At 45.5% G+C, this 140,126-nt stretch overlaps 8 protein-coding genes and 3 non-coding genes across 13 annotated transcripts; 4 read left to right on the top strand and 7 right to left on the bottom strand.

Annotated features, from left to right (window-relative positions):
• Positions 1-6,358: 6,358 nt before the first annotated feature.
• On the bottom strand, positions 6,359-23,455 carry LOC141998814 (E3 ubiquitin/ISG15 ligase TRIM25-like). Its single transcript, XM_074971797.1, has 6 exons — positions 22,865-23,455; positions 18,171-18,266; positions 17,186-17,419; positions 14,305-14,467; positions 11,488-11,550; positions 6,359-6,900 (listed from the first exon to the last, which is right to left on the bottom strand). Exons 1-6 carry the CDS (start codon positions 23,453-23,455, stop codon positions 6,359-6,361), a joined length of 1,689 nt encoding a protein of 562 aa, XP_074827898.1.
• A 6,161-nt stretch (positions 23,456-29,616) lies between these two features.
• KCTD2 (potassium channel tetramerization domain containing 2) lies at positions 29,617-42,012 on the bottom strand. The gene is made up of 6 exons (XM_074972091.1): positions 41,573-42,012; positions 38,474-38,582; positions 37,620-37,711; positions 36,406-36,501; positions 34,206-34,331; positions 29,617-33,089 (listed from the first exon to the last, which is right to left on the bottom strand). Exons 1-6 carry the CDS (start codon positions 41,882-41,884, stop codon positions 33,060-33,062), a joined length of 765 nt encoding a protein of 254 aa, XP_074828192.1. The 5' UTR covers positions 41,885-42,012; the 3' UTR covers positions 29,617-33,059.
• A 367-nt stretch (positions 42,013-42,379) lies between these two features.
• Positions 42,380-47,998, top strand: LOC141999020 (ATP synthase peripheral stalk subunit d, mitochondrial-like). 2 transcript variants are annotated; one of them, XM_074972092.1, is made up of 6 exons: positions 42,380-42,483; positions 43,391-43,521; positions 44,844-44,940; positions 46,208-46,279; positions 47,568-47,630; positions 47,782-47,995. In XM_074972092.1, the coding sequence occupies exons 2-6, from the start codon at positions 43,400-43,402 to the stop codon at positions 47,911-47,913; spliced, it is 486 nt and encodes a 161-aa protein (XP_074828193.1). In that variant the 5' UTR covers positions 42,380-42,483; positions 43,391-43,399; the 3' UTR covers positions 47,914-47,995. The 2 variants fall into 2 exon arrangements, with proteins under 2 accessions (XP_074828193.1, XP_074828194.1); XM_074972093.1 differs by having other exon boundaries at positions 42,482-42,578; positions 47,782-47,998.
• Positions 47,999-48,775: 777 nt separating this feature from the next.
• On the bottom strand, positions 48,776-62,518 carry LOC141998813 (5-hydroxytryptamine receptor 3A-like). Its single transcript, XM_074971795.1, has 9 exons — positions 62,468-62,518; positions 57,861-58,037; positions 56,646-56,690; positions 56,445-56,554; positions 55,280-55,453; positions 53,562-53,718; positions 49,968-50,178; positions 49,516-49,683; positions 48,776-49,014 (listed from the first exon to the last, which is right to left on the bottom strand). Exons 1-9 carry the CDS (start codon positions 62,516-62,518, stop codon positions 48,776-48,778), a joined length of 1,332 nt encoding a protein of 443 aa, XP_074827896.1.
• A 3,963-nt stretch (positions 62,519-66,481) lies between these two features.
• LOC141998292 (5-hydroxytryptamine receptor 3A-like) lies at positions 66,482-92,243 on the bottom strand. Its single transcript, XM_074971024.1, has 10 exons — positions 92,012-92,243; positions 77,345-77,502; positions 76,304-76,348; positions 76,104-76,213; positions 74,952-75,121; positions 73,035-73,195; positions 71,321-71,531; positions 70,869-71,036; positions 70,203-70,378; positions 66,482-67,107 (listed from the first exon to the last, which is right to left on the bottom strand). The coding sequence occupies exons 2-10, from the start codon at positions 77,360-77,362 to the stop codon at positions 67,015-67,017; spliced, it is 1,152 nt and encodes a 383-aa protein (XP_074827125.1). The 5' UTR covers positions 77,363-77,502; positions 92,012-92,243; the 3' UTR covers positions 66,482-67,014.
• Positions 67,169-68,483, top strand: LOC141998294 (ATP synthase peripheral stalk subunit d, mitochondrial-like). The gene is made up of 3 exons (XM_074971027.1): positions 67,169-67,348; positions 68,075-68,137; positions 68,289-68,483. Exons 1-3 carry the CDS (start codon positions 67,247-67,249, stop codon positions 68,418-68,420), a joined length of 297 nt encoding a protein of 98 aa, XP_074827128.1. The 5' UTR covers positions 67,169-67,246; the 3' UTR covers positions 68,421-68,483.
• TRNAR-UCG (transfer RNA arginine (anticodon UCG)) lies at positions 81,950-82,022 on the top strand. Its single transcript has one exon. It is a non-coding gene; the product is annotated as a tRNA-Arg (tRNA).
• TRNAR-UCG (transfer RNA arginine (anticodon UCG)) lies at positions 91,344-91,416 on the bottom strand. The gene has a single exon. It is a non-coding gene; the product is annotated as a tRNA-Arg (tRNA).
• Positions 92,244-92,637: 394 nt separating the features above from the next.
• TRNAR-CCU (transfer RNA arginine (anticodon CCU)) lies at positions 92,638-92,710 on the top strand. The gene has a single exon. It is a non-coding gene; the product is annotated as a tRNA-Arg (tRNA).
• A 4,484-nt stretch (positions 92,711-97,194) lies between these two features.
• MRPL58 (mitochondrial ribosomal protein L58) lies at positions 97,195-103,609 on the bottom strand. The gene is made up of 6 exons (XM_074971025.1): positions 103,392-103,609; positions 101,970-102,006; positions 100,285-100,344; positions 99,399-99,481; positions 98,238-98,407; positions 97,195-97,377 (listed from the first exon to the last, which is right to left on the bottom strand). Exons 1-6 carry the CDS (start codon positions 103,575-103,577, stop codon positions 97,293-97,295), a joined length of 621 nt encoding a protein of 206 aa, XP_074827126.1. The 5' UTR covers positions 103,578-103,609; the 3' UTR covers positions 97,195-97,292.
• A 4,035-nt stretch (positions 103,610-107,644) lies between these two features.
• On the bottom strand, positions 107,645-134,529 carry CDR2L (cerebellar degeneration related protein 2 like). 2 transcript variants are annotated; one of them, XM_074971902.1, is made up of 5 exons: positions 134,063-134,529; positions 116,410-116,522; positions 115,313-115,461; positions 114,202-114,399; positions 107,645-110,916 (listed from the first exon to the last, which is right to left on the bottom strand). In XM_074971902.1, exons 1-5 carry the CDS (start codon positions 134,139-134,141, stop codon positions 110,031-110,033), a joined length of 1,425 nt encoding a protein of 474 aa, XP_074828003.1. In that variant the 5' UTR covers positions 134,142-134,529; the 3' UTR covers positions 107,645-110,030. The 2 variants fall into 2 exon arrangements, with proteins under 2 accessions (XP_074828003.1, XP_074828004.1); XM_074971903.1 differs by having other exon boundaries at positions 114,235-114,399; positions 134,063-134,524.
• Between the last annotated feature and the right edge of the window lie 5,597 nt (positions 134,530-140,126).

The following is a 140,126-nucleotide window of genomic DNA, read 5'->3' as shown; positions in this document are numbered from 1 at the left end:
ATCATACCTCATCCTTTTTATTCCAATATCACTTTATGAACTGCGTGTACACAAGCATCATATCAACCGACCATTGAAATGCAGTCTCCTCTGGGGTGGAATAAGGCAGCTGTTTAACAGGGCACAGCAAAAACCACACAACACTTCTGGATAGGAAGTGGAGGATGCGATATCCTAATGAAACTGCTTAGCAGAATTATCCCAGTTGCAATTTTAGTTAAGATACCTGTACTCCTATCAAAAGTGCCATGGGATATTTGACAAGCACAGGTGGTCGGAAAGAAAGGTCCACTTTTTTACCTCCGTATGTGTGTAGCTGGCGTTAGAGAAGAACTAAGTGATAGGTGGAGGGAAGGAGGCTTCTAGATTCCAAGTTGCAGAATGCTGGATACAAAGGATACCTGTGTGCATCCCTGGCTTCTGTTGTGATAACTGGGCCTACACATTTACCCTAATTGTGAGTTTGAGTGAAAGTTCATAAAAATGTCATCATACCCCCTCAACATTTGTTATAGGTTATGGCCATTGGAAATTAGGCCTAATTGGTGGTGGATAAAATAATTCCACCTATCGCTCCCTTTTGGGGTCCTTAAAGAAAGATATGGCGAAAAAGTGGCTCCTGGAGTGAGTTTCACCCACCACCTGTCTCTTGCAACCTTAAGACTTCTTCATCCTGATTCTGAGCTGTCCAGACCAGATTGGTTATCTGAGTCCCTCTCTCTGGCCATCACCACCTCCACTGGCTTCAGCTGAATCCCAAATGCCCTCTGGGATCCCAGGCTTTGTCAACTCTCCCCGCTCCCCCGCGTGTTCTTTTCCTTCCCCACCTTATTTCTTTTTCCTATCTCTCTCCTTTTGCTTCCGTTTAATAAGTATGGCTTAGCTGGCCAAGACTGCATATTTGCAACATTGCAGTAAGCCTGCAGTAAACCACCCAACGCTGGTACAAGTTTGCCAGGTCTCGAGCTGACAAGACTGTGTGCTGTCAGAGTCGGATTAAGACCTTTAGAGGCCCTAAGCACTGAAAAGATTATGGTGCCCCCCCCCATATGTAATTCAAAATAAAAACAATAACTATACTGTAAAATTTTATTTTTCAAAATGACATAAAACTTACATGTATGCTGAAATTAAAATAGCTTCTTTCTAGATTTTCTGATTGCAAAATTCTGGATAAGTTAATTGAAGCTGACTCGACGAACCATGTCCACTTCCATACACAATAGGGAAAGTGAATCAAGTCTGTCCTGACACATTGTTGTTCTCTGAGGGTTTTTTATTCTTTTCAGCTGAGAAACAAGAGCATTCTGTGGAGCAGTTAGTAATCATCAGTGTTAGAAAAATACGTAGTGCGATCTCTACATTTGGAAATACACATTGTATTCCGTCTTTCAATATTGTCATGAAGATCAATGTGACTGAATTTCATTTTTCCTGTTTGATTAAACTTTGTGTGCATATAATAGTGGAACTGCTGTACTTCTCCACAGAGATTCATGTTCAAGTCAACAGAGTTTGAGTCAACTAGCTTTTGGGAACCTTGTGAATACTGTTCATCAGATAAGTCCATATTGTTTAGAAAAGAAAATCTACTTGATGCTACTTTGTACGCTTCACCTCTCCTCTTCATATGAGCTTCAAGTGTATCAATTATAGCATAGTAAGTAGATACATGAAATTACACAATGTACACTATTTTTGTGTTTGTGTGTATGTATAATATAATATGAAAGAAAACTAATCAAGTACGTATAACTCAGGAGAATAATAAAACATTATTTATCAATTTCAAAATTTATCAGTAATAAAACAAATTTATTGCAATAGATGACAGGATCTGATTTCCTCCCATTATTTCGATCTACGTTAGTAGGACGCCCCATGGTTTAGGTGGGGATAAATAATAAAAAGAGAACAGAAAAATGGGGGAAGAGTGTGTAGTGGAGTGTAAGGAAGTCTAACAAAGTTCTGATTTTTCCCATGATGACTACTTCAATGCTTTTTTTGAAATATCAAATATCAATTTTTTTTAAAAAAAAAAATCTTTTTTTGGTGTCCCCTGCTTTGCTGGTGCCCTAAGCACGTGCTTAGTCTGCCTATTGGGTAATCCAGCCCTGCGTGCTGTGCCTGTGTTTGTCCAGAAGCGAGATTGCAAGTGAAAGTCAACACCAAAGAGAGAATCTGCATTTTCTGTCTTTGCTGTTCTTTTTTCCCCTTTCTGTGTGTCTTGTTTTGCCTCCTAGGAAATGAGATTGGATGTTAATAACAATGACTGCTCCAGCCCATCTTTCATTAATTTCTCTTTTCTCCCAAAAGACATTTAGTTATTACCACCTTTAATATCATGTAAAAGAGGGTCAAATAAGGGGGGTTTCCTTCTAAAGACTCCCTCCAGCTAAAGGGAACAAGGGACGTTGTTCAAATGAAAGCCTTACTTAATACTTTACATTTCAAATGCTTTAACAATTTCCCCCCCACCCCTTTTCTGTATCTTTAATGAAAGGTTAAAGGGACTTTTCATGATGTTTGCCATGACACTAAGCAGGCTGAGGTCTTCGTATATCAAATCCTGAACCTTGTTTAAAACTGTTTGGATGTTGGACAGTGACTGGGTTATGTTAACACCTTTTGGCTCTCTGGGCCCATATATTCCATCTAAATTAATACAGCAATTCTGACTGACTTGAAAGGGTTTTGTGACTGAGTAGCAGACGTCACTCTGAAGGATCTGTAGAAGCAATGTTGTGAAGGAGAGTTTTCTCTGCATTTGCGCCCACCCCAAGCATTCAAAAACCATGAGTCAGGCTCCCCAGAATCATGATTGGTTTAAAGATCATGACAGCTCCTTAAACTACAATTTTCCCTTCTGATTTCTGAGCCTCTACGTGCCTTAAAATCACGTTTTCCAGCTTTTCTCCATGACAATGAGGGTTGGAAACTTACTTTTCATTTAAAAATGACAGCTGAGATTCTCTCCTAATCGCACAATGCCAGCAGATGGGACACTAAGAAAAGCGACTCTCACAATTGTATCTAGTGCTATTTGGTGCAATGCTGCACCTGCAAGACTACCCCCTCCAGTAACACAGTGCTCTCCTGTAGCCAGGCAGAAGCACTGGCTCAGTACCAATGCAGAATGCTGCCCGCTGAATTCCCAGCATCATTTCCTGCAGTGCTGGAACTTCCTTCCAAGTACTGATTAGACCATGTCCTACTTGGCTTGTGAAAATGGGAGGCAAAATAGCCTGAGGTAGGTGGGATGGGGGTGCAGAGAGAAATGAGAAAACATTTTCTTTTAAAATGCCTGAAGACGACGCCCGGGATAATGAGACTATTAACTCAGGCCGGCTTTGCAAAGCAGCCATAGAACTGCCTTGGGAGACAGCCACAGAGCTTTACTGGGATGCAGCCAGTGCTGTCATCCGAAGCAAACTGCCTGCACTCGCTGCCAACAAAGGAACAATTAACATTCAAAAGATCTTTGAAGTTAACTTGAATGTGCCTGTTAGGAGGCCATGGTGACATAGGTCTGGTGAAAAGCTAATCTAACCAGTACAGGGGCCAGCTGACTATTGGTTAAAGACCACAGAGGAGCCTTTAAAGCTAGCCAAAAGATGTGGAACTTCATTCTGCTGTAAGTTACGCTAGTTCAATCCCCACTGAAGTCAGCGGGACCACCTGGGGACAACTGACTGAAGGATTCAACCCGCTGCTTTTGGGAAGAAACAAACTGTGACATGCTGTTTTCTCCATTTCTCTTGAGGTTTTTAATGAGACACACATTGGTGGAAGATTGCCAAAGACTGCAGGGCAAACTGAACTACTACCACAGTACAGAGAGGAAAACCTGGCTTGAGTGTGCTTCCTAATGGCTGACTTTCCCTGCTGAATATAGATGCAAAAAAACATGAACACAAATTTTGGCCATGAGATAAGATGGCCTGCTCACTGAGGCTGTGGATAGGGAACTAAGTGAGGTTCTTTGGAGGAAGAAGCTCTTCTGATCACTTGATATGTTTTATCTATCTGTTCAGTCCCCTTGAATCTCACTCAAGCCCTCATTCTATTTTTAGATGCTAAAGAAGGCGTTTGACCAGGTTGAGAGGAACCTCTGTCACTTAAGACAGAGTGGGCAAGTAGCTTAGGTGCAGAACCAGCAATTCTCCAGTGGCCAGGTCTAAGGCTACATTTATATCTCCAAATGAGTGCAGAGAAGCCTTAATGGAACACAGAATCCAGCCACAAGGAGGGAGAGAAATTGTGTAGGCTAGTAAAAAGGGAGCACAACTTGGAATAATGGGTTAATATTAAGAAAGGGAAAATCTAGGGTGAACAATGGGAAACACTTTGATAGATCAGTTGGCATATGGAATAATTTCCCAAGAGATGTGATGGTGCTAGAAATGCTGCCCCTTGGGATATTTCAATCTTGGCTTAACAAAAACATTAAATGCCTAATAGGGAACAATTTTGCATTGGCTGGAAGGTAGACTAGATTTCCTAGGCTCTTTAGTCAGCACACAAACAGATGACACCAGCACACTCACTGACACCTTCCACCAGTTCAAAGGGGTACAGCAGGATCTGACTTGCCCTGTTATTTGTCCTGGTGATAAAACTTCTGGCATACAAGATTAGAGGGAACTCTGGAATACCAGGGAGAGACCACAGTAGTGGAAAATGTAAAATCACCTTGTATGCAGAAGGCAACCTCATTACCAGTATACAATATTCATTCACAGTTACTTGAAAGAAAAGCAAAAGATTCTGGGTCCGATCCATAGCTGGTGTAAATCTGTGTAGGTCTATTGACTTCAGTGGAACTAACTCAAATTTATAGCAGCTGAGGATATGGCCCATTGGTACTCCTGGGCATTTCATAGAATCATAGAATATCAGGGTTGGAAGGGACCTCAGGAGGTCATCTAGTCCAACCCCCGAGAGATTTGGATGAGAGTTCTTCAGAAATGAGTTGTCAAAATGAAGGATATCCTTCTACTGGAAAAAAATCTGTTGTGTTTGAAAGGGGACACCTGCCTTAGGGCCCCCAGACCCCACCCCACTCCTGACTTGGACAACCTCTGTTCAGACATGTTGAATGCAACCTGGAAATTGAGTGAAATCCTGGTTCCACTGAAGTCACTAGGAGTTTTGCCACTTGGAGTTAGGATTTCACCCAGTGTGGTCGGCATGTTTGACGCCAGATGATAAACCCATACTGCAAGGCACTGAATATATACCAGAGTTAAGTAACAGTGAGTTTGGGAAGAATACAGCAGGTAAATTACACAGGAAGAGGCTTCACAAATGGATTTTGGTCCCTGTCTTTCTTTGTTCTGACTTGCGGTATTTGCTGTCAAGTGGTTTGCTCCATGCTGCCTTGCAAGCTTGTACTTAACTGACATCTTTTGTTGAATCTGGTATTTTGCTGAATCAATGTAACGGGAGGAAAAATTTATGACGATAAAATGACTCTTCTGGAGCATCTTGCATCTGAAAAGCCTTCGTAAGCCCTGGGCTAAGGTTTTCATAAGTACCAAAATTTCACCTGCCTCAATTTTTAGCACACTCAACTTTAGGCCCCTAAAAGGAGCCATTGTAACCCACACATCTTGTGGGTGTGGTGTTCTGTCCCATCGAGTGGCACTGAGACCACTTAGAGAGATAAAATGAGTCTGCTCTACAGCCTTAGCTAACAACCAGCTCGCTTTTAGCTCATGCTGTAGAGGCTCATGCACTAAGCTCCAGAGATCCCTGGTTCAATCCCACCCACCAGGGTCTGTCGGTGTTACACCTGGTTTTGTTAAGGTGGGTGCATAGCACTTTCTGAAAATCAGGCCTCATTAAGGTGTCGCTTGTTGTGGCACCCCAAATCACTAGTCACTTGAAAATCTTGGCCTACCTGAAGAAGCCTTGCTACCTCCTTGCAAAACACACGTGTGTCACTGTTTTTACAGATGGGAGGGCAGGGGAGAAATGAGGCACAGAAAGGTTACATGACTTGCTCAATGTCACACAGTGAGTCAGTGGAAGAACAAGCAATAAAATGCAGGAGTCTTGGTTCCCAGCCTCTTCAGAATTACAAAGGTAATGGAACACCAGGGAGAAATGGTGCATAAAGGAAAGGCTGGTGTAAACAGGTGGATGATAGTCCCCTGTCACCTCCAGATGACCCTGAGTAGTGAACAAACTTCTCCCAGGGGAATATCAAGTGTAAACACCATTTTGCATCACCTGCTTTTTTACCTGTAGCCAAGCAATTAAAAAAACCTACCTCTGCAGCCATAAGGTAGAAGTGAATTTTATTAGCAACAAAGAGCCCTTGTGGGCTACAGGGAGCAAGTCTGCCCTTACTGCTTCAAGGTAATGGATGCTGCTTCAAGGTAATGGAGCCGCCGCTGCTCACCATGACTGCAGGATACAGTGGTTCTGTGAATGTGGTCAGGAAGCGGTAGATGAGGTTCATGGTGTTGGTGACACCATAGAAAGTCAGGGAGCCAGCAGCATAGTCCAGGAAGACGCCGATGGTCTTGTAATAGCTGCCCTTCACCACGGTTTGGATGTTGTTGTGCCAGACAGAGAACTTCAAGGAGTCCCACTCCAAGCACCAGGAGGTATTGTTCCGGCCAATCAGGTAAAAGATACAGCTCTTCCCAGTCTTGTGCATATAACTGTAGGTTGCTCCCAAGCAGACCCATGAGTCTGAGACCTCGACTTCCCAGTAATGGCAGCCCTCACACAAGCTGCGGGTACATAAGACCTGTGGCCAGTGGTTGAATCCCTGGCAGGACCCGAAGAAAGACTCCATCAGGATGCCCATGTTCAGCACGGAGTGGGTCTCCTTGAACAGCAAGAGCTCCTCGCTGGCGGTGTTGGGATCGAAGTTCAGATTGCAGTAGTCTGTTTCACAGGAGGCAAAAGGAGATACAGCCAAAGTGAATCCACTCCTGACAGGTGTGGGGAGGGAGGCGTCAAACTGTGTCCTGCTCAGTCTAGTTCCGTTCCCAGACCAGAAGGGTGGGGAACACTATGATGAAGGGACTGATATTAGCTATTCCTACCATGAAAGTGGCAAGGGGCTGTTTCCTCTCTCCACAGAGAGGATTTGCCGCTAGTGGTAAGAGAAGTGGTGGTCATGTAATGCACTAAAAAAAATCCAATACATGCCCAAGTTACTCTGGGAAGGACTATGGCAGATTTCGTCTCACCTACACTGGCATTACCCCAGGGTTACTCTGACTTCAATGCTGTTAACGCCTGAGTTTTCCCTGGTGTGAATGAGAGAAAGCCACAAGGGTTGCTGCTCGTGTCCTAGACAGCACTGAGCATCCTGTCAGTATTTAAAAACATAGTACTGCTTGAGACAGGTACAAGCTTCCCTTCTGGCACAGAAGTAGCCTGAAAGAGCAAGCACCATATGGAGCTCCAGATCAGAGCCTTAGCTGCAAATTCAAGTGGTCCATGTAGGTCATAGTGTATGGTCTCTTTTCCTTGTGCTCCCCTGTCTGTATCCACCTCTTCTCTTACCTTATGCTTAGATTGTAAGCTCCAAAGAGGTAGGACTGTTCTTTTTGTTCGGTTCATACAGTGGGAAACACAATGGGGACCTGGCCCATGACTAGGGCTCCTAGGTGCTATAATCATACAAATAATACTATGAACATTTTTTATGACTCTTCTGTCCTGTGCTCCTAAAATGTAATATGCTGTGTAGGTAAAAGTGCGCTTTTTTGCAAGAAAATGTCATGTGTATCTAAAGTTAAAGGAAAAAACCCACATGGTGTAATATTGTATCTGAGAAATAACATATGATCACATATGTGTAGTACACTGCAAGGGAGAGGAGTCAAAATTGCGTCTACAACCATAACTCTGACCTGTCCTATCTTCCACATATTTAACTGTGCAGCCTTAATTGTCTCCTCCTTGGCTTTTATTAAAATAAAAAAAAACAGTGAGGGGGAGAAGAGAGGGAAGAGGAAACCCCGCAGTAAAACAAAGCCACTTTCCTCTCCAGAATGTTTGAAACTCTCTGTTGGCCTACAAATTGGTTGTAACAAGTGTAAATTCCATAATATGAAATTATTTGGCTAGACACCTCTAGGAACATCCTATCCCAGGTAATTTAGGGGGAAGCTTCTCTACTGTGCAACTTAACTGGTGTATGGGAGACAACAACACTTCTCCTTCCAATTCCTAGAGTGAATTACAGCAGGTGTCCCACCTGTGACCCTTAAAAGGTGAGTGGCAGCTCTCCCTGAGCTTGCCACACCTTCAGCATGCTGTTCACTCTTCTGCTAGCTTAGCCCCACGTGATGTACATGGGGCTTGCAGCCTTCCAGAACATCACTCGGGGTCTAATCCTACTCTCATTCAAGTCAATGGGGATATGGTCATGTCCATCATTAGCCTAGTTAACCCCGCTCTGTAAGATGTCCTGGCTCACATGCACAGTACATTTTTTATTTATTTTTATTTTTCAGTCAAAATAAGCCCAGTTTTCACTGAAGCACTTGGACTCTTCTCATTGAGGACTGTTGACATAGCAAAGCTCAGTTTCTATCCTGAGCTATTTTGGCTGTAGAGTAGCTTCAGAAACCTGCAAGATTATTTTTAATAAGTATATTTTCCCCACTCTCCTGGTACGCCAACAAGCCAATCTGATTTTTTTGAACAAAATGGATCTTGAAGCCAAAACAATCTTTTTTTTTTTTAAATTTAATTTAGCTTGAAAGGAGAGCGTTTCAGGAAGTTCTGAATAACTATATAAATAGGGGTGTAGAATGGATACAGCAGCTTTAACTATCGCAGTTGTCTCTTCATAACAAAATAATTTAAAAGTCCTATAAGATAAGACCCCCTTCTACCTTGTCTCTCTAATCAAGAAGTTATGCATATAGGGCCCAGTCCTTTTCTGAAGCCAGATGCAAAATTGGGCTTAGGTTTTTTTTTCTTTTCCCTCCAAAGACAACTCCCACCCAGAACTTTTCATTATTTATGCTGTGGGCTAACTTTTTGCTTCTAATTCAGCCAATGAAAATAATTCTAGTCAGTTTCACTCTCCAGGATAGTGCTGCAGGGTTTGGGTTGTTGGAGAAAATTTTAATTCAAACAAAACCCTTTTGATAATTAAGAAACTTAAAACATTTCCCTTCACTTTAGGGTTTGTATAGGAAAAATAATTGGTCTCAAAACTAACTTTAGTCTTAAATTCTCTTTTGTGCAATAGCTAACTTTAAATTTGTAACCAATACTAAGATTATTTCATATCACTTTTCCTCTTAACTCCTTTCTATTAAGACATGGTAGATCCAATTTGGGACAGATACAGAACACAAAATCCTAGTACTAAGTAGAAATGAGTTGTTTTTTTTTAAAGTACTTTCTCAGGTATTCTTAAAACTAGGCAGAGCTACCTGGCTTTGCTCTATTCTGAATATAAAGGAATACTTTTTTTTTTATGAGCCTGAATCCAGCCTATAATTCTGCAAGCACAGTTTAGACCTACAATTAATTGCAGTTGCAAATGTTAGACTAGATCCAGTTACTTCATTGTGCCCACAAATCAAGTACTTAGGCTACTAAATCTTATCACTTGTGCCTGCAATTAGTTGCAGTTGAAAAAAACCACAAACAGAAAATTGTGTCTGCAAAATTAGAGATAATATTTCAAAAGCAGACCCATACTGTTAACAACATGATCTCTCATCAAAAATACACTAACGCTTAAAGGAACATTGTTAGTTTTTTTAAAAATACCCCTGATTTATATTACACAAACTTTAGATTATTACAACTGAAATAATTTAAAAAATCTAACTCACCTGTTACTATATTCATTTTATTTTTTGCATTTCTCTCAGCTTAGATAGTTGTCAATTTCACTTTTGTTCAGTCAGCTCCTAGTCTATTTCAAGCTCGGTTTTATCCCAGAATGCCTTGGCACTTACCTTTCAAGAACCAGGGAACCTGTTTCCATTAGAATTTCAAAACAAATCCATAGAAACATGGCTTTTGGTCTTGAGTTTCTGTAAAACTCATTTTTCTTAATTTTTTTACTAAACCTAAATTTTGGGTTAAACCTGACCTGATGGCATCCTCTGGGTCTATACTGAAATCTCTCCTGATATCAACAGTAAAACTACAGGTCAGGCAACCTTTGCTTTAGTCTGAAATTGTTTAAACAAGATTCAACTAGTAAACTGATTGGAAAGACGCCTATGCATTTCCTGCTTTGGCGGACATAGGGTAGAATTGATTCCGGTAATGACAGGGGCCAAAGAAGCCCTCACCATAGTATGAGCCAAGGCAGCTCTAAACTCTAGCTGCAACAACCTCTATGGACTATTGCACCCCTGTAGTATAGCTGTTTATAGCTTCGAAACACCCCAGCACCACCTGGTGTCTTGGAGGTTCTGCAGGTAGGGGGTGGCTGCATAGAGGCAGATATTCTGGCCTTGTGCCTGCTAGTAAAGCTCCCTACATAGAGAGGTTCTTTATTGCTGGTTTGCCAATGAATTTCCCATAGGAACTGTGTGGAAGCAGGCACCAGGCATCGTACTGTGTTCAAGTAAGTGGTTAGAGATCCTCTGTTCTCATTAGACTGAATGGCACACCATGACTTTCGCCCATATTAAAAGTGACACTTTGGATAGATAGTAGGGGGATGGGCTATATGTGTGTGTATGAACTTCATAGACATGAGGCTTTCATCCAAATCAAAAGCCTCATGTCTATGAAGTTCAGACACACACACATAGCCTATCCCCCTACTATCTATCCAAAGTGTCACTTTAATATTACTTGGCACTTCTATAGAGCCTTTCATCTGAAGAGCCCCAAGCACTTCACGAAATCTTTACTAAAGAAGCCTGAAAACCTCCCTGTGAAGTAGGTAATGACCATGGTCCAAATGGGGGAAGCTGACACTGGGGTCTACCCAGGGTCACCCCAAAGAGTCGGTGTCAGAGCTGGGAACAAACCCCCGACCTCCTGACTCCCATTCTCTTCCCACGAAACAATGCTTTCTTTTCAATGGGAAGCGTTCTCTCCATTAAGGGCCAATCCTGCCCTTGTTTAAATAACAGCAAAACTCCCATTTCCAGCAGTGCTGGGTTCAGGCCTTTCGATTACAAGCTCTTTGGGGCAGGGACTTTTCAGTCCCATTTGTACGGCACCAGCTACATATGGAGATCACATGACACACGGCCACTAGTCTGTTGCCCTGCAGATGACCGTTGTGTCTACAGTTCTGCTGCACTGCCAAAGTGGCCCATGTCTGCTCCGCACAACTCACGTTGTTCTCACAATAAACATTTTGCTGCATCTTTGGCTGGTCTGCCCAGTCTTGTGTCAAACTGTGGCAACTTCAGCTTGTTGAGCTCCCTCAGTTGAGGACACTCTCAACTCGAGCAGTTACCCTGCACCCTCCCCAGAAGCCAGAAAAAGAAGACTGGGGAAAAGGACAAATGTGGTACCAACACCTACATTTCAGGAGGCTCTTCCTGTCCATATCTGCTGGTATCACCTCATAGGGTTGCATTGTTATTCCTGTAAGATGAAAGAGACACAGCAGGGGCTTACGCTGCTTGGGAAGTGCAGGTGGATGTGTGAGCTTTGGATTAGATGGGTGGGGTGGGGGCAAAAAGCCACCACCTTTCACTTGGGACCTTTATCCCTCTCCCGAAGTGAAGTGTTCTACAGGCTGGAAAATGTTCAGTTAAGGTAACTGGCCCATTTTGACACATCTCTGCATGTGTGTGCTCCTGGCCAGAGCTGGACCCAGAAACCCTGAAATACCACAAGAGAAGCTGTTCTTACACTATTTCCCAGCCTGGTCAGAAACCTTTTAAGTCTGTTCTCCTGAGATTTCTAGCAATAGGAGCTTGGACAAAGTACCTGACTTTGGATGTGTATTCAAACTGAAGCCTTGTGAAATTAATCCATCCCTCTCATGTGTGACCCTGACTGGGTGCACCTCTGTATTCATATCCTACACAGTACTGTAAAAATCTTTGCACAAAATATGCCTTGAGGTATCATTTGAAAACTAATCACTCAATGCTCAGTAACCTCATGGTGAAATGTATGCAGCAACATTGCGTGTAAAAGTATGAAATCTCCCCTGTATAATGTTAAAGCACGTGTTCAAACTCACATAGCCCTGATTAGATAAAACTGGTCAAGCAGGTCTTAATCACAGGGGTGTGTATTTACCTCAATTTGCATGTATGCTGTATACAGTCCTCAGACAGTGAGAGGAAAAAGGAAGACCACAAAGAAAATCTGAATCTCAGCAAACAGAGGGGACAGAAGGAACCACATGAACCTCTTCCCACCCCCAAGACTCCATGTCTCCTTGCTCAGCTGGAAAGAACTTTATCTAGGGGTCACACACAGGGAAATGCATTTCAAAGGGTGACTGTACTCTAAAAATGAGGGGCAGAAATACCCCAAGTTCTCTCCCTATCCATCTCTTTTCAACCTAAGAATGCAAAAGAAACAGCCTATGGACTTTGGGGGCAGATCCTGACCTGAAATTTGGTCAGCAGTGATACTGGGAACCTGTGGTAAGAACTTCACCTTGAACCACATCTAGTCTGTTTAGTACTAGGAAGTGTTTTTATCTGTTTCTTGTAACCATTTTTGCCTTTAATGCCTTATTACTTGTACTCAAAGTCTACCTCTTTGTAGTTAAAGAAACGTTTTTGTTCTTTAATCAAAATTAATCCAGTGTGGGTAATTCCATTTAAAAGGGGCAAGTTGTTGTATATTAGTCCCTTACAGGGACAACCAACCTTTGTTATCTGAACTGTCCAGGAGAGGACTGGACAGTGCAGAACAAAATACACATTTTTGGGGAAGGGCTGAGATTGGGAGTGTGGTGGAGTCCCCCTACAAGTGGTAGCTAAGCCTGGTGGAAGCCAGCATGTGACTGAAGAGAGGCTGCAGCCACACACACATGCTCAGGGTTTTACCTGCATGCTGGCAGGCTGTTGGTGAGCTACCCAGGTGGGAGCTACAGAAGTAAAGCATTAAGAGGCCTCTAAAGTTGCAGGGCAGGGGTGACACAGCCCCTCACCAGTCTGATTGCATCCCAAAATCAGCAGGATTTATACACAGCTCGCTATCTGAAATGAGATTCATACTTTAAGTACCCGGGTCACAGTTTTAAGTGGCTGGGAACAGTCAAAGGTTAGTTTTGTTATTTTCTGTTTACATATTTCAGGTAAGGGAACTAGAAACAGTAAAGCATAAACAGGAGTGAATACCAGCAAAGCATCGATAAAGCTAGGGCTGGCCAGGCTGGAGAAAACACCAGCTAACCCCAGGTTAGCTGATAGCCACTGGAGGATGGTATGTAGAGGTAGTGGTGGAAATTGTCATAGACCCATTGAAGTGAATGGAGCTCTTCTGACCTATGCCAGTCAAGGGTCTGGTCCTTGGTGACTGAACTGGATGGACAGTCTGTTCTGACTGGAGCTAGAGGAGGGAGTCCCCACCGTGGACTCCAGCCCCCTTTTCTAGTGCCCCAATCGAGAAGTTAATGGGAAGACGCTGGTGGCTGATAGCACATTCTACAGGCAAAAGCATGAGCACTAAATGGGAAAGTGAGCTGGAGGAGACAATAGGACTCAGTGTAGGAACAAGAGCCCAGAGATGAGACTTCACAGGCTCGGAGGTTCCTCAATAAAACCCTGTGACGGAAGTGGGAGGTTAGTACCCCTGAAACTGGATACATGAAATTATGAGGAACAAAGTTGTTCAAAGCCAGTGGGTGACTAGGTAGCTAAGCAATTCAAGAAACTATTCATCAGATGTATCTTCCAGTCTCTTGCTCCATAAAGGGTCTCTACTTGGGCTCCCAATAGAAGGCTGGTGGCGCTAGATCCACAGATGCAATCGCTGAATGCTCTGCAAAGCAGCATCGAGGGAGTCAACCGACCTATTGTCTAGACCAGCCAGATATAAGTTCACAGCCATTCATGAGAGGAGGAGGAGGAGTTCAAGGGAGGAAATGGTGACCACCTTAGACCGGAGAGGCAGGGGATATTTTGGAGTCCCGACCTGGTCTATAGTCCATGGTAAAACAGAATTCCCCTCTGAAAACCTGGTGAGGGTGGGGTATTCCCTGTTTGAGCCACTAAAAATGTATATGCCATGGCCAGGACTCTGTACAGGGAGATCAGTAAGCAGGATGTTTTCCTAGCCATCCAAAGGAACTGGAACCTGGGAATGCATTGCACAGAAAATGCCCCCTTTGGGGGAAAAACATTCAGATCTCAACGGAAGAAGCTCACTCACCTTTCATGAGGATTTTATTGATGAAGCAGAGGCCAACCATCGCTAGCTGAGCCTTCAGGTCACCCAGAGACTGTCTAAGGCTGACAAAGCTTGAGCTCTCCTCGCACTTCAGACTGACAACGGGTTCAGTGCAGGTTCCCAACTTCTTGAGCTTTGGGAATTCCTAGCAGGACAGAAACCTTTTTTTTAAAAAAGAAACCTCCTCAGCGTTCATGGAAAACAGGCCACGGGACGAGATCTGATCCCCTTCCTTCCATGGACTCCACAGAGTGAAAGGGACTTCTTGGAGAGTAAGGAGACCCTAACCTGGGGTAAGCGCACTGGAATCTGGCCCATAATGAATTTTTCTAACTCAGCCCTCTCACCAATCCGCTCTGAGGAAGGTTCCAGAGTGTATGTATGAAGGGGCACATGTCAAGAGGACCCCCTGGTTTGAAGTGGTTTCCATCATATACAGGGTTTACAGTTTGGTTCAATGGCTCTCGGCACCCCCACTATACACATTGTTTCAGCATCCTGGGCTGGGTGACATTTGCCTCAGTGCAGAGACCTACTCTGCAGCCTATGCACCACTTAAGTTCCCCTTATGCCCTCAAAATAGGGTTTAAGTAGTGCACAGGCCATGGCACAGGGTGGAATCGCCCCTTTCTGAAGGACTTGTTTGGATGAAATAACAGACTTTATAGCCGCTCGAACGGCCAGACAAGATCCTTTCCTCCATTTTGCTGGAGTCTTTGTTATCCAAGTAAATCCTCTTGGATTTCACTGAAACATTGACTTCTTTTTTTGGTGTTAAGAAAAGTTCCCCGCTGCCTCAGAACAAAAGCATGCAGTCCAGAAAAAACAAACAGTTGCGCTTAAAGCAAGGATTAGTAGCATATGCAAGAAAGAACATTTAACAGCTCTATGTGGCTACTGTGATGGTCCAATTTGTTACCATCTCATTGGACGGTTTATTTCCAAAGCTAAAGAGGCTTTTTAAAAACAAGGTGAGTTTTAAACCTCTTTCGATCTGGGAAATTTGGCCTCACTGTTAGCTTCCGAGGGGGGTGGGGGGGGGGGCTATGTTGATTTACACTAGCCACGGGGCTGGCTTTTTGGCTCATTCAGTCTCAAGGTGGTTATGGTCATGTTGCTTTGACTGTAGGAGGGTTACAAAACTTCAAATAGAGTTGTGGGAAAAAATTCCCCCTACTTTGTACCCTATTAAATTCAGAACTAGGCAGATGTTTACCCAGCATGACGCGGCTTAGCTTTTGAGTGCATAATATTCCTCAAATGTTTGAATTAGAAGATTCCCATCTGTTGATTTCCATATAAAGCCTGCAGTAAAAAATATTCAGTGTGTTTCTCTTGTCCCTACCTTCATCAGTCAGACACCACCAGGTTTTTGCAGAGCAACTGGGATGATTTGTATTGGTTTCCTGTCTTTCTCTTGGCCAGACCAGAACCTGCTAATCTTAAACACGTTTAGTAATGAATTAAATATTTTGCATCCTTGGACTCCAGAGTTTTGGGTTCAATCTCTGCTGTACCACAGCCTCTGTGTGAACTTGGTCAAGTCATTTACACTCTCCATGCCTTGGTTTCCCATCTGTAAAATGGGGATAACTCCGAGACTATTTGGACTGTAAGTTTTCTGTGGCAGGGGCTGTCACTTTCTATGTGTTTGGGGTGCTAGGTCCTGTACGATGACTCCCGTCTTGGCTAGGGCTTCTAGGTGCTTCTCTAATAATAGATTCACAGATTAAAGTCAGAAGTGGGGGAGGGATAGCTTAGTGGTCTGAGCATTAGCCTGCTAAACCCAGGATTTTGAGTTCAATCCTTGAGGGGGCCACTTAGCGATCTGGGGCAAAAATTGGGATTGGTCCTGATTTGAGCAGGGGGTTGGACTAGAACTCCTGAGGTCCCTTCCAACCCTGATATTCTATGATTAAGGGGCATCTCTGGTGTCTAGTCTGACCTCTTGCATAACACAGGCCATAGAACCTTGCCCAGTAATTTCTGCCTCATGCCCCCACCTTCTGTTTGAGCAAAAGCATCTCTTCTAGAAAGCTATCCCAGTCTTGATTTAAAGACTCTCAGTATAATAATCTGTCAGCCTTTAGCTAAAATAAAGCAAATGCAAATAGACGATCTTCTGCATCTGAAGTTTATTTTACCCCTTCCAATCAATCAGAGGGCAAAGATGATACTGTAACTGTTAGTTTGTGATTATAATGAATAATGGTTGCATGCCATAACATTCCCCCTTATGTTCCTCGTCCCCATGGTTCTGTTTCCTTGGCTGATAAAGTGAAAATGATCAATAAAAATCGGTGCAGTAGTGATGGCTACAGGGTGTTCACAACTACTCTAGTCTGAGAGTACATCTGCACCTGGAGGTGGGGGTGTGATTCTCAGCTCAGAGGTGTACTTGTGCTAGCTCTCCTTGATCTAGCACGCTACAACTAGAGCGTAGTTGGGGCAGCATGAGTGGCAGGGACGGGCGTTCTGTGTACGTGCCCATCTGCGACCCTAGGTGTGTACTCAGGGTGGCGGGGCTTTATTAGCATGCCAGCGCTCTTCAAGCTGCCCTGTGTATCCTCAAGCTGGGAATCCCACCCCAGCTTCTCCCTGCAGAAGGTGCTGTAAGGAATGACCCAGAAAAGCGGTCTGTGAGACCCTTCTCAGCTACTCCAGCCATAGCCTCTACCCACCAAAAGTTGGTATAGGAAATTCACCACTACTGTACTTCTTGCCTGTAGCTGAAGTAACTGCAGGGGGCAGTGGTTGATGATGTGGATGCTAAGCATCAGGCCAGACCTCTTACACAAGGACAACTGGGCCATACTGGTGGGTGCAGTTTACTGTGGTCACAGGTTGGAGGGGTGAACTCTACCTGCAGGAACTGTTGGTCACTTGCATTGTCAAGGAGGTCTGTCAGCCAGAGGTTCTGCTTGTTGAGGTCAGCAAGCTTCCCTTGCTTTTGCTGAATGGAATTCCCCAGATGGATCAGGGCTGCTCTCTCCTCCTTGTCCAAAAACTCCAACACCTTCACCTGCATTCGTTTGATCTCCTTTATAATCTCTGCAAAGCTTTGGTTCACCTCGTCTCTTGAATTCTTGACCACTTTCTGGGTGGGAAGGAGACACACACACACACACACACACACACACACACACACACACACACACGCACTCCAGTCACTGCTCTTTGTAACGCACATAGATTCAAGACCTGATGTTTGCTGATGCTCTCCCAAAAAGGGCCTCCCTCACTCTCTCTGAGCAGGTTCTGGGCTATTGGCTCAGTAAATAGGATAACAAGAGGAAAAGGCCTCTGCCCTACAAGGATAGTTAAAGTACCTTTGGGCAGATTCTGCTGACCCTAGCTCATGCTGAGTAGTAGCTCACTCTGCAAGGGGATCGCTCCCATGGCTCCTCAGCATGTTAGGGGATCAGAATCTGACCCCCTTGAGGATCCTGCCTTGTAAGCTCCTTGGGACGGGGACGGTCTTTTGGTTGTGTTTGTACAGGCCCTAGTACAGTGGATCATGGGCCACTGTTGGGGCTACGGGGTGATACAAATGAACAATAATAAAAAGGAGTAACTTTGTTCCTTCCTTGGAAAATCTTCCAATATTTTCTGTAATGTACACAAATGCCATTGAATTGAGGGTCTCTTTGCTTGCTCAGTTACAGGGAGAGACCCTAATACTAGGTACCTCTGAGGGTAGAGACCCGCCCCCCCTCTGGATCTCATGTGATACAGTGGCTCTTGTTTTAAGATCCACCATATTAAAGACTCTCTGACAGTTTGCTGTTTGGGAAATAATTTGGTTCATGCTGAGTCTAATGTATTCAGAGTGGAAGCAGCAGTTTTACCGTGAGATAGATCACCCTCCCTTTGTGTTTGTGACTGTCTGATGCCATCATCAGGATCTGGTTTTCCACATTGGCTTGTACTCTCTTGGCCTCCACCTGGGAAAGGAAGAAACATAGGGTCATAGAATATCAGGGTTGGAAGGGATCTCAGGAGGTCATCTAGTCCAACCCCTTGCTCAAAGCAGGACCAATCCCTAATTTTTGCCCCAGATCCCTAAATGGCTCCTTCAAGGATTGAACTCACAACCCTGGGTTTAGCAGGCCAATGCTCAAACCACTGAGCTATCCCTTTCCCCCCCATGAACATATTTACATTCACTGTAAATATATTCTCACCCTACATGTAGCATTCCATGACTACACAAATGCAAAATTCTCTGCAGAAGCCACTGGTCACTGAAGAATTGTGCTCCCGAATCTCAGCTTTCACTTAAAAAAAAAAAAAAAAAAAATCAAGTTCCGATGGTTGGGAAGACTTGGTAATCTGATGCAGTGTTGTCCTGAACCTGAGACAGTCTGTAACAATAGTTCTGAGTTGTCAGCTACTCCCATTCATCAAGAGAGTGTTCAATCTGAAACCTAAAGAGGATAATTTACATATCCATATTGTCAGTGAGTTATCTGCTAATCACTAATAAAAATATCCAGCTAATTGGCCAGTCCCTCAACAAATGTAAAGCAGCATAAGTCTATTAATACATATTTTCCATTTACATAGTGCTTCCATTTCAAAGCATTTTAGAAGCAGGAATCAGTAGGGCTCGTCAAAAATCTTCCATTAATTTTTTTTTATAGAGTGAAATGGGGTTTTTGACTTAAAAAAAAAAAGCCAGCTTTCCATGGGAAAAATTGATTTTTCAATTTTAAAAAAATTAATGCTTGAAAACTGAAATATTTTGATTCAGATATGCTCCAGCCGTGCCTCAAGGAAGAGGTGGTTTAGGTGCCTCATGCTGCCATTATGCCCAGGACTCCCACGATGCACTGCCTTCTCCTCAACATTGGGAAGACTGTGATGCATTACGGGAAATGTAGTCTGGTTGGGAGCCTAGCCCATAGAAGAGAATTCAGACATGAAGTAACCAGACTACAACTCCCATGAAGCATTGCAGAATTTCCAAATTGAAATATTTTGGATTTTGATTTTTTTCACTGAAAAGTTGAAATTTCCTGGGGAAGCCCATTTTCTGGCCAGCCTGAAGGATCATTTAAGTGCCTTGTGTAGTGGAATGGGGCAGCTGTTTAACAGTGCATGGCTAACACTACACAACAGGTCAGGTAGGAAAGTGAAAATTACCAGATCCACTTGAAACTGGAAAGGGTATTTAGATTGGCTGAATGTAACTGGTCAAAGAAAAAACCTGCCCAGGAGACAGGGGCTAATGTCCCTAACTCTTATCAAAAGAGGCCTTTCATGACCACAAGTGATCCTTGCATTTACATCTCATCAGAGAGGTGGTACTTTCAACAGCACAGTCCTACACACAAACACCTTCCTGGGATGTTGGTTCAGTAGTAACCATGAAGGAATGCCAGCTTCACAGCTTCTGGTAGCAGCCTGTGTTTCCTGGGTGGTCTCCCATCCAAGTGTGATTAACAGTAATAGTATAATAAATGTACCATAAATTCACACTGTGCTTTACAGAACATGGTCTCATCCTGCAAAAAGCTCCTTGTACGCAGACCTCTTCACTCCCCCATAGGGCCTTGAATTCAAAAGGTGCTCTACAGTAAGAGATGTTCCCTGCCTTCAAGAACACATTGCCCAGGCCTCACCCTTCTTAGTCTGAGCTCTAACAAGCTCACAGCCCTGAGGAGCATGACCGCAGAAAAGCATCTGGCAATTTCTCGGCTCAGCTCCCTGCTGATTACAAACCTGATGAAACGCAGACTATCAAAAACCCAGTGTTCCAACTGGCGCATCAGCCAAGCCTCTCCTAGGACACTATTACAAATGATAGATCCACTGCAAATTAACTTTATTCCAAAGGAGCAGATCAACAAATGGCCCTGCTTTGGCTTCAGCAGTTTCGTTCTGTCTGTTTCTGCACTGATTGACTTCTAAACAACCAGAAATAGAACGGACAGAGGAATACCTGCATCTCAGGGGATACTGGGCTATTTATTGCTAAGTGCTCAGGACCAGCTCCTCGTCTGCTGCAAGTCAGCAGAGCTTCTCTGATGTCAGTGGAGCTGGGCTAATTTACACTAGCTGAGGCTCTTGGCCCACGCTACAGATATAAAAGAGCAAAGGCATGATATCCGGAGTTACAATCGGTTTCTGCCACGTATTTATAGCTGAGCAAAAGCTCTTACCTATTCTATGGGCTCTTCCTGGCGCCCATAACAGTGCTACGTGGGCATCAGTTCTATTACCCCTTCCCTCCAGCACTATCCGATTTCCGCAGAGAAGGCAACGACTGTCAGGAATCCGCTGTGCGCGGTTGCCGTTGTTCCATGACAAGATAAGCATGCTCAAATCTTGTGCTACAGCATGGCAGCTGAACTCCTTGCTGAGCCCAGGAAGGCCAGTTCAACAGCCTCCATTCCTGTGTCTTTTTGCCTGGTTGGCCAGGTCCACTAAAGAGGGGTTTTTGCCTTCCTCTGAAGCATTAGGTGCGACCACTGCCAGAGACAGGACCTTATGGGGAGTTGTTCAAGGGCATGTAGATGCCTGATTCCCATAGACTTTCAGTGCCTTTGAAAATCTCTGTTCCTAAATGTGAATCATGTCTCAGGACATTATAGTTAGATGTTACTTTTTAAAATTAAAACTTGGCATTGAAGACACGGATACAGCAGGCAGGAAGCAATAGATGGGTAAAAGAAATGGGCACATGACAACCGGCATGTGGGAGAGCTTTAAGCACACACTGTTGCAAAGAAAGGATGCTTCTGTGAGCTCTTTTCCAAAGCTCTCAGCAATGGCCTAATTCTGCTCTGACTGAACTCAATGGAAATTTTACCATGGACTTCAATGGGAGCAAAGGGAGAGGCCATCAGGGGGTGCTTCTGAAAATCCTATTCAACATATTTATACCAGGCTGCTGAATCTTAACCAGGTGCCATTTTATGATTATTTCCCCTCTTTATAGTATTCTGAAGTACGGAAAAGATTTATTCCTTCTAATCCCTGCCCCCTCCCTTTTCCCTATTCTCTACTCCAAACTAATCAGGAAGTGACACGGCTGTTGGAGAACTCAATGGGATTACCTCCCACTGTAACCCATACACCTCCTGGGTGTGGTGCTCTGTCCCATCAAGTGGTACTGAGACCACTTAGAGAGAGATTAATGAGTTTGCTCTACAGCCTTAGCTAATGGCCATGTGGCTTTTAGCTCATGCCATGGAGGCTCACGCATTTAGCTCCAGAGGTCCCAGGTTTGATCCCGCCCGCCGATGACTGGGGTCTGTCAGTGTTACATCACCACCAAGAATGCAAAATTCCATTCAATGGTTTCCTCCTCGACGCTTCTTATGTTCACTTGCAGATGGGCCTGTCTTTAGGGCTTCCCCCCCACAAAGAGTTTAGCTTCCACTCTCATCAAGTTCAATTGTCTCGGAGGTTTTCATTTGTTCAGAGGATAAAGATGTGGGAGGCCAAGTGGAGGTGGAGTGCTTTGATCCAATTTAGTAAGAAGCATTACGTCCCCTTCAATAAGGCTGGGGAAAAAAGCATTTTCCTCACATCTGGTTGGTGGTGTAGCCAGGCATACATGTTCCCCAGTAGACAGAGGCATGGATTGATTAGATCAGTTTTTCCTAGGGAATATTTCAGGTCTCCTATTCTGCATCCCAGATTTTTTTTTTTTAAATCTTGGGACAGATCCAAGCAGTTAGCAACTTGTTGCAGGCATTTTAGACAAGCTGCTCTGGAGTTAGGTACAAATTTACTTGTTCTCTCAAGAGAGCCACCTACTTTAATATCTCTGGAATTGCCTGCCCTGGAAGGAGACTGGGAATTGACTATACAGACGGTGTGTCTCCACTAAAGGCCTGATCTAATTCTCCTTGAAATCAATGGACCAGATCCTCACATGTGGAAAATCAGCATAGCATCATTGATAGCTGATGATTACACGCATAGTCATCCCATGGATTCCAGTGGGTGTTGTATCACTCTGTGAGTGAAGAAACTATTGCAAAGTCATTACTGCCGGGTTGGTTGTCCTTGCGATGGTCACACATCTGCATGGTGATGTGTTTGATTATTTTGGTGCATTACATGCACAGGGCACCTTACAACAGTAGTTGTACCAGTGCATTCTGGGGGATTCCTGAAACGCCTATCCCATAATGCACAGCACTGTGGCTGAAAACAAGGGCTTCTGGGTAATTTTCAAAAGTGAAATACTCCACTGTAGGCTGGTGTTAGAACTCTCTGAACCAGGACAGCTTCCCATTCGTACTGGTTCAACCAGACTTCTGCTAAAGATCTGACATAGGTGTTGTAAGTAATTATTATGACCAGAGGTCTGGGGTGGCTGGTTTGTGTGGGTGCAAGTCTTTGCACAGGTGTTGCAAGCACAAGGAGTTCCAAAGAATGGTTCCTTCCCATGCTTTTTATGCAGTGTAGACATGGCTTTATTTCAGATCTAGATAGCTGCTTTTCTAGAGAACCCCACTCTTCTTCCTTATTAACCCCCGCCCCCTCCTTAGTCTGGGCTCAGAGGAAGAGAGACATCCATACTTACCACTTTCCTGGCTCTCTTCTCTTGTAGTGGGATTGCATCATGGTTCTTGTGTTCCTCTCGGATGCAGGTGTAGCAAACTAGCCCACCCTCCGTCCTACAGTACAGCTCCTGCAGCTTGTGGTGCTTCTGGCATAGTCTGGCTTTCAGGTCACCCATGGGTTCCAGCAGCTGGTGGTTCCTAAAAGTTTTGTCTTCATAGTGCAGCTGGGTATGGTTTTCACACAAGGAAGCCATGCACTGCAGGCAGGACTTGATGGACTTCACTTTCCTAGAGGAGCAGAGATCACAAGGGACGTCATTTGGACCCGCTATGGGAAGCTTGGCTGTCGCCTGAGCCTCCTCCTGGGTGAACTTTTCTGCTATTTCTCCAAGGCTTATATTTTTGCGGAGTCGAGGCCGTGAGCTGAAGGGTTCTCGGCACTGTGGACAGTAGGGACACTCCCCAATCACAGCTTGGTGGTCCCAGTAATCCTGCAAGCAGTCCATGCAGAAGTTGTGCCCACAGGCGGTGGTGACTGGGTCTGTGAACACCTCCAAGCAGATCGGGCACACGATGTTGTCCTCAAGGAAAAAAAGATTTGTGTTGCTCATGGTGACAGAAGCCTCAGCTGGGATGCTCCCTCCCAGATCTGGGTATCTAGAGTTCTGGGAAACATGAACAGACACAGGTTTACTCATTGTATTCACCTTTCAAGACACTCTGTGGAAAGTGATTAATAGATTTGTAACATTTTTATGAAGCTAGATATTCTGATGTGAGAGATCATTAATAGATTTTTAAGGCAAGAAGGGACCGTTCTGATTTTCTAGTATGGCCTGGATAATTCAGGAGGTCAGTACTTCTGGTGGAACTCAGGCATATCAATTGATGGAGATCAATTGATACATCCGTAGGTAACAGGCGCTGGAACTAGGAGTGTTGGGGGTTCTGCCACGCCCCCTGGCTTGAAGTAGTTTCCATCATATACAGGGTGTTAGGATATAGATATTCAGGCCTGTCTGTAAAGGCCTATACGCTAAGAATTTAGCTGTATTCTTATCACTTGGCTAGTTATAGAGGTATAAAAAAGAGAATCAAAATCACTGTCTGCCAGTGTAAGGTCCTTCTCTTACTGTGACAGTCTGAGGCCCTGTGCTTAGGCTAAGGCCTTTGGCTAAGCAACAGAGGCAGCCATAAGCTGGGAAGCGACTGGTCACATCCTCACATTCCAAACTAGTCACATTGAAATAAGGTGCTATTGGGCTGTTAGGCATTAATCAGGACAGGATTGTATTCCTATCGCCTCCAGAGAAAGGGAAGTGCCTAGAAGATGTAAAAGGAAACTTAGTTTGATAGCATCCTGTCTGGCAAGAACTCACTTATCAATAGCTGGGATGTGAAATCCTCATTTCTGTGTTTGTTCTATCACTGTAGTCCCCATTTCCCCATTGTTTGTCTGTATAATCTCTGTCTGGTTCTGTGATTGTTTCTGTCTGCTGTATAATTAATTTTGCTGGCTGTAAACTAATTAAGGTGGTGGGATATAATTGGTTAAATAATCATGTTACAATATGTTAGGATTGGTTAGTTAAATTTCAGTAAAATGATTGGTTAAGGTATAGCTAAGCAGAACTCAAGTTTTACTATATAGTCTGCAGACAATCAAGGTATGTGGATGTGTGTGGGGGAAATGGGAACAGGGAATCGGGGTGGGGAAATTGGAATCATGTTTGGCTAAGGGCAGGAATGGGAACAGGGACACAGGTGTAAGGCTGTGTGGTGTCAGAGCTGGGAAAGGGGACACTAAGGAAGGAAACTGGAATCATGCTTGCTGGAAGTTCACCCCAATAAACATCGAATTGTTTGCACCTTTGGACTTCGGGTATTGTTGCTCTCTGTTCATGGGAGAAGGACCAGGGAAGTAAGTGGGTGAAGGAATAAGTCCCCTGGTTCAATGGCTCTCAGCACTCCCACTACACAAATTGTTCCAGCGCCCCGTAGGTAAATTGTTCCAATAGTTCATTACCGTTACTGTTAAAAATGTGCACCTTATTTCCAGTGTGAATGTGTGTAGCTGCAGCTTCCAGCTGCTGGATCTCATTACTCCTTTATCTGCTAGGTTAAAGAGCCCTTTCATTTCAGTTATCTTGCACCCCCACACATGGGTGTGTATTCTTCTTCTTTTTTTTTTTTAAACAACAAACAAACCAACCATGTGGCCCTTCTCTAGTCCCTTTCATTTAAAGATCTCCATGCACTTCCCAGACGTTAAGCTTCACAATCACTAAATAAAGTATTTGTCATTGTCTCCAGCTTACAGAAGTGGACACTGAGGCACAGAACAGTCGAGTGACTTTCTCACAATCACTGAGAGTACGTCTACACAGCAGCTGGCCCACACTGCAGGGCTCAGTGTAGGTATTTGGGCTGGAGTCTGGGCTCTGAGACCATGTGAGGGGGGAGGGTCTCAGAGCCTGGGCTCTAACCCAAATGTGAACATCAACATTGCTACTTTATAACCTGAGCCTGCATCAGCTGACCTGGGCTCTGAAATCAGTGCTGCAGGGTTTTTTTTATCACAGTGTAGACATATGAGCTGGGAATGATAGTCGGGAGTCCTAGGTCCCATGTCCTACACTATCGATAGATGTACTTCTCTGTATCTAGGCAAATACGCTTCTGCTTGAGCAGTTCCTTTCTGTGGATCAATCTGCCTGCATGGCTCTTTCCTTGCTTCCTAGCTTGGAGGGCCTGTGGGGACAGCATACTCTATTGCTGTGTGATAATAGTGAGGGAATAGTACAAGAACTCTTAATGTTGAGTCTTTGTTAGCTAGGAGAAGGATGGTCACAATAACAAGACCAGAGACACTAAGATCAGCATGAACAGTCATAGTTGGAGTTTTTCCCAGTAGCGCCACATAGAGGTTGGCTACTACAAGTCTATCTTTTTGAGGTATTGGCAGCCCACCAAAAAGACACAAGGGATCAGAGCAAGGGGAACATGAGGAAATGCAGGACCCCAACCCAGGTGTGGGCTGTTCTCTAGCACAGTTGAGCAGGTGCAGAGACCATATGTCCCTTTGGAAAGCCTGAAGGACCACAAACAGGCTACTTTGGAGAGGGCAAGAGACAACCCTCCTCATTCAGCTGAGATACTCAAATTCATTGGGCTGAAAGACTCTCAGGGAAGAACTATTTTTCAGGACAAATTCAGTTTTGGACTAAATGAGCTCATCTCCCATTGCAATCAACAGTGACTGGCTTATGGCAGGGCTGAATTTGGGCCATTCTCTTGACATGGCAAAAACCGCCTGTAGAAGATGATAGTTCATCATGTCATTACTATATTTTTAAAGACATGAAATCTTGTTAATTTCCTATAGAATATTCCAGTGGGTGGTAGGTGGTGACCAATCCAAAGATTTACAAAATGAACGGATTTTATGGGCCTACCAATTCTGGGTCAGTGATCATTCTATCGCAAAGCCAGACTGTGTCAAATGCCCCATACTTACCTGATCTATTTGGATATGAGGTCACTCATGCCTCCCCATGCCAATAAGGAAGCAGTTACATGGCAATACCAAAGGATATTCCCTGACAGTTGCCACTCAGACAGCCTGGCGCCCCTTCCAATGCCAAGTCACTGATTGGTTTTTGTTCTCCCTGGCCCTTTAGCAGCTCCTCCTGAGGACTCCCTTCCAGTAGGCAGCCCTTCATGGGACAGCGAAGTCTTCTGGATGACCTCATAATCCAAACTCAAGCTTCACTGAATATTCCAATTATGATGCCATCAGACAGCGTGATCCACTGGAGAGGCTGAATTTACTCTGCCATTTCCTTGGAAGAAGGGCGCTGGAATAAACCTCAGAGGAGCTGCACAGGGAGTGGAGACACTAGACTAGCAGCAGGCACAGAAATGTGGCAGTGTTCCTTTCTGACGAGTTCTGCTTCTTAAAAGCTCTTGGGCAAAGCTCTAGACTGCAACTGGAGGCCAGCTATGTTGCAACATGCAGCCCAACTATACTCCCTCCTTCAGGGTTCAAAAAAGAACTAGATACATTCATGGAGGATAGGTCCATCAATGGCTATTAGCCAGGATGGGCAGGGATGATGTCCCTAACCTCTGTTCGCCAGAATCAGGGATTGGGCGACAGGATGGATCACTTGATGATTACCTGTTCTGTTCATACCCTCTGAAGCACCTGGCATTGGCCACCGTCGGAAGACAGGATACTGGGCTAGATGAATCTTTGGTCTGACTCAGTGTGGCTGCTCTTATGTTCTCCCTCCCCTACTGCACTGGATCCGAACACTCCTGAACGTTAGAAAACTTCAGAGCCTATGCCCATGCAGAAATAGTAAGAGCTTTATGTATGTAGTAGTAAGAGCGGGTTTCTTCACATGGGGTTCACTTTCATCTCATGGTTAAAAAATAGCTCACAATAGATCTTGTAACATGCCTGCTGTGGGGAGCAAAGAAAGGGCTTGAAAACAGAGATAAATATTTGGAATAGCTCAAGTTTGAGGATAGTTAATATCACAAGGGACAGATTTCTTCCCCAGATTCCACCAAGTTGTGGTCTCCACAGCAACCCACCTAGTGACCATGTATTTTCAGTCTGATGCAGCTGTATTAAACTGTTAGTTGTGGAAAACCATCTACCCGGCTGACAAAGATTCTGAACTATTTTTCTGATACTGTACTCACACAAGTCCAGAATCTGTAAACGCTTTGACAGTTTTATAGGTGCAGGTTAAGAGGGCAAAAGCTGAGCAATTGAGGTGCAGTTATAAATGGACTTCCTATTTTGAAATGCTGCTTACAGGGCTTTCTTTGTTGTGAATGCCAATGAATGTACAGAGACAGGGTGGGTGAGGTAGTATCTTTTACTGGGCCAACTTCTGTTGGTGAGACACACAAGCTTTTGAGCATACACAGAGCTCTTCTGCAGCTAGCTTAAAAGCTTGTCTCTCTCACCAACAGAAGTTGGTCCAATAAAAGATATTCCCTCGCTCATCCTGGGAGCAACACTGCATACAATGAATGTACATGCAGACACAACCCAACGTCCTATTCTGCCAAAACAGTTGGCATTTTGAACGTGAAACTATTGCTAGCTGTGGTCTGTCACCTTCCGAGGCCGGTCAGGGGCTTGGGAAAAGCTTTTGAGTTCAGTTCGCCAACAGCTCCTGGACCATAATCGAAATAATTTAAGAGGTCTAGTTTAAAGAGATCTTCATAACCAGAACCCCAACATAGATGACCTGATAGATGCTGCTAATGTTACGGTGATTAGACACTGTTAGGTAAGCGTTCAAAACTCCAGCAGTCGTCCTCCCACTAAGGCTCCAAACATGCACCAGTGGAGGCAAACTCGGGGGGAGTCCCTACTGTGGTCAAGGCTTTGCCAGCTGCAGGAACAGAGTTGGTGACAGATTACACACATGCTCAGAAATGGACCTTAAGAAGGAATATAGTTTTGTGGTTAGAGCAAGAGCCTAGCAGTTCCTTGTTCCTAGTTTCTTTTCCCAGCTTTGCTGATTCTCTGGATGATCTTGAGCAAATCACTTCTCCATTCTGGTACTGATGGGAGGCTTATTTTACATTTAGTACTTTGAGATCCCAGCACAAGGATGACCATAGACAGAAGTTTTAAGACGGCCCCGAACTCCCACATGCTGATCTCCTGAAGCAAAAGCCATAAAAGGAAAAAAAGGGGATAGTGACCTTGCTCTTGAGGTAGGCTGTCACCAGAGCAGAGGTATTAGTGCTAAGCGGAGAGCCAGAGCAGCATCTGGAACAGATGTAGGAGGCAGCAACAGCTTGGCTCCAAAATTCAGACATTTATTTTCTGAGGGGCAGTTTCTGCTTGGAAATCTGAGACAAACACACACTGGCTTTCAGGCTCACTACAGGCAGACTGAATTTTTAAAACTTATTTAGTTCCTTCCCTGCTCTCTCCCCCACTCAGATTGTCCATCTGTTGGTTCCTCTGTGTTTCAAGCCTTTCTGAAAATCAATCCCTGTAAACAGGAAACAAATTGAATCTCTGCTAATCCATCAATCCTGCTTAAGAGACAAATCAGGAAAATGCTGGGTGCATTATGATAGGGGTAATGTAATAACTATTTAAAATACCTTCAAGAAGTAATGAAGACCATTTTTACTGTTAAACACTGATGTGCAATCTCTTTCCAAATGGACACTTGTAGATCACCACTTTTATGGGGGGAGGGGGCGCGGAAGAAAGCGTTTTCTGTCTTTTGTGCTTCATGATGTACAGAGGTCTAAGAGGTGGTGGTGTTTGAGGGTTTTTTGGTCATTCTTCCCCTTTGCTTTTTACCATGTAACCTCTACAGCTGTGTACTGTGAGTTTACACCAAAGCATCCTTCCTTCCAAGTGTGTGTTAGGCAGTGGAGTAAAACAGGTGTTCAGAAAGTTCTCTGAAAAGACGACAGCCCAGTTTAAAAAGTCAATACAAACAAAGCAGCAGGACACAAGACATTAGTTCAAACTTCCAACCCATTTCAGAATCTTTATTGAAAAAAAAAATTAATCACAGCATCTGAATCATTATTCAAACACATTTAATAAACAAAGAGAAACAGTAGCAAAGGGCACGGACATGTGACACACTGTACAAAACCTCTGGGTTTGCAGGCAAAACCTGAGGGTGAGGAGCCCATGGCCAAGCTGCAGAGGTCTGAGGAGCTGTGCCCCCACCCCTGTGGCTAACCCCCCCCACTTCCCCTCGGACCACTCAGTCACCCCTGAGAAGATTGATTTAAAAATGTGCAGAAACAAAGACACTTTCAGAGAAGGTTAATTCCAGTCTCCCCATAATGGAACGATTTAGGCCACTGGGAAATTAGATAAAACTCACTATCCGTTCCCAGTGCTAATGCTTTAAGTGAACCTTCCCAAGAGATACAAAACCCCACAGCTATCTATCAGACCTCCTACCACTGCTTCCCCCCTCCCACTCACCATAATATACTGCCCTCTAGGGTCAACAGGAGTGATTCGATGTGATCCCCCCCCACCCCTGGCCAGTTTTAGTTTGAGGAGATAGTTGCGACTGAGCAAAAGGAACTGGAATGAAAAGCCCTGTCTCCAGCAGTGCAGTGATGCAACTAGTTTGGAATGTGGAGACCAAGCGAGACCAGTTCTTCAGACTTTCATAGGGCTAAAGGTGACCTATCACAGACAGTAAAGAGGAGAAACTCCCAGCTTGGTGATCTGGGAAAGCATCCTGCTCTAGATGGACTGCAAGTCCTTGTACCTACAGGAGTCCATAGCCTCCCAGGAGGCTAGAACAGTCCCTTTGTATCACCAAAGAACTTGAGATCCAGTGAGGATGCAAATGACAGGAATCATTTTCTACAAGATAACTCATTCCATTGGATTTTAAGAAGAAAAGGCAATTTGGGTTCCAGTGGGGCATTAAATCCACTGACAAGCTCTAACAATTCTCATTGGAGAGGGAAGTTGGGGAGAGAACAGGATTTAACTTTTGTAGTCTGTTCCCCAGGTATCTGGCAGAAATGTTCAGTCCATTGCAACTTATATAGGACACATTGAACTGGCCTTGGCCTGTTGTAATTACCAGGTTCTTCTTCTGGTTTGTTTTACTGGAGCTGTTCTGGTGTGGAGAAGGTAGGGCGGTAATATTTTTCAAACTGCTATTCTGACAGCAGGCACTCCTCAAATGGGCTTCATGAGGCATGGTGTTTTTGATGACCCCAAAAAAAAAAAAGCAATGAGGTATCATTCTGTCAACTCCCACTGTACTGGATAAAACATCACCCTCCAAGCAAACCTAGCACAGCTTCGTACCCACCAGCTTGAACAGCAAGTCAATTGGGCTTGTATTGACTGTGTCTGACAGGGCAGCTAAGTTACTCGTGCTATCATTAGTCTGATCTTTCTTGACTTTCCCAACTTCCCCTTCTCCCTCGGGGATGGGGGGGAGGAAGATAGATGATGGTCTGAAGGCTAGTGTGATATGTGGCTTTTATGCTGCTAAACTGCATAATGCATTTTTTTTTATTTCTCAGCTGTGACCACAAACTGACAAAGGCTGGGGCTACAAGCTACCCATAGATAAGAGCTATATGTACACATCACAGTGTTGTTTAGGCCCAGCCAAGGCATCCAGTCCAATCACACTGACACCATTTCATCACGTGACAGACCGGGAAAATGGGGGAGTAGGAGAGCTGGATTATTGAGTATGGTGCCACACCAACTGAATTTCAACAGTCCAAAACTGACACAATGTGAGTTCAAAGACATTTGGCACAGTCTGTTACCAAGACTAGGTACTACAGATAATCAACCCTCCTTCCTGAGAAAGAGGTGAAGACCCCACTGGAGGAGGTACACTGACAGCAGTGTGGGGAAAAGCCGGACTGGAGAGCATGGAGGGGTATCCCTCTGAATTTCTTTCCTGCACCTTGTTCATGAAAAGGTCACCATACCCTCAGAAGCCACTGCTTGCTGCCCCCTGCCCCAAATCAACAAGACGACAGGATGGGAAACTTCCCTATGCACAAAACACTGACAAGACCACAGTGAGCCCAATTCCTTCAGGGAGAATCCCACACGCAACAATCCAAACAAGGAATTCTGTGCTCATGGGCCTAATCCAGGAACTTCCACGATGGCCTTGCCAATGCCAGTGAATTCCAGTGTACCTGGAACTTTGGTTCAACAGCAGTTTGGGACTCTACTCAACAGCCCAGGTGCCAGATCACTGGGCTACAAAGGACAAAGCCAGGACGAAGGGAAAAACATGCAGCAAACTCCTACGAAATTCCATTTACCAGATAGGAGGGACATGTCACTGCTTAGGGATGGCACCCATTCATTGAAGGGACCAGTGAGTCCAGTTTGGCTAAGATTAGAATTAGAGAGAGGCACAAACGAACATTTGCACGTCCATTCAAGGCATTCCAAAAAAAGTCACAAAAGTCGACACGTCACTTTGGACAAGAAACATTACAACACTTTGGCAACTTTCACCAAGCCCCCCCAAGTCTCTGCAATGCCCCTTAGTACTTTGGGCTGACCTACTGAAGGTGGAAAACTGAGCGGGCTACAGATGTGGAATCGCCATATGTAAATAGGGGCTCTCCTCCCCAAACTGTCTGGATTTAAAACAAACCTATCTGCTTGCTACAGTACAAAATAAAGCCTCCCCTAACTCCTCCTGCTGGGAGAAGACAGCAGGAGATCAAGGGAGTCCATGCTGCTGGAGACAAACAAGGCAAAGCTGAACGTGGCAGCAACAAGTCCCTAACCTGGGTAAATCAAGTAATAACATCATGCCAGGCTAAGATAGAGCTGTGGCAAGGGACTGGAGGGGAAGTGGGACAGGATCCCTGTCACCACTCTCATCCAACCTGGAGAGAATAAAGGACAGAACCATTTACTGTGTCACTAGCATGGGCCAATGTAGATTTTTAAATATGCACGAAGAGCACTGGGCTTTGGGATATGCCAAGATCCCATATATAATAGTGCTAGCAGTAAACCCCTCCCAAGGCCCACATTAGACAGAAACACAATTCCTCTCCCCGCTAGGCTTATTTTGTATCTAACTCAGCTCTCAGGAACCTGACAAGTAACAAATACAAAGCAAGAATGAAAAAAGTTTCAGTATAAAAAAAAGACAGAAGTTCTTGTTTTTGTCCCTCACTTCTAAACCCTTTTCACCTGATTTGTGTGTGGGGCCAACTGGTGGGGAGGAACGCTGCAGGATATCTCCAAGTTTTCTACTTGATAAACCTGGGTGCACAAAATGGCACAGCTCTAATACAAATCCTCTTTCACCCACTCCACCCCACGGGAGATTGGGCGGACTACACGGGTTCATGGACCTGAGCAACCCTCCCAAAGGCTCTGACTGGGAATCCGGCCCAGCCATTGTTGGAAAAATTCAATACAGCGCCGGCCAAGAAAACAAAAACAAACATTTGAAAAAGGGACTATCCAACTGGAAGAGTCTCTTCTTTCCTTTGTTTCCTGGGATTAGGGGGAAGCCTTTGGTTTTGACCAGAATTATTCTCTGTTGGCAGGACAGGCTCAGCTTTGCTTTGCGTTAGCTTGGTTACTGTACAAGAGCAAGGCTGAACTGCGAAGAAACGCTCTGCCCAGCTAGATTGCCCTTTTGACATCTTGGAGTATAACAGAATCAGACATGTGGATCACATCCGGGATCCTCTCTCCTGAAGAATCTGAAAAGAGAAGGACCGATGTAATAAGGGTTGAACTTGGACAAATTTGGATATTAGTTCTCATGTTTTGAAAAATGCTGTTTGTGTCAATAGGGGAAGGAAAAATTGATGGAAGAGGGGAATGTACAAAGATCATCCAGAGTGGCTGCTGGTTTTTACATAACTTTTATGAATGACTGATTTCCTTGGAAAAGACAGGCCTGTGATAAAAACACTTGGCTTTTGGTCACAGCAAGGCATAAAATTCTGCTGCACCTTGACAAAATCTTGTATTGTTTGAGGCTGTGTGATCTGTGCATGTTTAAAGATGCATAGTCTTGGTCCACAACGCAATTCTTTCAATTTTTCTACCCAGATACCTCACCCACTCAAATTCAACAGCATGAACTGTAGAAGGATTTTTAAAAAGTATATATTGTACTGCACAAATGTTAAGACTCTAATCCTAGTCACCTCTGTGAGGTAAGCATTATAACCATTTTACAGCTGGGAAAACAGAGGCACAGATTTTAAATGACCTGCCACAGAGCATGTATGGCAGAGCTCAGAATGGAGTCACTAGTTCTAAGGTCTGTACTCAAGACCACTATACCCTTTGAGCCTCCCACAGAACTTTTAGAGAAACTGGAGATAAGAGATGATAAAGCCTCTTCTAGAGACGGGTCAGTTGCATGCAGGAAGTTCAGAAGGATAGTTTCATATTTTTAAGATCCTGATCAAAGGTTGATCAAAGTAAAACAAACAAACAACCTCCACTTCCTGCAATGGCTGTCCGCTAGGAAATGTGATCTGCTTCAGTCTTCCTAGTCGTGCTAACTCTTTCTTCCCTCCTTTTTACACATTTTAAAAAAACCAAAGTTCATCCCTTTTTCCCATATATCTATGGCTCAAGGTGAAATGTACAAAGAGCTTTGGATCTGGATAGATTTGCTGTAACGTCCTCTAGTAAAACTGCAAATCTCACTGGAGGATGTGGGGGCGGAGGGAAAAGTGGAAGAGAATAAGTGTGTGCAATGAATTACTATTATCAACCTCATGGCATCATTAGAGCAGAGGAATTTTTTTTTTCTGTGTACAGGGGCATTTAAAGACAACTCTCTTAACTAGGCTCCTCACCTTTGCCTTCTCACTAGGTTCGATGACAATGCCATTGGTAGAATTATTGAGCTCCCTTGAGACGACACAGAGGAATTCTGCCTGGTCCTCGTTTCCATAGTTATAGGACGATCCAATGCTGATTAACTGAAGAACAGGAAAATAACTGAGAGAGGATGTAAGGATTAATGCAGCAATAGCCAATGGATTTTGCTTTGTCCTTGTTATCACCTTGTGAGTGGCTGGTTGAACCCAGTCAGAACTAAAGTTTCAACAGGACAAATTTCTGGGGTATGAACTTGTGTAATAAGCTTTCCCGTCAAATTGTATGTATATTCTTGGTCCATGACTGGAAGTGCTACAGAGCCCCCTGGTGGTGGCTGAACTCGGAGAAAATTCCATGAAAAGATAACTTGGAAAGCTGTGATCAATTTTCCAATTCATGAAAAAAGTGAAAATATTGATCACACTTTGCAATACAAACCCTTAGCCAAATACTTCAGAGAATGGATATGCCAGGCAACGTAGGCTCTCCAGAAGGAGTCACTCCGTTCAGACAATACACCTATTTAACGAAATTCTAGGAATACAGCTTCTGACTTTTTGATGCAGAAACACAGGACAGGCAATTTATTTGTCACAAAGGTAAAACAGCATATTCCAACAACTAAAGGATACCTGGCAAACCAGCACAATTCCTTCATAATTATTACATTAAAGTGACAGCCTGGAGTAAACCGCATAGCAGTAATTTGTATTTCTCAGCCCTGCTCTTCAGACCAGCCTTGGATTTCACATCCTGAAGAAAAACAGTATGAATCTTATGTGTATTTTAATGGATACACTAGTTCTGCACAAAGGATTTTAGAAAAGAGAACCTCACACTTATAACAAGGGATAGATGCGGATCACTGTCCCCTTAATATAATAATCATATTCGTTATTCTGCGGGTCTGAAGGAGGATTAGCCAAGCTATAATAATGGAAATGGCTTGTACAATGAATGGTGGCATTGATTCACTACTGAGGACAAAAGACTTGGTTTTAGGATGTCAGTGGATTGTGTTTTCCCTATGTATTTTACCACTTGATTGTCTAAACTATAATGAACTTAAACAGCTGCACTTCAGACCACAAATCACTGTGGATACATAGAATCCATGTTAACTAGGAAAGATATATAGCTGCTATCTGTCCTACCTCAGCTACACTGCTATTTATACTCGCCCTAGCTCTCATTGAGCTAGTGGAGTATGTGTACATAAGCAGAGGAATCACAGCCCTAGCTCATAGTGTAGATATAGCCATAGAGAGAACCTGTCAAGGGATGACAGGGGAATTGAATTCCTCACCCGAGTCAATCCTTGGCGTCTGTGTTAAGACCGCTAACAAAGAGTAAATAGTGCCAAATGTGATATGGATGCTTGTCCACTGGAAAATGGACACTGGACCATCACATTTCACAGTCAGCTAGCTGTGCAATGACCAGTTACAGCTTTTGGTCACTATTAAACTGGGCAGGATTTGAACAGATCTAGAAGTGAAGGCTGTATCCTATTAGCCCTATGAGCCATTTGGTGTCGTCATATTTCATTGCAAGCCGATGTTGCAGATCTATCTTGGCTACAGTTCAGGAACTGTCATGATATATAGACTAGCTTGGTGGCTTAAGTCCTTTGTACATCCACACAAGAGAACTGTTTGTGATTCCTGATACCAAAGTTGGGGCTGATTTATGCCCTCGGCAACTCCCTTGAAACATGGCCAGCAAACTTGTTGTGTTGTAAATGCAGCATGTTTTGCATTTGCAGGGAAAGGTATTTCTCATGTCACTCAACACTTCTCTGTGAAGGGGTTGTGCTGGTGGGCTCTGAAGAAAGTAGTTTTCACTTCTCCTGGATCCCATTATTCTCCTTGGATAAAAGCTCCACAGTGGGGCCAGGAAAAGTGGGAGGAGAGAAGAATTTCTCAAGAGTCTGACAAGGATACAATAGATCTCAAGGAAACATTATTTCCTGTTCTGGGTTCAGTAAGCTACTGTTGTTCCCCTACCAGTTATTCCATATAAGGTGGACTGATCCTGGATACAGACTCCCCGCCCCCAACAGGGAGGAGTCATAAGAGGGGTACTTAAACAGAAATCTAAACTCATTCCATATGCTGTTCCCACATGGGGATCCTTTTCTTTGGACATAGGAATGGCAATCATTAGCAACAGTACCTGTTCAAATTTCCATCCATCAGACATAGTGGACACCATCTGTGTAAGCTCTTCTTCTTGGCACTGCAGAACTCTGTACACATGTTTCACAGGTCCCTAAAGCACCAAGGGGGGGAAAAAAAACAAAAAGCAGGAATTTTAAAATCAGGAGAGGGAGTTGGCTTAGCTGTGTTTGCTTTCAAACAAATACAGCTGAGGCTTTAGCGTCGTCTTGTAGGGAAACCTATTATAATCCTCAAGGCACAAAAGAGATCAGAAGAGGAAGAGTGAGTTGCACAGACTTTCCCAAGCTAGTCTACATTATATAGCTGAATTTTTTTTCCTGCTGAGGGTAGTGAGGATTTTGAGGTGACATTGTCAAAAGCATGTAAATGATAGGAGCCCAAATCCTCCAGGTATGTTTTGAAAATTTTACTCTTCTAGTATTGAGTCTACAAATTAAAAATAACAGTTCAGCAGCAAAAAGAATTGGAATAAAGAAATGCTGAGAGAAGATGCTGTTCTGAAAAGGCTTATATTTGATGGAAATATTAAAATTGTCTGGGAAGGACAAGAAAAGCATACCCATAGAGCTCATTTTGTAAATATAATGGGAGAGAAAATCACCCAAGTTTCCTTTCTTAGGGTTGGCTTTAGGGAAAGAGCCACCCCCAATTCAGTAACGTCCCATACCAAGGAAAGGGAGATAGACTACACTAGGCACTCACACAAACTGTTTATGCAACTTAACATTTTCTGCCAAAATAGTATCACTGCACTTTTATTAACTGCCAATTTAATAAAACATATTAAAGCAACTCCCATTCTCTAAATGGGATGCGTGGCCCACATACTCATAAGATCTTCTAGTAGGTCACGTAGCTATTCTGCTTTTTGGATCCCAAAGTCCCATCTATTGCCTTTGAGTCCTCATTTTCATGCCTTTTTTCAACTGACCCTATTTCCAGCCCCCTTCTATTCAATTGTTCCTGACCTCTACCTGCAAATATTGCGGAGTAGATTTGAGAGCCTGTGCCAGTAGCCATGAAGGATGCGCGCTCTCGATGATATGTTGGGTCCATCAGAAAGTAGGGACACACAACTACTTGAGAGACTAAACACCAAGTCTGCTGCCATATGTCTCGCCCTGCAGTGCATTGTCCCTCTGTCACACCCTTATAAATGACTGAATCATGATGACTGAGTTTTTCTACTTAAGTTTTAACATGCATTACTTGAGAGGTTCTGTTTTCATTGTCCCGTATCCGCTCCTTCACCAGACGCACCAAGGATGCAATATTGTAAAACTCTGCTTCTTCCAGTACCCCTACAAAAATCCAAAGCAGAAGAAGGAATTCTGTTAATCAACAGAATAAGGACAATTTTATCAAAAGGATGCGGTGCATGGTGTCGATTTGTAGTTAACTTTATATTTGCAATCTAGCTTGCATGTGGTACAATAAATGGATGCAGAATAGATAGTGGTATTGATCGAAGTCTGGAAGAAAATGCTGTACTCAGATGGTTATAGCCTCCTTATGTGAAAGCATATGCTATCTAACAGAAGCATACTCCCCCTTCTCTAGGATTATAGAAATCCACCAGCCTGTAATAGGGAAATACTGCTCTTTTATTGGAGGCTTTTGGCAAAATAGGTTTAGCCATCTCAAATCAATCTGTTTCATTATCTCAGCATATTACAAAAAGCCCTTTAATGTCTCTGGACACACAGGACTGCAGTTTTTGAAAAGAGAGAACAGGAGAGATCATTCTTAGAGAATGTCTCCTCTTTCTCAAAAAGTACAATTTGCTGTGCAAAGCCAATGAGTTAAGCATAGCAAGGATAGCCTGCAGTACGATCTAGAGGTCTCTGCTTCCAGTATATATTGGCTTCATCTTATTCATGAGCGTCTTAGTGGGAATCTAAAAGAAAACACAGTATTATTGCAAAATGGAGCTTTCGCACAAGGCACCATGTTAAATGTATTAGGAAGCCTCCACACCCAGACTAGCTCTAGGCAATGACTGGCAAGTCAAACAATGCCAATGGGGCATTTACAGTTGTTCGCTCTGCAATAAATTTTCTTACCTTCTTCTGCCAATTCCTTGTTTATTATGAGTTTTCCATGTCGGAGGTAGTTCAGGATCGGACCAAAATAAGTGGGATCCCTGTCGATGAGATATGCCCCGGTCTCATCCTGTGAAACACACATGGGAGTCAAGCTAGATGCCCCCCTACACTGGGACTCCTAAAATTACTAACCCCCTGAAGCTGTATTGGTATTAACAATGATGAGAAAACTTTGCAAAATGTCTGTAGTGTAGACAGGCCCATGTTTGCAATATTGAGTAGTGTTCAGGGTGGGGAAGGTCTGAATGTACAGTATGGCAAGTGAGCCTGTCTATACTAATCTTCTTTCTGCAACTTCTGATCCAGCATGAGTACCTGTTAAAGTGAACCAGAGAAGTTGGTGTGTGGGAGCAATAGCATGAAATAGATCATCCTGATCACAGGAATGGGGTTTTCTTTCATGTAAAAAGAGGCAACTCCAATTTTTTTTTAAATAACCTTCTGTTTATATGTAAATACCAAACTCCTAAATGCCTTTTCATTTATCTGAAAATTACACCAAGGCCAAAGGATGCTTTGGGAATCAGGCAATCAGCTCTAAAATTCAACTACTCTGAAATGGCTCTTGTTCCATAAAATATATCTTTTGAACAAAACTTCCTTGAACACAGTCCAAATCTCAGCTTATCACTCAAGATACAGATTTAACATTTTACTCATTTCTCTCTCTAAATCATATTTTCATAGACAGTCCTTGTTAATCTTTATTTCAAATCTCTATCTTTACATACCATGCTGGATTCAGCATGTCTGTATGTACCAATTAATCTCTTAGATGCGACTACTGGCACAAATATCTTCTCCTAAAGCACCAAATGCTACTGATGAGGTTTAGAAATATTATTTATTTCTACTGTCCTTTACAGACAAATAAGATAGTCCGTGACCTGAATATATTACAACTTTAGAACATAATCTTGCAAACTATCTCAAGGGAGGCAATGGGGACTACTCTTATGAATATTTGCTGGAGTGGGCCCAATAATTAGACATAATGTGATAACAGACAGCAATAAACAATTAGTAGGATTCGGGGGAGGGTTATAATAAGGTAACATGTTTGTCTTGGTGGTTCCAATATTTATTGATATTGAAATTTTAAAAATATTTGACCGTTTATGTACCAAGCCCCAAATCCTATAACTGGATCCATGCAGCAGGCATGAAACCTAGGCACCTTAAAGGACAAATGTTTTTTCCTGTAAGTCAAAATAAATAAAAATATAGGTCAGATTAGCACTTACACAGCACTGTGACAACAGGGACAAATGTTATTGCTCCTACAAAAACTGCAGTCTTTTTATGTCAGTCTGCTTTTTGTTTCTGTGACTTGTTCAATCAGAAAACAAAACAATGTTTCTGAGGAAATTAAAGAAAAAAAAGACACATACAACCCAGGCTTCACTGAAAATTATTAATGGTTTGCATCTCCTCTGGACACGTTGATTTCTAAACTATGCAACAGACACTTCGAGCATCTCCTCATTTTTCCACTTCTTAAAATCAACATTGCAATAATAAGTTAGATCTATGTTGGGCCTTTCCCAGTGCACAACATTATAAAATTATCAACAATTAACAGGTGAAAGAAAACATTTCTTGAACCAAGCTTAACGTGTTGACACACAATAACAGCACAGACCTTTTTGAAATACACTTTGATGCAGCAAGCATTCATGATCGTTACAAGTAGGGCACAGTCCTGTTTTTAAACACCACAGACTGGTTCATCTTATTTTGTTCATTGAGCAAATTAGGTGCTACTGAGATTGGGGCAGTCTGCTTTACAGCAGAATAAATGTGTGTCCCCCCACCCCCAAAGCCCCTTCTTACTCTCAAAAAGAAAAGGAGTACTTGTGGCATCTTAGAGACTAACAAATTTAACCTTCTTACTCTGTACTGAGATACTAAGGTAATGGGAGCTATTATAATAATAATTATAATAAATATAACAATTAATAAACAGATTATTTGACAGGCAGGAATTTTAACTCCTGATTAAACTTGTAGTTGGGAGGAAGGAGCGTTTTTTAATTCTGTATCTAATCTCTCTCTAAAGTGTTTTGTGAGAATTATATAAAGAATATGATAGAAAATAAAGATTGCGGTTCCCAACATAATGAAATTTGTGAATTATTTGTGAAATTCCCAGCAGGGGTGGGAGGTTGAAATCTGAGTTTTCAAAGCCGCAGACCAAAGTAAATAGATATATAATACACTTAGTAAGTAATAAAGCAAACCACAGATGAATATAAAGAAAAGGAGAAATGACAAATATATTCCTAGGCTGAGAAAAGTTACTAAATACTTGATCCAGAGAACAGACAAGTGTTTTATAATCGATGAGGACTTACCTAAACTCATTAGTCCTCGTAAATAAGTCATTATTTAGGTGCAGCCTAAAGGATTTGGGGGCATGTGATACACTTATCTGTGCTGAATATACAAGGGTGTGGGAAAAAAAGCTGGTAGTTAGCTTTGTGATGTGGGTATAGCTGCAGTGGAATAGTACAGGGGACAGTAATAGGTTGTGTCTATGTCTATCTCCTTTTATGACAGCAGATGTAGCAGAGGAAAGATTTATGCTCACAGCAGATGATCTGGATGAGAGGGCTACGGTTGGTGTTTATGCTGGGTGAATAAATGCCCACAGCTTCAACCCCCTCAAACTGTCTGATCAGAGCTAGGTCCCCTCCCACCAGCAGAAGTAGCACAAAGCCTAGACTGGTGTGTGTGCGTGAGAGGAGCCTGCTGTGAATGGAAGGGGCGTTAGAGGCTGTAGGGAGACGCTGCCACCCACTATTTGGACGTGCTGGTGGGTATGGCTCAAACGGGTTAAGTGTGGTTTTGTATGTATGTATGTGGTTTTGTCCTGCTATTTCCTGGCGGAAGGGGAGGCACGGACCGGTCTGGATCTCTAGCGGGGGGCAGGTGAGTCGGTTCGGGGGAGGGATGAAGCTTCCATGAGGGTGCGATGGGGAGCGTGGTCTCCATAGGAGTTTGCACGGTGTCGGGGGTTTCTACGGCGCCCGTTGCCCGCCCCGCGCAGCCCCTCACCTTGTCCGAGCTCAGCTCGGGCCCGTCCTGGCAGCAGAGGCGGCACAGGAAGGACTTGGGCTCCCGACACAGGGTCTGCCGGGTGCTCACGAAGTATGTGCCGCCCACATTGAGCCGGACCCACTTGGAGCCGGACCCAGGCTTGTCCGGGACGGGCGGCTCGGAGCTACGCGGGGACAGCCCCCCTGCGGAACAGGCAGGCCCGGTGAGGCGAGGGCTCGGCGGCCCGGGAGGAACCGGGATGCCCCCCAGCACCGGGCTGGGCGTACGGCCCTGGGCCGGCCCATCCCCCGCCGCCATCAGCTCTGCCATCCTGGACCGTGACTTCCTGGGAAGTCCCAGGCGAGGGCGGCCACCCTCGCTCAGCGCTGGGGGGAGAGTTGGGTCCGGCACCCGGCAGCCATCGCTCCCCTCACAACTGCCCCTCTCCCTCTCCCCCTCCCCCTCCCAGGAAGAGCCGGACTTGACTTCCGGGTCACCAGCGGCCTCCGAGTCACACCAAATTCCTCACGCGTCGCACGTAAACCAACGGCTATTCTCTGCTAAGGGGGGACTCCCCAGGCGCAAGGCGATAAAGAAAAACACAGGAATACAATATACTGGGCAACCTATGAGGAACAGTGGAATATTACTTCCGGAGCAACCGGAAGTGAATGGGGGACATGCCCCTGGAAAACTCGGAATTTTGGAGGCTGGCGGTTGAAATGAAGAGTAAACAGGAGGGGAAGAATTTTTTAAATTGCATTGGTGTTGAAAGAGCCGTTGAGAATCATTTCCGGGTTGTCTAAGGCGGGGTGGGAGGAGAGTGCGGGTGAGTCCTTCCGGGGCCACTGGGCTATGATTGGTTGGTGTCGGACTGGGTTTCCGGAGGTTGCTTAGCAGGAGGGTGGTGGGGGTCGCGGTCGCTGAAGGTGAGACCAACCTGGGTGGTTTGGGTTGGGACGGAGACCCCGGCGCGGGCGGGCTCTGCCCAGCACGGCGATGTCTCCAGCTGGCCTTGCCTGGGGTGGGGTGGGGTGGGGAGGGGAGTGGAGTGGTGAGGCGAGGCGAGGCGAGGCGGGCGGGGATCCCTATGGTCCGCTAGCGGTGGGGGCGGCATGCTCCTCCTCGCAGCGGGCGCTCGCATCCCGTCACCTCCCCCGTGCTATGCCGGGTTATGGGGGACGCGTGCCTGGGGGGAGGGGTGAGTCGAGGAGCAGTTTCTCCCCCGAGTCAAACCTCCGATGACGTCCCAGCTTGGCGTTAGAGGTGACTTCGTGGGGCTGGACTTGGTGGTCTGTCGTGGCCCCTTCCAGCCCTTGATCTGTATGATAATTCTGTTAAATCAATGTAGGGATCAGGAACAATCCAAGTTCCCATAGCAAGAGCAGGGTGATGTCTGGAGCCTGACTCTGTGGCTAAGTAACCACACATGGGTTGTTATCATTCCAGTAACTGGGTGGAGCAGCCTTTACTTCGTCTTAAACAGTTTGATAGCATTGCTGGGTGCTGCCCTGTTCCGCTCTGGGGATGAATGCATTTGAGTCCTGTTGAAATGAACTCTATATATCTTATCTAACTAAGCAAAGTACTGTGGTGCTCAGTTATTGCTTGTAAAGTGCTTCCCTCTTCTCAGCAACATAAGGAATGTGAAGTGTTATTATAAGCATTACTCTTGGTGGGCTAGTTAATAGAATGAGTGCAATTGCAGCAAAGAGATAGCTGAAGTGAAGTTTCAGTTGATGAAATACCCAGACTTTTACATTGATAAAAATAAACTTGCCTGTTCTTCAGAATTCCTCTTAAAATTTAAGTTTCTCTGCTGTTTTATTTTTCTAGAACACAAAAATGGCAGGTCGCAGGGCTACTCTGAAAGCGATTGACTGGATGGCATTTGCAGAGAGAGTGCCTCCCAATCAGAGAGCTATGTTTAATGCCCTGAAAACACGCAGCGATGCACTTTCAGCCAAGTGAGTATATTTCAGTGTGAAAAGGTTGCTCTGGTGAGAAGGCAGTGGCATTAGCAATTCAGCACTGGCAGTCGGTGTGTAAAGTGGCATTCTCATAACTGTGTGCCTGCCATAAGGATGTTAAAATGAGTCTTAATTCCTCACGATAAAGCTTGCCTTTTTTTTTTTTTTACAGCCAAATTCTGCTCGCTCTTGATCTTCTCCATAGTGCTACAGTAACTATAATGTTAGTGGGAGTTCTGAGAGAGGTTACATTTGGTCTGATCAAAAAAGTCTTTTTAAAAGTGTTCGATTAGCAAGATTTGGCAGCAATAAACAATAGTGAATCCTATTGGACATTAGATTTGCTATTGCTTGATGCACATGTTGTTTGCCATGGCAGCTAAGACTTTGGCCTACACTTAAAATTTATACCTGCATTGCTGTGTCGTTCAGGCATGTGAAAAATACACCACCCCCAATGACATAGCTAGGCTGACAAAACCCTCAGTGTAGATACAGCTATGCCGACTGAAGAGGCCTTTTGTCAGCATTGCTAGCATCGCTGTGGGAGGTGGTGGTTCCTACGCTGGCAAAAAACCCTTCTTTTGTTTGTGTACATTGTGTTTACACTGGGCTATGCCAGAAGTGTTGTGCCAGCACAGGTTCTGTAGTGCTAGGTGGCGAGTTCTATGGGCCCCCTCCCTCCGCACCCCTTCCTGTCCCCAAACTCCATCCCAGAGCCTGCAGCCCCCACCCCCTCCTGCACACCCACCCCCTATTCCAGCCCGGAGCCTGCACCCAGCACCCAAACTCCATCCTAGAACTTGCACCCCCACCCCGTTCCCACACATCCTCTCCAGCCCCCAAACTCCCTCCCAGAGCCTTAGGCAGCTGGGGGGGCAGAGTTTCGGGGGGCAGGCTCTGGGCGTTCTGGGCACCACCAACATTTCTACAAACCTGCTGCCCTTCTCTGTAGTGTAGATACAGCTAAAATACCATTGCTTATTATCTTTTGTTTTAAACCCTTTGTCAGCCTTACAAAACTATAATGAAAACTAACCATCCCATTCACAAACTCTCCTTGCCTGCTTGCTCATGATGAAAAAACTGAGAGTATTGTACTTGCCAATCCACCAAAGTGGGGGGGGAAGCAAATGTAGGCATGTAGAATTTTGTGTGGCTGCTTTATTGCCTTTCCATGTTAATGATGAGTCTGAAAATATTGGCAACTAAAATTAGCATAGTTGCTACCCTGGGGCCTGATGATGGGCTGGGCAATGGATACTGCAGAGTTGCTCGGTGTGGAACTCTTTATCAGCTGTTCTGCTCCACCTGTACAGGTTGACCTCCTTGCCAGAGAAGCCCCCCGCTATTGATTGGGTTTATTACAAGACTGCAGTTGCTAAGGCTGGCATGGTGGATGAGTTTGAAAAGAAGGTGAGATTCTCGTCCTCAATTAGATGTTGCTGCTGATTTGAAATCCAAGTGGAGGCTGCTCATATCTGATGTACAAGACACAGAACTCTGAACTTTTCCTCTAGCAGGCTGCTAGGTGAGATTATTAGGTGGTATTGGCCCAGATCCTGTGCTGTGGTGTGCAGCTGCTTTGCATTACACTGCTAGCACAAAGCAGCCCAAAAGCTAGCATAACTAAAAATAGGAAGGGTCATTTTAGAGGAGGGGGATTCTCCAGTGGTATAAAGCTAATGCTTTTTCTCTTGCAGCCTGCATAGGTTTTCCTGGCTGTAGGTGTAGAAGTGGCCAGAGGAAAGAGTATATGGTCAGAGCTTTCCTATTCTCTGCTGATTCCCAACTGCTGTATTAGCCTATTAGTAGTCTGCATAATTTAGAGCAGTGTGATGTATGCTCTGATACTTGCCTGCATGCAGCTGGTCCAGTATCAGGAGTGAAAAGGGCCACCTTTGTACACCTCCATTACATTCTGAGCTGTGCTGTGTTCTCCTTGGCTGTAGCCAAGGACCTGGTCCAGAAGCCTACTGGAGTAAAATTTTGCAAATACTATTGAATCACGTGTGATGGCTTGAGAAATAACTCTGTGCTCTCTGGGGAGAGACGGTTCAAACATCCCTTCAACCCTTGCCACTGAAGGGCAGGAAGTAAAAAGCACTGTTAACACCCCGAAGTGGTGTGGTAATAACAATAATCCCTTGAAGTGGATGTTAACCTTTTTTTATAAATGGGCATTGGGCAAATAATCAATAATCACATAGGGGGTTGGTGTCCGAGCTGGAATTAGAATGTAGCAGTTCTTCGCTCCTGGTCCTGTGCTCAGTCCACAAGGACCCACTGACCTTTAGAGGAATTCGGGAGCTGCTTTTTCATCTGTATAACTTGACTTGGTTTGTGGGACAAGATAGTAACCCTTTGGCATTAGATTGTTGGTGCTGTATGGAAGCATTAACATGTTTTGGCTCTGTACAAGACGACGACAGTGACAGTGCAGTGCTGAGTATGTTATGTACATATGAGAGCCAGCTAACGCTATTTGTGAAGCTGGCATCAAGTTGAGTTGATTGGTGACCTACTACAGGAAGCCAGTTCACTTGGAAGGGTCTGAGAGTGTTTTTGGGGAGACCAAAGAGCACTAGTCTGGCTACTGGGGAAATATTAGCTCTGGGAGCATGCAGAGCTTTTAATAGAATTGAGAGGCAACATGTTTAGAATTTATTTTTTGAATTTACAGTACAGTGCACTAAAGGTTCCTGAGCCTGTGGACACACAAACAGACAAGATAAATGCCCAGGAACAGGAAGCTGTAAGTATTTAAAAACTCTTCCCTGCCACATGGTTTCTCTTTAATCTTTGTAGTGGTGTAGAATAATTCTGACTTGGAGTGTGCTGGTGGATAGTTGTGCTGAGGTACAGGAGCTGCAAGTCTGGGTTTGTGCATATAGGCATCTTTTGAGCATGAATAGGTTCTCTCTACCTATACATGGCCACACTTGGGGATTTAGAGTCTGGAACTGGATTGCAGTTGAGCTTGCTCTTCTGGTATAATAAACTTGAAATTAGTGTAAGACAAAGGCAGCCAAACTCTGATCAACTGAGGAGCATATTGGCATCTTGTCAGCAGCCCAAAGGATGCACCTAAGTTGCATAAAATAGGCCTGACTCCTTTTTAATGTGCAGTTGGAGTTCTTGGAGACTGCAGGGGTCAAGATGGAGCATTGCACAGTGTCACTTCAATTCTGTGGGTTCCTCCTCTGTCTGAAAGAGGAGGGTGGGTGTAACAAACTCCAGGGGTTGTACTCAGGTCATTGATGTTGTCTTTTGGCAGAGAATTTGTCAGCCTCGAGCTCCTTGTGGCTTCCTCTGTTACAGAATGTGTTTGCTTAAAAACTTCTAGATCACTAGTCTTGTAAACCCGCTGTTCAAAACAAGTTTGAACAAAGTGGCTTATATTAATTTTTTTAACTCTTAGCAGCAAAGGCTGAAGCCTATGGCTTTGGGAGTTTACCTGACTTCAGATTCTCACTGCAATCCCTTTAAAAAGTGTTTGAATCTACGTCCTAACCGATCAGTGCAACAAAGAATGGTAACTTCAAACCTCTCTCCATCTTTGCAGGCTTTGGGGGGCAAAATCACTTGTCTAGAAAATTACTTAGTAGGTGTTACAAATAACACCTACTAATAACTAACTTACTTTCTGTTGTAGTAAAAAAACAATCTATTTCTTCAGTTTCTTTTGTGCTTTTGAAAGTACTTTGGGGAAATGATTAAATTGACTATGCACTTAGTCAATTTCCCTCTTATATCTCACATAGCAACAGGGGACAGAGAACTTGTATTAGAAAACAAACAGTTATTGTAAACCCACAAAAATGGCAAGGAGAATCAGGGGCAGGTATAGGGCTTGACATTACTTTTACCTGTTTTATTTAAAGCAGATGCTATTTTAAAGTCAGTGTCTCTTTAAGGAAGAGGTAAGACGAGAATGGTGACTCCCTTTCCCTGGCTAAAGTGAAATGGGATGAGAGTCACAGCTTCACTGCAGGAAACAATCTAGGATTAATGTGCTCACCAAATCCTTTGCTCTCTTGCAGGCTAAGAGTGCTGCTGAATATGTGCAGGCCTCTAAATCCCGTATTGTCCAGTATGAGAAACAGGTAAGTTTGATGGGTTCTACCCTGTGAATTTCATGTTTAAGGCAGCTTGGTATGAAACCTTGTTTTAATTTTCTAATTGTACATCTAGTTTAATTTGAATGCTTGCTTACATCTGACTTTAACATTTTCTGGTCTCCCCTCCCACTTCAAGCTTGAGAAGTTCAGAACCATGATTCCATTTGATCAGATGACATTTGAGGACTTGAATGAGGTCTTCCCTGAAACCAAATTGGACAAGGAGAAATATCCATACTGGCCACACAAACCTATTGAAGACCTGTAAATCTGTCCAAAAGCAGTTTCTGGTGATTGTCAAATTCTCTAGAATCTTTTAAATAAAGTAATTGTAGAGGGCTTCACAAAAGTGTCTTTGTCTTGATCTCAAAACTAAACATTAAATCCACTAGGAGTTTTGGGGTTTTTTAAGTGAGTGATGAATGCTGTGAAATAAGCAGGCAATTGGTTTTGGAGGCTCTGCACTCTTTACAGGGTGGGGATAGTTCCTGAAGGAGGACAGGATTGAGTCTTCCAAGCAGGATGCCAAGGTTTAGTGTTTGTAGAATACTCTCCCTGTTCTTGCCGTTCAGGTTAAACTCAAGGTTGTTCGGGTGGCTGAGATAACAGTTCAGCGAACCAAATGAGCAGCCCAGTATAAATTTCATCATTTTTCTGTATTACAAGCATTTCTCTGTAACCTGTCCATGATACGCTCATTGGACCTGGTTAGTGGTAGCCTGGACTCCTGTCACAGTTGGAGGAGCCTGTCTCATCCTATCAAGACCAGCACTAATCTAGTCCATTGCGTTATTTCATGTTTGCTTTGTTCCCCCCAGATCTCCACGTGTAGTTCAGCACTTCTGAGAGGTACAGCTAAGATGACTTACACCTCCTCCAGTAATTCCCTGTCAGCTGGAACATTAGTTCCATTAATGTATTTTATTCAGGTAACTTATTTGCTGATGGGATGCCCTAGGTGTACACATTGCTTTACAAAGCACATGCAAGAACAAGGCTCCTGCCCTGCAGAGCTTGCACTGTTATGCAGACATGCAGTATACAGCTTAATTCAAGCATAAGAAGCAGGAAAACCTTTTTAGGGAGGTGGTTGAGGCAAGCAAGTATTAGAAAAGGCAATTAGCCCACATTTAACCACTCCATTGTACAATAATGATGATGATAAACAGTAGTGATAAAAGCAAATGACTGCAGAAAAACATCTTCTCCAGAGCTGACTCATACTCCTGTAGCTCTGCCTGGGTCCCAATTCGCTGCCCTTCCTCATTGATTCTTCCCGTAAGCATGGGTAGTTCTATATTTCCCTTTCCAAGTGGGTTTGAATCCCTCCTCTCCTCTTGTCGCATGGCCATCTCAGTCAGCGAATCTCCTACAATGGGCAGAACAGCAGCCAAAAGTAAATATACATTAGGGGAAATTGTGGACAAGAGCTGAGGCCTGCATGATGCTAAACTTGACTTTATTTGCTTGATAGTTTTTATTAAAACTTCATACATTTTTCCATCAGAAAATCTCAGGGACTGTTCTCGCTGAATGGGCTTGTGGGGCTGGCCAGAGTTGCTGGACTCTGCGTGGGGCTGGGTTTACAGCTGAGCCTCCATAAATAACAAAGGTGCAGCTCTTTTGTGTGTGTGTGTGTGTGTATGTATGTATGTAAATATATTTCATTAGTATAATATATGCACCTTGATGACATTGAGAGGTAGGTGTCTTAACTGTGTGTGAATGTATAATCAAATGTGGCCTGAAACACAATGGACTTGGGTTCTAAGCCTGCTAGCATGATTGATTTCCAGAGATAAGGGGCTCTCTACTGACAGAACCCTGACACTGGATACGGATATTCAAATGGAGGTAACCAAACACCAACCCTGCTTGCTTAGGAGGTTTCTGGATGTTGTTCTAGCTTGCTCGTGGCATCTCAGCAGTTTCATAGCCTTGAGGAAAGGGTGGAGGGGTTTCTTCTTCAGCTGCATTAATAGGCAGGTCTCCAATACACCCATAATCATTAGGACAAAGACACCTATGAAAAACATCACTGCAAAACAAGACGAAGACAATGTGCTTGATAAACTTTCTGCCCTTCCTTCCTCTAGATCCATGGTTCTTTCTACTGTGGGCTTCTGTTCATAGAAGAAATATAGTGCCCCAATTCCAGAAACTGCTCTGAATAGGGACTTATAGTATTACATCTCTACTGCAGTGGCTATGTGTTCCTCTTCTTACTATCTCTGAATAGGCGGCATGTTTGTATTCTGCTCTCTTCCTTACATCCAGTGCGTGTCGAATATAAAGTGACTTTTACTCAATAAAGACAAGTACCTATTATGGGTGGGTCATCGGAAGAAGTGGGAAGAATGTCCTTAAGAATCAGAGCTAACACAGACTCTCCAATGATGAGTGACAGCTGGAAGCTGATCTTGTCCCCAAAAGAGCTGGCACTGAACAAAATAGTCATATCCAGTAAGTAGAGAGCACATGTTGGGAAGATAAGGTTCAAAACGTATAAAATGGGTCGTCTTTTCATGGAGATCTGGAGGGAACAAGGCAAACATGAAATAACAGAATGGCCTGGATTAGTGCTGGTTTTGATGGGATAAGATAGATGCCTCTAACTGTGAAGATAAGAATGGTCATAGTGGGTCAGACCAAAGGACCATCTAGCCCCATATCCTGTCTTCTGACAGTGGCCAGTGCCAGGTGCCCCAGAGGGAATGAACAGAACAGGTAATCATCAAGTGATCCATCCCCTGTTGCCCATTCCCAGCTTCTGGCAAACAGAGGCTAGGGACACCATCCCTGCCCATCCTGGCTGATAGCCATTGATGGACCTATTCTCCATTAACTTATCTAGTTTTTTTAACTGTGCTATGGTCTTGGCCTTCACAACATCCTCTGGCAAGGAGTTTTTCACAGGTTGACTGTGCGTTGTGTGAAAAAATACTTCCTCTTGTTTGTTTTAAACCTGCTGTTTCATTGGGTGACCCTTAGTTCTTGTTATGAGAAGGAATAAAGAACACTTCCTAATTTACTTTCTCCGCACCAGTCATGGTTTTATAGACCTGTATCATATTCCCCCCTTAGTCGTCTCTTTTCCAAGCTGGAAAGTCCCAGTCTTATTAATCTCTCCCCACATGGAAGCCGTTCCATGCCCCTAATCATTTTGTTGCCCTCCTCTGAACCTTTTCCAATTCCAATACATCTTTTTTGAGATGGAGCTACCACATCTTCATGCAGTATTTAAGACAGAGGTGAGCAAACTATGGCCCGTGGGACAATCCTGCCCGGCCCTTGAGCTCCCAGCCGGGGAGGCTAGTTCCTGGCCCCTCCCCTCCTGGCCCCTCTACCCCGCAGTGTCAGCTCGCAGTGCTGCCAGTGTGGGAGGGGGCTGCACTGCCGGGGAGAGCAGGAAGGGAGGCTCACCTGCAGCCACAGGGGAGCAGGCGGGTGGCGAGGGTGGAGCACCAGGCAGCTGTGCAGCCAGCTGGAGAGAAGCGGCACTTTGAAGGGGAAACTGCCACTTCTCTCCGGCTGTGTGGCTGCCCCTGCTCCTCCTGAGTCCTCTGCCCATGTTTGCAGGGCTGCATTCTGAAAGGGGCTTTAGAGGGGGGCCTGTCAGGGGGTGGGGGTGTGGATAGGGGTCAGGGAAGTCAGGGGATGGAGCGGGGGGGTTGGATGGGGGTGGGGTCCTGGGGGGGTGCTTAGGGGCAGGGGACCCCAGGAGGGGGTGGTCAGGGGACAAGGAGTTGGGGGGGTTGGATGGGTCGGGGTTCTGAGGGGGGCAGTCAGGGGGTGGGAAGTGGGACAGGACGGATAGGGTTAGGGTTTGGGGAGGCACAGCCTTCCCTACCCGGCCCTCTATACCGTTTTGGAACCCCGATATGGCCCTCAGGCCAAAAAGTTTGCCCACCTCTGATTTAAGATGTGGGCAAACCATGGATTTATATAGAGGCAATATGATATTTTCTGTCTTGTCTTATCTATCCTTTGCTTAATGATTCCCAACATTCTGTTCGCTTTTTGAACTGCTGATGCCCATTGAATGGATGTTTTCAGAGAACTATCCACAATGACTCCAAGATCTTTCTTGAGTGGTAACAGCTAATTTAGACCCCCTCATTTTATATGTATAATTGGGATTGTTTTCCAATGTGCATTACTTTGCATTTGTCAACATTGAATTTCATCTGCCATTTTGTTGCCCAGTCACCCTGTTTTGTGAGATCCTTTTCTAGTTCTTTGCACTCTGTTTGGAACTTAACTATCTTGAGTAGTTGGTATCATCTGCAAATTTTGCCACCGCACTGTTTACCCCTTTTTCCAGATCATATATGAATATGTTGAATAGGACTGGTCTCAGTACAGATTCCTGGGGGACACCTCAATTTACTTCTCTCCATTCTGAAAACTGACCCTTTATTCCTAACCTTTGTGTCCTATCTTTTAACCAGTTACTAGTCCATGAGGGGACCTTCCCTCTTATCCCATGACGGCTTAACTCTCTACCTGTGTTTGGAATCCAGGCTACCACTATCAAATCAAAGGAGGGAACAGGCCCCAGTGGGCTTCCCACCCTCTAGTGCAGCCCAAGTTTCAAATGCCAGCCTTAAACACTTGCCCTCATCCTGTCCCCGGCTTTCTTTCCTTCCTTGCTTACCTTCATTTCCTCCTTGCTAACCCCAACTTCCCCTCCGCTCATAGTCTGACCCTTCTTCCACCTGTCCTGTTAGCTCTTCCTTACCTGCCCATTTCTTTCTACCACCTACTTCCAGCCACTTCACCTAACCCCCTTTGCCCTCATTTTGGGTCGAGCCCTTTGTTCTTCTACCCACTCTTGCTATTTTCCTACTGGTATTCTCTGTATGAATATCCATGCACATGTGCCCATTGAGTACCTATGCCCTCACATGTCTGGTTTTTTTTTCTTCTACTCCCCTAAACACACACGCTAAAACTGGAGCCAACAAAAAGGTCCATCTAGTGCAGTGAGCTGTCTCAGAGTGGCCTATAGTAGATCTCACAGGAAGAGGAAACTGCCTTAGACCACATCCTCAGCTGGTATAAATCAGGGTAGCTCCATTGATGTCAGTGGAGCTGTAGCAGTTTGTACCTACTGAGGATCTGGCCCCAGGATTGTGGTGTTCTATATCATGAAAATATGTTTTTGTTACCAGCTATGAAGGAATCCAGTGACTTGCCAGCATTAGTGTCTGACCCCATATGCTCCTATGAGAACTGTACTGTAAAGCATGATCTGGCTTTGGTTCCACCCTCTTTTTGGCCTTGACTCCTGCACCGTTAGGTGAGAGATGCTAGGAATGTGGCAGTGGAACTGGTACTATTGTCTTGGGCACATGTGCTTCTGGATTTGTGAGACTGCTGTAGTTCTCCCATTTAGACATGGGAGTTATGTATTTCCCCCATGAACTCCTTGTAGAATGCAGCACTTGGCATGAGCAGCAAATTGTGCTCTTTCTTGATTTAGCTCAACAGATCTACATTGTAGGGTTCAGGCAGGCCTGGCACAATACTCTGACGCTGCAGAGGTGCTACATTCCGAGACCTCCATTTAGAGGGACAGTAAGTAACTTTCATTTTTATCAGATCATTGTGTTTTGAGATTTTAAACTCTCACAAAGTTGCTAAGGTAGCAATACTAAGCCTTGGACATAAGTAAATAATCTATATCTTGCTGGACCTTTTGTTAAAATACCTATAATTTATAAAGCTCTTTGCCTGGTGAGGGAAATATGTATTTGTAATTGTGGGGGCTAGTCCTCTAAAGATGACTAGATTTTGCTTGGGTTGTGTTTTTAGTTTTTGTAGGTGAGCCCTGATGTTCTGAAGGGTGTGTTTTTGATAAGTCAATGAATGAATGAAATATATAGTGTGTGAAATACACTGATGATGCAATACCTCATAGGTGATCACAGCAAACTCTTCCTCCTCCAATGACTCTGTGTGTTGTATGATGTTTATGTTCATGAACTTCCATTCTCCATTGGTCAGGTGATGAAGTTGGCTTTGTTTATTCACCTCTTCTGTTGTCTGACTGGACAGGAGTATAATGTCTCTTTCTGTCTGAGGAAAGAAAGTGAAGACAGAGTGGTTTAAAGGTGGTTCCTTTCTCAGTGCAGGGAGTTCAGATCTGCTGCCATAGTCCAGGTGTGTATTCAGAAGAAGGGAAGAGAAGGTTAAGATCCCCCCGGTAGGAAAATTACATCTCTTGCCCAAAACAGAACTAGTCATGTACTTGGAGCTTGATTCTTACTCCAGGATAAACTGGCAATAACTTCATTGAAATCAATGGACTTATATCAGTCTGAGATCAGAATCCGGCCCAGTGGTCACTGCTTAAATGGGAACAAATGTCTGCTGACAGTAGGAGTTTCATAACTCCATTGGTCTTGGATACTTGGTTGAATTCTGTCTCCCATCTTATGGCCTGGATCCAAATCCTATTGAAGTCAGTGGGAGTCTTTCCACTGACTCCAGTGAGCTTTAGATCAAGCATTTAGAGGAGCAGTTGGCAGTGGCTGTCTCTTCCCTGTGCTTCCATAAATACTTAGGAGTAGCTACTATCTGGCCCTCTTCTGCACAGACTCACTACTGCAAGCACATTCCTTTAGCTACAGAAGGATGATCCTTAAGGTGGCAATTGTGCAAATGGAGCATTTTCTTGGGAAAAATATCGAGGTCTTGATACCGACATGACTAGCCCCCTTCCCTGGAATGTTTTACTCCCAGATGTGAACTGGGCGTGTTTACTACTTGCATTCCTAGCAAAGAGTTTCCTCTTCCAATTGCGACTGGCTGACTTTCTGGAAGAGCTGCTTTAGCCAAACACAAGTTATTGGGCTCAATTCAGGGGTAACCGGGTGACATTTAATGGCCTGTGATACACAGAAGGTCAGATTAGATGATCTAATGATCCCTTCTAGCTTTAAAGTCTAGGAATGTCATGAAACATTTGATACCTTACTTTAACTAAACCAATTGCTTTTCAAGTGAAACTGAGTTATTAGAATATTTGTAGCTAAATGGAAACCTGTGCTATGCAAACAATAAAAGATCATGCCTGAAAATAAGTCTTGCCTCTCCATTTCTGCGACTACAATGGGGATAAAATAAGAAAGAATGCAGCAGTCCAGACCCTAGATCTCTAGCCTGGAGCTCAAAGCTCTAAGTCTGGGTCCCAACCTGCAGCCCTTTCTCAGTCATGTGATTAGTCCTCTCAACTTCAGCCGCTGGAGTTCTATTTTTAATCTAGACCCTCATGCACATTTTAAGGACTAGACCTTGCAAACTCTTATACAAGTAATCCCTACTGCAGTCAGTGGTCCTAATCATTTGACTAGGATGACCACTCCTGGGAATAAAGGGTTTGCAGGGGCGGGTCCTGGATTCTTCCAGACATATACATATAGGAGACTCCATAGTGGGAGATCATGCTATGGCCCTGTTTTCACCTTGCGCCATAATTTTTTTTAACACAATGGACACTATTGAGTAGTGAACATAAAAATGTCAATAGTAGCTCAGACCTGTGATCCATCTAGTCCATTGACTAGTTGGGGACAGGGGCCAGCACCAGCCAATCCAGTCTAGTTGTAAAAAAGTGAATAAGAATGGACATACCTGAATTCATAAATGAGGATATGCTCATGTTGCACGTCTGGGTGTCAAATGGAAACTGGCGCATCTCCAAGCGGCACGTTATGGTGACCTGTTGCTGTTGGGTTTTGCTAACGATGCCGTTGTGAGTGATGGACGGAAAGGGCCTGCTGAGCGATTTCTCTTCATCCACTCTGAAGGAACCAATGATTCAACAACAATGAAGAGTAAAATGACAAAACACTTGTTGCAGATCGAAGACAATATTTTATTTGCAAACTCGCTGTTAGTCTGACTTGAATGGTCAGTGAACCTTACTACACACACACCAGGAAACAAGAGAAAGGGTGAGTGACAGTGAGTAACGAGGGATGAGAGATTTAAAATAAACAGGGGAGGACAAAAAGGCTGTGGGAGGAGATAGGAGAGATGGGAAGAGAGAAAAACAAACAGAGAAAGTCTGGGGCGCAGAGAAGGGCTGATAACCCCAATCTACACCAAGATTTGTAGTGCACCCCATTAGCGTGCTAGATGAGACAGAAAATACATTCAAGCATATATGAACCTCTTGCCCCATTGGACCAGGGACTGTTGGCCTAATTCTGATCTCACACAGCTTCCACCCCCTAACTATTGACTTTAGCTGAATTACTCCTGATTTCCACCATGTAAGTAAGAGCAGCATCAGGCCCTATGTCTTTATTTGTATCTTGTGCAGTGCTGAGCACACAGCTGCTTCTTAACAAATAATCATGAATAATTAACCATTTAGCGACAATACCAAATATCACAGTACAGTGGGCATCTCCTGGACCTCCAGAATAAACAGTGCCAGGAGCCTCTAAGATATACTGTTGGAGTCTGTCTCCTTTTGATTGGCTTCCCTGTCTGTCAGATTGTGCAGCCTATGGGAAAACTTTCTCTACTAGTGCCCCCTCGCTTCGGGACTAAAAATCCCCATTTTATGTAATGAATGTTTTCTTACTGTAGCATGAGATCAGTTAATTGATTCTTAGCTATTTCACACACCCCCACACACATACAATTGACCCTGCAAAACCTTTCCTTATGTGAATAATCCTCACTCAGATGAGTTAGTCGCATTGATTTCAGTGGCTCCCATCGTGTCCCTCATAATTACCCTTCTTACAGAAGCAAGTTGAAATCGGCCAAGGAGAGTCTTACTGTTCATAAATGATGATATATGGGGACCAAAATGTATCCACTGGCAGAACGAGTTTGGAAATGTTACAGAAATCCTGAGGATTCCAAGTCACAAAGACATTTTTCCACTTCTAGAGGAAAGAAAAATCACGGAATGGAAACAATTTCTGGACTCACAGCACACAGGAAATAGCTTTGATTTTTCGGAAGAAAATCTCTTACCATGGTCACTAAGAAATAGACAGTGACAGTTTGTAGCTTTTCAGTCTAGAGAAACAAAATGGGAAAGTGATTATCATGATTTCATTAACTAAGGTAGGTACGGAGCTTGGGGGCTGTTCAGAAGGGTGTCAGAGATATGAGAAAATCAGGTCAAGCCAATAACTTACTGTTCTTGGTCTTACAAACTGGGGAGTAGATTGGGACGGTAAGATTCAATGTTTGGAAAAAATAGTTGCCTGATAGAGTACACCTGGCTATGCAAATCTGCGGTAGGAGAGGATCCAGAGCAGTAGAATGGGAGAAAAATTACAACATGGCTCAGGGAAATAGAGTCTTCAGACTCTGATCATAAGAACATAAGAATGGCCCTACTGGGTCAGACCAAAGGTCCATCTAGCCCAGTATCCTGTCTTCCAACAGTGGCCAGTGCCAGGTGCCCCAGAGGGAATGAACAGAGCAGGTAATCATCAAGTGATCCATCCCCTGTCGCTCATTCCCAGCTTCTGGCAAACAGGTCACTGGTATATAAGGAGGGAAAAACCAAACAAGAACTGCACAAGTCCTTACTCACTCTCCCTGCTCCCCCCAACTCCACTTTGCTGTAACATCAGATAATAATGTGGGTTTTCTTCACCCAGGCTAAGCTGAGGGCGGTGTTTCCCTTGTAAGAGGCGCATTTTTGTGCGTGTGCAGGAAACAGAAAAAGAAAGACGTTTTGATGAAATCCAAATCAAGGACCAAGTTCCTGAGTATTCTTGGACAACTTTGCATTACTTTGGCAACACAGTGTAGCTTAACAGGTCAATTAAAAAGTGGATAAGAGGCTGCTATAGAAATGAATCTTGCCCTGGACTTTGATCTTTTAGAGCTCATTTTAATGTGACACCTGTTCAACATGTGATCACTAAAACGGTTTTAAACAACTCTCACATTTGTGCGGATGTGACAAACTATTTTACACCTGGCACCTCCAAACATACATTGCTCTGGATTCTGCTTTCAAACCACAGCCATGAAGTCTGGAGAAGGTCAGAAGAAGACCTAAGGTTCGGGTTCTACTTTTTCAGATCAGTGACAGTAACTGGGGTTACTCCTGATTTGCGCTGGTATGAGTGAGAGAAATCATTCACTCACTTTAGGATCATCAGCTGCCTCAACTTGTCAATTTACACAATATTTCCTACTATACCATAATAAAGAGGTTTGTTTTCTTACCACTGAGAGGATGGAAATCAGCATAAATTGTATCTCCACTTTCAACAGCTCTTCCCAATTTTCCTTGGGTATTGTATGTAGTGCAGGTGCCTTTTCAGAGGAGATATTCAGGTACTGAAGAACGTCGTCGTATTTACAGAGCTGTTCTGGGGCAGCACCTGTGGAAATAAAATGAGTCTGGTTATGTCCAAATCATTTTATCAGAGCAATACTGGGCAGGATCTCAGCATATACCACACAGCCAGCTTATGGAATGGGAATGCATCAGAGGATTAAAAGACATTGGGCTGTAGCTGCTAGAAAACCACTGTCAGATCTTTGTCCCCTTTCACACTGGCAGGACTAGGGTGCCCATCTTAATCTTCCTCATACATGTATGAGAATATAAATTACTCAGGGGTTTTCCCCTGGTCCTACTATAATTTGACTTACCTGTTGCCAAAGGCAATGTGAGAATAGCTAAGAATGCTTCCCACATTGTTCCCCTTTTCCTAATGAGGCAAATGGTGAAGCTGATGCTACAGCTAGTTGCCAGTGGCTATCAGCTGATATGCAGCTGGTGATTTGATATTAATCAGTGTAGGGAGGAAGCTTATGTAATTGAAGCCTTGTTTTTTTTATGAAAAATTCAGTGATAATGGCACAATGTACTCAGCTGGCTCTTGGGATCAGCTCGTCAAATTATTGTTAATGAATTGATGTTATGGGGCCAATGCTGTGGTAGGAATAATTTGCTTTAACCCCATCATATCACATCGTGTTCCCATTATGTCTCTGGCATTTAGGGCAGCAACGAAGCTCCTCCACTCCTGTCTGTTTCTGGCAAGTCTTTCAATGGTTCCCCAGTTGTGCCCCAGGTTTTTCAGTCCAACTGCCACAGCTCTCTGCCATGTGGTTTTCGGGAGGCCTCGTTTTCGCTTTCCTTCAGGTGTCCATCTTAATGCTATTCTGGTGATGCAATCAGTTTCCATCCGAAGCACATGACCGATCCATTTCCAATGACTCCTGGCAATGATGGTGCTCAGATCCTCTTGGCTGCACTGTGTGAATAGGTCTTGGTTTGAGATTGTTCTGGGCCAAAAGACACGACGGATTTTTCTGAGGCGGGTTGTATGGAATGAAGACAGTTTGGACATGTCATGCTTTCTCATTCCCTAGCATTCTGCACTATAAAGTAGTGTTGAAAGTACACAGCTCTGATAAATCTTGAGTTTGGTTTTGGTGTTGTATTTTGATGATTTCCAGACTGTATTTAAGCTCCTGAAGGTGTTCCTGACTTTATTGATTTTGTTTTGGATGTCATCGCTTGTTCCACCATCCTGGCTGATGGCGCTATCCAAGTATGTGAATGTTTCTACACTGGTGAGAACATGATCCTCTATCTGTACTGGTGATAGTGAGGTAATGTTAAAGGTTATGACATCTGTCTTATTGCGGTTGATTTTCAATCCGATTTGCTGGCTGAATATGTTGAGTCGAGTTGTTTTTTCTTTTATAGGGTGTTGGGTATGTGTTAGAAGAGTGAGATCATCTGCAAAGTCCAGGTCTTCAGGGGATGAGAAGGGTGTCTATTTAATACCTCTTGTCATATTACTGTTGTATGCCACCTTATCCAGTCAATGGCAATGTTGGAGAGGCTGGTAGACATGATACACCCTTGATGTACTCCTGTTTTGACTTCAGAACTGATCAACACTGTATGTAAAGTTGGAATAGAAGCTTTTGATTAAGTTGAGTTTACAGAGAGGGCTCCCATATGCCCACAGAATGCACCATAGGCTAGACCTGTGAATGCTGTCAAAAGCCCACTCAGTCTATGACGTTTATGTAGAGTTGCTGTTGCCATTCTAAGCATTGTTCTATTACGTTTCATAGAGTGAAGATCTGGTCTGTGCATCCACGCCCTTTCCGAAAACCGGCTTGCTCTTTTCTTAGAATGCTATCAATTGCCTCTGATATACACTGGACTATGATCTTGCACAATATCTTGCTTGGCACAGATAAGTGTGATACCAAGCCAGTTATTACAATCACTGAGAATTCCTTTCTTTGGTATCTTCACTATAACCCCACTGGTCCACACATCTGGCACTTTTCCCCCTTTCTGATGTAAATAGAGGGGCCAGGATAGATGCTGCTAACTCAGGGCATGGCTATACTGGAAACTTCAAAGAGCTGTCACGGGAGTGCTCCCGCAGCAGCGCTTTGAAGTGCAAGTGTGATCGCACGCGAGCGCTAGGAGAGAGCTCTCCCAGCGCTCCTGGTACTCCACCTCCACGAGGGGATTAGCTCCGAGCGCTCGGAGCCTGTTTACACTAGCGCTTTAAAGTACTCTGACTTGCTGCGCTCGGGGGGGTGATTTTTCACACCCCTGAGCCAGCAAGTTAGAGTGCTATAAAATATAAGTGTAGCCAAGCCCTCAGGATTTACCTTGAACACTTCTGCATTCAAGTTATCCTTGCCAGGAGCTTTCCCATTTTTTAAGGATTTGATGGCTTGAATGATCTCTTCCTTAGTTGGGGTGTTGTGTTGATATCAAGAACTTCTTCTGCCTCCCGGATGTTTGTTTCCTCTTTAGGTGGCTCCCTGTTCAGCAATTCTCTGAAATGTTCTGTCCAGCGCATTTCTTGTTCTTTTTCTGTTGTCAGTAGGTGGCCTTGTTTGTCCCTGATGAGAGTGTTTGTTGGTCTCTATCATTTACCACTGATAAGCTGCATCATTTTGTAGACAGTTCCTTGTTCACCATGAGAAGCTGCATTCTCTGCTTGTGTTGCCAGCTGATCAATATAATGTCATTTCTCTGCTCCCACAAGGCCTTTGACCTCCCAGTGTGCCTGGCTATACTGCTTGTGGTATTTGTCCTTTAGTGTCTGGGATTTTGTGTCTAAAACTTTTTTCTTCAGAGCTCATCTGGTTTCTATGGCATTCCAAGTGCTGGGTGTAATCCACTCCTTTCTTCTCTTCTGCCTGTTGCCTAGACAGGCTTCACTGCTCTGTTTGTAGATTGTTGTTACTTTGTCCCAGTTCTTGCTGATCTCCTTGTGATGTTACACCCCATATTCTTCATGGAAATATTGTTGTGATATGAACATGGCATAACTGAGATATGTTTTATGCACGATGGGTCATGTAAGGTATCTTTGGAAAGGTTATGATTTGCTGAATGTGATTATCCAATTTGTATACATGTATCATTTCTGTATCTGAATATTGGCTATGTAACAATTACAACTGTGTGTGTATTTGGGGGAACGCCCACCAGACAGCAGCCTCAATGGGCCATTAAGAAGAACAATAAGACTTGGCAGTTCCCCGGGGTTGCTGCTTTGACCGTACAGGGTCAGGTGATTGTGTCACCTGGTACTAGACCCCCATCTTGGGCTTTCAGTGTTTTTCCATTAAGATGGGATGGGGGATCAGACTGGGAAACAAAAGATTCCCACCTTATGTTTAAGGCTGGGGAGTAAGTCAATCAGGACTCTTCTCCATTGCCTCCCCATCCAAGAAGGAAGATTGCTAAAAACACCTGAAGGGAAAGGCAGGATTAAGTCCAGGCTGAGATAGGGGTCCAGTCTGTAAAGACAAATAACTGGAACTCTAAGCTACAGAGACTCTGCAACCTGCCTAAAACAACATTTAGGGTGAGAAATTACATTTTGTAACCTGTTTCTTGAGTGTATTAAGCTTAGTTTCTGTGTTTTGTTTTATTTGCTCAGTAATCTGCTTTTTTCTGTTTGCTATCCCTTATAATCACTTAAAATTTACCTTTTGTAGTTAATAAACTTATTTCTTGTTTAGTTCAAAACCCATTTTGTGCAATTCATATCAGGGAGAGGCAAAAAGCTGTGCATATCTCTTTCCACATTGAGGGAGAGGGCAAACTTTTATGAGCTTACACTGTGCAGATCTTTCTATACAGAGCAAGACAATATTATTTTGGGTTTTATACCCCAAAGGAGGTGTGCACATGAGTGCTGGCCATTCCCCTAGCTAAGCCCTCCCACACACAGCTGATTTCAGTTTGTGTCGGCAGCTGGATGTGGCCTTACCTGTGTGTGTGCTGGAGAAGGCTTGAGAGCCTAGCACAGCAAGAACAGGGTGAGGAAACCCAGGCTGGTGGAAAGGGCAGGCTCAGTGAGACCCCAGCACATCAGATGGCACCCCGAAAGGGGGAGTCTAACCCGTCACCCTCCTCATCTGCATTCCCCTCCTCTTCATCAAGGTCTGCAAACACCTGAGACCTGTTCTTTAACTACAGAACGAAGGCTTTCTGTATTTTGGGGGACTTGAGCTTGACAACATCATAACATCTATGTCCTTTTTCTGGTGGACCCACAGATCTCAGTTTTAGCTTGATGGAGTCTGTCACAAGGTGGTGGTCACTGCCAACATCTGCTCCCCTTTTCACTTTCACATCTGTCAGTGAGCGTCGCCATTTGCCATTGATCATCATATGGTCAATCTGGTTCTTATCTCTGCCATTTGGGGAACACCATGTCAGCTTGTGAATTTCACGATGTTGAATTAGGGTTCTGCCGATGACTAGGTTGTTCATATTGCCTCTCTCTGTTTTCATTCATGGTGTCACACCCATGTCTTCCCATTGCTCTGTTGTTGTTTGTGTTGTCCTTATCGACCTTGGCACTCAGGTCCGCCATGATGCTAGTTAGGTTGTGGCATGGTACTCTCTCTAACTCTGCCTGTAATGTAAGGTAGAATTTGTCTTTGCTTCTTCATCACTGTCATTTGTCAGAGCATAGCACTAAATCAGGGCAATATTATTGTGTTTCCCTTTCAGTCTGGCTCTCATAAGTCTGCTGCTGATGGACTTCCACTCAAGCAGGGACTGCTTCACTCCCTTCTTCAAAAGGATGGCAACACCCTCATGGCGTTGTTTATCATCCCGTCCAGAATACAGCAAAGTTTCTCCGGAGGCTGTTGTTAATCTTCCTGATCCCGTCTATCTACTCTTGCTGACAGCTGGAGATGTGTCATCTTGCTGTGACCTGAGCTAGCTTCCCTGTTTCATACAATGTCCATAAGTTCCAAAACCCAAGTTTGGTTTTTGTCTTGGTGTTGAGCACTTCAGTCTTCATGCTAGTGGCTTCCTTTCAACTTTCACCACTAATCCCATGGCCCCCAGGCAAAAAACAAAAAACCCTTATGCAGAGAGAAAAAAGGAAGGATTCAGCCTCACAAAGTGTAATGCTAAAAGCTTTAGTCCTTTAAGGGCCAAATCTTGTGCATTTTTATGTGTCGGGTTTAAATCTGATCCCCCTCCACTGACCTGCATGGGTTTTCTCTGGAAATGGAGTCCCTCTAAGTTTTCCTTGGTCTGACAGAGCATTGTTTGCAGCTACACAGCCCAGTTAAGATTCTCTTTTATCTCTCTGCATTCCTGTCCCCATATGTAGGCTGCTCGGGTTGGGGTGGGGGGGAATGAGTGACCCTGTGGTAGAAATTCTCCATTTTCTAAACCATCAGTCCTTTTACACATTCACCCCATCCTTATCTCTTTTACATTTTGTGGGGTGAACAGACAATTTCAGCACCTAGACATCATCCCCTAGAACTTCCTAGCCCTAATTCCCAGTGCGGGTTTGTCACTTCCCTTTATGTCACTTTCTTTATTTAAAAAATCCATCTAACTTCTACATGCCTACTGTGGTTGACCCCTGGGAGACTTTGGCAGGAGCTGGAGAAGCAACAGCAGGATATAGTTTCATCTCCGAAAGCATTTAAGTCCATGGAGTTACATTAGGGGTGATTTGGCCGATGCATTATGTAGCCAATTAGTTCATTGTATCATTTAACTGTGTTATCTATTGTCATGGCAAACTCTTCTGTTAGTCCATACGTAATCAATGTGTGATAAATAGATATAGGTTGTAGGTATAGGTAGAGATACAAGTAAGATAGCATCATAGGAGTGTGAGACTGATAAGCAGTTAAGTGTGATAAGTGCAGGCCCATCGATATGGGGGGGGGGCAAAGGGGGCTATTGGCCAGGGGCCCAGGTGATTTTAAAGGGCTCAGATGTCCCTGGCCGCTGCTGTAGTAGCCCCAGGCCCTTTTAAGTCACCTAGGTGGGCCGCAGGGCACCTAGGCACACGAGACCCCTCCGGGACCCATGTTTTGGGGGGGCCCCACGGACCTGCGTGGTGGTCCCGGAAGTGACCTGGGCCCCGCCCCACCTAGGTACGGCTCTGGCCCTGGGGCCCGGAATTTCTGGATGAGTGTGTATTGCGTATATAAGTAAAGCAAGGCTGTAATATGCAAGGCCTACAGGCTAAAGTTTGTAAGAGTTTAGCTTAACCATGCTAGGCCTCAGACTTAAGGAGGCATGATATAAGTAGGTGACCTAGGACTAACCCTTTGCCAGTCAAGTTACAAGATTATGTAAAGAATGTGCCAATAGGTGACGGTCAGGGAAATATGCTGCCTGTACCCATCTAGACCACAAGACACCTGACTGTAGCATTATGGAAAGTTCTTCTCTTACTGCAGGTTACCATGTAAACACGTTTACCTAGATTCTAATGAGATGCTAATGAGACAAAGGGGGCAACCTATGAAAAGTGGAGCACCCCAAAATGTATGGGGTGTGAAAGTACAGAGGATGTAATGTTGTGAAGCTCTTTTCAAACCAGGAGCAGGGGAAAGAGAGCTGGCTGGCCGCCTGGGCTGTCAATCGCACAAAGAGACACTGGAGGGACTTTCTTTCCCTGCAAAGCGTCCTGGGTAGGGAAGCCCTTTATAAATCGGCTTCCAGTTGAGAGTGAGAGAATTGCAGGAGGGAAGATCTGGTGGTGCACTCTAGGCCTGTTGGAGGTGTGTCATAGAAGGTATTCCTTGCTGGTGGGATTTATTTATTTAAAATAAATCCAGGCTTTTTTGTTTTTAAATTTGTCCAAAGATGGTCTTGCTGCTGCACGCTGCCACAGGGGAACTGACCCCTGGTCTTCCATATCTCAGGTAAGTGCCCCAAGAACTAAGGATGGCTGTCTTTTGGCAGTCTTGTGACTGTAGCTCTTTGAAAACACTTGGGAACAAAATGTTCTGGGTTAAACATGTTTTGTTTGAGCTGAAATAAAATTTTTTGATTCACTGACATTTTTCATGACTTTTGGATTTTGTTGTGAAAAGATAAAGTGCTGAAAAGATAACGTGTTTTCCACCCCCATCCCCCAATCACTTGCTGTAACAACATCACCTAGCTCTAAAGTAGTATGAAGTTAACAGACTACCCTCCTGGTAAGAAAGTTACATGGTCTCTCAGTGCTGGCAGTTTATCCACCTTAGCCGCCTCTGCTTAAAGTGCCAGCTGCGTCCTGACGTCCATTCTTCACCACGGGTCCGCTCCCTGCACTGTTTAGATTCCAAAGGCTTTGTCCCTTCACAACTGCCCGGCCCTGCTTCACTCGGTGCTGCTCTAACACACCCTTCCTGACGTACGATTCTCTGCATCCCCAATGCTTGTGCTTTGCAGGCTAAGCAAAGCTTAGAAACCCCAGAGGCTCATGACCCCAGATCCCTCTTATAAAACACACCCATCCAATACTAAAAAGGCCTGTGGAGGGGAGCTCTTCCTTAGGGGTGTGGAGGGAGAGGCTAGACTGGTCGTTAGTGAGACTTTGCAAAGCTCTCACGTGCCCGCCATGGTCCCCCTGACTGTCTCTGCATTCTCTGGTTTGTTGTTTGATGTGGACGATCCTTCCATGCTGGACACGGCTGTTCCTTCACTAGTTTATTGGCCGGCAAACACAGCTGGCTCATATGCCTGTATGTCTGAGGTGTATGTCTGAGGTTCAACTGGGGATGTGTCTCTATATGTATGTAAATAGGCTCATACCCCACACACCGGTGTATATAGAGAGAGTAAGGGCCACCACAGTGGAGCCAGGCTCTACGGCAGCCTCTGTAGCATTGCCCACCACCCAATCCTTTGCATCTGTAGCCTATGGAGCCAAAGCCTGCTCCTGTTAGGTCCTGGCAGAGCTCCCCAAGGGCGGGGACTCCACCCCCAGAATGACCACGTCTCTGACCCAGCTAGATCTCAGATGCTGAACTCCCTCGCTCAGCCCAGACCAGCAGGGGTGGGGGGGGTGGGAGGGTTCCACATCTCAGCCCCTCACCGTGCTGCATGGCCAGCCAGTGTGGGGATGAGCCTTGGTGCCCAGCCAGAGGTGTCTTTCCCCCATGGAGGCTGATCTAAAGGAATGGGAGCTGGGACTAGCCTTTTCTGCTCTCCCCCGTGGCCTGCGTGCCTTGGAAAAATGAAACTAGCCAAACAGCCCATGCATGGCTGAGCTTAAACTGAGAGCAGATGGAAAGGAGGATGAGTCCCAGGAGCACCATAAACTGGTACATCATGGGCCAAATTCCACCCCAGTGCATTCCCCTCCCCCCCTTCAGGGAGTCAGTGTGGTAACAACCAAGGCATGAATTCGCTGGGCTAGGATAGTGCAACCTCACCTAGCAGAATCAAACCTCCCAGGGTGCATGTGTTGAATACCGACCCCAGCTCCCAACAGCTGTATGGTGAGCAAACCCTCAGCCATGTGGCTAAAAGGGCAGATTGGCTTTCAGAGCTTCTGGATGTCTGGTGCACAGGTGCTGGCTAGGGATGCTCCTACACCCCCTGGCTTGAAGTGGTTTTCATGTTTATTATCTTTTTTTTTTTTTTAAACCCTTTGTCAGGCTTGCAAAACTGTAATGAAAACTAACCACCGCATTCACAAACTCTTGTTGTCTGCGCCTACCAGTGTTCATGATGAAAAAACTGAGTATTGCACTTGCCCATCCAGCCAAAAAAAGAGAGAACCAAATGTAGGCGTGTAGAATTTTGTGTGGCTGCTTTATTGCCATTTCCACGTTAATGAGGAGACTGAAAATACTGGCAACTAAAATGAGCAGAGTTGCTACCCTGGGGCCTGATGATGGGCTGGGCAGTGGATACTGCAGAGTTGTCTGGTGTGGAACTGGGAGTTCTCTGAAATTCCTGGGAGTTGTTCTATCAGCTATTCTGCTCCACCTGTACTGGTTGATGTCCTTGCCAGAGAAGCCCCCCGCTATTGACTGGGTTTATTACAAGACTGCAGTTGCTAAGTCCGGCATGGTGGATGAGTTTGAAAAGCAGGTGAGATTCTCGTCCTCAATTAGATGTTGCTGCTGATTTGAAATCCAAGTGGAGGCTGCTCATGTCTGATGTGTAAGACCCAGAACTGTGAACTTTTCCTCGAGCAGGCTGCTAGGTGAGGAAAGAGTATATGGTCAGAGCTTTCCTATTCTCTCCTGATTCCCAATATCCAAAGAGCACTAGTCTGGCTACTGGGGAAATATTAGCTCTGGGAGCATGCAGGGCTTCAACAGAATTGAGAGGCAACATGTTTAGAATTTATTTTTTGAATTTACAGTACAATGCACTAAAGGTTCCTGTGCCTGTGGACACACAAACAGACAAGATAAATGCCCAGGAACAGGAAGCTGTAAGTATTTAAAAACTCTTCCCTGCCACATGGTTTCTCTTTGATCTTTGTAGTGGAATAGAATAATTCTGACTTGGAGTCTGCTGGTGGGTAATTAATTGTGCTGAGGTACAGGAGCTGCAAAGTCTGGGTTTGTGCATACAGGCAGCTTTTGAGCAAGAATAGGTTCTCTCTACCTATACATGACCACACTTGCGGATTTAGGGTCTGGGACTCGATTGCAGTTCAGCTTGCTCTTCTGGTGTAATAAACTTGAAATTAGTGTAAGACAAAGGCTGCTAAACTGATCCACTGAGGATCTTACTGGCATCTTGTCAGCAGCCCAAAGGATGCACCTAAGTTGCATAAAATAGGCCTGACTCCTTTTTAGTGTGGAGCTGGAGTTCTTGGAGATTGCATGGGTCAAGATGGAGCATTGCATAGTGTGACTTCTATTCTATGGGCTCCTCCTCTGTGCAAAAGAGGAGGGTGGGTGTAACATAAACTCCAGGGGTTGTACTCAGGTTATTGAGGCTGGCAAATTCTCTAGCTAAAGACGTCAAGAGCTTGTACCTGTTTTATTTAAAGCAGATGCTATTTTAAGGCCAGTGTCTCTTTAAGGAAGAGGTAAGATGAGAATGGTGACTCACATTTGATGGCTAAAGTGAAATAGCCTGAGAGTCACAGCTTCACTGCATTAAACAATCTAGGATTAATGCGCTCACCAAATCCTTTGTTCTCTTGCAGGCTAAGAGTGCTGCTGAATATGTGCAGGCCTCTCAATCCTGTATTGTCCAGCATGAGAAACAGGTAAGTTTGATGGGTTCTACCCTGTGAATTTCATGTTTAAGGCAGCTTGGTATGAAACCTTGTTTTAATTTTCTAATTGTACATCTAGTTTAATTTGAATGCTTGCTTACATCTGACTTTAACATTTTCTGGTCTCCCCTCCCACTTCAAGCTTGAGAAGTTCAGAACCATGATTCCATTTGATCAGATGACTTTTGAGGACTTGAATGAGGTCTTCCCTGAAACCAAACTGGACAAGGAGAAGTATCCATACTGGCCATACAAACCTATTGAAGACCTGTAAATCTGTCTGAAAGCAGTTTCTGGTGACTGTCAAAGTCTCTAGAATCTTTTAAATAAAATAATTGTACAGGGCTTCAGCAATGTGTCTCATCTTGATCTCAAAACTAAAAGATTAAATCCACTAGGAGTTTTTGGATTTTTTTAAGTGGGTGATGAATGCTGTGAAATAAGCAGCAATTGGTTTTGGAGGCTCTGCACTCTTTACAGGGTAGGGATAGTTCCTGAAGGAGGACAGGATTGAGTCTTCCAAGCAGGATGCCACAGTTTAGTGTTTGTAGAATACTCTCCCTGTTCTTGCCGTTCAGGTTAAACCCAAGATTGTTCGGGTGACTGAGATAACAGTTCAGGGAACTGACCAGCCCAGTTTAACTTTCAGCCCTTTTCTGTATTACAAGTGCAAGCATCTCTCTCTAACCTGTTCATGAGACACTCATTGGACCTGGTTACAAACCTGGCAAAACCTTACAAACCTCCACCAGCTTTTTTCCCCCACAACCTCAGTGTGCCAGATGGGCTTGTGCCTCAGCACCTCTTATGCAGCTGTGCCATTAGCCCATGCTGCCTCAGCACGGCGTAGAAGAGGGCCACCATGGCTGTAGAGGCAGGGATGTGGGAGGGCTTTTCCATCGCACGGCCAGATGAATATTACGGACTGGTTACATGAACCCATCAAAGAACAGGCAGACATGCTGCTTTTGAGCTAAAGGTTGTGTGTAGCATTCGGGAATGTAGGTAAATGAATACGAGAGCAGCTTCACAACACGTGCCTTCTGAGAGGAGTGTAAGATTCTACTCGGTAGGTTTCACCTTCAGCCAAAGCCGTGACCATTTTTGCGTTTGTTATTTCTGGTTTCAGAGTAGCAGCCATGTTAGTCTGTATTTGCAAAAAGAAAAGGAGGACTTCTGGCACCTTTGAGACTAACAAATTTATTTAAGCACAAGTTTTCGTGAAGTGAGCTGTAGCTCATGAAAGCTTAAGCTTAAATAAATTTGTTAGTCTCTAAGGTGCCACAAGTCCTCCTTTTCTTTTTGTTATTTCTGGGTGATCCAGGTCTCCCATTACTAATGTGCAGTACTAATAAGGCAAACACTTCCAGTGGTCTGCAAAAATCAGATACATGGTATGTTTATGTAAGACAGCATGTCTTGTGACCAGCACTAGCTGGTTGAGATTTTTGCTATGGTAAATATACCTTTTCCTCTGGAGCTCATTATTTTCCTTTAAACTTGAATCCTGGGCTGTAGTTGAGGGTAGGAAGCCCTCCCTGGCCTGTTCCCTCCTTTGAGTTGATGGTGGTAGCCTGGACTCCAATGGCAGTTGGAGGAGCCTGTCTCATCCCATCAAGACCAGCACTAATCTAGTCCATTGTGTTGTTTCATGTTTGCTTTGTTCCCCCCAGATCTCCACGTGTAGTTCAGCACTTCTGAGAGGTACAGCTAAGATGACTTACACCTCCTCCAGTAATTCACTGTCAGCTGGAACACTGGCTCCATGAATGTATTTTATTCAGGTAACTTATTTGCTGATGGGACGCCCTAGGTGTACACATTACTTTACAAAGCACTTGCAAGAACAAGGCTCCTGCCCTGCAGAGCTTGCACTGTTATGCAGACATGAGTATACAGCTTAATTCAAGCATAAGAAGCAGGAAAACCTTTTTAGGGAGGAGGTTGAGGCACGCAAGTATTAGAAAAGGCAATTAGCCCACATTTAACCACTCCATTGTACAATAATGATGATGATAAACAGAAGTGATAAAAGCAAATGACTGCAAAAAAGCACCTTATCCAGAACTAGCAGAGCTGACTCATACTCCTGTAGCTCTGCCTGGGTCCCACTTCTCTGCCCTTCTGCATTGATTCTTTCCGTAAGCATGGGTAGTTCTATATTTCCCTTTCCAAGTGGGTTTGAATCCCTCCTCTCCTCTTGTCGCATGGCCATCTCAGTCAACGAATCTCCTACAATGGGCAGAACAGCAGCCAAAAGTAAATATACATTAGGGGAAATTGTGGACAAGAGCTGAGGCCTGCATGATGCTAAACTTGACTTTATTTGCTTGATAGTTTTTATTAAAATTTCATACACTTTTCCATCAGAAAATCTCAGGGACTGTTCTCGCTGAATGGGCTTGTGGGGCTGGCCAGAGTTGTTGGACTCTGCGTGGGGCTGGGTTTACAGCTGAGCCTCCATAAATAACAAAGGTGCAGCTCTTTTGTAGATATATGTTGCCTATATATATATTTGATTCGTATAATATATGCACCATAATGATATTGAGAGGTAGGTATCTTAACTGTGTGTGAATGTATAATCAAATGTGGCCTGAAACACAATGGACTTGGGTTCTAAGCCTGCTAGCATGATTGATTTCCAGAGATAAGGGGCTCTCTACTGACAGAACCCTGACACTGGATACGGATATTCAAATGGAGGTAACCAAACACCAACCCTGCTTGCTTAGGAGGTTTCTGGATGTTGTTCTAGCTTGCTCGCGGCATCTCAGCAGTTTCATAGCCTTGAGGAAAGGGTGGAGGGGTTTCTTCTTCAGCTGCATTAATAGGCAGGTCTCCAATACACCCATAATCATTAGGACAAAGACACCTATGAAAAACATCACTGCAAAACAAGACGAAGACAATGTGCTTGATAAACTCTCTGCCCTTCCTTCCTCTAGATCCATGGTTCTTTCTACTGTGGGCTTCTGTTCATAGAAGAAATATAGTGCCACAATTCCAGAAACTGCTCTGAATAGGGACTTATAGTATTACATCTCTACTGCAGTGGCTATGTGTTCCTCTTCTTACTATCTCTGAATAGGCGGCATGTTTGTATTCTGCTCTCTTCCTTACATCCAGTGCATGTCGAATATAAAGTGACTTTTACTCAATAAAGATAAGTACCTATTATGGGTGGGTCATCGGAAGAAGTGGGAAGAATGTCCTTAAGAATCAGAGCCAACACAGACTCTCCAATGATGAGTGACAGCTGGAAGCTGATCTTGTCCTCATAAGAGCTGCTGCTGAACAAGATAGTCATATCCAATAAGTAGAGAGCACATGATGGGAAGATAAGGTTCAAAACGTATAAAATGGGTCGTCTCTTCATGGAGATCTGGAGGGAACAAGGCAAACATGAAATAACTGAATGGGCTGGAAAAGTGCTGATCTCAATGGGATGAGACAGACTCTTCCTCCCTTGTTTGGAGTCCAAGCTATCAACTCAAAGGAGAGAACAGGCCCCAGTGGGCTTCCTATCCTCTAGTGCAGTCCATGCTTCAAGTGCCAGCCATAAATACTCGCCTTGATCCTATCCCCAGCTTTCTTTCCTTGCTTCCTTACCTTCATTTCCTACTTGCTCCCTACCCTCTAACCCCAACTTCCTCTCCTTTCATAATCTGACCCTTCTTCCACCTGTCCTGCTAACTCTTCCTTACCTGCCCATCTCTTTCTATCACCTACTTCCAGCCACTTCACCTAACCCCCTTTTCCCTCATTTTGGGTCAAGCCCTATGTTCTTCTACCCACTCTTGCTATTTTCCTGCTGGTATTCTCTGTATGAATATTCATGCACATGTGCCCACTGAATACATAGGCCCTCACTTGTCCGGTTTTTTTTCTTTCTACTCCTCTAAACACACATATTGAAACCGGATCGGACAAAAAGGTCCATCTAGTGCAGTGAGCTGTCTCAGAGTGGCCTGTATTAAATCTCAAAGGAAGATGAAACCGCCTTAGACCACATCCTCAGCTGTTATAAATCAGTGTAGCTCCATTGATATCATTGCAGCTATAACAATTTGTACCTACTGAGGCTCTGGATCCATAACTGTGTAGTTCTATGTCATGAAGAATGTTTTTTGTTACTGGCTATGAAGGAATCCAGCGACTTGCCAGCATTAGTATCTGACCCTGTATGCTCCTATGAGAGCTGTACTGTCAAAGGTCATTTTGCTGAAGCACGAAGTGGCTTGCACTGTAGACTGCTTTGGTTCCACCCTCTTTTGGCCTTCTTTCCTGCATTGTTAGGTGAGAGATGCTAGGAATGTGGCAGTGGAACTAGCATGAGTTGTCTTGGGCACATGTGCTGCTGGATTTGTGAAACTGCTGTAATTCTCCCATTTAGACATGGGAGTTGCCTATTTTCCCCTATGAACTCCTTGTAGAACACAGCACTTGGTATGAGCAGTAGATCGTGCTCTTTCTTGATTTCGCTCTACAGATCTACATTGTAGGGGTCAGGCAGACGCTGCAGAGGTGACACATTCCGAGACCTCTGTTTAGAGGTATGTAACTTTCATTTTTATCAGATCATTCTGTTTTGAGATTTCAGGCTCCCACAAAATTGCTAACATAGCAATACTAACTCTTGGATGTAAGCAAATAATATACATCTCCCTGGACCTTTTGTTAAAATACCTGTACTTTATAAAGTGCTTTGCCTGGTGGGGAATGTGTATTTGTAATTGTGGGAGTTAGTCCTTTTAAAGATGACTAGATTTTCCTTGGGTTATGTTTTTAGTTTTTGTAGCTGAGCCCTGATGTTCTGAAGGGCGCGTTTATGATAAATCAATGAATGAAATATATATTGTGTGAAATACAACTGATGATATAGTACCTCATAGATGATCCCAGTAAAGACTTCTTCCTCATCCTCTAGTCTGTATGGTATAATGTTTATGTTTGTGAACTTCCATTCTCCATTGGTCAAGTGATAAAGTTTGCTTTTTTTATTCACCTCATCTGTTGTCTGATTGGACCGGAGAATAAGGTCTGTTGCTGTTTGAGGAAAGAAAGTGAAGACAGAGTGGTTTAAAGGTGGTTCCTTTCTCCATACAGGGAGTTCAAATCTGTTGCCATAGTCCAGGTGTGTATTCAGAAGGAAGGAAGAGAAGGTTAAGATTACCCACCCACCCCTTGTGAGAAAGTTGCATCTCTTGCCCAAAACAGAACTAGTTGTGTACTTGGAGCTTGAGTCTTACTCCAGGATAAACTGGCAATAACTTCATTGAAATCAATGGAGTTATACCAGTATGAGATCAGAATCCAGCCCAAAGGTCACTGCTTAAATGGGAAGAAATGTCTGCTGACAGTAGGATTTCATAACTGTATTGGTCTTGAATACTTGGTTAAATTCTGTCTCCCATCTTATGGCCTAGATCCAAATCCTATTGAAGTCAGTGGGAGTCTTTCCACTGATGCCAGTGAGCTTCAGATCAAGCACCGAGGGCTAGTCTACACTGACAATGCTAAAGCGCTGCCGTGGCAGCACTTTAATGGCCTTGTGTTGTTGCGACGTCGCGCTGGGAGACCTCTCCCGGCGATCCAAAAAAGTCACCTCAATGAGGTGGGGCACTGTTTACACTGGTGCTTTACAGCACTGAAACTTGCCGCGCTCAGGCAGGGGGAGGGGTCACTCCCCATAGCGAGAAAGCTGCAGCGCTGTTAATTGCCAGTGTAGACAAGCACATAGAGGAGCAGTTGGCAGTGGCTGTCTCTTTCCTGTGCTTCCATAAATACTTGGGAGTAGCTACTATCTGGCCCTCTTCTGCACAGACTCACTACAGTGGCAATTGTGCAAATGGAGCATTTTCTTGGGAAAAATATCAAGGTCTTGATACTGAGATGGCTAGCCCCCTTCCCTGGAATGTTTCACTCCCGGATGTGAACTGGGCCTGTTTACTACTTGCATTCCTAGCAAAGAGTTTCCTCTTCAAATCGAGGCTGGCTGACTTTCTGGAAGAGCTGTTTTAGCCGAACACAAGTTATTGGGCTCAATTCAGGGGTAATTGGGTGACATTTAATGGCCTGTGACAGAAGGTCAGACTAGATGATCTAATGGTCCCTTCTGGCTTTAAAGTCTAGGAATGTCATGAAACATTTGATACCTTACTTTAACTAAACCAATTGCTTTTCAAGTGAAACTGGATTATTAGAATAGTTGTAGCTAAATGGAAACCTGTGCTATGCAAACAATAAAAGATCATACTTCAAAGTAAGTCTTGCCTCTCCATTTCTGTGACTACCATGGGGATAAAATAAGAAAGCATGCAGCAGTTGAAAACTAGATTTAGTCTGGAACTCAAATCTCTAAGTCTGGATCCCATCCTGCAGCCCTTTCTCAGTCATGTGATTAGTCTTCTCAACTTCATCCCTTGGAGTTCTATTTTTAATCTAGACCCTCATGTACGTTTTAAGGACAAGACCTTGCAAACTCAAGTAATCCTTATTGCAGTCAGTGGGACTAGTCATTTGACTAAGTTGACCACTCCTGGGAGTAAAGGCTTTGCAGAGGCAGATCCTGGATGCTTCCAGAGATATACATATAGGAGACTCCACAGTGGGAGATGGTTCCATAGCCCACCTTCCCTCTTACATTGTAATTTTTTTTAAAAAACACAATGGACACTATTGAGTAGTGAACATAAAAATTCAATAGCCGAACAGACCTGTGATCCATCTAGTCCATTGACTAGTTGGGGACAGTGGCCAGCACCAGCCAATCCAGTCTAGTTGTGAATAAGAATGGAAATACCTGGATGATTAATTGAGAAGAGGCTTATGCTGCACATCTGTGTGTCAAATGGAAACTTGTGCATCTCCAGGTTGCACGTTATGGTCACCTGGTGCTGTTGGGTTGTGCTAATGATGCCGTTGTGAGTGATGGACAGAAAGGGCCTGCTGAGCGATTTCTCTTCATCCACTCTGAAGGAACCAATGATTGAACAACAATGAAAAGTAAAATGACAAAACGCTTATTGCAGGTCGAAGACAATATTTTTTTGCAAACTCGCTGTTAGTCTGACTTTGAATGGTCAGTGAACCTTACTACATACAACAGGAAACAGAAGAGAGAGGGTGAGTGACAGCGAGTAACAAGGGATGAGAGATTTTAAAACAAACAGGGGAGGACAAAAAGACTGTGGGAGGAGACAGAAGAGACGGGAAGAGAGAAAGCAAGCAGAGAAAGTCTGGGGCGCAGAGAAGGGCTGATAACCCCAATCTACACTAAGACTTGTAGTGCACCCCATTAGCATGCTAGATGAGACAGGAGAGACATTCAAGGACATATGAACCACTTGCCGCATTGGACCAGGGACTGTTGGCCTAATTCTGATCTCACACAGCTTCCATCCCCTAACTATTGACTTTAGCTGAATTACTCCTGATTTCCACCATGTAAGTAAGAGCAGAATCAGGCCCTATGTCTTTATTTGTGTCTTGTGCAGTGCTGAGCACACAGCTGCTTCTTAACAAATAATTATGAATAATTAACCATTTAGGGACAATACCAAATATCACAGTACAGTGGGCATCTCCTGGACCTCCAGATTAAAAAGTGACAGGAGCCTCTAAAATATACTGTTGGAGTCTGTCTCCTTTTGATTGGCTTCCCTGTCTGTCAGATAGTTTTCCAATAGCCTGCACAGGTTCTCCTAGTGCCCCCTCACTTAGGGACTAAAAAACCCTGTTTTATTTAATGAATGTTTTCTTACTGTCATGAGATCAGTTAATTGATTCTTAGCTATTCCATCTCCCACCACCCAATTCATCCTGCAAAACCTTTGCTTATGGAGTAATCCTCACTCAGATGAGTTAGTCGCATTGATTTCAGTGGCTCCCATCATGTCCCTCATAATTACCCTTCTTACAGAAGCAAGTTGAAATCGGCCAAGGAGAGTCTTACTGTTCATAAATGATGATATATGGGGACCAAAATGTATCCACTGGTAGAACGAGTTTGGAAATGTTACAGAAATCCTGAGGATTCCAAGTCACAAAGACATTTTCCCACTTCTAGAGGAAAGAAAAATCACGGAATGGAAACAATTTCTGGACTCACAACACACAGGAAATAGCTTTGATTTTACAGAAAAAATCTCTTACCATGATCACTAAGAAATAGACAGTGACAGTTTGTAGCTTTTCAGTCTAGAGAAACAAAATGGGAAAGTGATTATCATGATTTCATTAACTAAGGCAGGTACCGAGCTTGGAGGCTGTTCAGCGTTTTTCTTATAATGATGGCGTGATGGGTGTCAGAGATATGAGAAAATCAGGGCACGCCATTCACGTACTTTTCTTGGTCTTACAAACTGAGGAATAGACTGGAAGGGTCAAGTTCAATGTTTGGAAAAAAAGAGTTGCCTGATAGAATTTGGCTGTGCAAATCTGTGCTGGGACAGGATCCAGAGCAGTAGAATGAGACAAAAATTGCAACATGGCTCAGGGAAATTGAGCCTACGGAATTGATCCGTGATGTATAAGGAGGGCAAAACCAAACAAGAATTACCAAGTCTCTCCTCACTCTCCCCCCAACTCCACTTTGCTGTAACACCGGCTAATATCGTGGGTTCCCTTTACCCAGGCTAAGCAGAGCTGTTTCCCTTGTAAGAGGCTTTTTTTGGAGGAAACAGAAAAAGAGAGAGGTTTGGATGAAATGCAAATCAAGGGCCAAATTCCTGAGTATTCTTGGACAACTTTGCAGTGCTTTGGCAACACAGTGCAGCTTAACAGGCCAATTAAAAAGTGGATAGGAGGCTGCTAGGGAAATGAATCTTGCCCTGGACTTTGATCTTTTAGAGCTCATTTTAATGTGACCCCGTTCAACATGTGATGAGGACTAAAGCAATTTTTAATAACCCTCTCATTTGTGCAGATGTGACAAGCTATTTTCTCCTGGCACCTCTAACAAACATTGCTCTGGATTCTACTTTCAAACCACAGCCATAAAGGCTGGAGAAGAAGATCTAAGGTGCGGGTTCTATCCTTTCACATCAGTGGCAGTAACAGTGGAGTTACTCCCGATTTGCGCTGGTATGAGTGAGAGAAGTCATTCACTCACTTTGGGATCATCAGCTGCCTCAGCTTTTCAATCTCCACAATATTTCCTACTATACAGAATAATAAAGAGGTTTGTTTCCTTACCACTGAGAGGATGGACATCAATATAAATTGTATCTCCACTTTCAACGGCTCTTCCCAATTTTCCTTGGGTATTGTATGTAGTGCGGGTGCCTTTTCAGAGGAGATATTCAGATACTGAATAACGTTATCGTACTTACAGAGCTGTTCTGGGGCAGCACCTGTGGAAATAAAATGAAAGTCTGGTTATGTCCAATCATTTTATCAGAGCAATACTGGGCAGAATCTCAGCATACACCACACAGCCAGCTTATGGAATGGGAATGCATCAGAGGATTAAAAGACATTGGGCTGTAGCTGCTAGAAAACCACTGTCAGATCTTTGTCCCCTTTCACACTGGCAGGACTAGGGTGCCCGTCTTAATCTTCCTCATACATGTATGAGAATATAAATTACTCAGGGGTTTTCCCCTGGTCCTACTCCAATTTAACTTACCTGTTGCCAAAGACAAAGTGAGAATAGTTAAGAATGCGTCCCACATCGTTCCCCTTTTCCTAATGAGGCAAATGATTCAGCTGATGCTACAGCTAGTTGCCAGTGGCTAACAGCTGAGGTGCCGGATGTGATTTGATATTAATCGGTGTAGGGAGGAAGCTTATATAATTGAAGGCTTTTTTTTTTTTATGAAGAATTCCGTGATAATGGCTCAATGCACTCAGATGGCTCTTGGGATCAGCTCATGAAATTACCATTAATGGATTTGATGTTACGGGACAAATGCTGTGGTAGAAATAGTTTGCTTTAACCCCATAGTCCCTCATGGAAGGTATTGCTTGTTGTTGGGATTTATTTATTCAAAACAAATTGAGGCTTTTTTGTTTTTAAATTTGTCCAAAGTGGGTCTTGCTGCTTATTGGACAGACTTGCCGCTGCACTCTTCCACGAGGGAACTGACCCCTGGTCTTCCATATCTCAGGCAAGTTCCCTAAGAACTAAGGATGGCTGTCTTTTGACAGTCTTGTGAATGTAGCCCTTTGAAAATGCTTGGGAACAAAATGTGCTGGGTTAAACATATTTTGTTTGATCTGAAATAAACTTTTTTGATTCACTGAAATTTTTCATGACTTTCAGCTTGTTTTGAGGAAAAAAACCCATTTTATCTTTTCAGCACTGCCAGCCAGCCGAAAAGTCAATCACTTTTAAAAACATCACCTAACTCTAAAGTTGCATGAAGTTAACAAACTACCTTCCTGGTAAGAAAGTTACATGGTCTCTCACTGCTGGCAGTTTATCCACCTTAGTTCCCTCTGCTTAAAGTGCCAGCCATATCCTGATGTCCATTCTTCACCGCTCTCTGCACTGTTTAGGCTCCATAGACTTGGCGCCTTCACAACTGCCCAGCCCTACTTTACCTGGTGCAGTTCTAAAGCTCAATCTTCCTGACTTCAGATTCCCTGCATCCCCAACTTCTGTGCTTCACAGCCTATACAAAGCTTAGGAACCCCAGAGGCTCATGACCCCAGATCCCTCTTACAAAACACACCCTTTCGAAAACTAAAAAGGCATGAGAAGAGGAGCTCTTAGGTGTTGTGGAGAGAGAGGCTAAACTGGTAGTTAGTGAGACTTCGTATCCAGCCAGGGGTGTCTTCCCCTGAAGAGGCTGATGTAAAGCCTTTTCTGCTCTCCACCATGGCCTGGGTGCCTTGAAAAGATGAAACTAGCCAAACAGCCCATGCATGGCTGAGGTTAAACTGAGCACGGCTGCAAAGGAGGGTGAGTCCCAGGAGCACCATAAAGGCTGGTGCAAGGATGTTTCGCACCCTAGGCGAAACTTCCACCTTGCGCACCACGCCCTCGGCCTGGGGAGCCGTGCAGCAGCTCCCCGCCCCAGCTCACCTCTGCTCTGCCTCCTCCCCTGAGCATGCCACCCTGCTCTGCTTCTCTCCCTCCCAGATTTGCGGCGCCAAACAGCTGATTGGCGCCGCAAGCCTGGGGGGGCGGGAGAAATGGAGCGGAGGCGGCATACTCGGGTAGGAGGCGGAGCAGAGGTGAGCTGGGGTGGGAAGTGGTTCCCCTGCACGCCACCCCCTCAGTTACTTGCTGCAGGCGGCCCTCCCCGTGCCCCCTTGCCCCAGCTCACCTCCGCTCCACCTCCTCCCCGGAGTGCGCTTTTGGCCACCCCCAACCACTTGGCACCTAGGCGGCCACCTAGTTTGCCTAGTGGTTGCACCAGCCCTGCATAAACCGAAACACCATGGGCCAAATTCCACCCCAGTGCATTCCCCTCCCCCGCCTCCAGGGAGTCAGTGTGGTAACAACCAAGGTGTGAATTCGCTGGGCTAGGATGGGGCAACCTCACCCAGCAGAGATGCTGGCAAAAAGCCCACCCAGCAGAATCAAACCTCCTGGGGTGCATGTGTTGAATACCAACACCCCCACAACAGCTGTGCAGTGAAAAAACCCTAAGTCATGTGGCTAAAAGGCTGGATTGGCTTTCGCAGCTTCTGGTTGCCTGGTGCATAGGCGAAGTTGTTTTCATCATATGCAGCAGTGGTTCTCAAACTTTTTTTCCCCGTGGACCACTTGAAAATTGCTGAGGGTCTCGGCGGACCACTTAATGATCTTTCCAAATGTTGTTTGTACTGTTAGCTAACTATTGCAAAGCACTTTGGATAAAAGCACTGTTTCAAAAAAAATAATAATTAAAGTTTTTTTTATTTTACAAATAAAAGCACACAACTCATATCTTAATATCAGTAGTCTTACCTTTCTAATGCAATGGATGTGCCTTCTCTCTGCCACCGTGGCAGCCGCTGAGCTGGGGCTGGGAAGGAGGGGGGTCTCCCTCACCACAGCAGCCCCTGAGCTGGGGCTGGGAAGGAGGGGGGGGTCTCCCTCACCACAGCAGCCCCTGAGCTGGGGCTGGGAAGGCAGGGGGTCTCCCCCACCACACCAGCCCCTGAGCTGGAGCTGGGAAGGAGGGCAGTCTCTCCCCGGCAGCAGCAGCCCTGGAGCTGGGGAAAGTCACCTCTTTCTCTGGCCGCTGCAGCCCTGCATGTCCCAAATTCCCCCCACTCCCTCTTCTCACCCCACTGCCCCCTCCCTCCTATTCCCCCAAAGGCCACCACCTCACATTACGTGTGTGTCTTCTCCAAGGTCCAGGCACCTAATTAGTGGAGACACGCCTGCACGCCTCCACTAATGAGGTGTGTGGCCCTTCATTCTTTCATGTGCCGCCGCCCAGGCATGCACCTTAGGGGGAACGATCTGTGGACCACCTGAATGGAGCTCGCGGACCACTGGTGGTCCATGGACCACAGTTTGAGAACCTCTGATATACAGAAACAACAAGGAGTCCGGTGGCACCTTAACGACTAACAGATTTATTTGAGCATAAGCTTTCGTGGGTAAAAACCCCACTTCTTCAGATGCATGGAGTGAAAATTACAGATGCAGACATAAATATACTGACACATGAAGAGAAGGGAGTTAACTCACAAGTGGAGAACCAGTGCTGACAGGGCCAAGTCGATCAGGGTGGATGTATTAATTCATTTGCAGATTTAACATCATTCATTTGGGCTTGAATAGGGACTGGGAGTGGCTGGCTCATTACAAAAGCAGTTTTGCCTTTCCTGGAATTGACAACTCCTCATCTATTTTGGGAGTGGGCTACATCCACCCTGATCGACTTGGCCCTGTCAGCACTGGTTCTCCACTTGTGAGGTAACTCCCTTCTCTTCATGTGTCAGTATAATTATGTCTGCATCTGTAATTTTCACTCCATGCATCTGAAGAAGTGGGGTTTTTACCCACAAAAGCTTATGCTCAAATAAATCTGTTAGTCTTTAAGGTGCCACCGGCCTCCGAGTTGTTTTTGTGGATACTCCCTAACAGGGCTATCCCCTGACACTTCTGACACACAGGATTCAAGTTTGGTTCAATAGCTCTCAGCAACCCCACTATACACCAGGCCAGAGCTGCTGGGCCAATTTGTATCTGCTCCTCTCTCCATTGAGGGACCCCGATGCCGGCCCACCCCCTTGGCTCTGGGGGCAGAGTGTGGACACGGGCCAGCCGGGTCTGAGCCCTGGCACTCCTGCCAGCCTGGGGTATCCATCCAGGGACGCAACTGATGCGGGATCTGGGGCTGGCGGAGGTGGGATGCAGCCGTGTACTGCCTGCTGCTCCAGGCGGAGGAGAGACAGCCTGGGAAGGAAAAATCCCCGCAGAGCCGCCGGGGCGGGGACCGCGGCTCCAGGCTAGGCTCCCGCAGCTGCTCCGTGTCCCGCTCTGGAAGCGGCGGTGGCTGCAGAGGATGCTCTGGGCACGGGGAGGGGAGAAAGAGCGCGGAGCAGAGCAAAGCCGCCGGACGGCGGGGGACCACACCGGGCAGCAACGCCCCCGCCGCCGCAGGCTGTTTGCAGGTCAGGCGCCCCTTCCCCCCGGAATGCCCCTGCAGACCAGGCACGCGGTGGACCACTCTGCACCAGGGCAAAGATGTCTTCCCTGGTTTCCTGGGCAAAGCTGGGCGCTGGGAGAGCACGTGGGTGGGTGACTGGACAAGCTGCGTGTGCCAGAAGCAGCCCTGAGGCTCTGTATTGGCTTCTGCGGTGCAGGTGGCAGGGATGCTCTTTCCTAGGATGTGCCAAGACCATAGCCACGGTGACCGCGTGGCCTAATGGATAAGGCGTCTGACTTCGGATCAGAAGATTGAGGGTTCGAGTCCCTTCGTGGTCGGTTGACTTTTTTTTCCCTCAAAGAAATGTCCTTTGCAGAACCAGTCTTTGCCCATGCAAACTTAGTTGCCGAAGGAGCGTTTAGTGCACTCAACTGATCTCAGAGGCGCCACTAGAAAGCCGCGCCTTATACGTTGACATAAGTGGAAGGCTAATCCCAGTGAAGTTTTATATTGGGTCCTAGTTTGAATTACAGAGCCTAAGAGAACAAATAACACACTGTCTTCCTCTGTAGACCACAGATCAGAACTCGCTGATTTCTTCCTTTTCCCTCGGAAGTTGTTAAAGAAGGACGGACAAGCATTAGTTAGCACCCATGATGGCAGTAAAGGAGACCTCAGCTTTAATTATAATGAAGGAAGATGGTGGGGTGGAAAGAGGACTCCCACCGAGACAGGTTTGCAAGAAGGGAGAATCTAAGAAGTTTGGGACTGTTGCCAATGAAAACTACATGACTTCTAGTTCTATGCATGTGCCGCAGACCCATAATAGTTCATCACTAAAGATGAAGGGTTGGCAGTGCATTTGGGTAGACCCACTCTAGCCCAAACTCTCTACCTTGGGAAAGTCCCATGTGGGGTAGCCCGCTGTCCTGTTTAATTTCTTTGGCACAGCGCCTCAGACTGTAATGCCTTCACCCCTAAGGAGTATTAATTAGCACAGAAAAAGTATGAAGCACACTCTGTTGTGCACTTTTATGGGTCCTCAATAGAGAGCTGAACTTCCATTGTAGCCTAACTACACCAACATGATCACACTTCAAAAAACCATTTGGAGATCAACTGGGGACCTGGTCAATCTCTGTCAGCCCCAGATATCCCAGACCAGATATCCGTGAAAACAGCAAGCAAAAAATAAATGTGTCTGTTGGGTCAGGGAAGGCAACAACTGAGGTTTACAAACAAACCTAACAACACTGAGGTTTAAAAAAAACAAACCACCTGGGCACTCTGATTTTAGGGATATTTCCATTTATCAGTCCCAGACACTGGTTTCCTAATGGACACCCAGATTTCTATGTCCCACTTAATAGAATAAAGCACTAAAGATCATGTGAGTCTTGAAGCTCCTACAGCACTACTGCTGCCCTGTGAGTGACATTATCCTATGGAATAAATGTTGGGCTTTCAGACCTGGTGCTGCCTGAGGATTAGTGAGTCAAGAAAGGACGATGTAAACTGGAAATTGGCTTGTGTGTCTTGTCTGTAAAAATCCTTGGTCTATGTAAATAGCAGGGTGAAGCAGAGTGTCCTGAGGGAATTGTTAACTTCAGGTCCATCTCTCCCCCCCCCCCCCCCCCCAAAGATACTTTAACAAGTAAAAACTAAAGGCCACAAAAACAGACCTGTAAAATAAAAACTGGATGGAGCCAGTGGGGCTGACAATGAAGAATTGATGACAGAAGTCGACAGGAAAAATAATTTTTAGCAGGTCAGAAACTGGGACTGGATGGCCGGGTGATCACTCAATAACTGCCCTGTTCTGTTCATTCCCTCAGAAGCATCTGGCACTGGCCACTAACAGAAGATAGGATACTGGTCTGCTCCAGTATGGCTGTTCTCTTATTTTTAGGATAAGCAAAAATGTATTAAGTTGTCATGATTTATGCATGAGAATGTTTTAATTAGGGGGTTAGAGTACATAGGTACACAGATGAGGTAACTAGGTAAACTGAGTCTGTGCAAAATTTTGGGACAAGGGATAAAATATAGGTGATGGACAATAGGAGAGTGGAGAAGACCAGAGATTTGGAGAATTGCCCTGTCCCCAGGAGACTTAACTTGTTCAATGATCTTTCTTGCCTGACCTGCTTTAGTACGTATTCATAGGTGACAACAGCACGGTCTTAAACCGTACAAAATGAAGGCTAAAATAAACTGTTTAAGCCTAAATTGAAATGGATCTTGTTTTTCACCCAACAGCCCCAATCTTTAGGGTAGGGTTGGAAGGACTGGGTCTATTGAGGCCCCAAAAGTCTGCGTGCAAGTTCTGAGCTGAGGCTGTCATGGACTTGTATCCATAGAAGAGACCTCTCTTTGTGGGGTGTGAAAGGACTGCTCCCATACAACACCTTTCACAAAGCATCCCACATTTCTGGAGGTTCAGTTGGTGTGACACTATACCCCATATTCTTCATAGCAATATTATGAGTATGGCATAATCATGATGTATTTCATGCAAGATAAGTATGTGAGATATCATTGAAAAGGTTTCAGAGTAGCAGCCGTGTTAGTCTGTATCCACAAAAAGAAAAGGAGTACTTGTGGCACCTTAGAGACTAACAAATTTATTTGAGCGTAAGCTTTTGTGAGCTACAGCTCACTTCATTGGATGCATGAAGTGGAAAATACAGTGGGGAGTTTTATATACCCAGAGAACATGAAACAATGGGAGTTACCATACACACTGTAACGAGAGTGATCAGGTAAGGTGAGCTATTACCAGAAGGAGAGGAAAAAAAACCTTTTGTAGTGATTGAAAAGGTTATGATTTACTGAATATGTTGATCCTATTTGTATGCTTGGATCATTTTTGTATCTGAAGTTAGGAATATTGACTGTGTATCTGTATTTCAGGTAGTTATTCCTGGGCAGCACCCAATAGGCAAAAAGCTCTCAGTCTAAATGACTGGCTGGCAAGGGCCCATTCAAGTTGGATGGCCCATCAGGGGAACACTTGGCTCTGAATGGACCATGGAAGACACCCATCTACATCTAATGGGCTTTCCTGTAAACATTCTAACTAAATTATGGGTAATGGCCTCCGCTATGACTAAGCGAAGCAGCCATGGGCATGTGACTTGCCCATGGACTCTACAGGAACATGTGACCAGGTCACCTGGTGCTGGACTCCATCGTGGGATGTCAGTGTTTTTCCACAGGCTGGCATGGGACCCAAGCTTGGAGACAAAGGGTTCCCACCCTATGCAAAAGCTATTTAAGGCAGGGGAGTGACATAATCATGGTTCTTCACTGACTCCCCACTCAAAGCAAGAGACTCCAGGAAACACCTGAGGGAACAAAGACTGAACCAGGGGAAGAGCTGGACCCAGGCTAGAGGGATTTTTAGCCTGTGAAAGGAACACCTGGGGTTTTTAAGATGTAAGCAAGTGCAGGCTGCTTACATCATCATTTAGGATGAGAATTTGCTACTTGTATTAAGCTTAGTTTGCGTATTTTGTTTGTTTGCTAGGTAATCTGCTTTGCTCTGTTAGCTTTTAAGTGATTATAAGGGACAGCAATCTTTTGTAGTTCATGAACTTATTTTTGCTTTGTCTAAAACCAGTGTGTGGGAGTCATAACTTGGGCCAGAGAGCTGTTGCATATCCTTCTCCACATTGAGGGAGGTGGCAAATTGCATGAGCTTACGCTGTACAGACCTCTGTGCAGTGCAAGATGGTATAATTTTGGGTTTATACTCCAGAGGGGGATGCATGCCTTAGCTGTGCCTTCCCAGCAGCGGCTGGTTAAGGAACCTCAGTGTATGTAACTACAGCTGGGCGTGTCTCTACCCGTATGCGTACTGGAGCCTGGGAGAGGGCTTGGCAGGCTGGTCACAGCAGTACAATGTATAGGGAGCCCAGGCTGGTGGGTCAGGGGGGTTCAGTGGTACCCCAGTTCCAGGTGGCAGCCCAGGGGAACCTGTCACAGTTGGCTCTACAGAGATCATTAAAACTGAGGATGTTGAGGAACTTCCTGTTTTGTTTTAATTGTTCTCAACGTAAAGCAGAGGTGCACATCTCTTGTTTATTTCTTCTCCATTTAAGTTCAGTGACTGGATAGAAATTCCCCTCCTAACCACAGCTGACCGCCTGCTGGCACAATTGCAGAGCGGAGGCTGGGTACTGGATTTTGCTTGCTGGACTTGTCAACCAGATTGTAGATATAATTTGTCAAGGTGCCTCCATCTATTCTTCATGCTTCTGATTCTCTTCTACGTAGGAGAGTTTATGGTACTGCTTGGATTTTCCTCCTCCCCACCCATGCTGACTTTAAAATGGTCACAGATGTATGGGTGAAAGCATATAGCTCAGAGTTAAAAAAAAACAAAAACTCACATGGCCGGTTCCTTCCATTTAAAAGCTTGCTTTGTTGCTTCTCATTGTTTTTATGACATTGGCAGACCAGATGTCCGCTCATGCCAAGGCCCCTAACCCTCACTGAACACTGGCACATGCATAGCTGGAAACCAGTCTGGCTAACCTTTGTGTTAGTATAGGTAAAATAGATATTAGAGTTATAAGAATTTGTTTAGCGTTTGAAGTGCTTGTCGGGTGCTGCACATGTTAATCTTTCTTAACATCAGTACCCCATGTTAAGGTTATATTAAGTGTTTGTGTTGTTAACCTCGAACTATTTAATGCTTCTTCCCTGTTTGAGTTACATAATGTAAAATAAAAGGAGGACTGGTGGCACCTTCGAGACTAACAAATTTATTTGAGCATAAGCTTTCGTGAGCTGTAGCTCATGAAAGCTTATGCTCAAATAAATTTGTTAGTCTCGAAGGTGCCACAAGTCCTCCTTTTCTTTTTGCGGATACAGACTAACACGGCTGCTACTCTGAAACCTGTCATAATGTAAAATACTGGTTTTCTTACCAAAGGTGTTAGGTCCTACACACAAGAAGGCCCATCGAAACCAAATGATTCGTTGTGAAACATCAAAAGACAAAGACTTTGTGCTGGTGGAGAAGCAATTAACACCTATGAACAGGAGATGTGCACAAGGCCTCGTCCCATCAGTTTGAACTCGGACGGGAATAAAAATTCCTGGCAAGAAGGAACTGTATCCATATGCTGCTTGGACTTCCCGGAGAGGGCAGGACTTCAATCAAAGCATAAGCAAAGGATTTCTGGCTGTTTAGCTTGTGTTAGCCCCAGGGGTGAACAAAGGAATTGAAATATGATAACTTTTGGAGGGGCATGTTCTGTGCCCTTGCCGTGGCCCTGGGGCTGAAGGAGCTCTGGGCCTCTGCAGATTATTGGGGGGGACAAGGCCTGTCCCTGCTTGCCCCCTCTTGTGCACACCCCTGGTTAAAGGATCTATAGAGCTTGCATATTACAGCAGTTTTCTATCACCTTTTGGAACCCAAGACTAGCTAATTTGTGTGTGTATATTTACCTGCTTTAATCTTGTAAATAACTAGTTTCTTTTTCCTAGTTAATACATCTTTAGTTAGTTAATAATAGGATTGGCTACAAGTGTTCTCTTAGGTGAGAGATCTAGGGTGCACTTTGATGGGTTCCCCCTGGGGTCCTGCCTGGAACTGGGGTACCACTGAGCCCTCCTGACCCACCAGCCTGGGTTTCTACTCACACAGTACTGCTGCCAAGCCCTCTCCCAGACTCCAGTACACACACAGGTAGGGACACACCCAGCTGTAGTTACATACACACAGGTTCTTTAACCAGCCCCTGCATAGGAAGGCACAGCTAAGGCACTACTCCGTTCCTAAGGCACGCACCCCTCTCTGGAGTGGAAACCCAAAATGATACCATCTTGCACTGCACAGAGAAATGTACAACATAAGCTCCTGAAATTCACCCTCTCCCTCAATGTGGAGAGAGAGATGCCACAGCTTTCTGTCCCAAGTTATGACTTCCACACACCAGTTTTAGATAAAGCAAAAATAAGTTTAACAACTACAAAAGATAAATTTTAAGTGATTATAAGGAATAGCAATCAGATCAAAGCAGATTACCTAGCAAATAAACAAAACATGCAAACTAAGCTTAAGATGCTACATAGGTCAGATATGAATGGCAAATTCATATCTAAATGATGATGATGCAAGCAGTCTTCAGATTCTTAAGGCGCAAGCTGCACTGGCTTGCAGCTTAGAAACCCCAGGTGTTCCTTTCACAGGCTAAAAATCCCTCTAGCCAGGGTCCAACACTTCACCGCAATTCAGTCCTTGTTCCTCAGGTGTTTCCAAGAGTCTCTGTGGGTGGGGAGTCAGTGAAGAACCACAATGATGTCACTCCCCAGCCTTAAATAGCTTTTGCATAGGGCAGGAACCCTTTGTCTCCAAGCTAGGTTCCCACGCTAGCCAGTGAAAAAAACTCTGGTATTCTAAGATGGAGTCCAGTACCAGGTGACCTGGTCACGTGTTCTTGTAGAGTTACACTGGCAAGTCATGTGCCCGTGGCTGCTTCGCTTAGTCATAGCAGAGGCCATTATCCATACTTTAGTTAGAACGTTTATAGGAAAGCCCGTTAGATGCAGATTGGTGTTTTCCACAGTCCGTTGTGAGCTAAGTGTTCCCCTGATGGGCCACCCAACTTGAATGGGCCCTACCCAGCTATCATTTAGACTAGTGGTTTTCAAACTGCAGGTTGCAACCCAGTACTGAGTCACGGAATCTAAGGCACTGGGTCACGGTGGCTATGGTCAGCACCGCCGACCGGGCCGTTAAAAGTCCTGTTGGTAGCGCCTGGCTAAGGCAGGCTAGTCCCTACCTGTTCTGAAACCATGCTGTGCCCTGGAAGCGGTCAGCAGCAGGTCCAGCTCCTAGGCAGGGGGGCCACGGGGCTCCATGCACAGCCCCTGCCCTGAGCACCAGCTCTGCACCCCCATTGGCCAGTTCCTGACCAATGGGAGCTGGGGTGGGGGCGGTGCCTGCGGGTGAAAGCTGTGCAGAGCCACTTTCGTGCCTCTGACTAGGAGCAGGACTTGCTGCTGGCTGCTTCCAGGGCACCATGTGGTCTGTGGTGCCAGGAGAAGCAGGAAGCCTGCCTTAGCAGCCCGGCTGCACTGCTGACTGGAAGCCGGCCAAGGTAAGCCTGCACCCCAGCCCCCACCCAAACCTGGAGCCCCTTCACCCAAAACCCCTCATCCCCTCATGGTGGACCTTTGTAGGGGCTGAGGGGGCACACAGAACCCCCTAGCATGGAGGAAAGGTGGTGCAATGTGGCATACAAACCTCACCCAAGGCAGGAAAGAGTTAATGGGGTACTGGCGATGCAATCCACCTGCTCTGCAACACCAGGGAGGTATTAAAGAGGAGATGAGAGCACTGCTCTGCTGCTAAGAGGCAGGTTGGGTGAGCAGGTGTAGGGTGGGTGCTCATGGTGGCTGGGCCCAGGGAGACTATGGGTGGTCGGGTATCCTGAGGAAAGGGAAGAGTTGGTTTCTTTATGCTTGTTGTGGGCTGGTGGGTGGGAACCCTGGAAGGGGTAGAGCTGTCAGAGGCCTAGCTGGAGAGCTATGGAGCTGCAACCTGGGAGGCTTTAGAGAGTGCGTGGAGCAGTGGAGGACCCATGAAGTTGGAGTGGCTGGTGTGCTGCTTGATGCTGTGAGAGGGTGCTCTAGTAAGGCTGTTCTAATCCAGGTGGGAATGGGGGCAGGGGGGGCAGACAGAGCACCTGGCATGGGAGGAGAATGGGGGACACGGGAGTGGATGGAGGCAGGAGATGGAGGATTCTGGTGAGGTGATGAGAAGGGGGTGAATACAGAGCCCCTCTCAGGGGGACCCTAGGAGGGGGGGAGTAATAGGGGCACACACAGCTGTGGGGAGTAGGGTCATAACCCCTGGTGGTGGTAGAAGACTGAAGGAACCTGATCTGGGGGAGGGGGGTACACACACAACCCCTGCAAGGAGGGAATTGGGGGGCTTACAGGAAGTCCCTGAAATAGAAGGCAATGGGAGGGTGGCACTTGGGGGAATGGAGGATACATCAAGGACTCTGTGTGTGCAATGATCTCCGCTTACAGAAGCTGACCCTTCCCCCAATAATGTTAAGTTTTGTGTGTGTCTGTCCATCGCGCTCAGTCTTTACATGAAAAAATATTTGCTTTAAAAATGAGAAAGGATGTAACCTTCAAAAATCACGTGCAGTGCCTTGAGAGAGTTACAAGTAAAGTCCTCGTGGCTAGATCTCCAATCTCCGTGAATGAGGTGGCTAGTGATATAGTTCTGTTGACAGACTCTCTATTATTTAATATGAAAGCAATGCCAATAAAATGGAACATATAAAATAAAAAGAGGATAGCTTATCCCTGTAAGACAGATGAGATCACTCACTGACTAAATCTACTACATCTTGGTCTGTAGTAAATAAAAAGTATTCTGATATCCTTTCCAAAATAGTTAGTTCTTAAAGTTTTTCAAATAGTTTTATTTATTGTTCCTGGAAACAATAATTAGGCTAAAAGATGCCTTAAATATATTTCAATTAAAATGTGCTTAACTAAAATGATGACAGAGAGATTTAAAACACTTGGGGTTTTTTTACAATTATGAAAGCAACCCTTCACTCTAGAGATGACACTTGAACCCCTAATCTCTAGGTTTGGAAGCTAGTGCCTGTATTAGGCCACTAGAACTGGGTGAAAAGGAGTTTGCATTATTTGCCACTTGATTCCTCATATTGCTCTGAAATATAGTTGCATGAAGATTTTTGTTCTTTCAAGTCCCTTTTCTGCCTCGTGCTGACACTAAGCCCTGTTGGTCCCCTTCTACTGCAAGCAGCTCTTTATCTTTTGCTTCTTCCAAATGCATCTGCAAGAGTCTTTACTCAATTCGTTTTTGGTACCAGGCAACTGGTTTCATACCAGAGTGACAGTGACTCAGGAGCCAGACAGCACATCTCTTTCCCACACCTAGCTCACAAGAACAATATCCCAGCCTTTTCTTTTTCTTTTTCGACACTTTCACTAAAGAAAGCGAATCACCCTGAGAGTAACAAGCTCATTTCTCTGTGAATGTTTAACTCTGGGTGGGCATTTGGACATAAGCCCTTTTGATTGTACATGGCCTGGCTGGGCATGATCACCTAAGTGTGTAGCACATCTGTGTATGCATTCTCTGTCCTGAAGCTTTCTTTTTCATCATGCCCACATCTGGTGGCAAAATCTTCAAAGGCCAAATTCTGGGTAGTTTTCATGTTACTTCCTTAGACATGCATTTGTAGCAAGACAATGCCAATCACCTCTTGTTTTTCCCCCCTTATCTTCGTCCCCACCTTTCTACAGAGATGCTGGGCTGACACCATGCACTTCTCCCAAATGCATAGGGTTAAATAAGGGCTATAATAATAGGACCTATTTCTCATGTACAGGGATCAGTTCTGAATGGGTAGAGGAGAGCAGGATGATTGACTGTGAGCTAAACTCTGCTTTCCCTACTCTTCTGGGGAAGCTGCTTTCTCAGCCTGGCATTGAGGGGACCAAATGTGCGCAACTGCTTCCTGGCAAATCACACTTCAAAACAATCTCCATGGCCTTTCCTCTAAACAATCTCTTTAACACACTCCGCCTCATTTTCCCATTGAACACTTTGACCTTTTCATGCTGCTTGGAAATTACCCCTATTAAAATAAAATCGACCACGAAGGGACTCGAACCCTCAATCTTCTGATCCGAAGTCAGACGCCTTATCCATTAGGCCACGCGGTCCCATTAGGTAATAGAAGAGCAGTGATGAGGAGAACATGTATCCTAGCCAGCAGCTGTTACTTGTCGCTTTTATCGGGGATCCTTGGAGGTAAGAGCTGGGGAGTTCCACGTATTTATAAGAATCCTGCCATGCTAGTGAGAGCTACGCCTGTGCTGCGAGGGAAGCTCACAATACCTTTTGCATCTCTTCCGCATTTGTACTGGGTGTGGGGAAAAACTCCTCCTCTGAGCCCTTTAAAAATGCATGGGCCATAAAAACAATGAATTGAACCCCAAACCTGTTCTTAAGTTTTATTTTTTGTTCTAGGCAAACCCTCGTTTGCTTTCAGAGATTATTTCAGTTCATTTAATAATAATCAAAATAGCGATTTACACCTTACCGTAGGCTACTCCCGGCTGTGCTCCGAATTGAAGGACTAATTTTCCTGGTGTAACTGTAAATGTGATTGCCCAGGGTTGTGACAGTCACCTGGCTTCTTATTAGTGAAAGCTCACGCCAAGAAACTGATGGATAAAAATATTGTCCTTGTGACTACCTTTTTTTTTTTTTAAAAGGAGGAGGGGAAAGATGGAACGTGACTTCAAACCCATCTACCTCTGTGGCACGTGCAGACGACTAGCTGGTGCTTTCAACAAAGCCGCCTTTATCGCTGCCCGCCCTGGGAGTTCTCGACGGGCACAACGTAAGCCGCTGACAACGCGCCGGCGAATGCAAAGCGGCTCCGCTGACACGCGGGATTCGAACGCCTGACTTCCTGCTTCACACGAGCAGGCTTTTTCCGCGAGGCCACGGAATCACTGCGGTAAGCGGCGGCGCCCTGGGCTAACTAGTATGTGACGCAAAGAGCCGAAGCCGCGCTTGGGCTCGCGCGCGCGGCTAGGGCCGGGAGGGCAGCCGCGTGCCCGCCCCTCCCCGTGCCCTCAGGGCCCAGCAGCCAGCGCTTTACTAACCTGTCCCTTTGTGGGCAAGGGGACGTCACGCTAGTCCGGGCAGGCGCTGTTCTTCCGTAACAAGGCCGGGGAAGGAAAGCTGTTTCCCCGTTGCTGATTTCAGGAGGGGCTGGGGGGTGGGGAGCGCCAGAGGAGAGCAGGCTGATGTTAGGGGTTTATGGAGGACAAGTCCAAGGGTTTCTTAGCGGCAGAATATGTAGAATACCGAGGAGAAATAAAGTTCGGCCACCACAGAGTTAAGGAACAGTGTGAGACGTCTCTTTTCATATAGCCCCAGTGGCCTAATGGATAAGGCACTGGCCTCCTAAGCCAGGGATTGTGGGTTCGAGTCCCATCTGGGGTGGAAAAGTTTTTTCTTTCTCCTTTCTAAAAGTAAACCGTATCTCCATCTCTAGGTGGTGTCTAAATTCCATTACTGGCTACAGATTTAAACCGCACAGCATGGTCCTCTTTGTTGCTCTCTAGTTTTCTCAACAGATAAAAGGTAAACCAACAAGGGACTGTGGATCTGTGTAAACAGTTCCTGGCAGACTGATTACCCTTTTCCAGCACAACATAGTAGGATGCCAATCACTGTGTCTATGAATTACAAACACATCATTCAAGCCCGCTAGGTTTTTTTTTTTTTTTTTTATGCTAATCCCCTCTGGTGTGAATTTTTGCTCTTGCTTGGAAAATAGCTCTATTCAGCAGCCACCTTCCATCTTAAAATCCTTTTCATGCAGGTGAGCTTTGCTTTAACCTCAGTTCTCATTTTTGTTGCCCCCCCCCCATTTTAATGAGCATTAAATAAGTTTTCGGTCTTCTTCCGTCTCCATTCTCTGCAGAGGGGGTGAAAGAGGCAACCAGATCCTCCCTGACCCCTCAGTGAAGGGAGGAAGATGCGTGGCGTGGGGTGGCACAGGACCTGGCTGTGCCTTGAAGGTGTTCAGGGATTTGGGTGTCCTAGACAGGAGCATGCGCACTGTTGAGGTCTCATGGGGACCATGGTTGCTACAGGAAAGCCTGCGAGTTGCACGGCAAGGGGGAACCGTCTCTCTGGGAGGCCCCAGCTGCCTTTCCTTGCATGATCCTGCTGTCTCCAGATTGTGCGGCTTCCATCCATTGCATCCCTGACGCTTGGGCACTGGGCACAGAAGGACCCTGAGCCCTCGGGGCAGCAATCGCTTCAAAGGGACTAGAAGCAGGGATGCCCTTTTGAAGGGGATGGGCCAACTGCCTCTGGAGAATAGCAGTTTGGGCCTGGCTAGTGACCATGGTAGTCTCAGTGCTATTCCACCAACGCCCCTCGCTGCGCCATTCTAGTAGAGCAGCTTCCTATTTCGCTGGTCCTACCCCTTCACTTGGAGCAAAACATGCCTCTAAAGCAGTGGTTCTCAAACTTTTATACTGGCAACCCCTTTCATACAGCAAGCCTCTGAGTGCGCCCCTCATAAATTAAAAACACTTTTTAATATATTTAACACCATTACAAATGCTGGAGGCAAAGCGGGGTTTGGGGTGGAGGTTCACAGCTTGCAACCCCTATGTAATAACCTCGCCACCCCCTGAGGGGGTCATGACCCCCAGTTTGAGAACCCCTGGGCTAAAGCTATGGCAGAGAGAGACCAGAGCCTAGCGACAGGTTTCAGAGTAGCAGCCATGTTAGTCTGTATCCGCAAAAAGAAAAGGAAGACTTGTGGCACCTTAGAGACGAACAAATTTATTTGAGCATAAGCTTTCGTGAGCTACAGCTCACTTCATCCTTTCCTTTTTTGCAGTTCCTAGCGCTAGCTCCTTGCCATTTCTGAGCTCAGGGCGCCATCGTGTGGCTTCTTGATTCGCTCAAGGAGTTTTGTGAAAACTTTATTCTCTCCTATTGATTTTTTCCTTTTCTGTTTTACGTGGACGGGTTCACTGGCTGCTATTCAAATGTGTCCTGTTTTCCATTAACCATAAAAGCAGCAGCCAAGGCATGCCTCTAACAGAGCTCGGGACATAGCCTTTATACCCACAAGGCCTTATAATGGCAACCAAATCAATCGAGTGCGGACATCCTTTACAGCTGAAACCGCCTTTGCTGCTTTTTTTTATTCATTATTTAGACTCTGATAGCGCCCACAATATGCTAGGGGTTTCTACAGCCCTAAGCAAATGTAGCTCCCTTGCTCTGAAGCGTTTGTACCCTCACAATTACGGTACTGACAACCACAAATTGTACAAAAAATCATGAGTTTGGCTTTAAAGCAATGTGCTTAAGAAAGCCCCATGGGGTGCCTCTTCTTTGGTTTCTGGGCTCTGAGCCTTTCGTTGACCCTTGCTTCACCTTCTCCAGCTTCTCCCCCCCCCCAGCCATGAGGGCTATACATTTTTTTTTATATTTAACAAAAGCTGAAATTCTGATGTAATCACTAGTTTGCAGGAGATGCTATTGTAAAACACCAAATGTTACTAGACTTGTGATAAAATCACAAGAGCTGGCACCAGTTACACCAGTGTATGTAACTTTATTATAGGTCATTTTTCATGCAAGGATGACAAATATGCCCATTATGCTCTTCTAACCCACAGATACCCACTGTCAGCTGGTAATTATGTTTGCCTTTCTTTAGTGAGGCGAAACTTAAGTTACACTTCTTTGCTTGAAAAGTTCATCAAAGTATCAATGAGAGAAATGTGGCTTTATGTTAACGGAGTGAGCTGTATAATAGCTCCTTTGACTTCAGATCACAGAAGTGAGGGTTCAAGTTCTTGTTGTACTGCAGCAGTCTGGTAAAATGTTAAACCTTTTACTATACCAAACTCACCCTATACGTAAGGAAATAAGAAGATGATGCCAGCAAACCTCCTGGGGACTTCAGTGCTGCCCTAGTATTAAAATAAACTGATTTGAAAAGAAGGAAAATAAGATGCAATTAAATCATTCACATCCTGGTTTTACCCAGGTATAGAGTTCATGTATGTGCATACATTTGGCTAGAGTAACTTTGAGAAATGGAAAAGCTATGCTGTGAGAAAGCAAATTAGTCTGCAGGGAACATACTCTCTCCTAAAATCACTTGAACTATGGCAACCCCACAATCCCTGGTTTAGGAGGCCGTTAGGCCACTGCGGGCACATACAAGTGCTTATCTTCAGTTTCCCTTAGCAGAGTTTGCCACCAAAAGCTATGGAAAAAAGAGCCAGCCAATAATTCATTTACAGGCACAATTCCCATAGAAGTGCATTAGAAGAGCGTAAGACTGGGCTCAGCATCTTCTCATTAACCATCCTCTGCATGGATGGCGCGTGAACTGCTGTCTCGGGGAGGCTAGCCCTCAGCCCGCCCCCTTCTGCCCAAGACCCTGCCCCTTCCACCCCCTGGCTAGAGGCCAGAGCACTGCCCCCAGCCCTGGAGTGCCAGGAGGGAGCTAGTGGAGTGGCGCCCTGGAGTGCACAGCGGTCTGAGCCAGGGCCACACCACAGGAAGGCTGGAGCCATGTTGAGCGGGAAGCAGGAGGGAGGAGCTGGGGGTGGCGCATGGCAGGGCCACGCCTGGCTGTTTGGGGATGCACAGCCTCCCCCAGCCTATGCTACCCACTGCCCATGATCCCAAAGAATGACCCCAACAGACAGACTCTGTGGAAGATAGTATTTTAGACACATTCATTTGCAGATTTTTTAAAAAAATCCCACCTAAAGCATAGCACCTAATAACTCCAGTCCAAGGTCAGGGCCCCCCATTGCTAGATACTGCACAAAGTAGTAGCAAAAGACAGTCCCTGTCTCTGACATCTCTTAAGCAATCTTCCTTCTGATGGAATGCTTACCAGGACAATTTCATAACTTATTTTAAAAAGTGCACAATTGTTAATTAACACTTAGGATCAGCAGACTGATAGAATGAGCGAGCTGCTTAAAAAGTAAGTATGAACCAGAATCTGTTCTATCCAAATATGAACTAGATGATTGTACTTTAAATTGGTAGATTAAGAACATAAGAATGGCCATACTGGGTCAGACCAAAGGTCCGTTTAGCCTAGTATCGTGTCTTCCGACAGCAGCCAATGCCAGGTGCTCCAGAGGCAATGAACAGAACAGGTAATCATCAAGTGATCCATCCCCTGTTGCCCATTCCCAGCTTCTGGCAAATAGAGGCTAGGACACCATCTCTGCCCACCCTAGCTAATAGCTATTGATGGACCTATCCTCCAAAAAAGAACTAGATAAATTCATGAACCCTGTTATAGTCTTGGCCTTCTCAACATCCTCTGGCAAGGAGTTCCACAGGCTGACTGTGTGTTGTGTGAAGAAATACTTCCTTTTGTTTGTTTTAAACCTGCTGCCTATTAATTTCATTTAGTGACCCCCTAGCTGTGTTATGAGAAATCTAACAAAACCTAACTCATGTATATTCTGTTTAACTAAAGTTTAAATAATGGGATGTAAGGCAAAAAGAATCTCACCTTCACCTGACCGTGACACTTCACCAGAAGAGTTTCTGCTTGTAGCAGAGAAAGACTAGTGACAGCAGCCGAAGCTTGCTAAAGTATCTTGGCAATTACTAATACACTTTTTTTGTTTAAATCTCTGGGTGTGCAACTTTTCTGCTTAAAGGCTAACTTACTTGCTTCCACAGAAGCAGGGATCGCTCTCACACATGAATACAGAAGGGTCTACAGTTGGGGCAGGAGGAATTAAAAAAAAATTATGGCAGAAGAAAGCCTAAGCATTTGGCTTTCTTTTAAAGCATAGACAATTTCTCTGAGACATTAATATTCTACTGCAAATATTGTTAGTGAAAACCCACTTTACTAAATACAAGAAAGCTGATGTTAAATTACATTTTATTTTTACATGTTTTAAGCAAAGACTTTTTTAAAGACCGTTTATAATTTGCGTATCCTCTTCAGTTTCCAGGCCAATGTGTTTAAAAATACAACATCCAGGGAATTTTGTTGTTGTCTTCAATCAAAGTCTACCCTCCTGCTTTGTTTTATAGTCGAATGAATTTTTTTCTGTCTCAGTCGTTCACGATTCATTTTTTGCACCCTAAAAACAGAGAAAAGGTGCTTTAAACAGCCTACCCCTAGAAACATTTAAAAACAACTATTCCACACTTGTCTTATGATAACACACACCACATGTTCCTAGGTGCTGTCCATGCATGCAGGGAGACAATCCCTGCCGTTTGGATATTGTAATTTAAGTAAATTGCTGAACTATAATGAATTATTCATGCTAGGATAGGAGTGGAAAAATTTCATGTCTCAGGATGTAAATTGATTATCACAGAGGCCAGGAAGGAATTCCAGCCCTTCTCACCCCAAAACAACAACATTACACACTTGGCCATAGGGATCTTTCATCTTCCTTTAGAGCAGTAGTTCTGAACCTGTGGGCTGCTTGTGGCCCAATCAGCATACAGCTGCTGCCCATTGACATCCTCAGTGCTATACAGATAGTCTATATACTGTGTGGATGTGGCCCATATAGCACACAGAAAGCTGCATATGTGGCCCGCCGTAACAGTAAATAGGTTGAGAACCACTGCTCTAGAGCATCAGGTAATGGTCACTTGTAGAATATGGATACCAGATTTGATGGACCAGTGGTCTGAGCAGGTATGAAAAAAGTTAGTGGCTAGCACAGTATAAAGTTACATTAAAACACTCCAGGTCCCGAAGTGATAGAACAGTGCAAGTTACTTCAGAATGATCTAGCTAGAGCAGCCCTTCCTGAGCCATTGTCACCCTGCTGTAGCTTTGCTACAGTCCCTCCTAGCATCATGATAACCCTGCCGAGGGAAGCCTATCTTTAAACCACCTGCGAATTCCAATTGGATTGTGTATCTGGATTTTGTCAGGATAATCCAAATCTAGTTGAAGTGGAGCCCTATTTCTGTTTTATACCTGGCTATGAGGAGCTGGGAATTCTCCTTGGATACCACACTGGATTTCTGAGTAGCCTCCTTAATCATGTTTCTGATTTTTTGCAAGCAATCTGCCAGATTCTTCATTTGGTAGCGACTCACTTCAGAGTTTATGATCAGCTCGCCAGATCTATTTATTTTATTCTTGTGCTGGGGAGAAAGAGAAAATATTTGACCATGAACATTGTTACAAATGTATCATTTACTGGCACAGAAGCTGTGACAGATATGGCAATTTTCCACAAAATCTTGGGGAAATCTATTGAATTAAGTTTAAATAGCTTTGAAATCCATTGTATTATAAATACAAAATGTATGTATTATTGTGGGATTGTATGTGACTTCTTTAGGGGACACGTGACCAGCATCCGCCCTGGGGAAGTGTTATGAGCTTCAAAGGACTATTTTAAACGATGTGCCAGACAAGAAGGAACTTTTGGGACAAACATGGTTAAGTGGGTTTCCTAGGAAATAATGGTGCAGAAAGGAATGCAAATTCCAACCTCTGGACCCAATTTTTTGAAGCTGAGCCCTGAGGAAAGAACCATAATCTGACGCATTACCTATGCACGGTCTCTGAGGATCAAAGACACAACCTGCATAAAGGAAAGGCTAACCTATGCATGTGTGTGCTAGGTCTGAGCTGTTATGAACTTGTAACCACAGAAAATCCCCTTGTGGGGTCTGAAGGTCTGATCACCTGCCAGAGCCCTTCATGAAGTTGGGAGTGATCTCTGGTAAGCTTAGAAGCATGTGTGTAGGTTTTTATTGTCTTCTTTACAATGCTTTCACTTTAAGAATAAATGGGCTGGCTTGGAAAGGACTGTTTGGTAATTTATAACTGAACAATGATGCTGTTTGTAGCCTCTGAGGAGAAAGCAAAGCAAGCCTGCTTAGGCAGTCTGACTTGCTGGGGAAATCACAATGTAGTAGGGAACTGTGCAGCCTGAAAAAACTGAAGTCCAGAGAGAGAAAGATGCGGGTCTCCACCCAAAGGAGGTGATGGCTGAGGAGCTGCAAGCCTAGACTGGGTGCCCTAGCCCATGAGCGGAAAATGCAGGTGCAGTTGCCCTCAACTGTGACAGAAGGTTGTAAAGTTAAACAAAATGGTTGTAATCGGAAGGAAAAGGTTGACAGTTACCATCACTGCTATTTTCTGCCTCACATCTTCTGCAATCCAATCTGCTGATGCCAAATGGAATCTAACTTCTGCCTTACTATTCACTGTGAGTGGAAAACAGAGAAGGGAATGTTTAATTCATCTCATGCAATCCACATTAAATGCAGCTGGTGATTAGATTGCCATGATGATTCTCATTTGAGGGCGCAGCAGGATCACAGCAGTTTCTTCTTTTTACACCCTTTTCCTGCTCTTCTCGATGCCACAGTTAAAGAAAAACTCTACCTAGGTGTTTCTCTGGACCCCACCCCACTATCTGATCACCAGGGCGTTATCAAATAGCATCTAACTGCTACTTCCAATTACAAAGACTAAATCGCTTAATACTTATTTAAAAAAAATTATCCTGATATTTGCATTTATAAAAAAAGTTTTCCTCCATATGTTGTTAGTAATTCCTTAGTTAACTGGAAGTTGGTGTGGTTTTTTTAATCTGGTTTTAAGAACTCTGATTACTTTTTGCATGTTTTCTCAGCTTGTATCACGAAAACAGACTAGTTAGTTTCACTTTCAGCTTCTCTTGCATTGCACAGCTGAACAGTTCAATTTGCAAACACTGTAGAGACCTGTTTTTGTTTAAACAAAATTGTTTCTGTTGGAATAAAAATAAAATTATTAAACATTTCTACTGGTCTTAAGTTTTGCGATGACTTCTTTTTACAACACTTAAATTTTGGGTTAAGCTTGGCAGGTCTTAATGTCCCTTTAAATGTCTTAACTATAATGAAAAATGAATAACAAGCAGAAAGCCATTCTCAAATTTGATTAGGATTTTTAAAAAGCATTGGAAATCCAAGTTTTCAAATTGTTGTACAGTCTATATTTTTAAATAGAATATTTTTTGTACCTTTATTAACATTCTGGCCTCCGGGTCCACTGCTCCGGCAATAGGATATGGACAGACAGTCTAGAAGACAAGAACGCAGGAGTACTTAACCCCACAGCCAGATCTACAACTAATCACACAGTAAGAAACTATCTAAATCAGTGTCTCTCAACCTTTCCAGACTACTGTACCCCTTGCAAGAGTCTGATATGTCTTGCGTCTAGTTTCACCCCACTTAAACCACTTGCTTAGAAAATCAGACATAAAAAGATAAGTGTCACAGCACACTATTACTAAAAAATTGCTTACTTTCTCATTTTTACTATATAATTATAAAATAAATCAATTGGAACATAAATATTGTACTTACATTTCAGTGTATCGTGTATATAGAGCAGTATAAACAAATCGTTGTCTGTATGAAATTTTAGTTTGTACTGACCTTTTTATCTAGCCTGTTGTAAAACTAGGCAAATACTGATGTACCCCTGGAAGACCTCTGTGTACCCCCAAGGGTATGCGTACTCCTGGTTGAGACCCACTTAAGTGATGTGGGGATGGGGGAGAGAATGCAAGTTGAAAGTTGAGATGGCCAACTCAGAATCCATATTGACTAGTTCTGGTAGAGTTAACAGACAGCTCCTCAAGTGGAAAGGTAGCTGCAATAAATACGATCCTCTGAGGTATTTGATATTTCTATGTGTAAACCCACTGTTTTCTTGCAAGGAAGCATGCTTACAGATTAGATAATCCGTTAGGGCCTGATCCAAACCCTACTGAAGTCAGTGGAAAGACTACTAGTGGAGTGGGTTTTGGACCAGTACTTTATTGCTGTTAATCCCCAAAATGACAGGTTTCAGAGTAACAGCCGTGTTAGTCTGTATTCGCAAAAAGAAAAGGAGTACTTGTGGCACCTTAGAGACTAACCAATTTATTTGTGTACATTGTAAGGAGAGTGATCACTTTAGATAAGCTATTACCAGCAGGAGAGTGGTGTGGGAGGAGGTATTTTTTCATGCTTTGTGTGTATAAAAAGATCTTCTACACTTTCCGCAGGATGCATCCGATGAAGTGAGCTGTAGCTCACGAAAGCTTATGCTCAAATAAATTGGTTAGTCTCTAAGGTGCCACAAGTACTCCTTTTCTTTTTGCGAATCCCCAAAATGAAAGTTAAAGAATTCCACCTTATCCCACCCCACCAAAATACTTTTCTTGCTCAGGTTCAGAAAGGCTTTAACCATTATAGGCAAGATTTTCAGTCTCATTGCTTTATATTAAAATACTTATCTGCCATATGCAAGTCATTCTAAATTTTAATTGTCCTTCTGCATTACATTTCCTCCACCTATCCCATTTTCTATCATCAAATATCAATCATCATATAGCCTCTCTTCCAGCTCTTATAGCGTACAAAATAAACTCAGGATTAATGCAGTTTGTCAGGTTCCTCCCCTCTCTTCTTTCAGTCAACACATCTTGTGCACAAAACTTATTTTATGATTAATTCCTTACGTTTATGGGGAACATTTCAATGCTAATGGAAGCTGTAGAAATTAATACTTTGCTAATGACTTACTACTTTGCTTTTTGTTGTTTCTGTGCAGGTAACTGAAATCTTTTACATTTTAATTGATTTACAGGCAATAAAACCCCACTGAAAGCAGCGTGGACAAAGAAAAGGCATTTCTCTTATATGCTAGACTTACCCATAGGAATATCAGGAGAAGTTTGTTTTGTCCCATCCTATAAAATACACACACACAATGAAACAACTGCCGTTTGATGCTCCAGAAAGCATTTTTGCAATAAAGTCAGTCTCCAGAGCACAGTTTAGAAGAAAATATAATTACAGAAGCTATTGCTACATAACTACTCTATCTTTCAGAAAATGACATGTTCGAAATTGCTTTGTGAAAACATCCCTGTAATCAGTTGTATATCCTGGACCTAGAACTATTCTTTTATCTAGTGTATGCATCTGAGAGTGGGTTGCTGCAGAGGCCTGGTTTATAATTCTCATTTTTGCACCTTTCACCTGTGGTATCCATGCTGGATATTTTCCTCTTTCCCTTGTGAACAGATTAGCTCATGTTGTCTCACACAATCCTGCTCTATAGGCTCTTTCCACACAAGCTGTTTTTATGGTCTATTTTAGGCATTTGTAATATGCCATCCAGACATTCCATACATCTTGTACTAGTACAGCCTCACCTTATCCCTCTCCACTGCTCTCCCTTTTTCCATAATTAAGCTACATGTCACTTGATGTTTTTTCAGCTTCCCATTGGAGACTGACATCTTTGCCAAGACAGACACCACAACCAAACTATCACCACCAAGGATGCTGTTACTCTCTTTTTATCTTCGGCCTGGTCTACACTGCCACTTTACAGTGCTGCAACTTTCTCGCGCAGGAGTGTGAAAAAACACCCCCCTGAGGGCAGCAAGTTTCAGTGCTGTACAGTGGCAGTGTAGACAGTTCTCCCAGCGCTGGGAGCTACCCCCCTCATGGAGATGGGTTTTTTTACAGCGCTGGGAGAGCTCTCTCCCAGCGCTGGTGCTGCGACTACACGCCTGGTGCCGGCAGCGCTTTAACGTTGCTAGTGAAGACAAACCCTTAGAGCCTTCTGTTTTCTGTTGTTGAGGTTCTGCTCCCTGTAAAGCCCAGCACAGAAACAGGTCCTCAAAGTAACTTCTACAGCCAGGAGACATCACATGAAGCTGTCGGCAAGGCTGTTTCTCTAGCACAGGATAATGTCATGGGGCAATGGCCCAGAGGGAGCATTCTGAAACTACCCCACAGGCACCACGTAGCCACTAAAGGGTGGTTTGCTTTGAATAAAACAAGGGCCAACAACAGTTACAAATAATTTGACATCGCCTATTATTTGCTGTGCCTACACTCCCACATTGCACTCAAGCCACGCCCATCAACTTCTATTACTATCAGGCTCCACCCACGGCAGTCTGACCACGCCTCTGTCCCCTCCCACTTCTATCAGGCCCCACCCATTGCACTCAAGCCCCACCCAATTCAATTAGATTCCACCCGTTGCAATCAAGCCACGCCCCTCAACCGCTGGCCGCGCCCCTGCCTTGACGTTCCGCCTCGTCCCCACCCTACGCACTTGGGTGCCCTCCGCGGGGTCGCTTCTGGCCTGCTCCAGATAGAGCCTGTCCAGGGCGTATTCGCTTCGGAACTCGGAGCTGGGGGCGGCGCCGGCGGCGGCTCGGTGTACGATGCCGGGCGGGGTCCGGGCGGGAAGCAGCGCCGGCCTCGCCCGGCAAAGGCCCCGCAGCACGCGCGCCGCCATCTTGGGCCCTTTGCGTGCACGCCCCTTAGGTGTCCGCCGTCTGGCCGGGAAACAGCAACTGCGCTGTGGGGGTTCCGGGGCACGTTCCCCCCGGCCCGTGGTGCTGTGAGTGCAGGGCTGCGGACGCTAGGGGCGCCCACGCCGCCTGGCGCCTGCAGGGTGGCGTGGCGTGGGCCCAGCACTCAAGAGGCCTGGTTGCGTGGGGCTGTCCCGCTGACCCCCAATAGCCAAGCCCCTGCCCTATGCCTCCACAGCTGCCCCTACACAGGGGGTTGCATCGTCACTCGCTCAAATTTGGCCCAGCTGTGTCCTGCCCACCCCCCGTCGGGGAGGCTGGGCCAAACCTGAGTAACACCCTGACCCCAGGGCCAGCTTGCAATGCGTGCACATCTAGCCAGGCCCATGGGGCAGGAGCCACCACAGACGAGTGAGTGCAGGCAGCCTTGCTCTGCAACCACCCTTCCCCCCCCCTCAGTTCCCCCACCCCTTGGGGGGTCAGGACCCAACCTTGCAGCCTCCCTCTCCCCAGCGGCAGACAGGGTTTCCCACCCTCCTGGGGACAGGCGCCATCTGGCTTTAACCACTGGAATTGTTGGATATGGAAGGGTGGTGGGGTTGTGTGGCCAAGCAGAGGTGGGTCATAGATTCCAAGGCCAGAAGGGATCCTTGTGATGATCTAGGTCAGGGGTCATCAGACTGGGGTTGTGACCCCTCAGGGGGTCACAGGTTATTACATGGGGGGTCATGAGCTGCTAGCCTCCATCCCAAACTGTTTCACCTCCAGCATTTATGATTGTGTTAAATATAAAAAAAGTGTTTTTAATTGATAAAGGGAGGTCGCACTCAGAGGCTTCCTGTGTAAATGGGGGTCACCAGTACAAAAGTTTGAGAGCCACTGATCGAGGGTGACTGTTTAACACAGGCCAGAGAATGTTCCCTAATTTGCTTTGGACAGTGCAGTGACACGTGGTGGTGGTGGTGTGGCTCTGTGATACTGTTGCGTATTGCAGGGTGTACTAATGTCTCGATTTTGTGTGCAGATGTTACTTAGCCCTGTATTGTGCAATGAGCAATCTTTCTGTTTTGGCAATCCCAAGTGTTCAGAAATCATGAGTACCCTTCTCTCCCTCTCAAATCATAGGATTGATTTAAAAATAATGAGATTGAAAGAAAAAAAATGATTTGGAATTCTTTATTTGCATTCTGGCTTTTGCATGTGAGGTGGTGGAGTCTCCTTCCTTAGATGTTTTTAAGGTCAGGCTTGACAAAACCTTGGCTGAGGTGATTTAGTTGGGGACTGGTCCTGCTTTGAGCAGGGGGTTGGACTGGATGACTTCCTGACGTCCCTTCCAACCCTGATATTCTATGATTCTATGGTTAGGTATCTTGTCTTCAAGCTTATCTTTGCAATCACGATGGCTAGAAACTTTTTTAAATATGAAAGCTGAGTTTCTGGTGTATTTCCATGACTCCAGGCTCTAGGGCCTTAACAAAAACATAAAGTCTTGCATAAAACTGTGAGAGTTGGTAACATTGGTATTTTACAGTAAAAACCCCCGTCCCAACAGCATATGCTAATGTTATTACAGTATCTTGGGCCAATCCCTATAAAATCCCAGAGTATTTTCTTTTTGTAAAAATGAGAAGGTGCATATCACAAGTAGTTATGTCCTCACACCCTCTTTAATGATTACATATAGTAATAATGAAGTGTTTTCTGGACACATAGACTTCTTCTCCAATAGAACAGAGATAAGGCCTAATCCTGTGAGATTCTAAGAGCCTCATGCAACGTGCTGAGCACCCTCCATTTCCTTTGAAATAGGAACTTTAGTACTTGACAGAGATGGTCAGGAGTCACTGCTTCTGGCAGTAGGGTAATGGGCAAAGTGGGCACAGTACTGCCAGAGCCCCTTACGTTTTGGCAAGAGTAGAAATGGTATCAGAGACAATAAGTAGAACCCTTAGTTTAAACTGCAGAACGAAGTCAAAACGGTTGAAAAGTTGATGTGGAGGGAGTCTACTCTGCATGTGTAGGGGCTGTGTAACAGGGATCTGAGCTTGGGTCTCTGGTAATTGCTGCCGAGGCAGCATGCTCAGCTCCTTGGGAAAGGAGTTAAATGTTTTATGTCCTGCTATGGCTGATGCTAAGCAGTGCTGATGGACCATGGAGGACACTGCTTTAATCTGATCTGTGTACCATGGCAACACAGGTTGTTGGGAATGGAGACCCTGGGGACTTCTGCTCTGATAATTGAATGCTTTTTTTTAAAAAAAAAAGTCAGAGTCATCAGAGCCAAGTCATGCCATCTGGTGACCTTAATTTCAAGCAACAAGCAGGTAAATGTTTGATTTGTAGCCGAAGGGATGGAGAAGAAATAGCTGTAGCAGGATGATTCACTTTCCCAACTGTTGTTAAACCTGTCAGCATTATTGTCTCACTGGCTGTGCATGCTAAGAGGACATCAGAACGAAGGTGACTGAAGTGACCCAACTGAACCCAAACTTTGAATGAAGAGACCTTTCCTCTTTTTCCATCTTGTGTCAGTTGAGAGCCCTGCCACAAGAACCCTGTGTGAAGCAGAGAGGATATTGGGTTACAACCAGCACCCTTTCACCTTTCTCTTGTCTAGGGGCAGGGTATGGATGAGAGATGTGCATGTAGAGGGGGTTTGGATAAGACTTGACTTTGTTGTAACTCAAACAGAACCAGGCTTTTAAGGCTTAACGAAGCATGAAGAATTAAACCACCAATGTTGGGGCTTGTTTTTAAAGTAGGTTCATTCCATCTGGTGACATATGTTATTGGGGAGGAGGGGCTGTACAAAACCATCCCATTATTTGTGATGGTGGGCTGATGTGCCTAAGGATGTATTCACACTTTGCACTGTGATCCTAGCAGATTTCACAAGCCAGTTGGGCTGGGCCAGGTCCATACTTGGATGGGAAACTTCCATAGAAACCATAGGTGCTACAGGAAGCGATGCAGTTGACTCCGTAGATGGCATTTTTCTCTCTGAGGTCTCAGTTCTGGAAGCACTTAAGCTTGTGCTTAAGGAAATCCATCTATTCCTGATTACGGAGGCTTTTCTGATTCGGGACTTGATTTGGAACCAACTCATTGTCCCAGAGTGGTGCCGATGGAGCTGGGCTGGGTGTAAGTGCTGTCTTTCAAATGCAAAGTAAAACTGAGTTCTAGACCACTTGTAGTCATTAAAAATTCTAATACCCCTATTCCGCTGAACCTAGGTTTTCTGGCCAAATTCTGATCCTGCTGCTCTAAATTTCCCCCGCAATTGCAACTGGGTACAGTCTGTTCTTCACTTCCTGTCCTAAACTGTTTAAGGGTGTTTCTGTGTGGTGTTACACAGATGCCACTTTCCGTTAGACAGCTGGCTACATTCCAATGGTGGGTAAAACAATCGTTATATCTTCTTGACCTACCTCTTAATAGTGTTGGGGCGCTTAATTAATATTTGTAAAGCACTTCGAGATCCTTAAATATAAGATTCTGTCCAAGTGCAAAGGATGCTTATTTTGTCCTTTTCGTAGGGATGCAGTTCACTGGAACCTTCATTCAAAACGAACAATTCCCTCCCCCAGCTGACTGTGAATCACAATATTTTTGGATACAGAAAGGATGCTCTCAGCGCTTTGCTGTACAAGCAGCTGATATACTGCAGCTGTTCCTTTGTTTAGACAAGTGTTAATATCTTGTCACTTGCATGAATCATTTTTCTGGATCCTGTTTTTAAATAAATAAAAAAATAAATCAGCATTTGTGTTGGGTATTCAGAATTTTGCAAGTTAACGGACTGTTGAGAATTGATAAGGCGGTGCATTTTCATGATGTGGCTGGTGATAATTACCCAGATACATGAAATGTAGGTTATATGAATAACCATAGCTGTATATTCACACTGCTGCATTCCCTCCACCTTCTCCCAAAGAGCCTAAAGCATTTTCTTGCCCTACATCATGCCAGAAATTCAAAGAAACAGCACTACCTGATATTCTTGGAATCAAAAACAGCCACAAAGGAAGTTTCAGCTTTCAGAATACTGGGGTTTCTTTTTATTTAGGAAGAGAATAAAGCATTTTTAAATATATTTATCTGATGTACACTTAAACTGAGATGCTGGTTCATACTTTACAGTGTTTGAAACCGAAAGTGATAGTGATCCCCTTCACACTGATGCAACAAACAGATGACTTTAGAACAGACGTAGGTTCAAAAGTCCCCTAGTATAAAGATTTAAGTAAAGGAACATTAATAATCAACACACCAAGTATCATGACAGTGGTAACAAAGAGCATGGTGAATTCTCTGAGAAAATCTACTTGACACTTACCTTTTTTTAGACAACTGCTTTCCATTATAAATAAGGCATGAAGGTTCTCCATACGGTTACCAGACTGATAGCCACAATCATGTGTATGGCTCCTAATACTTCTGAGTTTGGGGCCACTGGCCATCTGAAAATGTCAAGGGTGCAAGAGAGAAGCTTTTGGCATTGGGTGGGGAGGGAGAAGGTATTTGCAGAACTGGGCCCCTCTGGCAGGCCAATCTAAGAGGCAGCAGTGGTGATGGTTTGGAGGTCGCACCTTTGCAAACTGCCATGATGGTAGCCTTTTGAAAAGAAAGGACAAAGAAAGATCGATTCTGCAAAGTGCTGAGCACCCTCAATCCTCACTAATTTCAGTGGGAGCAGAGGGCAGTTGGCTTCTCATGGGGTCAGGTCCTGAATTTGGAGAATAAGACGGGGGGTGGGGGGTGTGTGTGGAAGAAAATGAGATAAATTATGCTAAAAAAATAACCAAAAGCCAGATTCTGATCTCATTTTTACCAGTGTAACTCCAGAAAAACAGACTTTGGGATTTAAGCTGATGTAAATTAAATCAGAGTCCAGCCCAAAGTTTCTTTAAGTGCATGTTGAATACTGTTCAGTAATTTATAACTTCAGTAACTTATACCAACTGTCAGCATCCTCCCCTGCAGCTGAGCGCTCTGGGTCTGTATCTGAAGGTCTAATGAAATGCTGTTTATCTGCATATATTCATGAGCCCTGTAAGATTCCACATATGAATGTCTGGCCAAACAAGGCCCACTCTTGGTTTCCGAGAAACAGATACTGGTGATTCCTGAGACTGAGGAGGCCTTTTGGGTGTGTGTGTGTCTCTGTCTGAATCTCTTGGTGGGCATGTGAAGAAAGTAGAGAGATTCTGATGCTGGCAAATTAATTTGGAATATTTAAAACTCCATGGCAGGTGACAACCTTTGGAAAAGGCAGCTCAGCCAGGTTGGATTATTGTCAGCAGAAAACTCCGCGTCTGTCAGCTCAGTCAGGAGTATTAACGGTGAAGGTCTGGGGACAGTGTGATAAATACTGTTGTTGGTAATCACTGCTCTTAACACTTTAAGAATGTGGTGCTTTGTTGTTATCCCTCTACGGGTGAGTCACTGCTAATCTGTCTTTGCAAACCCAGACAAGTCATATTTTACGAGTTTGCTAGGAGTGGCAATGATATCTCTTGAACAGCAAGGCACAGAGGACCAATACCCAAACCTAGAGATGAGGGGTATCTCTCTGAACCAGTAACAGCACTTCTTGTTTGGCTTCTGGGAAAGCCTTGGTCATCAGTTTCAACCATTAGATGAATTCAACCAGGCTGTGATTACCTGGAGTGTAAAAGAAGGATATCCTATATGCTTAAAATCCTAAGACTATAGACTGACTCATCCGGGGAGGCTGATGAAGACATAACAGTAATCAGTTCTACATTTCTCTTCAAGTTTTTCCAGTTGCAATGAGTTTGCATTGTAAATCCTCTGAAAAACCTGACTGATAAAAGAGAATGGCTTAAATAGGAAGAACATATGGCCCTTTGGGGAACAGAAAGGTCAAACTAAAGTGTCTCAGGTACACTTGTGGGTCCTTTGCAGTAAACCAAAGAGAAAGAGAAGGGCTGGGTGTTCTGAAGCAGTCTCTGGAAGTTCTGATGGCTTTTTTGTAACACTGCACCCATGCCATTCCAGGATGCTGCAGGAGATCCAAGCTTTTGCCTGCAGATAATCAAACACAGTAGCTGGAGGAGAAGCTGAAAGGGTGGGTAGTTGTTAGTTTCCGGTGTTTGTGATTTCTGGCTGCTGTAGCAACACATGCAGGAATTCATTGTAAAGTTTCTGAAACAATCTAGAACTACAATATACAGCTTTTCCAGCAGGTTCAGAAACCCTGGCAGCTGGGTTCACTTGGAGCACTAACTTTAAAAAGTGACTTGAGTCTCCATGGCACTTTCTTGCCTTTGAGCCACGTAGGCCCCTTCCTATACAAGAAAACAAAGTGAGAGGCCTCAAGGCAGCAGGGCTGCTCAATATTTCCTGGAGCAAAAGAGAAGAGCTGGTTGTTGAGGTTGCATGTGGGAGCAAAAGAAACACCGTGGCAGTGGGATTCATTTGCTAGACTTGTTTTTCACCTTGGTGGCGTTGATGTCGGCTTTCGTCTTCTGGATGCGTGAGAAGATCTCCTTGAAAAGGGCCTTGTACTCTGGCTGACTCTGTTCCAGCCGCTTGTCCACAGCCTCCACGTGTTTGCTAAGGCTCTTCTCTATTGTCTTCCGCTCTTCCAGCTCGTGACCCTCTCCCCGGAAGTCCCTGAAGGAGCTGTCACGAGAGATGGGGCGGGAGGTCTGGACTCCAGTGTGGCGCACGCTGTCCTTGTGCTGCCGGCACTTGCTGAGGAGCTCTTCGTACTTCTCCAGCAGGGCGTGGTACTGCTCGTCCACCTCCCTCAGGATTGACATGCCCCGCTTACGCACGTTGTTGGCGTGCAGTGTGTAGTTGCCTTCATGCCGGCTCACGGCGTCCTTGGCCACAATAGCATTGAGGGCAGTGTCGCTGCAGCTTTTCCGGACAGGGTGATTTGGGGAAGCTGTCATGGATGCACTGTGAGTTTTACTCCCGTCTTCCTCTGAGAGGTCAATGTAATCTGCTTCGGGGGCATTGTTTAATGGCTCCAGAAGTGCTTCAGACAGGTTGTCCTCTCTGCTAAGAAGATACTTCTTGACTTGTTTCATCTGCTGTAGCTCCAGGAGCTCGGCCTCCAACTCCTTGATGCGCAGTTTGCAGCTCTCCATCTCGCACACCCGTTGCTCGAGATCTGAGTACTCCTGGATGACGGCAGTGTATTCGCGCTCCACCCTTTCCTTCCGCTGCTTCTCCTGGTTGACTTGGGACCTAAGGGAAGTCACCATGGCCTGGAGACGCTCATTCTCCCTCTCCATAGGGTTTTGGTTGAGCTCCATTGAAGAGCTGTGGACCTGGAACGCATCTTCATACCTGTGGCAAAGGGAGACTGTAGTGAGTTATTGACAAAATAATGGTCCCTTAAAGATACTGGAGCCAAATTCTGCTCTCAGTTAACCAGTAATTTCACTGAAGTCCATGGAGGAGCTACCCTGGATACACACTGGCATAATTGAGTGAGATTTGGCTTGTGGGTGCTTTGTTGTTGTTTGTATTACTGTTATGCCTAGAGGCCACAATCAAGATTTGGGGCTCCACTGTGCCAGGTACTGTACATGCACATGAAAGCCAGTCCCTGCCCCAGAGAGTTTACAATCTATACGAGAGACAAAAGAGTAGGAGGGGAGAAACACAAAAAGGAAGTGACTTGCGCAAGGTCACATACAGGTCAGTAGTAGAGATGGGAACAGGACTTCTGAGTCCCACTCCAGTGCCCTACCCAGGCTGCTTTATTCTTTCCCTTCACATGAAAACCTGTATCATGGATTCAGCAGCTGGCAGCTTCTCCCTTATCACTGTTACTTTGCAAAGGATCTGGGTTTTATACAGATCTGGCGAAATGCTACCTGACCAAGAGCACTGGAGATTGAACTTGTCTCCCTATATACAGACTCGGTATAGCTCAGTCAGTGGCCATGTTAGCTTCCCCATTCTGCACCTGCCACGTGCCCCCACTCTGTCCTGGAGAACCATCGGTAGAGATGAGAGGACTGTTCACCCTCCATGACCCATATTTGGTCACTGGTCCCTCTGCTAAGATAGCTGACAGGATTGCCAGTTGGGGCTGCACTTTTGTGACTTGGATGCTTGGACCTTGTCTACATGAGAGTCATACCAATTTAACTTAAGCTGGCTTTGTGACTGATTCCGATCCCTGCGCCGGTTAAACGAAACCACTCCGTTAGTTTAACGGAGTGCACCTTTTCTCATGCAGATAAGGCCTTCACTTTTGGCAACATGAGTGACAGCTGCCAAATTAATTTTCCACAAGCCCCCTCACAGCCATTTCATAGTAATATCTTCAAGGTACTACCAACTTGGGCTGAAAATACAGGGCTTGAGATTTTTCCTGCCTGGGCTGGTAGAGATTCATTGCATCAACTTTCTGTCCTGGAGAAGGAAGGGGACATGAGCCAAATGCTAGTCACTTTGCTTCTGGAGTATTTGCCTACCTCCCACTCTCCGGTAGTGATTGAACAACACTGGCCTAGTCAGCAGGGAAGGGTCTTAGTCCGTTCCCACCCCTTCTGTTTGAAAGGAAGGCAAAGCACTGATGGCACCTAGGATTGGAGGGAGAGGAGGAATTGGCAATAATGGGAATAAAGTATACATAAAGGTAGTGCACTAGGAACTTGCTACCCATCTCCCCTTCCCCCGTGCCAAAGGCTAACGTTGTAAGCTGCTACTGTGGAATCTGTGCTCGTCTGGCATTTGGCTTTGCCCACCAATTTGAGGCTGAAAGCCACCAGTAATGTTTGGTGCCCCGCACAGGAGTGAAGTGCAATGGTTCCAATGTTAGTAGGAATCTGTGTTTGTTACGTATGATACACTGACTTGCAGTGCCTGTTGCTTTCCTGGGCTAAGGTATCTTTTACTTAATGCAATAATAAAGAATGTTTTCAAAGCCAAAAAAAATGGGAGGACAAAAGTGGGAGAACCCACCCTGAAAAACTGTGTTTCTGAAAACAACAAAGTAGTAAAATTGTGGAATGTGTGTTGCAGCCTCTGAGCTTCACCCCTCCCTGAAAAACAAACAAACAAAACTTGATTGTGCTGTTCTGTGTCCAGGAAGTGCCAGCTCTCCAGAAAGAGTAGGAGGAGGTTTATAAAATGAGGGTAATGGAAAAAGCCTCTTGCTGGAGTAACCCCTCTTTCAGTGCTTCTGTGGCATGGAAACCACATGAAATATTCTCCCCCATTGCGATCAGGAAATCTGTTTTCCTTCTCCACCCCAATAAACACCCGAGTTAGAACAGATTGGAAAGGATAAAATACCATCCCTTTCCCTCTAGGGCTTGGATGGTGATGGGAGGTATTGAACAGATTTCCTAATTACTGTAGGTCAGAGTGACCTGTAAACCCCAAATGCAAATTTAAAAGCCAAACTGTGCAGTGAGGCAATGTCGGTAAAGTATGACAGGGGCATGGTGGGAAAACAACCACATAGATATTGAGTAGACTTTGCCTGGAGGTAGACTATGCCCTTGTAACATCCCCTTCATTGCTCCAGTAGAAGGCCGTGCATTTGTATCCCCTGGCAGTGCAATACTTTCCTATAGGCTAGCAGGATTATTGATTCTCTATTTAGAGAAGTTTCCATCATGTAGGAAGCTGAGCAAGAAATGTCCCCAGGAGGTCAATGAATTAATACTGTGGCTGGATTTTAGACAGGGTGGGATGAACAATAACATATGTGTTTGTACAGCACCCAGCACAATAGGGGCCTGGTTCATTACTTGGGCTCCTGGATGCTACTACAATACAAATAAATAGCAGTAATATGCGTGCAAAAAACATGGCTGCTCTACTGTAGCTGCGGCAGCAGGAGAGGATGCAGGATTTCACACACCTCTATGTCATCTGTCTGGGTGCAGTTGATAGGGAGGTGCTGGCTGTGCTAGCTGCCCCACCAGGGAGCCTGTCAGGGGTAAGGCCTCGCCCCCCTGCGCACTAGACAGTGGTGGGAGAATCACAGTGGGGGAATACTGGCTACAGCTTTTTAGATGTAGATCCAGCCCTGCTGCCTAACGTGTGTTTCCCTACAGCACTCAGGAAGCAGCGTGCATGAGAAAGGTAGAACCACTCCAGGTGGTGCCACTTGGGCTGGGCACCTTCTTTCCTTGCCCCGGTGCAGCTCCATTTCATAAGAGGCTATATGAGCCCCCCCAAAGGGGTAATCAATCTCATGATTCAAGGCATCAGCGAATATATGACCAGGAAGGAACCCTACCAACTACAGAACTGTACAACTGTGCGCATTACCTGTGGGTGGGGCTCACCTTCCTCTCAAGCATCACGTATTAGGCTCCCTTGCAGAGGTGAGATGCTAAACTGATGGTAAATGGCAAATCCTGTGTTAATATTGCTCCTCTTTTTGAGTCACACCCACAGTGTTCCCTGACTTGTGCTACTCTAATGGACTGGGGTAGGTAGGAATGAAACCTGTCTCCATCTCGTGCTGCTGGTTTTCCCCTTCCCCTCTCAGCAGAAATGCCCGTTTTAATGGGAAACGCTTTCCACATACAATCCAGGGTAATTAAGGCAAAGGCGTATTTGCTGATTCCCAGGACCTTGATGATATTCCCATAGTCTCCGCACCTGCCTTTCCCTCTCCTTGCTTCATGGTGATACCTGGGGCTCAAGCACAGCTCCTTGAGGCAGGGGAAGGTATGAATGGTTCGGCGCCTCTCCCTTTTCTCCCGCCGTATGCGCAGCTGCTCTAAGCCCCGCAGCTCCTCCACCTGTTTCTGCAGCTCCTCCACTTGGTTCTGAAGCCCCTCGATGGTCTCCGTCAGGCTGCCAGGGTCAGAGAGAAAGAGAGGTGAGGTGAGGCAACAAGGAAGTTTAGGCGCCTATCTGCCGAAGGTCTTGTTTAACAATCCCCTCCCACAGTAGGGGAAGAGTGCACTCCTTTGAGGGCAGACTCTGCATTCTTTGCGTACACCAAAGTCCTAGACAGGGGAAATTTTGGGTGCACTTCTAACTGTGATGAATTCTGCCTGACTGTTTTCACTCTTGATTTAGATGAGGGGTGCATATGTGTGGAGGAGGAGGAGGCAGAGGAGTGCAATAATTTGGGATTCTATTCTTGAATCAATTGGCTAGAACAATAACCTCCTGGGAATTTGCTCAATCCTAGAATATCTCAGCATTTAAAAGATTAAAGTAGGATGATAGCGAGTTTATTCCTTCTTCTCTTTCTCCCAAAGAAATAAAATGCAGAGACTGGCCAGGGTGGTTTCTATGCCAGTTGTGAGTGCAGTTTGTAAAACAGTATGTAGATCTGTGACACTAAAGCTTTCTGCTTGTATAGCCATTTTAAAAAGACATTGTGTTGTACAAGTGTAACAATCTGGTGCTCACAAGGACTGACCTTGGTCAGGGTCTCCTTTTAGAAGGGAAAATGTTATTGATAAACTGGTGTTAGCTGGCAAGGAATATCCTAGTTTGGGCTGCTCTAGAGGTGAAACTAGTATCCTGGTACTGACTGGTGGGCATTATTCTCCTCTAGAGCTTCTTGATATGCCTCTGATCCTGTAGTTCAGGGAATGGGAAACTCCAGGTGTTTTCCAAACAGACTCATCTGTTCTTGTTCAGGATTGCCAGTCATCTGCCCTACAAGGCAAAGCACCTTACCACACCCTGGTCCCCTGGCTATCAATCAGATCGCTGACCTAAGGAATCCAGCACAAGCAATGGGGAGCATTACCATTGTATCTTCTGCTGGGATGTCTTGCTCTCCAGCACAAGCTTCTGATTAGCCAGCTCCAGGTCCCGTGCTGTGAGGTCCAGCTGCTCATAGACCTTAGCATGCTGTTCGTTCATCTGGCGCAACATCTCTAGCTGTTTCGTCAGGTACTGCAAAAAATTCAGAAGTCCATTAAATGTGAGGCGATCCAAGACCTGTGCTTGTGCACAAAGTCCATCCCTGAACCACCTCCCTTTTCACTTTGTCATCAAGGGACTCGATCCTGCAAGGTACTGAGATCCCTCACTGTCCACTGACTTCTAGGGAAGTTCAGGTTTTTGGTTCATCTGCCTAAAGGAACCACATTACCCTCACTCTAACCCAGTCTCCCAAACGCTATTCTCTGAGTGTCTGCAATGTCCTCTGCTGGCCAAAGAACAGTGATGTGCTGCCAACCATTTAGAAAGAGGCTGCTATTAAAATGCTTCCTCTCTGCCTGTGGGGTGGGGTGAGGGACTGTGGAATCTATTCATTTATTTTCCCACAACGTGAGATTTGCAGCAATTGCATTGTTCGCTCTTGTGTGTCCTCTCCCTTTTCCCTGCCCTGCATCTGTCTTGTCTTTGGGGAAGGGACAGTCTCTTATTCTGCATGAGTGCAGCGCCTAGCACGGTGGGGCTCCATGCTCAGTTGGCTACTAAACACGGTCACTAATAACTGGAATCAGGCAGGGAAGCACTGGAATGATCGCACCCTTTCTTCCGTTCTGAACAGAAGTTAGTTTGGGGTCTGGTTTAGGAACAGAATAAGGCTGAACATGACCTAAATCCAACCAAAACAGAGGCTCCCAATTGGGGGGGCAGAGGGACCCTCCGAGTGTGGAGCCCAGACTGGCTGATCTGCTCTATTAGGACTTAATCCACCACTGGTTCAATCCCTTCCATATGTGGCTTTAACTCCCCTCCCCCTCAGCACATCCCTCCACTCTCTTAACAGCCTAGCAGCTCCCACTGGCTACAGTGAGGGGGCTAAAATGTCCCCTGCTTTCTCATAGCTAAGCCCCTCAGATGGTGGCAGCAGCAGTAGGGAGTTATCCTGGGCTTCGGCAGCATCTGTACCTCTATCTCCTGCACTTGCTCCTCATTGGTTGCATACATCTGTTGCAGTGAATCCTCCAGCTCCTTGTTACGCTCCAGCAATGTCTTCCCCAGTTCGGCTGCCAAGTGCAGGTCTGAAAAGTAAAAGGGACAAATTGCTGAGACTGGGGCTCCCTGGAACCATGGCATATCAGGGTTGGAAGGGACCTCAGGAGGTCATCTAGTCCAACCCCCTGCTCAACGTAGGACCAATCCCCAATTTTTGCCCCAGATCCCTAAATGGCCCCCTTAAGGATTGAGCTCACAACCCTGGGTTTAGCAGACCAATGCTCAAACCACTGGGCATCGGAATGTGTGGAATGGCTACCTGGAGGGCAAATTGGCATTTGGCCATTGAACTGGTTCCCAAGTTCTTCATCCTCTAGGCATGCAATTCAGACACTTGGCTAGCTCCTGAGTCTGCCTGTCTTTCCAGGCGAGCCTTTCTCACCTAGTCACTGGGAGAGCAGCAGGGGTAGCTGTCCCAATTATCCCTCCCGACCCTGGCGGGATGCAGAGGGGACAGTGCTGGCACTGAGGTGCTAATTGAATCCCACCCTCTCTGGCTTGCTGTCACTGCACTTTAATGAGCAGCCCCTCTGGGTGATCACTGCTGGAGTCTGCTACCATGGTAGGACGGAGAGACCAGAGCCCCTCTTGCTCTCCCCCCCACACTCTTAGGCCTCAGCTTTCACAATGGAATTAGCGAGTTCTTGTTCCAAATGCCTTCCCTGTGATTAGCTCTTATGGAACTGCACCCAGCTTCCACGGGATTTAGATGGGCTGGCGAGGCTGCATCTAATATGGTACAATCAGGGCAGTGAGTTTTCTCACTGGCATCTGCTGAGTTCCCCAAATAGGGCTAGTAACTCTGCACTGTCTCCAGGTCACCCACATGCTCACTGTTCTTCCCCCTGCCCCCGCAGCCTCCCCGTGGTAAATAAAAACAAGCCCTTTGCCTTTCAGCCTGGTAACACAGTGTTGCCAACTCTCACAATATTTCTGTGAATCTCACAATAATTGGTGTTTTTCCTTAAAGCCCCAGCTCCTGGAGTCACATGATTATGTGAGACTTTCAGCTTTAAAAAAAAAGTGAATTGCTAACCCTCATGGCTGAAGAGAAAACCTTGAAAATGTAGACCCTACAGGCTACAACACCCACTCTGGCCCCTAAATAACCAAATACAGGATGAATTTCAGGATAGCTATGCTGTAGCCTAAAGCATTTGCAGCTTCTTCCAGAGGTTAATTTGACTTGGCAGTTGATTAGGAGGCAGTGATATTTAATTGTTAGAGCAGGGGGCGAAGGTCTGGTCCACACTATGTGGTTAGGTGAATGTAAGCTGCCATGCGTTGCAGAACTGTCTTCACTTACATTTGGCTCCCATCGACGTAAGTGCCTCTCTTTGCCAATTTAGTAACGCCCACCTCCCTGAGCGGCGTAGAGTCACTCAACATAATTAAGTCGACGCAGTGTCAGTGTAGATGCTGCGTTGCTTAAGTTCACTGTTGCTGGCTTTCAGGAGCCATCCCACAATGCTCCACGCTGACAATACAATCGATACTAGTGTTCCTGGCGAGGGACGTGCACCGCCAACACAAGGAGCCAAGCGTGCGCATACGTAAATGATTTAATAACTGCAGTGACTGTGTGCCAACGTAAGTTAGGTCGACATAATTTTGTAGTGAAGACATGGCCTGGGAGTCAGGACTCCTGGGTTGTATTCCCACCTCTGCCACTGACTTGCCATATGACTTAGGGAAAGTCACTTAACCTCTCAGATTCCCACTCTGCAAAATGGGGATTATATCTACCACTTGTTAGGGGATCTTCAGAGGAATGATGCTCCACTGATGGTGCAAGGTATTTTTTTATTATTACTAATCAGTTCTGGCACTTTCTGATTTTACCTGTAGACATAATGGAGCTTATGTGGGAAGAGTGTTTGTGTGCATGTGGCGAATGGCGATGCACCTTGGCTGGTTGGGCTGGGAGACCTCAAATTATAGATAGGGCTAGCTCTCTGGATCTTGTCCTGTACTGGTTGGCTGGCAGTTACATCCTTTTCCCTGAGAATCTGCTCTCCAGCCATGTACAGTGGGGGTTCGTCTGAGATCTGACCTTTTAATGATTATCCGAGTGACCGGGTCTGAGGGCTGCAATCATTGGAATGAATGTAATCAATATATCGGCACAACTACTGGTACGTAGACGACCTTCACCTTCCTTTAGCCACGGAACAGCCCCCAATTTCCAAAGTGCTCTCAGGGGACTGAGCGCCTGACAGAGACGGGGGAATGGTATGTTAGACTCCAGCTGGGCTGGAGAGAATTGCTTCTCCTTCAGCTGCTTGGTTTGTGGTTAACCGCATTTTCCATTGACAATCCCCCATCCCTTGCCAGATCATCTATTTTTGCCAATCATAGACCTGTCGCAAATCTCCTCCTGTCCAGCCTGATCTGGTTGGCAAGGAAGGCACCCCCAGCACAGAGAAACCTTGAGAGAGGAGTCCATGCTGCGCTCCAGGCAATGAGGCAAGAGACTCCCGCTCTGTGCGGGATTACATCAGCTCTTTCCCACCATATGGCATCCAATTTAATCAGCTGGGGTTGAGTTAAATGGATTAGGCCTCACAGGATCCTGCATCATAATTTAAAGGCCCCTGTCAGCAATAATTGAACTAGAAAACAGGCAGTGTCTGGGGAGATGTGTAAAGAGATTCTACAGCTCAGAGGTGGAAAACTGTCCCCTCCCCTCCCCCTGTTTTTTTGGTTTTGTTTTTAAAGAGAATGGGTAAGGGGTAAGGGGCCAAGAGATACAAGGCAGGAAAGAGGAGGATCATCTGCCCTGGTACTTGTAACCTGACTCAACCCTATAGTCCTCCACTCATCCAGGGACCATACACACGCCCACCAGCCGCAGTGCCACTGACCATATTGCCTCGTCTCTAGTTCTTCTCACATCTGGGTCTCCTCTCATCCACTTCAGCTGGCCTCTTGATTGGCTCTTCCCTCCCTCTAAGATCTATTGTTGGCACATGGATGTGCATGGGCAGGCGGGGAGCTGGAGGCAGCTCCCTAATATCTTCCTTCACACAGGTCCCAGCTGGACCTATGGCCACGCTTGTCTCCTGCTCAGCAGGACTCAGATGCCCCATTCCCTTTTTCTTAGCTGCTGAGACCTTGGAAACTAGTTGCCTGTTGTATTTTTGTCCACAGATCATTCAGGGGGTGGTTAGTGTTACACAAGGATTTAGTAGAACAGTTGTGTACATCTCCTTGATTTAGCTGTTATACTGAAACCTACCTCCACTCCCCTTCTCCACACAGCGTGCGAGAACTCACCCCTTCAGCAAGTGTGAATTATGGTGCAACAATCCAGATACAAACTAAGGCTATGTCTACACTACAAAGATAAGTCGACCTATGTTAAGTCGACTTACAGCCACCACATTAATTACTGCTATGGCCGATGTCCATGTTACCCTCCTTCTGTTGGAGGTGCACATCCTCACCAGGAGCGCCTCCATCGACTGAAGAGGGGCAGTGTGGGCTGAGAGCCAGGGCTCTCAGCTCCATGGAGCTCCCCACCAGGACCCCAGCTGCCCCCCAGGCTTCTCACCTCCACGCTCCCAGCCAGGAGTGGAGGGGAAGCGGCCCGGGGCTTCTTGCCTTCGGAGGGGAGATCTGCACCAGGAGTCCAGTCAGCTGCTGTGCTCCCAGCAGGGAGTCAGGACCCCAAGGCAGCAAGGCTCTGACTGGGAAGCCCGAGCGGCAACCTAAGCCTGGAGCCTGGGTGGCAGCCCGCCTTGAAGCAGAGACCGGGTGTCCGCTTTCTTGTCAGTTTCACGGCTCCAGCCAACAGCCGATGCAAAGAAATCACCCTAACTACACCAACATAAGCCCTGCGTGGCTCATTGAGGTGCTTTTATGATGTCGGCAGAGCAGGGGAGTTATATCGGCGGGAGGAGCATTTCAGACAAAACTGACTTTGGTTGACAAACCGGTGAAGTGTAGACCAAGCGTAAGGCTCTCTTGCCGCTCGCCCTCGGTAGTGGGCTCTGACATGGCCATTGCAATTCATGCAGCACGGCTTCATTCTGCAGGGCCTCCTTTGGCCCCTACCAGAGAACTAGGTGATACAGCTACAGAGTTAAATAGGCATTAGTAGCCGAGGCTATACTACAGATATAAGAGCCCCGGGAGGGAAGGTGTGCTTTGCTCTGGGGTTGGGAGATGCAGGAAGGTTATTGCAGATGCCAAGAGCTGCAGAGGAGAAAGCTCTGGCATTAACAATGATCAGGTTGTGTGGAGTGGCAGAGAGAAGGCCAGGGCTTGATGAGTGGAGGGACTGGGCAAGGGAGAAGGGCTCTGATTCTGAGGGGCTGCTAAGCTGAACTCAGGGCAGGAAACAGAGGTAGCTCACTGCTGCCTTTTTAGTCTGCATCCCCTTGGATTCAGGAGGCAGCTGGGGAATGTTCCAGTCTCCAGGATAAGTTAAAACTACTCCAAGGCTATTGCAGCAGCCCAGGACAGATCTGGCCACATGCTTAGGGCACCCCTACCCTGGGATCTGAAAGAGAGGGCAGTGTAGAGGTATTCTGCTGGCCTTACGCCTCATGGGGAAACCCCCCTGTGAGCCTCCTGCAGGCAATGGGAGTCTTTTCACTGACTTCAGTGGGTGGTGGATCAGACTATATGTCTGGGGCATTCCCAGGTGGCTCTTTCTGACAGGTATCCTGGCATAGCCAAAGACACATGCATCGCCAGCATATAAGGATTACCATGAAATAGAATTGAGCATCTCTTGGCTACTGTGCTTTACATTAGGTGCTGCACCAGCCTGCATAGCGCAACCCCCGATAGAGAGGGCACAAGGGTGACTTAATGTCACTGTAGCCCCCCACCCTCTGCGCCGAGTCTGTGGAACACGGACTCTGGTGCAGAGGCCAACCCCGAGGGGTATTTTCCTTCACCATCTGACAAGACATTGGTTTGTTTGGGGGATTTGGGGTCTGGTGTTGCGTAGAGATGTTTTGCCTACTCCCTGCTGCTAGAATTGTGATCCTTTAACTGTGCCGGGTTCCTTATTAATATGGCCTTATGCAGGAGGATATGATCGTGTCATACAGAGCAGGTAGTTCTGATATTTTTTTTTCTCTTTTTACATTTAGATAATTGAGCTATGTAGGCTACGAAAAGCAGCCCCTGCATAATAAGTTCCTGATTTTTCAAAGGGGCTAGTCACCTGCAATTCTAATGGAAGCCAAAGGGAGGAGCAGGTGCTTGACAGCTTTAATTCCCCTCCCCACCCCCCCCAGCCCCAAACCCCCCACTGCTTGTTGTAATGAGCCAGATTCATCCATCATGGAATTATGCTGAAGTCTAGCCATTTACAACAGGGATCAAAGGCCCAGATCCTCAGCTGGTGTAAACTGGTGTCGCTCCACTGATTTAAGGGCATCCATTGGTCTCCAGGTGGAGTGTAAGGCCCTATGACCTGGTATCGGCTTTCTCTCTGTGCCATGTGGCCACAGCTACAGTCAGCTAGGGCACTTGAGTTGGATCCTCTGGCTATAAGGGAGAGGGAACATCTGGCAGGGAGGGCTCTGGGACTCCGGAATTTGCTCCCCACCTTGGTCTGAAATAGGCCAAAGTTGGTGATTTTTTTCCAGGCCCGCGGCAAAAGGCACCTGCTTGAGAATGTCTCTGGAGAAGGCTGAGGGTCTGCAACCTAGTTGCTGAAGGTGGTAGTTGGCACAGATTATTTGAATGCTGATGAGATTGAATTTAATTGTGTTTACTGTATAATTAACAATGTTAGGGCCCCAAGAGCCTTGGATAAGTGTCTTTATAATTTTAAATCTAATTAAGTAGAACTACCCTGATTTACAGCAACTGGGGATCTGCCCCAATATGTTAGCGGGGGGTTGTACATTCTGGGCCTATTGCAGTGAGGATCCACTCCAGTGAGACTTTGCATATTGTATTATCATGGTTGCTGCTCCGCCACAGGCGATGCAGTGAGTCTGTACGTGAAGAGCGTAGAGCTCCCAAGAAACCTTAACAATGGAACTCGCCAGTGTACAGAGAGAACAAGCTCCAGCTGACAGCAACCTGCAAGACGCTGAATAATCTGCAGTGTCGGTACTAGGGGGGATAAAGCTCTTGTAGGGGAGGGTGATTCAGGTGTGCTCGCCCTGGGGAATCGCTTCTTAAATAGGTGTAATGTGTGGTGCAATCTGGCACAGTTCAAAGCCAAAATAACTGAGGCAGGGATGGCAGGGACAAGTGGAGTAGTGCCAGGAGAAGGGCATGGCTTGAGGATGTTCTGTTCCATGACAGCTTTTGAGATTTGGTTTAGTTTTGCATTGGAATGACACCAAAACACTTGGTGTCTGCAAAAATTTCTGGGTTTTTGGTTTTTTTTGGATCAAACCCAAAGCTTTTTGATTGGGAAGGGGGGTGTGTGTGTGTGTCCGTGTCCGTGTCCTGGGGTGTATCAGATCCAGGATGAAGTCCTTTCTCTGCCTGATTTAGAGCAGAGTTTTTCATCCCAGATCACCGTAACTACCAGGTTGCAGGCATGCACACACAGTCTTCCTCCTCCCCCCACCAACAAAAACCTCGTAAGAACTGATAAGTCTCTGCAAAATGGAAGTGTTCTGACCAGCTCTAGTCATTAAATCCACCAGAGGCAGAGCCAACTCCCCCTGATTTCCTTCCTTCATCTCAAATGGGTTATAATGATCATGAACAACCATGATGCATATGGATGTCGTTGCTGATCTAATGAGATTTGCTGGGACTTTTTCTTGCTTTTGTCATTCCTTTTCTTTGTCCTTTCTTGGCCTCACTTCCTTCACTCCCTCATACCCCATTGTGTAGCCTCTGGGTTGGATTCTGCTATCCCCCAGCCCAATGGCAGAGGCTGTTGGCAGTGGAAAATCCACGGAGGGAGAGGTGGTGGTGGTGCATTCCTGCTGCAGCCTCCCCTTTGCCAGGAGTGGGAGCCAGTGCAGCCCACAAAGTGAGCAGCTGGCTGGGGTTGGAGCATGGCTTGGGCAGCTGGGACATGTGCTGAATCAGGGGCCTGAACATAAGAACGGCCATGCTGAGCCAGACCAGTGGCTCAATATCCTGTCTTCCGACAGTGGCCAATGCCAGGTGCTTCAGAGCCTGTGTGTGACAGGCTACTATGGAGCCTCAGCCACAAACTAAGGCCTGGTCTACATCTAAAACTTGGGTTGTCCTAGCTCCTTCGCTCAGGGCTGTGAACAATTCACCACCCTGAGAGACATCGTTAAGCCGGCCTATGCCCCCCGGGTGGATTTACAACAGCAATGGGAAACCCCCTTCTGTCGCTCAGTCTACACGGCGAGGGTGTAACTGCTGCTGTAGCTCTTGTAATGCAGACAGACCCTAAGCTGCCATCCTCCACCGAGTGGAAAACCCCACCCTACCCTCCCAGGGCACAGGGGCAAGGCTGGCTCAGGGAAGTATAATTTGCATCTCGCTGTGGCTGCTTGAGTAAATCTGCCCTCTCCAATTTTTCCAGCATCTGTTGCTCACTCTCTTGCAATCTAACCCACCTTCCTTATATTCCTTCCCTCTTCCCCATCTCTCTCCTTTTGCTAATGGATCAGAGAAATAGCTTCTTTTGTCCCTCCATTAGCTTCTCTTCTACCTATTCCCTCCATTTACTCTCTACCCCATGGAGAAATTCCCCTCTGAATGGTCACAGATGTAGACTTTCCCGGCAGGGGTCACTTTGGAACTAACCTATCACAGGAATTTTCTCTCTCTCTTTGTGAGTGCCTGTGTACACACACGTATATAAACCCAGTGGGCCTAATCCTGCTCCCGCAGAAGGCACCCTGTGTTTTGCCACTGTTTCCAATGGGAGCAGTGTCTTTCTGTGCCATTCTCCACCTCTTGTCTAAACATCTACTTTGTCACAGCCTCTTGCCTGTGTTTGTCTTTTAGGCACAGTGGTTTCAAAGTGGCTCAGCGATTGGTCACTTTGACTCTTCATTATCGGGCCCCTATTATAAACGTTTCATAAAGAAATAAAACCCTCAGCTGCCCAGGAGATAAGAGGCTGCTGAAACTTTCCTGTGCAGTGTCCTCCAGGCAGCTCTACAGTGAAAGGAGAAGAAGCTTCCCTAGCCAGATCAGATGATAAGATTTCCTGCCCATTGACATATTCTTCAGGGAGAAGTACCTCCGTGTAAACTGCTAAGGGTCTGCGTCAGAAGGTGGCCTGGCCTGGAGCACCTTCCTGTGGCAAGCTGCCATGTGACAAGTGCACCTGCCTAGGTGTCCCCAGAAATAGTCCAACAGTCCTTCTTAGGGCAAATGGCCCCTGTGCATATAAATCATAACAAAATCCCCACAACCACAGTCCGGTATTCCCCAGTATCAAATACAGCCCTGTTGTCCCTCACCACACCGCTGCCCTCCAGTGCAGCCATGGCGCCTCTCACCGCCCCCCTAGTACAGCCCCAACTCTGTCTGTCTTTTCCTGTCCCTAGACTAGCCCAGCCCCCCTAGCCCTTCAAAGTGGAGCGCAGCCCTGCTCTTCCCAGTAGGAGCCCCCACAACCGCTTTTCTGGGAGCATCCTTTCCAGGGGAGTGTCCCTCACTCCCCCTGGCCCTCTCATCGTTCCTATGGGTCCAGCTGTCCATCCCCGGAGATGACCGAGGGTTAGCACCTCTGCTGCTCCCCTGCCTTTTGCCCTCTCCAGCCCTGGCTCGTGGGCTTGCGGATGCCAGCCAAAAACCACTTTATGTCTCGCTCTGGGACTCCTACACTCCCCTGCTCTCTGGCAGCTCTCACCTGCCCTTCCTGACTGAACCAGTCTGCTCTGACTCCCTGACCTTCTGGCGCCCCCAAGTGCTGCCCCACCCTCTTAACTGGTCAAATGGAACCACCTGCTCTGGCACAGGGAGCTGGACTGGCTTCATTTACTGAGGCCAGCCACCCGGTGACAGTCTGATTCTCCTCTCCCTTACATTGGTGTAAGTCAGGAAGCCAACGGAGTTGCACTGGTTTTAAAGGAGATTCATGCCCCTAATGTTGTACTCGTCCCTCTGGCTGTCTATGCAAGTGTCTTGCACGTTCTTCCTTCCCTTCTACTTCGTATTACATTGATTTGATGTCTTTCAGTGCTTCCGGCTCTCCCGGGCCATCGCCACCAGCCCTATTGTCTTTGCCTTCCATTTAATCAGCAAGAGTTGGCTCCAAGCCTCTGAGCAGCATTCTTGCAGGAGGGGACAATGGATGCAGAGCAGTTAGTGGCTGGCCTCTTGATGAGTGACCACACTGATACCCACGCTATTCCAGCAGCAGTCCTTCGGATGTGGCAACCTTGGAAATCTCCTACCTACCAGCACTTCTGCCTCCGATTGCCTCGTGTGCTCTGTCATGTGATGACAGTGTATAGAAAGAGTCACTTTCTTTTAGCACTGAACAAAGAACTTTAACAGAAGAATAAGGAAAACAGAACTATCCCTACTTTACCTTCTCTCTCTGCTATATCAGAAAGCATCTGCCTAGAATTTCCCTTAGTACCCCTCCTGCCTGGCTTCTTGCTTTAGTTTTAAAGAAACAGTGCACACATCCTCACCACATTCTCGCCTGTCATTTATCTCCTTTGTTCTCTGTCTTTTCACAGCCACATATTCAATGTCTAGAAGTCCCATTAGTCCAAAGCTACAGTCAGTGGCCAGTAGAGGAAAAGATAATACAGGGGGTATAAGGCCAGAATCTCTTCCTCTTTTGCCTGGGCTTGAGGGTCCCTTACCCACAGTTGAATCTATACCTCCCAACTCAGGCCATGCACAATCCTTCTAGCATAAATTGTTTCAGGGGTAGCGAATAGGCTATAAAGCCATTTGCCTCTAGATCAATAGTTTTCAACCTTTTTTTTTATTTGTGGACCCCTAAACAATTTGAATGGAGGTGCATACCGCTTTGGAAATCTTAGACGTAGTCTGTAGACACCCCCTCATCCCACCGAGGTCTGTAGATCACAGGTTGAAAACCACTGTTCTGTGGTAACGACAACCTTTCGCAGACGCCTTAGACATAGTCTATGGCCTCCGACCACAGGTTGAAAACCACTGCTCTAGATTGTTAGTTCAAATACTAGCAATTAGCCTAGCAATTAGCCTAGCCTAGCAATTAGTATCAGAAAGTCATTATCAACTGGAGGCGATTGAGTGACCTACATGAAATGAATGAGTGATCTCAGTCCAGTTCTTGGTGGACAAGCTGTGATGGATTTGGAGCTGCCTGTAATAATGAATGAATTCTATATGTTTGTCGGACTGTTCTATGCAGTCTTGTTGTAGCTGTGTCAATCCCAGGATATTGGGAGACAAGGTGGGGGAGGTCGTATCTTTTATTGGACCAACATCTGTTGGTGAGACAGACAAGCTTTTGAGCTACACAGAGCGCTTCCTTGGGTCAAGTCTGACTGTTGTAAGAAGGGGTTGTAGTGTGAATACAAGGGGTTAATTCAAGAAGAGGTTGGCTGCACATATGCAGGAAAGAGGACAATGGCTTCAGATAGCCACCCATTTCCACCCCCCAGGGACAATGCTAGAGCCAGACACTTTGAAGTGTCACCTTTGATGCCCTGCTGAGTTCAATGGACCAGTTCATCAAGAGTGCGGGCAAGGGGTCCCTGCTGGTAACCACACGGAGGATCCAAGCCCGGGAAAATTGGGACAAAGGACTGTTTAGGGGTAAAAAGTTCTCTATCAGGAAGGGGGCAGTTGCTGATGAGAAGTGGGTCTCAAACAGAAACCTGGGAAAAGTTAAGCCTGCCAAAGACTCCAGGTAAGAGAGCTGTGTGGAGCTGTGCTTTAAAAATCCTTTTCCCTTACGTTGTGCTGTGTTTCTACAGTTAAGATTAAACAATACTTTGTTTTGAGAATGCTGTTTTGGGTCTCTATTCACTGCTGGTCACAGTTCCCAAAGGGAAGAACCAGAGGCGCCCAAGTCCAGTCAGACATGTTCAGTAATCATGGTGGGTACATACGTTACTGTAGTTAAGCACCCAGTCTAGGAGCAGGAGGATCCTGGGATTTCACTCTGTGAGAGGTGAAAGTACAAGGCCAGAAACCTGAAGGGGTGCACTGAGACTACAGAAGTGCAGCTAGCCCTGCAACTCTGAGACAAGCATCCACATAAATAAAAATATTGTTGCCCCTTCTTCCAATATTTTTGTCCCTTGTGGTGGCAGATGTCTGGGCCTTGCTGTTTGGCTTCCCAGTCCTGGAACAGAGGTTGACACAAACAACATGCAGGGAAATACCTTCTTTCAGGAGTCTCTGCCCAACACCAGTGCCGAGGGAGCAGCTCTGCCTCAAGAACTGACTCTAACCAGAGCCCAAGGCATAGAGCAAATTCCTCTGCTGCTTGCACAAACTCTACCTCCAAGGACCACTACCTCTACATAGACCCTTGCATAACTTCAAGCTAACAACAATCAAGCATGTCTTCCCAGGACTGAACATTTGCTTACATACTTAGAAAACGAACTTGGAAGACTATGTGTAACAGCACCACATGACACCTACGATAACAATATTGCCATAAATGGCAGAGAGAGGTCAGAGATGACTGAATGGGCCTGGAGACTGAACCCTCTCACTCCTAGGACGAGGCACGTTAGCAGGGCTGTATAGGGGAAGCTTGCACTGTTAGTGGCCATCCTGTACCCTGCGGGTGAGATCCCTGACTGGTGCAAATCAATATAGCTTCACTGAAGTCAGTGGAAGAGTGCTGATTTATACCATTAGGGGAGCTGACCTATTGCGTAGATACACAGAGTAATTCAGTCTCTAGGGCTATTATCCAGCACCTTTTACAAAAACTTTAAATTCACTTTAAAAAACAAAACAAAAAAACCCCCCACACAACTGCATTAGGTGCAAAGATCAGAAATTTGAGGCCCTGAGCTCGTTCTCCTCCAGAACATTTTCCAGGCAATGGGGTGAACGGATGAAAGAGCAAATATAACACCAGCTTTGCAGCTAAGCCCAGCAGGTTGCTTGGGTTTGAGAAGAGACTGCACATTGCTACTGCACGTTGCCTTAAAGCCCTGGGCTGTAGAGTGTGTCTAAAGGGCAGCACAGCTCTATCAGAAAGATGCATTCCTTGCAGTCACAAAGCGGCATTAAGTCCCACTGGTCAGAAAGAAATGTATGCTTAGGGGCTTCCACAGGGAGATGGGGGAGCTTGCTTCCCCCTGCCCTTCTTCATTTAACACTCTGGTAGCAGTGGAGGCTGGTGGCCTCTGAAAATGCGTGAGGGAAGTGAGCGCAGCAGAACATGTTAAACAGAACTGTCCCATTATATGCAAAGGGTCTGATCACTGAGGAGAACTCAGCACTTAGCAGGATTGAGCCCCCATCTTAACACTAATATTTGTTAAATATTAATTAAATATTGTAATTAGAACTAGTTTTTCTGGGCTGGGTTGCCTTGTTTCTAACTTAGGGCCTGATCCCCCACCACCTCATGTGGAAAGTCAACCTGGAAGCTCCCATCGCCTTAGTGGGAGCAAGATTGGGCCTTTTCCCTTCTCGCTCTGAGTGGTTTCCCTCTCAGTCTGCTACGCTGGATAAAATCCGTCTCCCTGTCACCAGCCAATTCTGTCTGGTACTGAGGAAAAATATGAAGAACCGAAGTCATGTCCATGAGAGAATGGTGCATCAGACTGACTGGGCTGTTTCTAAATGGTCGGTTGCTCTTAGGCTCTGACTTTCCTAGACCCAGCAATAATGTGGCCTGCTATGGCTGGAATGTCCTTTAGCATTCATACAGCAAATCCTCCAGGCACAACCTAGCCAAGGAGAAATACCTCTGGTCAGCTAGGCTGGAGACACAGAGAATCCATCTGGTTTTTCTCTCTTCTAATTCAACTGCCTCCCACATCTGGAAATATGAGCCTGAATTTTAGCAGATGGTGTTGAAAGGAGCTTCTATGTGGGATTATGAAAGGAGATTCCTAAACAGATTCTACGTGGGATCCTCCTACTCCCAACTGTCCTGCTTTTTACAGCTGATTTGGGGATTTTTATACAGGGAACTTTTCAGATTCAGAGAATCTCGATTCTTCCCCAGCTGAGATGCAGAGCTAAATATGCTCCCTTTTCCACATCTTATCTGGCCATCCGGTCTGCTGTGCTGCGCTTGTTGTTTTAAGCATCTGATTTCCAAGTGGCTCAGCAATTAGTCACCGAAAACTTTCCATTACCCAAAGACACATTCAGTGTCACACTCATAAATAAATAAATAAAAAAGATCCTGGGTCCTTCCAACTGTGCAGCTTTGGAGGAAACCACCACTGCAATCCAGAAGGTCAGGCGATCATTGTGACTTCTCTCCAAAGCTGTGCAGCCAGGGTTGTTGCATCAGGAGGGATGGAACTTGGGATGTTCTGTGCACCCCAATGCAGTGATTAGTTCGTTCCTGGATGAACTGATTGGTAGTTGCAGCTTTATGGACCACCATGTTTTAATGTAGACTATGATAGAAAACTGGGGGTTGGGTCTCCTAGGCACACCAGGGGCTGTGGTTGTTAGTTAATGCAGACTCTAATCCTACTACACATCCATGATGTTTTTGGGTCCATGGCAACACATAGGACCTGATTTTTAGAGGTGCTGAACACTTGTGACTCTGCACCTTCAACCCTGTAAGTCAATGGGAGCTGTGAGTGCTCAGCACCTTGTGTAATTTTCATTCTGAATATGTAATGTAATAAGCAATACAAATGCCCAGGGGAGGAATAAGGCAGGATACTTAGGCCTGGAGATCTCAGGGAGGCTGAAGCTGCAAGGCCCAGATTCTGCATTGTAGTGAGGCTGCTTTGCACCACACTACTGGTGCAGAACGGCACAGTCTGCAAAACTGGCCACGGAAGGATCGCACCAATGTAGGGGAATGTAGAGTGGCAGAGATCTCGCTTAGTGGTTTCTATGCTACCCCCGTCCCTGCTGCCAGCATGAAGATGTGTCTGAGGGAAAGGGATTATGACCAGGGCTTCCTTCAACTTCTCTCAAGCCCCGTGTTGCCGTGTTAGCCTCTTGAAACTGTTAGCAGCTGGTGTAACTTGGAGCAGCTTCCAGGCTGTTCTGATTGACAGTAGGGGGATCTGGCCCAGGATCAGGGGAGTACAAATGTCACCTTTGCAGCCTTCTTCCTGAACTGCACTGTGTGCTTTTTGGCTGTAGATCTAAGAGAATGACCAAGGAGTCCATTGAGGGGAGCTGCAGGACTCTGAGGACTAGGGAGAGGGATGACAGAGAGAAGGACTTATTTGGGAGATTTGTAGAAGGAAGATAAAGGAACTCTGGGAGAGGAGTAGAAAGAGCTGTTGGATTCGGTGTCCATTTAGTTTGAATCCAAGTGCAATTTACTTTGAATGCGTTCATTTGTTTGTTTTAGTGCAAATGCTGTTTTAATGAACGGAAAAGGTGTCCCTTATTCTCTCCAGGTTGGGTTTTTTAATTCCAGCTCATCCTCACTCCCTGGAGCTCTCTTAGCATGGGCATTCCATGGAGCATGAGGTCACTTTAACCACATCATCCTTTTCCAGCTGCTCGGGAAGGCTCATTGTCCCCTTTCTCTATGACTTTACTGTCAATACTTTACTGTTTTATTCCTTTCTTAAAGTCACAAGACACCTGCCCCAATAGGCCTTTCCCCAGCCCATGGAACATGATGCTGTAGCTAAGCTGAGCTCAAACTGCATGTATCCTCCTATGGAATGTCGTTTGTGTTAAAACAATGTGGAAGGAAGCATTGCTTGAATTGGTGAGGCACAACCCAGAAATCAGTAGCATTGTTTTAATTGTGTCAGAATAGCCTTTTTTGTTTGTTTTGTTGTTGTTTGTTTAAAAACCACAAAGGCATCTCCAGAGACAAATCACAGGCGTGAAACAGTCCAATTAGATCCTCTGGTCCATCTCCTTGCTTGACTTTACAAGCTGTCAGATTTCAGGGCTGGAATTTGAATCTGCACCTCTAGGGGAGATGGTGACCTTAGTACAGCACCTTAGACCATTCTGCAGTGAAATCAGCTAAATCATGCATCAGAACTGTTTTGTCTGTGTATGAACTACACACATACTACACGCTCTTTAGGGGTAGAGACTGAATCTTCTTATATGTTAGCACCCCCATGGCGCCTGGTGGATAATTAGCAATTACGAAGGTGCTTCAGAAAGAAAATGATTGGGGTTTTATTTTCTCTTAAAAAATAGACGATTTCAGCAACATTTTTAAAGTGCTGAAGGCTCCATAGGGCATATTGGGAAAGAAGCAGGTGCTTAGAGCAGCACTGGAGTTGTGATTTACGCTACACACTTACCGGTACCCAAGTAGTTAATAAACATAAGCATCCGAGAGCTCCCAGTTAAGCTGCCCGTTGCTTAGCAAACAGTTTTGGGCATAAATGTAATAAATATTTGATGGCACTGCTAAATCATGATAAAGTCCCAGCAACCAATGGGTTCATCCAAACCTCCTCCACTCTCCTGGCACTAGTTTGCCTTTCGCCCTCCCATCCCTTGCCCAAATAAATGGTCTTGTAGAATATCCTTTTATCATCTCACTGTCTGCCAAGCACTGCCTTTTCTCCATGACCCCTGGGCCGTTGGCATTTTGATCTTCTTAGTAATGCATAATGCCTAATAATCTCACTCTATCTTGAATTATTCCCCTTCCACTCTGCCACCTCCTAAGAACTAACAGCACCATGACCAGCACATTGTCACTGAAGATTTGACCATACATTATTAGGCTGTAACAAAAATGCTGTAATAGCAGTGTCCTTATTGAAGAGCTTTGTGCATCATACAGATTAATTACTGTTGTAATTACCCTGCAGTACCATTTCATTGATTTCAATTAAAGGCTTCTCTGACTCCCCTTCAGAGTTAGCTTAGATATAAATATTTGTATATAGCCCCCACTTTCATAGAAGACTGCAAACCCTTCAAATGAACATTGTTTTCTTCCATCTCCTAAAAACTGAGGGCTGGATTCTGATCTCAGTTATGTGGGTGTAAATCTGGAGTCAGTGGAGTTACTCTGGATTACACCAGAGTGATGGAGATGTGAATCTGACCTGGTTTTAAGATACTTTTAGTGTTGTAAATGTTTTACATTAGAAATGCTGACTCATGAAACTGAGGCTAGTTACAAGGCTACAATAAACAAGCCCCTCATTGTTCTAAGCTTCCTACACTAATTTTTGTTTTTTGGTGTGCATCTCTGTTCCATAGCAGGGCCTAGGTTCCTTAGGAGCTATGGGAAGAAGCCCCCAACTAAGTGAATCCTGGATATTCAAGAACTCATAGTGTTTATTTAGTTGACTAGTCTGGGCCATCCAGGTCCCAGTTTAGTTCAGGCATCATATCTTGTGAAACAGGTTCTGCTATGCAGCGATATTTCTCTTCCAGCAGCTGAGAAAGCGGAGTTGGAAACTGACTGGGAGGGCTCTGTCTTCATTAATTCCTCAGCCCCTGCCCTCCAGTTGAAGTTGTGAAAACTTTAGATCACAACACCATCTACTGTAGTTATGACTGACTAGCGATACACATGCAGCTGGACAACCGTATCAACTATTTATTTGCCGTTGACTGTTTAAAAACCCAAATCTATTCATATAATACAAAACATTACACTGGTGACCTTATTTTAGTGTCACTGATTTTCATTGAGCATAGATAGTCGGTTAAGTTAATTCATGGGCCTTTGGTCTGAAATGGGAGAGCAGTTTTTCCAGGCATTTATTTACTGAAGTTTGACTCAAAATATGAAGATAAGCAAAAAACAACAACCACCAAACACACAATGCCACGAACCCCCCCCACCCCAGTCTTTAGGATGAAAACTGTATGGAACAAATGCAAATGTCCAGGTGGAATTATGAACACAGACTGTTGCTTTAAAACAAAACTTCACAAGTGAAGAGTCAGAATGTTTTTTTTAACTTGCTATTTCTCCTCTTCACCGGTTCTCTGCTGCCTTTGAGGCAGATGGGTAAAATCTTCAAAAGTGCCTACATGGCTAAGGAGCCTAAGTCCTATTGCATGTAGGGTCCTAAATCTTGCAGGAGCTTTTGGAAAATTTGCCGTATGTCCTCAATTTGGGAAAAGTCATTTCTGATTTTTGTTTGAACTGCCTCTCCTGACTCTCTCGAATTTAATCTAATCTCTCTAAAGTTTAAACAGTCTGTCTAGGTTTTTTACCTTTCTGGCCTGGACTCTGCCCTTGCCAATTTGACACCAGTATAACTCCACTGAAGTGCATGGTGTTCCACCAGATTGATATCAGTGTAACAGAGCAGTATTTGACTCTCTCACTATACCCAGGGTTTGAACTTTACATTGGCTCTTCCCATGAACTATTAAATACCTGCGGTTACATTTAGATTTCCATCTGGTATCTGATGAGCACCAGAGTTGATGAGATTTCAAAATGAGGGGGTGTGTGGGTGGTGGGGAACAGACTGTTTTCCCCCTGCTAATTATCCCCTCTGCAGCATGTCTGCACTCTGCACTTCCCAAAGGTTCCCCCCTGGCTCGGCTGTGGGTTCAAACCTTTTCTTACCCTGCTCCAGGTCTTGCTGATCGTACCAGGGCTCCTCTTCCTCACTTGGAAACTCCTCCATCCTGTCAGCGCTCAGCATTTAGCACCCGCAGCCCAGAAGGACACGCAGAATTAAAAACCAAACCCCAAAAAAACAAAAAAAAACCCCTACAGCCGTAAACCCACGAGAGGCTGGGAGCGTGAAGGGGCTACTGCTGCAGCGAGAGCAGGGGTGATTAAGGACTAACTGGGGGGGGGCGGGATACACTCCAGCGGATCGAAGCTCTGCTTGCGGAGGCGGGTAGGGACCGGGGGCCGGGCGGCAGGGCTGAGATTGGCCAGTATTGCCCGCTGATGCGGAGCTGGGACAATGCAGCTGTCCTGGGGACTGCTACAGCTGGTACCAGGCTCCAAACGCTCGCTCTGCTCTTGCATCACCTTCGCTGTCCGTCTCCATCATCCATCTGCCCTTGTAAGGGGGAGACGCGGGGGGGGGGTGAAGGGGGGTTGAGACGTGGCAGGCGTCCCTTCCCTTCCCTCTGCTCCCAGTCCGACAGGCCGGAGGGGCGGTTTTGTACGGATTAACTGGGAGTCTGGAGACTGCAGGGGTGGTGAGTGGTTTTTTTTTTTTTTTTTTTTTTTGCACCGGGATATCTGAGTGATGCACAAAAGAAAGAGGAACCTTCCTAGGCGGCGAGTTCCTGTCTCTGCAGCTCGGTGGAGACCTCTAGCATGGTACTGCTGCATGTAAAGCCATGCACAACGCATGGGGAGGGGTCTCCCTTCCCTTCCCTCTTCTTCCACCCCACACTTTAATCAGAGGCAATTCAGATGCATTTTAGCGAGGCGGGTCTGAGGCGTGCAAGTCCCACCCACCCCTTCCCCCGAGATAGCCAGCGCAGGGGCTGCACCCGGAATAGTGCCAGGCCGGCGACGTAGGGATGTATATGCACGTTAGAGGGAGGAGGGGTTGGCTCCAGCTGTCCTCACGGATGTTGCTTTGCAGGCAGTGGGATCGTGTTGCACAGAGAAAGGGAAAAAACATCCTGATCATTTGTGCTGCTCTGCTGTGGTGGGGGGATTCTCCCCAGCGGAGGGGAGAGCGTTTCACTCAAAACGCTGCCGAGGCTGCGGTTGTGCATTCAGCCAGGAGCATGCCCGGGATAGGCCATGTGCCAGCAGCACTGTCATGGCAGCTGTAAGAAGTGGCAATAAGGAAGAGGCGCGCTAAGGATTGCTGCAGGGCAAGCTCTTCCCCGCAGAGACAGCACCAATTAGCCAGCGGAGGCAACTGATAGCTGACATCTAAGTCAGTAGGCAAACTCCTGATAGTGGGCAGGAGAGCCTGGTGATGTGAGCAGCGGGGGAGGGGTGTAACTTGCAGCCATTTGGGTGTGCAAAACCAGTGTAATTTACACCCCAAGCGGTGTATGTTACACTGTGTGACAGGGGCGTAGCTGGGAAATGGGGAAGGATGGTGGTGGTAAGGCACCGGATTGGCACTCAGGAGATCGGGATTCAATTCCTGGGTCTGTCACAGACTTCCTGGGTGACTTTGGGTAGAGCCCTGCAAATCTGCGGATAGCCGCAGACCATGCTTGCAGATGGGACGCGGACACAAATGTTGTATCCATGCAGGGCTCTAACTTTGGGCCAGTCACTGGGTGCCTCAGTTCCCCATCTGTAAATTCGGCAGAAGAATAGTTCCTTCCTCCCATCCTTTGTCTATTTAGACTGTGTGCTCTGTAGGGCACATAATGTGTGTACGTACAGTGCCTAATACAATGGGACTCTAGGGTCTGTAGTCATTCTTAATAATAACTGAGGTCACACATTTGTAGCATCTGTAGGCTGAGCTCACTGCACAGACCAGGGGTTCTTTGCATGCCTTCATTTCCCCACAATCTGCCTGTGTGCCACCTCCCCATCCTCCTGTATTTCAGGGACTCCCTCATGCCAGGGGCTATGTGTGTGTCCCCATCCCCCACTTACCTCCATGTCCCCCTTGTCCCCTTATGCCTCACCTTTCTCCTTTCCACCCATACCAGGGTACTCCACCAGGGGTTCTGTGATCTCCCCATTCCTCCACATACCATAGTTCTCTGTGCCCTCATTCCCTCCATTTCAGGGGCACCCATTCTCCCCCATGCTGTGGGATTCTGTGTGCTCCCCCAATCCCCCATGCCCTCCTTCCCATACCAGGGTCCCCATATTCCCCATATGAGAGGCTTTGTGTGCATCCCCTTCTACCTCATATCAGGGTCCTCCATTCTCTGCCCCACCCTGTGCCAGGGGATCTCTGTGCCCCCCATTCTCATTTCTCTCCTTTCTGTCTGGGGGATAAATCATTCAGGGTGTCAACATGTTAAACTCTATTGGGAGGATGGGCAGAGATGAGATGCGGTACAGTTACGCTGGAAAGTGTTAATTGGGGCCATCAACCCGTTCTTTCATCTACAGACAATTGCAGAGGTGCTTGAAGCTGTGGCTTGGCTAAGCAGGTGGCAGAGGCATTATGTGTCCCCTGTATGCCGCCTACCCAGGTTTCTGATTTCCCCCCAAAAGTCAGTGGGATTTTGCCCAACAATGCCTAGAACATTCCCGGAAATTCTGGAATTGATTGGGTGCAGTGTCCAAAAGTCAGGGTGTTACGTCCAATCAGAGAAATGCCCTCAAGTTGAGTGAGGCCTCCAATCCTGCTCAGCCAGTTTTTTTTTTTAATTCTTCTTCTTCTTCTTAACAGCAAGTCGGAAGCTATAAACAAGCCCCCACCCCAACTCCACACACCCCAGACTTTTGTACATCCCCCATTAGTTACTTCTCCAGCTCTGCACCTTGTCCACCTCCTCAGCATGTGAGTGACCCTCATTTTGCACACCCACTGAATGAGAAATCAGCGCAAATTATACTCCTTTATCACTTCCACACACTCATTTAAACCATCACATATGGCTTTGCTGCATTTGCTGCTCGCACTTACCTCAGGGTTCAGGGTTTTTATTTTCTGTAGGCTTCTGTTGCTTTCCTTTTACTCTCTAGCTCTCTGAAGTTTGTGCAGATCACTGAAAAGCAGGCCGGACGCTGCCCACCCTGCCTGCTCTAGTCTGGATCAGCTGCTTCTGGAATGATCAAATACAGTGCAATCAGGTTCACCTAGTACAGCCAGGGGCAGTATTCTCCATCCTGCCTTACAGTCTTGAAGTACTGTAAGCTGCTGGAGGAGAGGCAGGAGGGAAACTGGGGAGAGAGTAACCTCCTCCCTTTGATGTCCTGGAATAGACGAGGAAGAGACAGCCAACTAGGAAGTGGCAAAGTCTGCAAAGAGCCCCCAAAGCAATCAGCGTTTGTGCTGTTTGTGCGTTGTCTGCCCTTATGAGTTAGAGGAGACTTGGGTTCAAATGATTGTAAACTCTTTGGGGGAGGGACCATCTTTTTGTTCTGTGTCCAGCACCTAGCACAATGGGGTCCTGGCCCATGACTGGGTCTCCTAGGTGCTAAAATAATAATAATTAATAATAATGGGTAATGCCAGTCTGTGGGCTGGGAGTTAGTTATTGAGCTGGTTGAGCCTAAGGTGAGGGAGTGCCTTGTCTTGCTCAAGATCAATTCCTTGCTCCAGTTAAGGAATAGTGTTGACAGGCTCTCAAGGGAAGTTCATCCAGTCTTCCTTGGCTAAGCGGATAGTGGTTGTGATACAAGACCTCAAGAGTGGAGGGAATTTAATTCAGAAAAAAATGAGGATCCTTAGAGGCCTGACTGGGAATCAGGGAAGGGAACAGGAAGAGGTCTCACTGATGTGTAGGTGGGTATGTGAAAAGCTGCGTTTTGTTTTGATACCTGCAGTTGAGCTCAGGGGGCCAAACTCATCCCTGGCAGAAGTGGATGCATTTGGATTGATGTCAGTAGAACTGAACCTAACCTGTCAGTTAATTTGTCCCAAGATGTATAGCACTGCCAGGTCTCTGTCATCCCTGAGCACACTGCAAGACTCACTACCAAAGATACCAATTGGTTGATATAGTGATGTTTGGAGGAAGTACTGCCTGCCGTCTGTGTGGTAGAACTTTCTAGATCTATATCAGACCATAGCAGTCCCCCCCTCCCCTTCCCTGCCCACACACAATGGCAGAGAGTTGTCTGCAGAATCATAGAAATGTAGGACTAGAAGGGACCTCGAGAAGTGATGAAGTCGAGCGCCCTGTGCTGAGGCAGGACCAAGTAAACCTAGACCATCCCTGACAGACGTTTGTCCAACCTGTTTTTAAAAACCTCTATTGATGGGGATTCCACAACCTCCTATTCCAGAGCTTAACTACCTTTATAGTTAGAATTTTTCCCTAATGTCCAACCTAAATCTCCCTTGCTGCAAATTAAGCCCATTACTTCTTGCCCTGCCTTCAGTGGACATGGAGAACAATTGATCACTGTCCTCTTTATAATATCTCTTAATGTATTTGAAGACAGTTATTAGGTCCTCTCAGTCTTCTTTTTTCAAGAAATGCCCCTTTTTTTTTAACCTTTCCTCATAGGTCAGGTTTTCTAAACCTTTTGTCATTTTTGTAGCTCTTCTCTGGACTCTCTCCATTTTGTCCACATCTTTTTTTAAAGTGTGGCACCCAGAATTGGACACGACACTCCAGCTGAGGCCTCACCAGTGCCAAGTAGAGCATGGAAATTACCTCCCTTGTCTTGGATGCAACACTCCTGTTAATACACCCCAGAATGATATTGGTCTTTCTCACAACTGCATCAAGTTGTTGGCTCATATTCAGTTTGTGATCCACTATAACCCCCAGATCCTTTTCAGCAGTACTACCACCTAGCCAGTTATTCCCCATTTTGTATCTGTGCATTTGATTTTTTTTCCTAAGTGAAGTACTTTGCACTTGTCATTATTGAATTTCATCTTTTTGATTTTAGACCAATTCTCCAATTTGTCATGATTGTTTTGAGTTATAATCCCGACCTCCAAAGTGCTAGCAAAACCCCTCCCATCTTGATGTCATCTGCAATTTTTATAAGCACACTCTCCATTCCATTATCCAAGTCATTAAGGAAAATATTGAACAGAACCAGACCCTGGACTGATCTCTGTGGGACCTCACTAGATATGTCTTCCCAGTTTGACAGTGAACCATTGATAACTACTCTTTGAATACAGTCTTTCAAACAGTTGTGCACTCCACCTTAGAATAATATTATCTACGCCACATTTCCCTAGTTTGCTTATGAAAATGTCACGTGGGACTGTGTCAAAATCCTTATTAAATAAAATCAAGATATATCATGACTAATGCCCCCCCCCCGCAATCCACTAGGCCAGTAACGAACGAACGAAAGAAAGAAATTAGGTTGGTTTGGCATGATTTGTTCTTGTCAATCTGAGCTGGCTGTTCCTTATAACCCTATTATCCTCCAGGTACTAACACTTGATTGTTTAATAATTTGTTCCATTATCCTACTAGGTACTGAAGATAGGCTGACTGGGAGTGTTTAATTTGTACTGAAAAATGTGCCAGGGCTCAAGCAATTTTTTTACTTTCATAATTGATGCGGCAAGCCCAGAGGTGCTGGGGCTATGAGCTTCCAAACCGAGAGATGCCGGGCTCAGATCTGGCAAACCCTGGCACAAATTAAGTTGACTGGTCTATAATTCCCTGGGTCCCTCTTTGTTCTCTGTTTTAAAGACAGGTACCATGTTTGCCCTTCTCCAGCCCTCTGGGACCTCACCCGTCCTCCGTGAGTTCTCAAAGATAATTGCTAATAGTTCCGAGATTGTTTCAGGTAGAAAGGACAGTGTACGTGTTCGGAAGAACAGCGGACATTGTGCATTCCTAAATGCTGTGATATGTATCAGAAGACTCTGGTCAATTCACGAGCAGCACTGTTTGGCTCCAGAGAGGCTTTCTACTAGAAGATGGGTGGTCACAATTCAGAGGGCCTCATGGACCATGGTGGGAAAGGGAAATGAAGGAGGGAGGGATAACGAATTTCCAGATAACTTCTTCCCTATTCCCTCCCACAGCCTCAAAAAAAATCAGTAGCCAATTTGTACGTCTCCTTCCTTCCTTTAATCAAGCTGCAG

Source organism: Natator depressus, chromosome 14 (assembly GCF_965152275.1).
Source record: "Natator depressus isolate rNatDep1 chromosome 14, rNatDep2.hap1, whole genome shotgun sequence".
In the NCBI taxonomy this organism is placed as follows: domain Eukaryota; kingdom Metazoa; phylum Chordata; order Testudines; family Cheloniidae; genus Natator; species Natator depressus.
Note: the sequence above shows the minus strand (reverse complement) of the source record. Positions and strands in the feature narration are given on the sequence as shown.

Bases quoted from the DNA above. Each gene is read 5' to 3' on its own strand.
- LOC141998814 (XM_074971797.1), bottom strand. From the start codon at position 23,455: ATGAGCAACACAAATCTTTTTTTCCTTGAGGACAACATCGTGTGCCCG. The intron at 18,267-22,864 runs GTAAGTATGGAT...TTCCTTTCCCAG, and splicing joins AGAAGAGAGCCAGGAAAGTG to GTGGAGGCCAAGAGAGTACA. The intron at 14,468-17,185 runs GTAGAGTTCACC...CTGTCCTGCTAG, and splicing joins GTGACCAACAGTTCCTGCAG to GAATTCCCAAAGCTCAAGAA.
- KCTD2 (XM_074972091.1), bottom strand. From the start codon at position 41,884: ATGGCAGAGCTGATGGCGGCGGGGGATGGGCCGGCCCAGGGCCGTACG. The intron at 38,583-41,572 runs GTGAGGGGCTGC...TGTGTTTCACAG, and splicing joins CCGAGCTGAGCTCGGACAAG to GATGAGACCGGGGCATATCT. The intron at 33,090-34,205 runs GTGAGGAGCCTA...TTCTCTTTTCAG, and splicing joins AACCTAGTGAGAAGGCAAAG to ATTCTTCAGGAGAGAGGATC.
- LOC141999020 (XM_074972093.1), top strand. From the start codon at position 43,400: ATGGCAGGTCGCAGGGCTACTCTGAAAGCGATTGACTGGATGGCATTT. The intron at 46,280-47,567 runs GTAAGTATTTAA...GCTCTCTTGCAG, and splicing joins ATGCCCAGGAACAGGAAGCT to GCTAAGAGTGCTGCTGAATA. The intron at 47,631-47,781 runs GTAAGTTTGATG...TCCCACTTCAAG, and splicing joins TTGTCCAGTATGAGAAACAG to CTTGAGAAGTTCAGAACCAT.
- LOC141998813 (XM_074971795.1), bottom strand. From the start codon at position 62,518: ATGGCGGACCTGAGTGCCAAGGTCGATAAGGACAACACAAACAACAAC. The intron at 58,038-62,467 runs GCAATGGGAAGA...GGACATAACCAG, and splicing joins ACAACACAAACAACAACAGA to ACTCATTTTATTTCCACAGG. The intron at 55,454-56,444 runs GTAAGACTCTCC...TGGTTCCTTCAG, and splicing joins TATATCATCATTTATGAACA to AGTGGATGAAGAGAAATCGC.
- LOC141998294 (XM_074971027.1), top strand. From the start codon at position 67,247: ATGTTTAGAATTTATTTTTTGAATTTACAGTACAATGCACTAAAGGTT. The intron at 67,349-68,074 runs GTAAGTATTTAA...GTTCTCTTGCAG, and splicing joins ATGCCCAGGAACAGGAAGCT to GCTAAGAGTGCTGCTGAATA. The intron at 68,138-68,288 runs GTAAGTTTGATG...TCCCACTTCAAG, and splicing joins TTGTCCAGCATGAGAAACAG to CTTGAGAAGTTCAGAACCAT.
- LOC141998292 (XM_074971024.1), bottom strand. The intron at 75,122-76,103 runs GTAAGACTCTCC...TGGTTCCTTCAG, and splicing joins TATATCATCATTTATGAACA to AGTGGATGAAGAGAAATCGC. The intron at 70,379-70,868 runs GTTGGTGTTTGG...TGCCCATTGTAG, and splicing joins AAACCTCCTAAGCAAGCAGG to GAGATTCGTTGACTGAGATG.
- MRPL58 (XM_074971025.1), bottom strand. From the start codon at position 103,577: ATGGCGGCGCGCGTGCTGCGGGGCCTTTGCCGGGCGAGGCCGGCGCTG. The intron at 100,345-101,969 runs GTAAGTCTAGCA...CTTGTCTTCTAG, and splicing joins TTCTCCTGATATTCCTATGG to ACTGTCTGTCCATATCCTAT. The intron at 99,482-100,284 runs GTACAAAAAATA...TTCCACTCACAG, and splicing joins AGGCCAGAATGTTAATAAAG to TGAATAGTAAGGCAGAAGTT.
- CDR2L (XM_074971902.1), bottom strand. From the start codon at position 134,141: ATGCTGAGCGCTGACAGGATGGAGGAGTTTCCAAGTGAGGAAGAGGAG. The intron at 116,523-134,062 runs GTAAGAAAAGGT...TTTACTTTTCAG, and splicing joins TCAGCAAGACCTGGAGCAGG to ACCTGCACTTGGCAGCCGAA. The intron at 115,462-116,409 runs GTACAGATGCTG...AATTTTTTGCAG, and splicing joins AGCAAGTGCAGGAGATAGAG to TACCTGACGAAACAGCTAGA.